Raw genomic sequence first — 127398 nt, forward strand, 5'->3', positions numbered from 1 at the left:
TTTTGGTAAGAGGTGATTACAGGGGAGATAAGGGACAGGAAACTCTCAATCTGCAAATTTCCATAACTTAATGAAGCCAATTACCTTCAGTTTTATTCACAAGCCAAGATAAAAATCCTACCAAATTAACTTGAAAAGAAATGGTAATGTTTGATTGAGCTTCCAGCTTCATTACAGCTAGAATTACTACTATATATAAGCATCTATTTTGTAAAAGCCTTTTCTTGAACGGTGCCTGTTTTCCATTTTTTTAAAGAAAGAGAAATTAAGGATGAAACAGCATGATGTGCTGCAATTAGATGTGAACAGAATGTGCTGCAGCATAATGAAAACTCTGTGATGACTAATGGCACCTAGGTTATTTGGAATATGAAAGGCATTCAAGTTTGGCAAACGGCATGAAGCTTCAATTTGGAGGACTAGGTGATTAAGAATGAACACAAAGACCTGCAATAAAACACTTTTACTGAACAGTTTTGAATTCCAGTTCAGCTGTAGAAATTTTTTAATGAAACGTTTACATCACTAAGTATTTACATTTATTCAAGTGTCACAGTACTAGGAATCAAATCTTTCTAAATAACTTGTACACAATAGAGTTATAAAACTGAAGCAGAGTTCTATCATATTTTATTATTTTATTTACAAAAAGACAATACAGTCAAAGTATCACTTGCTCCTTTTTAACTTTTGAAATTCTCATCAGGCCACTGCTAGAATCTTCTGTGAAATTTAAACCTTATTCTTGAAAATAATAAAGGCAGAATATAAACATTAACAATTAAATCATTTAAACAAGCTAACAAGTTCCACAGATGTAGGCTCAGCCAACACTGCTCATTATATCAGTACCCACAACTCCTAGGAGACTAAACAGCTGCTACTTTAAATGAAAGTGTTATTCCATCGATCTATCAGGCAGCTAACACCCTACTGCTGCCATTCTTCTTCAGAGAAAAGAGGTTAGCCACACTTGTTCCTAATCTGCCAAAAGCAATGTGAAAAATCATAAAAGAAATATAAATCAAAATATAAAACCGAAAAAGGTACAAGAGAGTACTGATAACAATATCTGCATTTCAGTGATTTAGAAAAGATAAGAGAAAAAGATTTATTTTTTTAAAAAGCAACATTCATGACTAGAATTTCCAAAGGATGTCTGGCTTTCCATAAGTATTCTCTTTCCTCAGGTGTCTGCATTTTCAACTTCTAGGACACTGGGAAACACTTGTTTTTAACCAGACAACTCCAGCAGTGATTCAACATACTTCAAGCTCAAGTGTCAATATTATTAGTAATATCAATAATAATTATTCAGCCAATGTTGTGAAGAGATGCAAAGCTTGATTCAACTACAGATAATCGTTGCTCCAATGCCTTCAAAATCGTTTCTGCCTGTTAAGTAAGGGGGGGGGGGGAGAGAAAGAAACATTTTAGTTTACATTAGATGTTCATTATTACTTGTGTACCAAATTCATGGGCCCACAAATGAATTACAAGCCAGTATACCTGTTGCTCACCCTGCCTCCTCAGTATGTCATGAGTAGGATCACAGAAGACAGGAATGTATGTCACCCTCCCCCATATGGTAGATCATAGAATCGTAGAATTGGAACGGACTGCAAGAGTCATCTAGTCCAACCCTTTGAAATGCAGGAATCCTGCCCACAGCCATCTCTGGGTGGACTTGAACCACCAACCTTCTGGTTGACTGGCATCATCAGAGGATGACAGCATGATCTGTCTGTTTGGGGCTGAATTTTCACATTGATCTCCAGCCAGAACTACATGGAGAACTCAGCAGCTGCATGCATATTTCAACATATCTGCATCCCCAGTTGCAAACGGCCATTATTTTCTCATATAAGAGTACCAAAAGAATCTCATGTCTCTTTTCTCCCCCGTTTCCCTTAACAAGTTCTACTGACATGATTACTGTGTTTCTTAAGTAGAGGGGTTTTAAGAAGGAACCATCATCACACCATCTTTCACATCTGAAAAAGTAAAACATAAAACCACCACCTTACCCTTCCTAGTGACTCTTCTAAACTAGCTCGACTTTCAAGCGTTAGAGGCTCTTCATCAATTTCAGCTTTTTGTTCCGAGGACCCTAGAGTATAACTTGGACATTGTACAGTTATAAGTAACATCACGACCACCCAATAAAAGCATGAACATTTATTAACTGAAGAATCATTTACCAGTGACAGCAGTCATAACTGTAATACTCAATAACTGAAATGCACACATTATTTACAGACTGGTTGGCCCCTTCCCACTATTTTGTTTTAAGTAATGAGAGCCTGCATTATAAGTAGAACATGCCAGGTTACCTGGGTGAAGGTCCACCTGAGAATGTAGGGCTATGTACCATAAGGCAGGTGATGAAATTCCAGATAGATGTATGACAAGTGATGATCTGCAGCAACATGTTCTGGTGCATCCCCAATCCCTAACAGGAATGTTCCTCTTCAGCCTCAAGGCCAAGCCAGCTCAGAACAGAAGTCTTACAGAATGTATGAGGGGGATGAAGAGTGAAATGACATCTTTCTGAAACTTATGCAACTCTATGGTCCTGCACAGGCCCTAAGATTGGCCTCAGAGCCTTTGCTCTCTGGTCCGATTACGGACCATCAGATTAGTAGCTACCAGGGACAGGGCATTTTTGGTGGTAGCCCTGTATCTTTGAACACCTCTCCTCACACAGCCCCATCATAGGTGATTTTAAAGAGGATTTTAAGAACATTTCTGTTCTCCTTGATATTTCCTTGATAGTTCTGGTATAATTTGTCATACTGGTATTTGGTGTACAGTTAACTCACAACTTGTGTGCACATTTAACTTGCATGATTGCAGCTTTATGCGCTCAGCGGATGGCCAGCAGCAATCAAACAAATCAAACGCTCGCAAGACAGAAAGCTTAAAAATTATTTCCAGGATCTGGGAGGCTCTCACAAGATCTTGGATGTCCCTATGAGATCTTGCAAGAGCCTCCAGAGCCCACACAACAGCCTGCCAGTACCCAGTAACCATGTGAGGGGAATGACCCATTTGGCATACCAGCTTCTGGAAAGGTAGGGATGCTTGAGTGGGATGTTCCAGGGTCGCTCTGTTGTCATTTTGCCTTTACATACAATCCATGAAATGTAACCCCCACACATCTTGCAAGTCATCTATATTTATTTTATTGACTTTTCTTAGCTGCCTAGGGAAGATTTCACCCAAAAGATATCAATGCATTTAATAATTAAATTAAAAAGGATAGCAATTAGAACTTTACAAGTGCAATGCCTAAAATTAATACCAATTGAACAAAATGGTCAGTTCTTGAAAACATCGAGATAACTTAATGATGCACTGCAATACTTATTACTGTGCTCCCATGCTATGCTTGTATTAATTTGCATAATACTTGAATTTTGAGCAAAGCACATTATTTATTTAAAAATTTATAACCTGCACTTTCATTAAAAAATAGCAAAGTGGAACACAACATACCAAAAATAGTAACAAAGAAATCAATAAATATTGATGGATTTAAAAAGAAAATGCATGTTGTTAAGACAAGCCTAAATGAAGAAGTTTTCAAAATACATCTGAAGGAAGGGATGAGAATTACCATTAGATCACAATCCTCTATCTGTAGTTACCCAAGCACACATTCAAGGATAATTTTTCAATGGTTGCTAAGGAAGTAGGGTAATTGGATATGTTTCAGAGAACACAATGCACACTGTTATCTCTTGTGTTAGAAAATGCTACTTGCAAGCAATTGTCAATGAATTCTCATCTTTGGAAATGATGGCTATTTATTGCACGGAATAATGGTTAAACTTAAAGGACTGGGGGATAGGGTGGTAGTGGGGAAATAGAGGAAGAAATTGATGTTTTCCTCCTTGTTACCTAGCTGAATGCAAACAAAAATGAAGGCCAGTTTTGATTCATTTGCACTACTGTTCCTCCCTGCAAAAAACTTTACGCACATCAGAAATAACCCAGAGTATTGAGGAAGTTGTCCAGTTTTATTTAAATAATCAATTATCATCAGAAGAAAGGCAAATAGAACTATTGCTTTGCTTACCTTTCAAGAGAGTCAACATTTAAGCAAAATAAATCTCGTTTATAATCCAGATGTATCGGAGTGCATCTGTAAATGCTTCCAAGGGTCATGTTGCACCCAGTGCAAAGCAAGGTTTCAAGCATGCTGTAAAGCAAAGCATCACTTAGAAAATATGTAACATCATTTTAACATGTTCATGTTCTAATTCAGAACACAGCAATGTACCACTTCCAGTACAAATTAAACAAATGGCATAAAACAATTAGCGGGAAGCTGTTTTTTTACATATATTTTTAATAAAAAGGATTTATCCTGTCCTCCTTCTGAGGAGCTTCTAGCAGCATACCTGGATTTCCTGCCCACTCCTAGTTATTGTTACTAAACATCAGGAATAACTTTCTGACAGTAAGAGCTGTTCAATGGTGGAACGGTCTCCCTCAGAGGTTGCAGACTCTCCTTCATTGGAGGTTTTAAAGCAGAAGTTGGATGGCTATCTCTCATGTATGCTTTAGTTGAGATTCCTACATTGCAGGGGGTTGGACTAGATGACCCTCAGGGTCCCTTTCCAACTCTACAATTCTATGATTCACAACACTCCTCTAGGTTGGTCTGTGTCTTAATGCCTGGCTCCAAAATCACCAACTGGTATTCACAGCCAAGTACAGTGGTACCCCGCAAGACGAATGCCTCGCACAACGAGAAACTCGCAAAACGAAAGGGTTTTGCGAGTTTTTAGTTGACTCGCGAGACGAATTCGTCTATGCCTGTTTTTCGCAAGACGAATTCGTCTGGCGAGGTACCACTGTAAGCCGGCTTACCTTTTCGCTCCGGTCGGGAGGGGTGTTGTCCGCGTCCGCCATTTTGGATCGACTGTGCATGTCTGCGCATGTCCAGACATGCGCAGTCAATCCAAAATGGCAGACCCGGACAACATCCCTCCTGACCGCAGCGAAAAGGTAAGCCCTCCTGGAGCCGCGCGGCGCCGCGTTGCCGGTCGGGAGGGGGCCGTGGGATCGTGCCCGATGTCGGGCATGATCCCACGGCCCCCTCCCTCCCTCCCGGAGCCGCGCCGCCGCGTTTTAAGACTGCAACGATCATTGCAGTCTTAAAATGGGGCGGCGTGGAGCTCCAATGCCGGTTGGGAGGGGGCCGTGGGATCGTGCCCGATGTCGGGCATGATCCCACGGCCCCCTCCCTCCCTCCCGGAGCCGCCGCGTTTTAAGACTGCAACGATTGTTGCAGTCTTAAAACGGGGCGGCGCGGAGCTCCGATGCCGGTCGGGAGGGGGCCGTGGGATCGTGCCCGATGTCGGGCATGATCCCAAGGCCCCCTCCCTCCCTCCCGGAGCCGCGCCGCTGCGTTTTAAGACTGAAGCGAGCGAACAGCAGCGCAGCTGTTCGCTCACTGTAGTCTTAAAACGCGGCTTGGCTTGGCTCCGGTGCCGGTCGGGAGGGGCCCCCGGACTTTCCCCCCCATAGGAACGCATTAATTAAATTTTAATGCGTTCCTATGGGAAAAGGTGCCTCGCAAGACGAAATTTCCACAAGACGAAGAGTCTTGCAGAACGAATTAATTTCGTCTTGCGAGGTACCACTGTAAGGATTTTGTGGCAATGCAGTCAAGATATGAATTTATTCTGAAATAGTTATTGCAATCAGACAGAATTATTTTATATACTTTGTTGTATTAATCTGGTTTGAAAAACCTAATACCATTGCAACCTTTTTTCCGGTTCTCCCCTTTGCTCTTAGATCATAAATCAAAGACAGCCTAGAGTGTGACTGTGCGTGGGTGGGTGACCTTCCTTTACAGGGAAGGCCAAGAGATTACCACAGGAGTCAGAAGCAGCTGTGCGCGTGAAGTGTATGTGAAGGCCACTTCACGATAAAGAAGACACAACAACCAAGCAAGTCTGGGCAAAGGCAGTCAGTCAGGCAAAATGTAAAACTATATGATGCTTTGTAATACAATGCCAGGAACCCTGGAGACAGCCAGCTTGGGGCCTATTTGAGAGATAAGAGATAAGGCAGAAGCTGAACTGTCTTGGTTTGTACAGGGGCCCCTTGTTACACAGGACAGCCAAAGGTGTCAGAGGGATCACCCTAAAACCTGAAGCAGGTTGGAAACCCACTCCTAATAGAGCCTTCTTGTGCTTCTTGGGTGCTACCCAGCAGAGTCCCCAGCCATAGTCTGATCACCCAGACCTGCGTGCTTTTGATTATAGCTGATTCCACCACATTCAAGTCCTTGCTGGGTACTTCAACCACTGCATTACATTTTAAGAATCAGTCCTTCCGAAGCACTGATTATGACTCAATTAAAAGGCCTGTTGACCAACACATTGTTTATTTATAAATAAGTGTTAAAGGCAAGTTGTATATATTTATCTGACTGAAAGCAATATTTTAAAAATGGTTTTCCCAGGACTGTATGGGCACTTTTTTAAAGGACTTGGTCAAAAAGGTGCAAATTCCCATGTACTGCATTCACGCAAGTGTGCAAAAAAACCAAAACAACTATTCAGAGTGATGGTTAGCAGATGTGAACCAAACTCTTAAACCAGTTTTAGTCTTAGCCAATAAGCATAAATGATGTAGCTTGAATGTTCAAACAGATTCAAAACTCTGTGTGGAAATTAATTTTCTTGGAACACTTGTAAATATTTTAAGAAGTGACAACTCAGTGGCAAGCACTGAAGATCATTAACCTATGTATTTTTATTATGCATGCACACACTTCCCAAGGAATGTCTCCTTAAAAATCCTGAAAACACTAATGTAATAAGATATACATCCCATACTTCCTCAAAGATTCAGTATGAGTAACAGGCTTAAAACAGATGGCTTCAAAAAAATAAAAATAAAACTGCTCTAAAGTGGCTTCCTATTCCCCTTCCTAATAAAAAGGAGTCAAAACATATTGTCTATTAGCCCATATGGATACTTTTAGGGCAGACCTTTCTTCTGACTTTCTTCTTTAGCATAAAGCTCTATTGTGAGACAGATCTGTTTCACTTTGGGATTTTCACCGCTTACCAGCCATATTCGCCTGCTCGGCTTGAAAGTTTTTGTTCCTTGTCCACTGAAACATTGTGCGTAACATCTGAAAATCAAAAGATGCAAGATCAGTAGAAAAGTAGTCTGCCATAAGTACTCCCAGCCCAATTTTGCTATTTATCGCCAACACAGAATGGGAAAACACTGAAGTGGGTTGGCAAAAACCTCGGTCCCAGCTAAGGGGCACAATAATGCCCACATGCTTTGGACAACCGGGTGGCAAGGAGTAAGTTTAATGCAGGTTCCAAATCACTTTGGAAATCAAAAAGTGGCATATACATCACTAGCACTAGAACGGAGTCCCCTGAATTATCTTTGGCTGCAAGTTTAAGCACATTTACCTGGGCGAAAACCCCACTGAAAATAACTGGACACACACAAATATAGGATTGCAACGTTAGCTCTGCAGAATATTTCCCCTGTTCTCTCTTTTAAAGTGTTTTGTTGTTCCTTCTGCAGCTTCACCGTATTCACGTTCTTTTATTGCAATGCCTTTGCTTTAATTCCCTCTTAAGTCGCCCAAATAATTTCAAGCGATGGCGCAGCCTAAAACCGCCTGCACGGGAAGGAACCGCGCGAGGGAAAGCGCGCGAGGTGAATAGCCGCGCGGGCGGGCGCCTAGTCGCTCACTCTTCAACAAGATGCAGTTGGTGTCCTCGTCGTTGAACTCCCAGCCGAGAGTGTCTCCTACGGGCCGCTTGCACCCAGCACACAGGAACACCATGGGCAGCTCCTCGGACCCCGCTTCCTCTCCGTCTCCGGGCCCCGGGCTGCCAGGAGACGCCTCCGTCAACGGGAGAGAGCTGTCTTCCACCGGGAGCGCCGCCATTCTCTTTCAAAGCCGCCCGCGCCGCGCACCTCCCCTCCGCTCCAGCGCCGGAAATAACAGATGCAACGCGGTGCCGCTCTAGCACGCAAAGGGAGTCCTTCTCTTTTGCCTCTCCGAGGCTAAAGGGCGGAGCCGGCGGCCTCCGCGGCGTTCGAGAGCGTGTATGAGCATGCGCTGTGGCTCTTGGTGATTCAGTAGTTCACCATAGCAACGCTGGGAAAGCAGCTGCCTTGAGGGTCCTTTGCGAGGTTGCATGGTAGTGATTTCTGAGAGAAGTAGTTATGAAAGAAAAAAAAACTCCAAAATACAGATTCTGAAGATTTTGGGGGGGGGGGGATGTCTCTCAATATTTTCGACAGACACGATTCCCAGTACAGTACCAACCAACCAAAGCTGCAGCTGCTAGTGATAACAGCAAGAATATGCATACACTGCAGGTTTTTAAAGCAAAACCTGCAAGGTGTGCATATTCTTGCTGTTGAGGTGGCAGTAGGAAGCACATCACACGCAGCAGTGGTATCATTGCACTTGCAAAACTACTGACTCCTGTGTGGTGGAAAAGACATTTGCTCTTGTTCCTTTGTGGAATCTCTACGTTCCACCCTTTTTCTACATTCGTGTTTGTTTTGTAGTCGGTTTGTGTAAAAGGGGGGTGGGAGGTTATTGCTGTGGATGCTTGTGGGCAAGGATGGATACCACTCAGGGTGAGAGCCTGGATGCCTTGGAGAGGATTGAAAGGTGTTGAGTTGTTCATTTCCTGCAGTGATCACACTGTTGAAAAGGGGAGTGAGCAGTGCTGTAGGTGAAAAATGAGGTGCCAGCTGTTGCTAACACCATTTGCTTTATTTTAGTGGGCCGGATGTCCTGTTTGTTTACCTTGGTAAGGTGTTGGTTGTCCTTCCTGCAGTTTAGTTTTGTTTGTTTTATGACAGGGTCCTTACTTATTTGACTTTTTTAATTAGTCCTTAATTTTTGTATATTGCCATTTTCCCTGCTGTGGGGTTGAAATGTTAAATGAAGAACAGTTTATGAATAAAATGATGGTGATGATAGCCTGTCACCTGCTGGCATGGTTTTCTTTACCAACTTGGCTATGTGTCTTTTCTTATTACTTAGTTCTGCATTAGTGATAACATAGAAGAGTTAATGACAGCTTGTACTTCCCACAAGGAATGTTCACATTTGTCATTCTGGCACAAGAGACCATCATCATACACTGACCTTCATTTCTGCTGATTGGGTCTCGTATCTAGGCATTCCTCAAGTATGTCTGCTCAAATGAAAAGCTACACAACTACAGAATCTCTTTATAGGAACACTTAAGTACAACTCAACATAATTGTTGGTTGGGGTTAGAGCTGGCTAGGAGGTTGTACAGAGATGGCTAACAAGACAAATTCATCCAGTTTTACTTACGATTTTGAATATTACATGGATTATTTAGATCTACTTCCAGTTGATGCAAGAAAGTTGAAGGCAAACAGATGTAAGTATTGCTGTTCTTGCGTTATGTGAGCAACTAAAGCGAAAACAACAAAAAAGAAAACTAATCCTTTTTTCTGACTACTGCATAGTAATTTGACTACCAAATTCAGTACCAGTCTTGTGCAGGTTGTCTACTAAGACAGTCCACCTACTTCATTAAAACTCTTTTCCAAGTATGTATGCATTAAAATTGGATGGAATGTATATTTTTGTTTTCAAGAAGTTTGAATTTTTATTGTTTGCTTAATGACTTAACTGCTGGAATACATTAATATGTTTTGAACATTGTAGTAAATGACAGGTTCCCTCTTACTGTTACATTAAAAATGAGAATATAAGTCATGTACTTCAAATGCTATACTAATGAAAGCAATGTTTTGCTATTAATTTCTTAGTATTTGGAGTTTCAGGAGGGTGTCCTCACTTAAAGCACTGCAGCCCCTATTACTTGGGAAAGAAGCCTTCCTTGAGTGGACGTAACATTGCTTAGTAAGAAAATCTATAATAAATGCCTTTAGGATTTGCAAGGTGTTATAAATACTGTATTTCTTTCCACAGATTCAATTGTCATAGCCCTTTGGATTGGGCTTGCTTCTTTTGTGGCATTTCTTTTCCTTATTTTGTTCTATATATCTCGGTCTGGTTCTACACCCGTGAAGTAAGTACAATGCTTTGTGTTCTGTAGATGAAAGGAAATGTAAGGTTTTATGCCCCTGTGAAAGACAGGACTTGGATGCAAAGTAAGCATCCTAGATTTATATCCCTAAGCATCTAATTAATGAACGCTTGGACTACGTTGCTTCTAAAATTCTGTATAGTACCATACATTCCCTGCTTCCATTAGGCTCACAATGGCCTGGTTTGGATTACTGCTCTAGGCTTCCTATGGTGTCACTTCATTGCTGCTTTTATTATTTCTGAACCAGGGAACTGGGGCTAAACATTCATTAACAAACCAGAATCATGGTGACTTATCAGCTGACATTAAACCTTAGTTCCCCAGATCAGATGTAATACAAGCCAGAAACCATTGTCTGAACTGAGTGCATGTCTTGCCTGCTGTAACCCATCTCACACTATTTCTCTGAGGGGGTCCAAATAGGAATTGCATGTTAGTGTTCCCAAAAGTATCTTCCTACTGGCCCTGGTGTCTATGAAGCCCTAATTCTGCACGAGTCTTTTAAAGAAGTAAAGTGAATGTAGAAAATCAATGTAGGGTGATGGCTTGAATCCCCCCCCCCTCTTATCACCTATTCAGTTTGTTTTTGAGTCAACCAACCATTCTAGCTGTGAGTCAGGTATTTGGGTTTTAGTAGGCAGGCATCTTAAAACATAATACACCAAAAGCCTTAAAAATCACCTTTCAAAACTTCTGGAAAAAAATAGTAAATATTTATTCAAAATCCAGCTTAAAAACATACTGTAACTTTCGTGATACATAATTACAAATAAGTTATGAGTTCTAAAATAGTTCTCTTTATGGCAGTCTCTCCCCCCCTCCCCCCGGGTCAAGATCTGAAAGCATGACACACACTTTACATTTAAGAGTGAAAGACAGAGTGATGAATTAAAAATGGGTAAATGTCTTTGCAGAGAGAAGCTATAGCTTCTTCAGGTTCCCATGTTTTTTGATCATCATTCTTTTGTTTACCATTTGCTGCTCCATGTATCAGTTTAACATGGGTTATAAATGTGTCTGGTTGCTTTGCTCCCAGCCAAAGATCTCCAACGTAAACAGAAGTGAGGAATATGCTTGCCTCTAGGAAATAAGAAAATAATTGTCACAATCAATATCTTTTCTTAAAAGCTGATCTATATCCTTCATTTACTCTGCTTATTTTAAATGGCAGAGTTTCCAATACACTTTTTTAAATGGAACATTTGATACTTCATTAAGGGAACATTGGTTATTGATGTTAAACAGCACTTTATCCCTTATAATATCCCTTAGCATACTCAGGCTTATTTAATTTCTCAATCAATTTTAATGTCACCAGAATCTCCTATTCTACATTACTAGTTAATCTCTTAGTATCTTCTGGAATTACCGTATTATACAGCAAAAGGCAAAATTTCAAGAAGTTTTATGGAGAAAATTATATGCTTAGTTACCCCTCAACATCCTTGCTGAAAATAACATTACCTTTCTTTGTTCTTTCTTCCTCTGTTACTGCCGAGAGGCAGAACCTTTCCACAGTCTCATGAAAAGCATTTTTGGTCAGGTTCTGGGAATCTAGTAGGTGCAGCATGATTCCATTAAGCAAAGACAGATCACTCAATTCCATGGCCTTCTCTTCACAGGCATTGTAGACGGTACTGTAAAGCTTAAATATACCACTTTTGAGAGTTACATCTTTAAGAATCTCATCTACCACAGTGCTGTTTTGCAAAGCACTCTTTTCAAACCACTTGAAAGTCAAAAGTACATTTTGCACATTGAAGCTGCTGTCGAGAAGAGACTTCACTAGCCATCTGAATACTAAGTAAGCAATCTTACACGTAAGACCAGGATTGTCATCTCCATTGTGCTCTTTTGAATGCTTTGCTGGCATATCCAGGAATACAGGTTCCCAGTGGAAAAGCACAGATAACAGGACAGATCTACATTCTTCTAAATATTTCTCATCCCACTCAGATGCTGCTTCTGCCTCTATTTCAATTTCATTCTTTTTCCGAACAAGTCGGGATGATGTTCGAAAAGGTGCTTGTGCTTTGTTTTTGTCTTTAATGTTTTCTGTAGTAGAAGAAAACAAACAAAATAATTACAACAATTTAAAGAAAAATGAGAAAAATTGAACTTTCTGAAAAGTATTTGTTGGTCTTATTGTGAAAAATGTTTCTCAGTAGGTACTTGGATGTCTCCAAGTTGCAGTGAGGAGATGTCTTCACATTGGCACAGGAGAGGTTTCCAAAGGTGCAAACTGATTTTTTCTCGTCTGTGCGCAACCATCATCTTGCTCCTGTCTTAACCTCTCCTGCACTGCTGTGAAGACATATTCACACCTAAGGCAGAATGGTAATAAATGAATCAATTCAGTATTTAAAAGCTGACAGTGAGACAGAAGGACAGATAGAACCTCCTGCTGAATTGTGCTTATAAAGTTGGAAAGTAACAGGTTAAAAGTTCAGCCAAATCCCAACAAGATAAATAGCTCAGTTGCAGGAAGCCCAGACCTGAACATTTATCTTGAGATTATTATCACTCCATAGATTTTGCATGAATGCAGCCAAAAATATTTTCTCTAAGCAAATCTTATTATAAGCCCTATCTTTTAAATCTACATTAACAAAAGCAATTTCCCACTTTATCTTAAAAATGAGAATTCTTTCTTTGATTTACCCATCTCAGTGCTGTTTTGTGTGTGGGATCACACAAACTACAATGGTTTCTGCTTCCACACAGGTCTCTGCTCCTTAATTATCCACCCCCACAAAGGCTCAGGAAAGGGAAAAGTGATTAGGTAAGGGGTTGACTGTCCTAAGCAGATCCTGGCAAACTGTCATGATGAAAGTCACTTACACTCAGAGCTTCATTTTATATAGAGCATATGGTGATATTCTATGAAGTTTCCCACTAGACAAAAAATACATAGTGCAAGGGAGATATGAAATCCTTTTTCTTGGATCATGTCTTAATGAAGTACATATATATTTTAATGATTTCTACTCCCTTTTCAAACTTCCCAAGGAAGCCTGCCTGGGGCCAACAATAATATCTTTTCAGTGTGAGGTTAAGGGCTTCCTCCTCTTCCATGCATTTGATGAAAAATGATGAGCTGGCTGTTGTGTTCAGTATTTTCAGAATTCAGCAGAAAATAGCTGACCTCATTTAAAACACATGATGTGTTTAGAACTTACTAAGCAATTCTTTTGTTTGGTACTGTTGAGCAAATATCTGAAGAATATCTTGAAGTTCCACATCTTTGCCAATTATGCTCCACTTGTGCAAGAGCAGCAGAACATCTTTGTTTGAAAGGACATGCTCATTCACAGTGAATCTTCCCATTTGTCTGAAGGCCTCAAAAACCACAACACGGTATTCCAATACAGAACTCAATGTGCTGAAAAACTGAATCAATATGGCAGAATCCAAGTTGGTCCTTTTTGGCAGGGGATAGAGGGAAAAAAGGTTACAATGCTCAACCCAAATGGTAACTAAACTCAAAATTTGCTTTTGTTTGGAAACAAGTGACGGTTTATTTAATTTTTGTCTAACACAAAATAAGAGTCTGAGGGAGATAAGCTTGCAGCAAAAAGACAGCAGTGAAACATGAAGGCTACTGATTTGAGTTATCATTTGTTATCAGGTTGCATAATGTGCTCTGGCTTGCATGCAATATTAAACTATAGTTTAAAATAAACTATGGTTTAGTGTGCACTTCTTTTCCACTTTTACTATGCCCTGCAGGAGAGGATACAAGACAGAGCCTGGCTTGTCATGATGTGCAAACCTGGGAGGAAACAAACCTCAAGGTTGGGTACACAGTTCACATCAAGCCAGACTCTGGTTTGTTTCCTCTCCCATACTGTACAGTCAAGAGTGAGGTAGGAGCAACATGCTTATGGGCATTAAACCATAGCTTATTTTAAATGATGCTTTAATGTCGCATATGAACCAAGCCATAGTAGGAATAACACTTCCAAACAACAATACATGTGCTAGTTGGGTTCAAATAGCCAATTCTTTTCCACGGGTTTTGAATCTATTTCCTCCTTCCAAACGTGCATACACTTTTCAGGCAGGGCTACTCAAGTGCTTGATGTACATAGCTTTCAGTGTAAGTCTTTCCTGAAAATGCTGGTACACAGTAAACAAAAATAAAAAGCTAAATTTGTTTTACTGGTGAATGCATAGTAGTGAACTCAAGTAGCAAAAATTACACAGTGTAAGGGTTAGGTCAAATGAAAAACTGGTCAGTGAAAAGAGACAAAATCAGGCATAGCATCTTGTTAGGGGTGAAAATGACTCTAAGGGTTAAGAACTGCCAAAATTCACTGAGAACTAAGGCTCTGAAGAACTGCAGTGGCTGAAAAATACAATATGCAATAGTTTTGAGAAGGCATAGACTACTGAATGTTAAGCAGACTTCAGCAGTGCTTCTCCATGGCCCTGCTCACAGCCTTGATTACAATTTAGAAAGGTGAGAAAGATATTCTGGAAAATAAATAAAAGCACAATGTATTGAAGACAGGCTCCCACTGAGCAGAAATGATGAGTGGGCCACTTAGACATTAGCAAGTACCAACCAAGGCATTTAAGATCACTGCAGGTGAGCTAATATTTTTTAAAAAAATGATTGTTGCCATTTACAATGAAAAATAAAAGGTGAATTTTGATATATTACAAAAACTCAAGGTTCAATGAAATTTAATTCCAGCTACATTATACTCTTGAAAACAGAAGGAAATACATACCGAATGTGTTTAAGAAGCATTAATAAAATGTGAAGAAATTCACTGACAAGCTGGAGAGGAAGGAATCTCTGATTTTCTAGTAGCTCCTTTGTATCAGGTGTTCCAAGTGACTTTTGTTTATCTCCTAAATTAGTTACCCAAAGAGTATGAACTAAAGAGATGACACTGCTTAGCATCTTGGATTCCAGAAACCTAGAATGAATGAATGAATGAATGAAAAATATAAATAATAAAATAATAAGAAATGTTCCATGTTTATTTTATAGCAAACCAGATTACAATAGTGCACCAAAATAGCATTTAAAAAATAATATTTCTCAACCATTATCCACCAGTCCCATGAGCTGGATACACAAAATGTTACCTTTAACATTGTCTTTCACCTGAGGGGAAAAAAATTAAATGGAAGGGAAAAATCCAACACTGAATCCAGAGTGTACAGGGTTCCTGTTGATGTATTTATTTGGAATAGTCACTGTAGGATTTAAACCTAGAGTAGACTTTGAACATACATTTAGGAAATTCACATTTCCCACATCAAACACTACAGTGTGTGTGTGTGTACTGAGATATTGTGTGAAAACAGAAACTTTGTTCAACAGTTTTTTAGAGATGAACGCTGCAAGCCAAAAATGGGATCCCATTTCTTTTAATTCATACTAGTTTAATATGGGACCTAAGCTGAAGAGTGCTGAAGTTGTTAAAGGCAAAGCACAGTAGCAGCAACCATGGGCAGAACAACACAATGTCATTTTCCTACCATCAGCGTAACAATCCTCAAAACCTCTTCATTTATCCCTGGACAATTTAAGTTCAGTTTCAAGAACAGGAGATTCAGCTTTTAAATAAAACATTGCTAAAGCCAGTTTTCTGACTACTATTCAGTTACGTTACATTTCAGAAACTTATTAGAGGCCAAGTTTTCTTCAACAAACAAGGATGACAGAGTATTAATAACATGTTTTCTCCAAAGAAGCAATAGAACACTCTGTTAAATTCCAGTTAATGAACTCAAGTCTTTGCAGGCACACGGAGTACAGCCTCAGACTACATGGCAACAATAGTTAATAATTCTTAACTAAGTTGATAATTATATGTATAGGCTAACATTTTAACAGAATCAAAGTTTTTAAAGTATCTCTAAGTAAAAGGATTTAAAGGGCTTAAGCTGTTTCACTGTGCAACTGTATGCACGTTTACTCAAAAGTAAGTCTTCATTGAAGGTGGCATCCTTGTAAATGTTTTTAGGATAGCTGCCTTAGTGGCATACCATGACCTCTATGAGCAAAAATGCTTATCCTAATTTCTTGCTCTCTTGCATATGCACATTTAAAAAGGTGAAAGAGATAATTTATTTATCAATCAATCAATCAATCAATCATGAATACTCTTCTATGCACCTTTTATCTAGTACAGATATTATCCAAGTTAATAGGCTGTGATCTCTTATTAGCTGATAGGCAGCTTTGGTGATATATGCAGCATTTTGAAGTATTTCCAGAATCTGATGCTGAAAGACAAAAAAAAAAAGAAAATATTATTACTTAGTTACATAAGATGTCCTTAATAACTTTCACAGCTGCAATTTTAAGCCTTTGGGGATGAAACAAGGGGAAAACAACTAGATCTAATTATCAGCAAACATAATAAAAGAGTTCTGTAGCACCTTCGAGACCAACAGTATTTTGGAGTGAATACATCAAAGATGGCGTCAATCTGGAAATTATCTTCTCATGAGTGTGGGCAGAATCTACAGTATCCATCTGAACATTGTGTTCAATACTTCGCCTTAAAATGCATGCAAAATGGTACCATGACACCTCCAGAATGCAGACAGACATTCTAAGGGTACTTGGTGACCTATATCTTGCTTCCATGTGTTAATATAAAGAGTACCCCAATATTTTTGGTTCTAGTGTTTTCAACATTTTACAATACTCCCCCCTCCCTTTTTAGCACACTCCTTGGTCTTGGGAGATAGCTTGTTATTTTCAAATTTTGTCTCAAGCTTTCTATTCATACATAATGACTAACTTTTATAAAATCTTACTAGCAAATATTGGGGCGAGGGGGGAAGAGAAACAGTGGATGAGATATAAATTAACATACAGGCAGCAACTGATTGATGCACAATCGCGCATGCACACCAAACCCAGAAGTGACCCGAAAACATCACTAAAAGGGTGGAACGAGGGAGGAAATGCTTTACGCAGGTCCCACAGACAAGTGTGGGAGTCTGGAATATAACCCCTGCACAAAACAAGGATTGCTTGTATCTTCATAAATTACGAGTAATTCTATGCACATTCACTCAGAAGTCAGTATTGTGTCCAAGCTTATTCTGAAGTAAGCAAGCATGGATTGCAGCCTTAGACTATTACTACTACAGACGTATGTTGAGATCCAAAGATAGCCACAGATGTTACAATTCTTGACACATTAAAGACTTAACTGGATGTTTTACTTTAATATATGACTGAATGAGAGTAGTTCTTAGAGGAAAAGTCTGCAATGTTTTCTTTTGGCTTTAAGTTAAAAGTGTTTAGGAGTATCTGTATGTGTTTCAGTTGTATTTTACCTGGGAGGATTCATCACACAGTGGACTATGGAAGAAAGACAGAATGACATGGAAAATTCTCTGATAATCATATAGTTCATAGCAGTGTTTGTCTTTGAGTCCTTCCCCGATAATTGCAAGAATCCATTCACGCTCCATTCTGTGCTGAAAAATAAAGAGGGAGCATAAATTACTATTGTAACTTTTCCACTCTATTCCCACTCTGTAGGAATGTCTCCAACAGATCTGATAAAGATGAAGAAAGAAGGAAAAAACCACATGATGCTGCAAACAGAGACACAAAAATCTAAATTCCAGATATGCCAGTATTTTGTGACACTGCTAAATATAATACACATTTCTTACTTTAAACGGATTAAACCATTTTCATCATTTTTCTGCATTCAGATTGTGACTTCTTATACAGTCACAAGAAGTCACATACTGAATGTAGAAAAAAAGATGCTTCACTTGCTTGTCTGTATCTTATTGCAAACACACGGATAACCAGTGTCACTATTTTTTCTTGTGAATGTAACATCCCATGCCAGCTGTGGTTAGGTTTAGTTTTTATGTGCTTGGTTTGCTTTATTTTGTTATTTGGGTTATATGAATAAAATTTAATAAAAAATACTTTTTTAAAAAATGATGCAAATATGGAATTTGGAATGTGTTTCAAAACCAGCAGCTGTGGTGAATGGCAGAAGGAAAGAATAAAGCAGCCATGTGTGAACAGAATTGCATAACAGGAAGAGGCGGTTGCCACGTGGACACGAATCTCAGTGTCTGAACAATGACTCTTTTACCATGCTCAGAGTTTAGAAATGAAGATCCTGGGTGCTGCAATCAACTATAAAGACTATTTACATGGTGATTTGGTTGCAACAGGCAGGAAAAGAAAAGAAAAGAAAGGAGATTCTCAGAATTACTTGACAGGTGCCAGATTTTTGTGTACAGAGAACAGAAAGCAAACAATTGTGCTATTCATGAATGACAGTTTACACTACACAGATTTCTATTACCTCTGAATCAAAACTGTAGAAAAGCTGAAAAAATCCAGGCACCTTCTTCAAATCCAAATACTGATGAGATAGAAGGAACTTGTTCAGCTTTGTGTACATGTGCTCCTCTGGGAAGAAAATAGAATGGTTATTGTAACATGAAAAAAGCCCTTATCATTTCTGTAATTAAACTCAAGAAATTTCTATGCTCATCTTAAAAATCTCTCATTTTACAGCATGACAAGTCTGACACACATTTCATGATCACAGGGATATCTAAAATGGAAATAACAATTTGAATAAAAGCCCTTGTTTTTCATTCTGAAACAAAACCAACCGAAATTTAACAGAAACAAAAAGATTATCTTATGAATTTAGAGAGCAGGTGTAACTTGTTCTAGAATACCTGGCTTTAGCATTTGGTGGGCTACTCTTGAAACATACAGTGCCAAAGGGAAAGTAAATCTGAGATTTGGTTGTCTTATTCCATTCTGCACAACATCCATAAGGTAAACCAGCTGAAGCACAAGACAAAAAGAGAGAAATAATTAGGAAATTGGTTGTATGATCCTATCAGTAACTGCTCAATTGTACACACAGTCCTCATATGACAACACAGTATGATTTTCATCAGGAACTGCAGAAAGTACATGTTAATCATAGTATAGAGATTATACTCAATTGAATTAGAATACCTATCCTAATATAACTGAATGGAAGTGATGAAGAAATTATTACTAATACAAATGAATGAGAAATATTAAGTTCTGTACAGTTATTTCACTCATGGTTTGAGTCCTATACATAATTTGGAAATCTGGGAGGTGGGCAAGGAAGTTACATAGTAACCTGAAAATCAGAAGCATATTGACATCTTTGGCAGTTAGCAATACAGTTATCCTAGGAGATGCTTTCAGAGCAAGTTTAGTCTTAGTTAGACATGTTTTCAAACCACTGCATACTTTAGGAAAGCTAAAGTTAACTCCTTACCTGCTTCTGTTCTCTAAACCGAGCCCCTTCTAGGTGAGAGCGGAAAGAGCTCAGGACATAGTATGCTGCTGCTCGCATGTTACTGTCATAGCTGCTAAGGGCTGCTACTGCCAGACCCAAGGCATTGACGTCAACAAACTTATGATATGCTACAACACATTCTACATAGGAAAAAAGGGAGTGGAAGGAATGTTTTAAAATGTTTGTAAAACGGAAACTCAAAATCTTTTACAAGGTACAGTAATTTTTTAAAGGAAGACTAAATTATAGGTATGCACATTAAATCATAGCAATTTCTAGAAGAAGGGTGAATGAATGCCTGATTAGAAAATTGTCCTCTTCTATTCTTCTGCAACAAAGAATTCAAGATAGAATCTCTCTGAATTGGCTCTGCTTAAGCAAATAAAGACACAAACCCTCTTGCACCTGAGTTTCTAATGAGCCTTCGATTCTGGCACCACCCAAACCACATCTCTTTGTAGCTCTCCTTCCCCTACACCGAGGTGCACATACAGGGTCAATTAAAACAGATCTAATTACTCTTTACCATGCTTCTGATTGTACCATGTGGTGTTTGATACAGCTTGGCAATAAGGATCTCTATTTCTGTTTCATCAGTGCATGTATATTTGTGGAGCAGTGATTCTACTTCAAGCTAGTGATAGAGTTTGTAACTAGAAGGCAGAGCAGTTACAGCTGAATCTGTTTTCCCATGAGCCACCCCTCTCCCCTTACTAAAAGGGAGATTCTGTCAACAAGGAATCTTGTTTTGTATTTTGGGGGCTAGCCCTAAATTTATGGAGTGAAGATTAATCTGGGAATAGGAGTATAGGTCATGGAAGGAAACATCAATGTTGGACCTGGCCTTGGCAAAATGAAACTTGACAGATGACATGCAAAACAGCAAGTTTAATTTATGTTGGACATACAGTTTTGTTTACAAAACCTTGGAAAAATCAAGGGGAAACGGCTGCTGAGATAATGATCTGTTCTAGAGGTGTCTTTCTTTCCTTTTGTATTTCATTAGGGGCTTTTACGCCTAGTGAGAAGCAATTATGGAACATTTATTCACAGGAGACTGTTATAAACACATGTAGGAAGCAAAAAATATAACAAAGACCCTTTCGGCTACCTGCTGTAATAGCCCAGCATGTTTGGGGCTGTTCCACAGACCATGTTCAGAGTGAATGGCTGTGAAAAGATTCCATGGAGACAGCAGGTTCTTAAAATATTATTTGAAGGATAAAAGGAAGGATTGTGTGATGCAGTAAGTGGGAGAAAGCCTCAGGGAACTGAGACAGCAAGAGAGGCAAATAGGAACCAAAGCAAGAGCTGCAGCTTGGATGGTGTTAGTGAGAAAAACAAAAATAATACAGGAATCGTAATGGGGAAAATATCTGGTTTTGACTGTAGTGGGGTGGACAGTCTTTAGCTGGAAGCTTCCATGTCCTAAGCCAGGCATGGCCAAACTTGGCCCTCCAGCTGTTTTGGGACTACAATTCCCATCATCCCTAGCTAACAGGACCAGTGGTCAGGGATGATGGGAATTGCAGTCCCAAAACAGCTGGAGGGCCAAGTTTGGCCATGCCTGTGACCTAAGCAAATGCTTTCACACATTCACAGAATGCCTTGCTGCCACTGACCAGAAAAGATTTTCTTTCTGTGGTAATGCAAAGTCTGCAAGCTAAGAGAAGCTATGGCAATGAAGCCACAAGGAAAAGGAAGCAGAGTCGGTGGACAGGTGAGGTAACAAATCATCCACAAAAACAGAGAATCAAAGCAAGCAGTGCTTTTCAAAACAATATTGTTTCTGGTGGTGGGGAGTGGTTGCCATTCCAAAGATGAAAAACTGTCTTCTCCCACCCAAGACTAAAAACAATCTCTGCTTCACCTTATTTAAATCAACCTGCTTACTCCCACTACCACATACCCTTCAATGCTGTACTCACTACATGGCTTCTTTTTCTTTTTTCAAATTTGATTTGGAAATCCTGCCTGCTGTGTAGTTTTCTCAAAAAACAAAAACAAAACACCTGTTCACGTGGCCTATCTGTGTGTAGCTTCCCAGCCACTTAAATTTCCTTCTATGGCCCCCTCCATCCAGATTTCACATAATCAATCCAGCAGCAACCAATATTCCTCATAGCACTGACAAATCTAATGATACCAAACTCCTGCAAAACAACGTAACAGAATACAGCACAGGAGATGCTGTGGGGGGAAACGCCCACACACCCACCTTCACTATTAAAAAGAAGCATTGACTCTTTTTTTTCAATAGGTGAGTGAAAAATTTTGGTTGGGAAAATGGAGACGGGTAAGTGGCAGGCACCAAGATGATGCATACAAACCAAAAATGGTGACTGCCAAGTGCACTGGCGGCCCTTCCAAGCCTGCTCATGATGCAGAATCACAAAACCCTGTGTGGTGCAGTGTCAGATGATATTTTTCCTCCACCTCAAAACCCCTACTTGTTTTCTTCAAAAAGTATAATTAAAGCCTTTGGGGTCAATTTGATATCTGATGTCTGCTCTGAATAGAAGAGCAAATAGTTTAATGAGCAATTACATGATCAACTAGCCACCTGTTTTAGAAGATGCCATGACTCCTGAGCAAATGCACACCAGATGCCATAATGCAAATGAGCTCCAGATTTTGAAGCATTTTATAAACAGATAAGATATTGACATATAAAGCATACTATGTTAGCTCAGCAGATGTGCATAAAGAGCTTGCATCCAATTACACAGGCTTCAGACTAAATCATGAACACAAATAAAAAGCAAAGGAAACAGCAAGAAATACTGTATTCCAAAATCCACAGTTGGCCAACATATTTGTTAGAACCAACCAAAATGTTGCGTGCTTCAGGTTCTGTCAAAGCTGTTGATCGGGCTGGAGGTTATATAAAGCAAGGACAGGGGGGAGGAAGAAAACTAACACAATAAGCAACAAAAATGGTTCAGTGTAATAGCCAGCTTTGTCAATATAGAAACTGCCACCTCTTTTATTTGTGCTCTCTACCGTATTGTTTTACTTAAGGCTGCAGAAAGATCTGGGTAACAGACTTTATATTCTCAGAAATGGAGATCAGCCATTGCCTTTTTAAAAAATCACACAAGCTTAGCTGCAACCTCAGACCTGCATAGCAAATCTTTGATAGTTTTCAAGCCATAACTTTTGGGGGTCTATGTTTACAGTTTCACACTAAATGCTTCCCAAAATACAAGAAAACCATTTCCTATACCTGGTCTCAACAATTCACTGAAGAGATGAAGGAGAAAACAGGGGTCATAGAGATCTTGAAGAGCCACTTCGCTTTTGCCTTTGCTTAGGAGCATCTGTTCTTCCTAAATACAGGACATAAAATAAGGTATGACTGAATTTTAATTGACGTGTTTTTTAGCTGCTGTGAAAGCCTTCTCATAACAGTCATCATATAAGCACTGCAGGGCATCCTAAAGCTGGGTGATAGCTGTGTTACTGCTTTGGGTTGTTTTTTTTCACAGCTTTCCCTGACCTCAATGACTGCTGTGCAATAAGAAACTAAGAAGAGCCTGCTAGATGAGGCCAATGGTCCATCTTGTTCTCACAGTCACCAACCAGATACCTAGGGGAAGCCTGCAAGTGGGGCTTGAGCACAACAGAGCTCTCCCTTCCTGCAGTTTTCATCAACTGGTTTTCAGAAGCATGCTGCCTCCGACTGTGGAGGTAAGACCATAGTCTACTAAAGGGTTAGAAGCCACTGATCCTATGCATGTCAACGAAGAAGTAAGCCCTACTGATTTCAGTTTCCAGGTAAGTGTGTCAAGGATTTGCAGCCTGGCTGCTTCTCTCTTTTGCAAGAAAAACCTTTACGTTTCCTCAGTAGCTGCTACAATTTTTGGCCAAGGGCTTGGTGGTTAATTCCTAGATCATAAATAGCACCCAATTCTGAAACCTCACTGAACTGAAAGGATTGCAGTTTCGCAGCTTTCAAGCAGACTATGCAGTCGTTACATTAAAAAAAAGAAAAGAAAACCAAAGAGGAATAACGCCCTTTAATATAAATCAACCAGATGCTATGACTGCCACTGTGAATATTAACAATGCCACTTTCAAGATAAATGACCTAAGACTAAAATGGTTCTACTGTACATATGTTTTTAAAAGGACAGAAATCTGCGGTCAGATTAAGGCACCTCTGTGGACAGGAGATGCCGATGCTGTGGGAAATGGAGAATGGTCCTCAACATCATTTCTCGGTCTAGCAGACACAGAATTTCTTCCATGCTTGGCTGCTGCCACAGGGACCTTCCCAGACTCTTACATGTCTTATGGTGCTCCACAGCAGCTGGACCCCAAAGCAGGATTCTGGAATCATATTAAGATGCTATGTGTTTTCCAACTTTGTATATGAAGAGAAGATAGCAATTACACAAAGCGATTTGACTTGTAAATGGTAGAACAATGTTTTCCTTTTCTCTTCACTTCTTTATTTATTACCAGAGAAACCAAAGGTAGGATGTGTTTCCTTGACAACCTTAGTTTTCCTTCCAAAGCACTTTGAAACAAAATTAAACTACGAAGCAACAGTCACTCTGCTGTGTTCCTTTTTAGCCATCTTGGCTTTCAGAGAAAGGTTGCAATACTGCCTCCTACACAATATCACAATATCAGCAATAAACAACACAGTTGTTTTTGGTAACCATCACAGTATCACTCAATGAAAGAAAATGCTTTTTTTCTACTAAAAAATAAATGAATATTAGAACTCATTTCCAAGTGTTCCACCACTAAAGAAGGTGGGATAAACCTCAGGAGGTGGGTGGGTTCACAGAGGAAAGAACAGTTACCTTTTTAAAAGAATGTACAGTATGATGTGAACAGAGAGGCAGGCCCTTGGAATAACCCATAAATGATTCAGGGTGAGTTGAAATAATCTGTCAATGTTCAGATTCTAAAATGGATCAGGTGAGTCAACTTTGGAATTGCAGTCTGATTCCATTCCCATCCCTACCACTAGTTTTAAGGAGTATCTGTTCCTCTGCACAAGTTTAAACTCCACTCAAAACACCCTTTGTGTATGCAAATACCTGAGGCACGTAATCCCCAGGAAGGCAAACCTGACACACACTGTACATACTATCTACCCGATACACTGACCAACATGGCAGTCAACTAACCTGAAGTTTACAAGGCTTAGACCATTCTTTTCATACAATTTAAGCAGCTGCAATATCTTCTGGTCTAAAAATAAAAAAGAGAAAAATTAGATAGATAGATAGATAGATAGATAGAGCGGCAACCTTTGGGCACGTGCAGCTTTTGATTTCTGCAACATTGAGTAAGAACTTTAACCTTAATCAAGAGAGGTTTTTCACCTGACATTATTTTGAACACAATACTTTGCAATGAAGGCAGTGCACATGTCATAGCTGTCAACTTTTCCCTTTTTTAAGGGAAATTCCCATATTCCAAATAGGATTCCTCGCAAGAAAAGGGAAAAGTTGACAGCTATGGCACATGTTCTGCAGCAAGTTATCATCTAAAGGTACAGCAGGCGACATATGAATGCCTGTGGATCAGTATTAAGAGCCACATACTGAAGTCTTTGTGGCATTCTGTTGTACAAAACACACAACCCCCTACTCAAGTTTCCCTCAGGCTACTGCTCTGTACTTCCTTTACCTAAGCCACAACCCTCAGACCCACCAGTCTCTGAACCTCCAAATACAGTTCCCTTCCAGATACCACTCCTGCTACTTCTTGACCACTACCCCTGTCTCCTAAGACACTGTTTCTTTCTCTCCTTTTATCTTTGTTTAGTCCCATTTCAAATAGTTCCCTTTGGACAATGGGAACAAAAAGAGGATAGGTAAATTACTTCACTTAAGCTCCTTAGAATGCATGCATGCACTTATTTCTTTGGTCATTTCCCCAAACCACCCAGGAACTGCAGGATTTGTCTGAGCTACTACATATGACACACATGATAGTTTGGCTGCTGCATTTTAAGAAGTCTCATTTAAAAAAAAATAGGTCATGCATCTCTTTCAACTGCAAATACACTTACCTGTAATGCTCAGTGTTGCACCATAGGCTCCAAGCAACACAGCAAAATGGTTGCTCTCACAAACTGCAGGGCACAGTTTCACTAGAGTCAACAGGACATCCACTAATGCCTCTAAAGCAAAAAGGAAAAATATTTTTCTCCCTCTTCCAAATGACTTAGCCCCTTGTCAAGCAATTTGAAAATATTATGGTTGCTCGGGCGCTTCCTTGCAACAAGGGGGCTGGTCACTCACACTGCTAGGATGTTCTCTGGGGGAAGACCTGCTGAGATGAATGGAGCACCATGACAGCTTTCATGAAGCTCCCATTCATTTTAGCCACGCAGGAGAACTTCCCAGTGGACAGTGACTGTTGCCAACAAAATGGAGAACACATTATGATATAACATTGTGAAATGTTAATCGCTTTCACATAGGGTTTTTGTTTTTGAAGAAAATTAAGGCCTTTTTCAATTCAGAAAACATGTGTTCCAATATGAAGGGGGCCTTGAAAATATCATTTTATCACCAGGAAGGGACAGTGTGGTGGGGCAGCGCTGCCTTTCTAACACCAATGTCCCTGCCTCTTACCAAGACAAAGGTAAGGGGTAAGAACAAAGTTTAAAGGGAGCACCAGATTGGCTCTAATGGTGCACCCATGGAGCCCTGATCTCACTTCTGCTTTGCCCCCTCGCTGCATAGTCCAGGTAAGCGGCAGTTCTGCAGCACTGATCCACACGCTTCCCACACGTTCCATTCAAGTTTTGTGCGTAAATTAATTGGGCCATCCTTCCTTTCTCCTCTAATCCCCATCCAGTGAAACATCGGAACTTCTGCCCTTGTGCTAACTAATGGGTCTCGGGGTTAATTAAAACAACTTTTGCATAGGTTTTTCCAGGGTTCTTTTTTGTAAGCTTTTAAATGGTGTCGTGTAGCCCAGATCCTTTCAATTTGCATTACTCCACCTATTCCTGCATCTAGGATAAATTCCACTATGTCACTTCCTAAGAAAAAGGGACAAAGCTGAGATTCTGAGGATTTCAACTAGCACTGTCAATACCCCAAGTAAGACCAGGTGTCAGGTCTGCCTTGGGTTGCTCACTAGTAATCAGGCATGAGTCTGAACTGTCTTTTAACAGTTTTATTGCACTAAGCCATTTACAAGCAGAGAGCTGAAAAAACATGACTGTATCAGTCGCTAGCAGAATCCGGGAGTGCCGGTTTCCGGCTACGACCCCAACAAAGGAATTTCGGCATACCCAGGCGCCTCCTCCCCTGTCTCGTTTTGACCCCCCTACACAACTGGGGCGACGGAAGATGCGTGTTCCTCTCTGAGCGAATGTCACGGGACGCGCTGGGGCTCCCAGCAACACCCCCAAGCCTCTGCCTCTCCAGACTGCTTGTTCCCTGCCCCTCCCCGCCGGAGGAGGAGTCGCTCTGCCCGCTTAGAGAGGTCTCGCTGCTGAGGGCTCTCTATACATCGAAGACACTTCCCGCTGGGCTGAGGGCAGTTCCCTGACACCAGGTAACCCAAAACAAGTGGGCTATTTTTTAGCATGCTTAATTACAAAACAGACATAGCTGTATACAATACTGCAATAACTATTTCAGAAATATATAGTCAAAGAGTAAAAAATAAAGTAGGAAATGCTAGGTTCAATGATAAATAAATGCAATCCAAATGCAAATAAATAGTAAGAAAAGGCACTGGAACTGAAAAAATATACAGAAAGGGGACAACGCAATGGTAATGGAGAAGAGTTAGTAATATGTTAAAAGGTAAATGCTAAAATAATTATGTTCTAGATATAGCAGCTCTGAAAACATCTAGGTGGGCTGGCAAGTGGAAGGATGAAAAACAACACGTGAAAGACACTTGGGTTATATATAGATACACAAGGAAACAAATGAGAAGGTGATACCTCTTTCATGAATGTTTGTGTCATCACCTTCTTGCGACCTCAGCATAGTTGACAAAAATAAGGAGTGCTGCGTGATCATCATATAAAGCACTGACAGCTTCACTAATCTCTGAGCAGCAGGGATTCCTTTCTGGTACAGCAAATTGATAGCTGCATTCAGAGTTTTCAGAAAGCCCTGGTCTTTATAACGGTACCTACATGGCAGAGATTTAAAGAGACGTTGAGATAAAAATCATGCACTCTGCCTGTGCAAAGTGAATGAAAGAAATTATTATATCCCAGGCGTTGGTTTGGTCTGTGAACCAGCTTGCCACACCGTTTAAAAAGTACTGTATATGATATCAATTGGTAAAACATCTATTAACAGAAGCAAAACTACGGTCCAGCGAGCCATAAGCAACCCTAACCTCAGTGTTGTATGTCATTGTAGCATCACAAAATACTCTTATAAACCTAAACATGCTTACTTGAGTCCCATCTTCACAAAACTGTGCCAGTCTTCTGGAGCCACCTCAGTTACTGAGTTCTAGGTAGGTAGGAAACAGCAAAACAACACTTAAACATATGACAGTGGGGATGTGGTGGTGAACGGATAACGCTTCGTGGGAATGCAATTTGCAATATTAGAAAATACAAGGAAAAAAGCAGCAAAACCCCCCAGAATTAAAAATAATACAGCATCTAGCACAGCACATTACAATGGCTACAACAGGCTGAAAAATCATTAAGCTGCCTGTCAAGGCCATCAGCAATTTTCAGGTGGTCCACGGGAGGTGGGGAACCACTGAACTAAAACCATAAACCAAAATACTAGCACGAGGAGCCAAGACCACAAAAAATGTCCAAGCAGCAGTCAGAATTAAAACATCAAAATACAACAAAGAGAGAGGAAATGCTCAGCCAAAAGCAGTCTTGATGCAGCAAGTTTAGCAATATGTTCCATTGGGCGAGTTCCCTGCAGAGGAGGCTCTGGTCACTGCCAAACATTCTTCATGGGATCTGGAGGAAGGCCTCAGGTGATGATTCATGTATGGAGGGAGGCTCATATGGAACAAACTATGCAGATCCTAAGCTGCTTATGCCTTTAAAAGTTAAACAGAACACCTTAAATTGAGCCCAGAAGGAAACCTGCCATCAATCAGATCACACAAAACTGGCATGATAAACCCAAAGTGCCTAGTTGAATCTTGCCCTGGCTGACATTTGTGAACACTTTTCAGTGGTGGCCCTATGCAGAGCATGTTGCAGTAATCTAGCCTGCAAGTCATTGCACTATGGATATCTGTGGCAAGGTTTGGTTTTGTCAGGAGGGTCACAGCTGAAGCTGGAAAAAGGCAGAGAAAGGAGGTAGAGCAAAGAATAATTTTCTAAAGAAGTTTGCACTTTCATGTGCAACAGCCTGTGCATATGCACCCTCTAGTGGTAACATTACTCCCCAGCGGCTGTGCTTGATACACCTCCACCCTGCTTAGAATAATGTCCAACAACTTGGGGGGAGGGAAATCCCCTAATTCTCACCAGTAGTTTCTCTAGCCTCAACAGCACGGCTCTCTCAATTTCCGAGCAGGTTTCTTGTTCTCTGTTACTGCTGTACGTGAGAATCAACCACTTCATGCAGGCAACTAGCAGGCGTTTCCTCCATGAATGCAACTTCTCTGCAGAGCTTTCCAGGGCTCTGGATATAGCGTCAGCAATCACCCAGCTGGAGAGGTTTGAAAAGAGTAATGAAATGGTAGCTTTTGTGTTCATTTCAACTACTGCCCTCCCCCAACCTTAAGCTTGAATTGCTGGGAAATGGAGCGTTTATTAGTTGCTTTCTAGACCTGGAAGGTCTGCTGAATCAGGAGACAAAGTAAGCAGTGCCCTGAGTTCTCAGAGAGCCATGAGGATAGTTCCCCTATTGAAAATGCACAGCCACTGATTGGTCTAGAGCAGGGGTAGGCAACATAAGGCCCGTGGGCCGGATGTGGCCCAATCGTCTTCTCAATCTGGCCCGCGGATGGTCCGGGAATAAGCGTGTTTTTACATGAGTAGAATGTGTGCTTTTATTTAAAATGCATCTCTGGGTTATTTGTGGGGCATAGGAATTCATTCATTATTTTTTCCCCAAAATATAGTCCGGCCCACCACATGGTCTGAGGGACGGTGGACCACCCCACGGCTGAAAAAGATTGCTGACCCCTGGCCTAGAGTGACTTCTTAGGCATCACGGAGGTTGCAGAAGTCTTATGGATGTTTTGCTAGACTGTTAAACACAATGGGATGGAATACTTTGCACATCAGGAGAGTAATTGCACAGTGAGTCATCAATGACACCACACATGGTTTCTCTCTTTGTGATAAAATGTCCATCGCTATCCTGGTGCAAAAGAAGCTTAATTTCTTTGGCCCAGTTCACACAAAATGCCAAACTTAGTCCCCTGGTTTCCTCCTTCAGTTCAGATTCAGCAGCAGACAAGAGTTTGTCATAACATCTGAATCAGACGGACAATGGCTTGCACAAACCCATACTTTGCCTAAAAATCAAGATTGCAAAACAAGTTGAAACCATGGTTTGCGAACCTTGTTTGCAAGCAAATGACAATATCAGCACATTTCAGATCTAATGGAGAACTATGGATTAATGCTGAAGAAATGATCCAGAGAACTGGCAACTGGCTGATCATGGCAGGGGATGACGCGAGTGTATGGGCAGAGTTCATTCAAATAGCATCAAACAGGTTTGGCGTCATACTCGAAGCAACTCTTTCTCTCCGATAACTGACGCAGATCAGTGTTTAAAAAAGAAAAATGCAACAGGCATTCTGATCTAGCCAAGCTGCAGTAGTGAAGCTTACTACATTTTTATTAAAGTTTATCACATTTTCATTTTATCTTGTGTAAGTTTCTAAAGTGTAGTGGTCATCACATTCACCCAACATTTTTATTTTATCTTATTATTTTATTTTACCACATTTCATTAATTCTGATTATTAACATTGAACATACCCCCACCCCCGCAACACTGATGTTCCATCTGGTATTTACCTCCACTGATGTGACTCAGCAAAAGGTGATATACTTTAGATGATTTCAATCTATTTGAAGTATTAAAATACTACCTCACACTGACAGGAGGTGCCTGAGAATGGAGGGCATGTGCTTGTGTTTATTGTAATCGACTGGCCAATATGGAGAACTGGAACTAACAAGCAGAAAATAAGTAGACTTACTGTTCATGATTTCCCGCCGTCTCAAGAGATAAAAGTAATTTCTCTGTTAAATTAGCAAATGGCTCGGTTTCTGGAGGCGGCAATAACTTTGAAAGAACTTGACACTGCTCAGTGAACGGCTGTGATGAACCACTATTCAGAAGAATGCCCAGCAGTTGTGGCCACAAAGTTTCTCTCAAGATGGACGTAACAGCTGAAGAGACTGTAGGAAAGGACAATGCAACAGTCACAAATGTGGATCCGTCAGCATTTCACAAGCCCATACTCTAATGCATGTATCAGAGGCCACTGCAATCTCAAGTCCTTGGAATGACATACTAGAACTACTGGCCTAAAGAGAAATCACAGATTCTAATATCTTGGAAAGAGACAGCCATACAAGGTTTACACCAGGCTGCTCCCAAACTGGGTCCTGGTTAAGAGTTTCTCACATAATTGTGGTTACATAATTTTATGATATAGGACCATGAAAGCAAGCTAAGATCAGCAGGAGAACTTGTAAACAAAATTTACAGAATTTAAAGGTAGGAAAAAACAAATTCCCTGGTAATAAAGTTGCGGGGAAATTAACACCTGAACCATTAACTGGCCCATTTAACAAAGTTTGAAGTTTTTAGTCTGAAAACCCCCAAACACTGTACTCTTCATCCAATGGCACAAAAAAGTTGCAATCCCTTTAAAAAAAAAAGCTGATCCAGAGTGTTATGTAAGTTGACCATGGTTACCTTCTGACAGGTGGCTCAAAGTGTGCTGCTCTCGACAGTCCAAGTATGCATTGACAAGTGGCAGAAACAGGTCCACATCTTTTCTCAGAAGCTTGCCAGTGCCCTGCTTCAGACACCAAAGCTCAAACTGCAGCAAGTGAGTCCGACTGTACCGAATCAGCACAGCCACAATGGAAAGGGACGTTTTCGTTGAATGCTTAAGGCAGGAAAGCTGCACATCCACTCCAACTGCCTGGGCAAAGACAGGCTCCTTCTGTATTGCATGCAGGAAGACCTTTTCCAACTCTTCTGTGACTGCTGTGGACAAGAGAGTCCCCATCCCTTGAATGTGCTCTCTTGAGAGGAAGAGGTCTCCCTTCAGGGATCCCCTTTGGTAGCTGTCTGTGAGCAGCTGCACCAAAGTCCCCCCGTAAGTGCTCAAGTATGTTTCTTTTCCAGAAATGCTTTCAGCTGTCTTGGAGGCCAGCATCGCCTTGGGAAGCTGCAACATAGCCAAAGTGACTTCCTTCAGTTGTTGGGTATCCATGTACAGCTGCAGTTCTTGCAGTGCCTCCACCTGCTGTGACCTTTTGGGATGTAACTTGCAGACATCTTTTCTCCGAGCATGAAGTTCTTCCAAGACAGTTTTAGTGACGGCTTCAAAATATCTAGAGAGCGTATCTAGCTGGTTCCTGGCTTGCAACATTGGGCAGCCCACCTTCAGCAACTCAAGAATGCCACGGTTTAGGTGAGCAGCAAGCAGCTTTACTTTAACTGGTCTTAAACTATGAGGGGGGAGAGAACGTTGTTCTACAGCCAGGAACCAACTCTCCAGCGTAGGGTGTTTGAAGACCAAAGAAAGCACTTCTTCCAGTATCTGCAATGGAGAGGGTTACAATTAAAGACATCACCCATCTGATTGAAAATCCCTGTAAGCTGCCCAGAGACCCAGGACCTGTCAGAAGCAGGGGAAGCTCAGAATCCACCATGAGATAGGCAATCAGGACTATGGCTGATTAATATTCTATGGCTTTTTAAATGTGTTTGTGGGAGGGAGGTTATTGTTGTGTTTTTGTTCTATATATTTGTGCTTTTATCCTGTATTCTTATCTTGTGAACCACCCTGGTATATACATATTATTTTTTATTAATGCCCAATTGAGGCAGGAGAACTGCATCAGCTCCAGTGATCTGTCTGATCCTTGTTCCTGCAAGGACGCAGGTGCAGAAGTGGCTCTGCCCTTTCATAACCCCCACCCCCCACCCCAAGCTTGTCAGCTGGCTGTGAGTTTGGACTGCTCCCTAAGAGAGCAGCTCTTGTTATTTTACGGGTCAAGGAAGTTATGGTCTGGAATGAACTGAGCCAGCTCCCAGACAAATGGCCAGTGAATGGAAGTGAAGGTGCATGATTAAGAAACACTGCATGACTAGGATTTTATCTTTATTCCATCTAAAAATACCCAAGTAACAGAAGAATCAAGTCATTTAAACAGAATTTTTTGCCTCACAACAATTGCCTGCACCTGTAAATGTTTATGCATAATTGCCAGAAGGCTCCCCCCCCCCCCCGTCCAAGGGCCAATTTACTAGGATGACATTCATAAACAGTAACACAGAGAAAAGTTATTACCTTGTCGTTTCCAGTCTCTGCTGCCATCAGACACTCCGCATCCACAAAAAGATCAGATTCGGTTTGTGTATTTTTCTCTTTTTGCTGACTACACAGTTCTATGGCGTCCCCCCTGTGCAACAAGCTCTTCAGCAGATCCACAAACAGGGTGAGAAGCGAGAGACCCAAATTTTTGCCAAACTGTTAGAAAATTAAGATACATTTCAGAATAGGGAAAACTTGGGGAAAGGACCAAGCAGAGAAACTACATGATTACACTGCACTGCAGAGGCATGTTGGCACATACACAGAAGTCTATGATTTTTCTCTTTGTAACACTTAAAAATGTAGTTGTTTTTTTTAAAACCAGATGCATGCAACATATTTTGTGAATATTCTTAAAACTGTGACATTTCCACAGAGCGAAAGGTTCATTTCTGCAGTGCCCATTATGCAGGCCTAGGAGCCGAAACTTGATACACTTCTCAGGTATCGTCACCTGCGGTGGCCAAGCACTTATTTACTGCCACATAATCTGTAAAAGAGCTCTTGGTGTGGGAATAAAAGAGGAAGGGGTTTTAACCAACAATCTTAGAAGAGGGTGAAGGAGAGAAAACAATATCTCTTACACTGTTGAAATTCTCCACGGTTGTTTTTAGGCAAAGAAGGATGTGCTTTGAAGCTAACAGGAACTGCTGAGGCTGGAGTTGGGAAATAGCCTCCTTTAGCTTCTCTTCAAAACCCTCTTCCAACAGATTTGCAACACCTTTCTGATAGGCATTCTTCAGCAGGGAGGAAAAGGAGGAATCCGGCAAGAGGCAATCATCTACATACTCACTTCTTCCTTGCTGGAAATGTTTAAAATGTATTTCATGTTTTCAGAAAGCGGGGTCGGGGGGAAGAAAGAAACATCATTACAGACAGGTGTATAGAGACCTCTGCCTTTCTGTGGCTGGAATGTAGCCTGTTGCACAAAGTTAACAGTTGCACCCATTGCCCCACCTACTTCTGCTTCTGGCACCATCCACCGCTACCAATGGCCACTGAAATATTGCCCCGCAAGGCACATAGCCGTCAGCCTGAAACAAGTTTCCCCACCCTGCGCTAAACCACAATTTATGTGACAAGAACAAACTGCAGCAAGCCTTGAATTCACACATTTCCCTCCCACACTCCATTGTGGCAAGAAGGAAGAGGTTTTGGCTAATCATAGCTTTTTGTGCCACCCAAACTAACAGGCCATGTTAATGTTAACCATGGATTCTGAGTCTGGTTAATCTACCTTAACCACAGTTTAGGATTCAAGCAACATGCTAAACTGTGGTTAGTGGAAATCAGCACAATCTTCTGAACTCTTTCTTGCTACTGCACCAGAAGCACCAGGGTTGGGGTTGCCATCATGAGGCTTGCAGAAGAGGCTCACTGTCAACACACCAAACAGTGGTTTAGTGTGACACCCAAATGCAGTCAGTATGAGCTCAACATCAAATTAAGCAGCTGAAAATACTTATTGCCTTGCTTACCACAGTTTCCTTAGCTTGCTCTGGTATCCAAAGACTGTAGTAGTGGTTGAATTGACAGAGTTGAGGAGAGACAGTCTGGAGTTCTTTATCATAGAGCTGAAACAGCAAACAAAGGGCTAAGGGGTCTCTCTGAGAATGCAGGAGGTCAGTGAAAACGGTGATGAGATACTCCACTATGCTTTCTCCTAAAAACACAAAACAAAACACAGATTGCATCTGATGGCTTCTTAACTTGAAAAGTCAGTCCTCTAAACTATTGGTTAGCACAATGAAATACTTATGAGCATTTTAAAAAGCACATGTAGTTGTTAAAAAATGGGTAGGCAAGAAACTCAAATCAACAAGAACCTCTTAAGCAACAAGAACCCCTGTTGCTTAAGAACCTTTTCCATGACAGCTACAACTAAAATTATTTTGACAGAACTCAGAGGGCAGCTTTGCCGATATTATTAAGAATTAAAGCATGCAAAAGAAATATGGGAAGGAAATACCTCTTGCATTCCCATCAGCCTCGAGAAGCAGCTTGTTCCTGGCTTCCAAAGCAGCAGGAACGACAGCACTAAATGGGAAAGTGCTGAAAATCATGTCTTCATTTAAAGTAGATCCAATTTCTTCATTTAGGCCTTCATTGCCTTCCACAATGACATCGATCATATCCAGAACATCTAGTTTGAAAGGGGGAAAAGCTTAATTTAGATGAAAGTTGTTTCTAGAACCCAAACAAATGGGTCAATAGTCAACAGCAGCAGAATAACAGGATCTCAAGTATTAACATTACTCAAAAGGAAACATTCAGTAGAAATAGCAAAAGACAATCCTGCGTAGATCTTAACAGAAAACAGTAAATTCTGCTTGCATTATTTTCGAATAATATTGTGTGTATAGCGTGCCATTTAGGCTTTTTGGTTCACCCCCAAAATCTGCTATATCAAATGCTGCAGTGGGGGACCTAGAAACTCAAGAGCGATGACAAGTTTTGGATCTATTAACATTTAATGTGTTCAGTGAGAATTCAGTGATGATGGTCTATTGTTTCTAAATGATTTGAGTTAGCAACTGGTCAATGGCTTTATTCAGACACCAAGTCAAAATTATAGTGGCTTGGTGTAGTATGTGAACTGACAAACCATGTGTTGCAATCAGCCAGCCTATCAGTATCAGAAACCATGGTCTCTGTTAACTCTGATTTGGTGGAGTACCTAGATTGACAAACTGTAGTAATAACTGACAAACCATCTGTAGTATGAACTTCTGTGTGTATGAACAACAGAAGGGTATAGAAACTGTGATAAAGAAATCTGACCTTAGTCCTGTAATTCAGAAGCAAACCCAAATCCAATTAACTGGCCAGGGATACTGAAGGTAAGCAAAGATGCAAAATCCCATTTGCATTTAGAAAAATCTGCAAATCTATGTGAGCAACTGCAGTGTAGCTTGAGAAGGCAACTAAGGCTGCAATCCTACACACACTATACTCAAAGGGTCTTGCTTCCAAGTAGACATGCACAGGATTGCATTGTTGTTGTCATTTAATTTGTATACCGCCCTCCATACAAAGATTTCAGTTCATGGCATAAAAATAAAGAATAGAATAAACAGAATAAAACCACAAATACAAAATAAAACCACATAATAAAAACAAGAACAAAACAAAACAGTATTGCCCCCCTCCCGAGTTAAAAATTTCTGCCTAATTCTAAAATGCTGGCTACATGTAATTTTCCAGCAAAATTGTGGAAGATTTGCATAATGACCCCACCCCGCCCCCAAGCGAACATACCATCAATGTGAGAGATGGGTATGCTGGCATTATCAACATCTTGCTTAAACAAGTTGACCTGGAGAATGCTGGCTTCCTGGACAAGGTCTGCTGCTTTATCTGTGTATGGATAGGGGTTGGTCACCAGTTTTACCAAGATCTGCAATGGAAAGTGAGCTTTCATTACAAACGTTTAATCATAAATTTAGTAAGGGAGCAATGCTATTAACTGTAAGCATAAAGCAGGTCCAGGGAATCTTTAGCCCTGCAGATGTTGTTGGACTCAAATTCTCATCAGCAATGCAACATTTCATGGCAGCCTACAGGATTTGGAGCAGAACCTTGCATACATTTAAACATACTCCTGAAAAAACATTTTGAGAAATCTAGCAGGGAGTATGTACTTTAGATGCCAAAAAACATTTCCACACATAATGGCACAGATGTCAGCCAAAGATATAATGGGGTATCCTGGAGCCTAAACATTTCATCTTCTTGTATAAATGAACAAAAGCCAACCATTACAGTGGCTGAAAAAAAGAAGCTTTATCATTGCGTACATAAAACCAGCAGAATTGCATGTATTTTGGTACCTGAGATCATTAAAACATATACAAAATGTGAATGAAACCACTGAAGACATCTTTTTAAATTCCTCCTCCTTTTATAATAGTGTATTCTTAAATATTTAGGGCTGTCATTAAAGAAAGATATATTTTTTGGGGGGTATAATATGGATTCATTTTGATTCTATAATAAAATTGCCTTCCTAGAACCAAGTATTACTTTTATTATTCAGTGCAATGCCTGTGAAGTGATCTTTCTAGTCCACACCAAGTTTTTCCTGCATGCTACTAACAGCTTCCACACAAAAAAGGATAGCATCGTTGGTAGGATTGAATCATGGTTTACATAACTTTGCTGCATTTCCTTCCCATATCCTTTGTTCACTCTGCTATAACAGTAGATGCTGATATAAAACTGATGGTGAAAAACAATCTTTTGTCACTGCCACCCACTGTAGTGGAAATCTCTAACAAAAGCTTTTTCCTATCACTCATTTCCTTTGTTCCCTTCTGTGTTTAGGAGATATGAGTTCTCAGAATTCATTCATGATTTTTCAAAACACTTTCCTCTTTAAAACAACAAAAGGTAATAAGTCCCCACATATGCTATTCTTGGCATTGTTAATCTGGTTAATTTGCACTTTTATTACCCTTTCCAAAAACTGAATCACTGCTTCCTTTTTGCCTTCTGCTGTGTTATCCAAGTGTTCAAGCCACAGTTCAAGTTCCCTCCAGGTATACTCAAATACTCCACTGTCGTGCAGAACCTGTTAAAGAAACAATTATCATACAAAGCTTTCAGTTCTATTTTTGTATGTCAGCTCTCATTTTGGCTGTTTGATTTAAAGAAAGAACAGCAGCAGATGGCAGAGTCATTTTTACCTTGACCCCTATTTAAAAGCATACCACAATTAATGGAAAAAACAGGTTATTTAAAAGTATATAAGCCTCATGTGTTGCTCCCTCCTCAACCACGTTCCTTTATCTATGCCGGCACAAAAGGCCAATCTTGCAAGAGCCTTCCATTCCAATTCCATAGCATACACCAATAGCGCTCACGTTAGTGTTTAAAGCCCATGTAACTAAAATACTGTCTCTATCCCTACTGATTTTCTAGGGTTTGAAGATCTGCAGAGGGAGCACTTTCAGCAGTACTGCCCTGCCCTCAGAAGTGGAAACCTGGGAGTGGGCTTTCTTTAAGGCTGTCCATAAATTCTGCAATTCCCACCCCATAGAGAAGTGTTCAGCGTCTTCTAAAGGCAGCTTCTGCTGAATGCTGGCAACACAACTCTTTACACCCTGGCCTTTGACAGCTGCAGTATTTTGTTTCATGGGACCCACCTCTTGTGCTGAATTTATACTGTTCTGTTCCATTTGGAACGATTTCATGTGCTTTGAAATTATGTTTCTTTCCTGTTTTTATAATATATTTTTAAAATATTTTTTCCTTATTTCTGAAGAAAAATGGAACTATTAGTCCAGAGAACATTTGGTAAGGATTCCTTTAGGTAAGGATCATTCAAACTTGCTCTCGGGACCCTGAACGACTCTGCCAAAGGGTAGATCAAACCTTGTCTCTCCTTTATTGTAACGCAGACAACATGGGAATAGCCTGTCCACGGGTTGCGGTGGAGAGTTTTACTGTATGCACCAGCTACCAAATTCAAGCCTATGAAAAGAGGCAGGAACCTGTTTGGGGTGCGTCCTGTTTTTATAATTATACATTTTATCACTGCAATCCATCCTGGGATCTTAGGGTGAAGGGCAGGGAGGAAATTCTTTAACTAAATAAAACACTAGCACTATGAATAATTGAATTATAAACATTTATATGGAAACAATTTTATTCACCTCAACCTATAAAGGGACCACAGACTTCTCACACACACGAACCCCTAGCTTGATGGGAAATCACATTCACAGTTTCCCCAGCTCATCCAGCAGCTAGGGCCATGTGTGTGTGGCCCTGTATAAGCTGCAATCACACCAGTCAGCTGTTCAGAAGGTGAAGTGAGGGACTGGATTTTACTGCTAAATCACCCAGTTTAGACTTCATTTTTTATAAAAACAAAAACAAAAAACCCCCCACTACTGCATTAAAATGTAGGATGGAAAGCAAAACTAGGGAAACCCCAAGGGGAGTTGTGTAACATTTGGCAGTGCTTTTTCCTGTCAAAAGTGCTCAAGTAACACACTGGAGGTTGCCTTGCATCCACCTGCATGAAGTCTGAACCTCCCCACACAGATTTCATCAAGTATCACTCCGCTCATAACATCTGAAGGAAAACTTGATTTCCATAAGCAATATATTTTGTGTCCTCAAAGAGCAGCGTATGAGTATTCACAACCTACAACCAAATTCATTGCCATAATACAGACTTGATAACAGAGACTAAAAAGTGAAGTAACTAAACTCATTTCCTGGGAATACAGCAAACAGGCCACAAGAGGTATATTCTATGGAACAGAGGAGGCTCTAGCCAGCCCTGCAGCTCCATTCCACTCACACAACAGACTTATGTGTGTGCAACCAATTTTCCTGTCCCCTCCAGCTCCCTACACACCCTAAAAATCAACTCTGAAAGATTGTGTGTGTGTGACACTTCTGTTGTGTGAGTGGAATGCCATTCATGCAATGCTGGATACAATCCAGGGTGTGAATACAGTGTTCATGCTTATTACTAACCCTAAATCCAACTTTCTAAAGCAGGCTTCCTCAAACTCGGCCCTCCAGATGTTTTGAGACTACAATTACCATCATCCGTGGTCCTGCTAGCTAGGGATCATGGGAGTTGTAGGCAAAAACATCTGGAGGGTCGAGTTTGAGGAAGCCTGTTTTAAAGTGTCTTTATTGTGAACAACTTTTCTGCGGGCACAACAAAATTTTGAAAACTAGATAAAAAAAGCTCACCTTAATAATCAATTTCTTTGTTGAGGTTTTGAGGTGCAAATGATTGCTTGTTACGAACATTTTCATCAGCAAATAAAATACTGATCTTTCACCACAGACCTTCTCGGCTTCATCCTAGGAGGACACACTTTACTGATTACAATTCATAAAATGGTTTTTGGTCTCTCCACAGAGACTGGTGCCTATAACCCTGTTACTGACAACCTGTGCCAAGTGCCAACTCTGCTTTCACAGAGCTTGGGGGACAAGGCTGAACAATTCATTTGGAGTTCCCTGCTTCCCTTGAACACAAAAAGCGAAGTGTATCTTGTTGGTCCATAAGAAAAATTAAACATCCACAGTTAAGCAATACCTTTATAGGACCAACCAAAGTGCCACAAAATAGTAACCAAGTTTTTAAGTTCTATCAGGCTGGATGTTAAGTCTAATGTTAAGAGACATGGGGGAGAGGAAGGAAAGAAAATTCTCTTGATGTTCAAGTCACAAATCCTGCATTTGTTTTTGTATACCCTGGAAGCTCTGATAAATAAAGAAATAAATTCATTAAAAAGAAGAGTTCAGTCATACGTTGTGTTCATATGTAATGGTAAGCCAGACTTTATGGCTTATGTGGTTAATCAGGGCAAGTGGTGTGCTGGTGGCACGCATAGCCCAGTTGCATCCACTTTGCTCTTTTCCTGATGTGAGAAAGCCTTGATTTCTCATTACATCCAAGTTGGATGCGCCCTAACATAACCTGAAGCTACGGCTGCTGGTCTGTGACCTGTAATGGAGCAAGAGACCACAATCCTTGGTTTGGATTGTAAAAGGATGCTAAGCCCTGCTGGTTTGTTCATTTAGCTTGCACCAGGGGAACAGCAGCAAATGGGGAGAGATCATCAGATGATACGTACCAGCATGTTTCTCATTCCTAATAAACCACAATAAGCCAGAAAGTCTGATTTATCATTATGTGCAAACATGGCCATTGTCTTAAAACGTAGGTGGGGAATGCAGGATTAGGTGCTATAAAGCTTTCAAGCCACACCTAGGATTGTTAGACCAGTAACAGCTAAGCCTCCATTTTTGAAAATATAATTTTGGAAGCTACACAGCACCTAGGAGAACCTAATGCTGTTACCTCTGCAATCTTTACCTACATTATATGATTAAATGCAGACTTTGTGGCTTCAGAATCTTAGGAACACAAGAAGCTGCTTTGTACTAAGTCAGACCATTGGTCCATCTTGCTACAATGACTGACAGCAGCCCTCCAGCTTACCTGGAGGTGTCAGGGTTAAAACTTGGCCTTCTGCATGAAAGGCAGATGTGGTATCACTGGCCTATAGCCCTTCCCCAAGCCAGCTTTCTCTTTTTTCTCCTCCACCCCTTTGTTCAACATCCAGCCTAATGAAGAATTCTGGGAAGTCAAAAGCTTGCTTGCTTTCCTGTGACATACTGGTTGTCCTAATACTGTAAAGGTAACTGCCCAAACAGGACTTTTGTAATTTCACGTTCAATAGTCATTTGATCTGCTGTCTGAGCTCCCGTCTTCATTCAGAATCTCACACAATTAAGAGAACAGTCCTCTTGGTGAAATTCTGAGCCTCCCAAACAAGCTTGTTTGGCATTCCTGCTGAAGGGCAAAGCTTTATCAGTGTTTATCCTGTGCCCCAGACCCAATCCTTTTCCATTTATACAAATGCCACTCCACATGTGTTACAAAAGAGATAAAATAAACACACTCCTAGTTGAAATGCAAAGGGCAGAAGTGGGCATAGACATGGGCACAGTCATTCCTAGCCTCTGCATAGTCACTTTTTGTTCTAAATGCAAACTTTCAAAAGACTTCTCTATAGTTAAATCAGGAAGAGGCTTTCTCCTTTAGAAAATACCTGTACACAAAGTAAAATCATTACCAGTAGAGAAAATCCTGTGTAAGCATTTCGCTTTAAGAGCCATGGACAACTCGCAGCAATTTTTCTTCTTGAACTACTAGAGGACCTAAACTACGGATGGGGAATCTGTGGCCCTCCAGATGTCGGTGGACTCAGTTGCTCTAACAGACTTTGGAACTCCCTCCCTGAAGAAGCCATATTGGCTCCCTCCTTGTTGTCCTTCTGCCAGCAGGTGCAAACTTTCTTGTTCTAACAGGATTTGGGGGACTCACTGCTTTTGACAAAAGGGCTGGGTGCCTATATCTCTGGGTATAGGGCGGTATATAAATTCAATAAATAAAATAAAATAAAATCCTGTTTTTATTGTAATTATCTGTATGGTTTTTAATACATTAGATAGATTAGATAGATAGATAGATAGATAGATATAGATATGTTTTTAATTCTATCAATGTTCAATTTTTTTAAAAAAATGATTGATTCCCCCCTATGTTTCTAGCTGCTCTTATTCTTATCTGTAAGCTGCCTTGAATCCCTGTCAGGGAAAAAGGCGGGGTATGAATAAATATAATAATAATAATAGTGATTCCTATCAGCCACCAGCATGGCAAATGGTCAGTGATGTTGAGACTTGTAGTCCAGCAATATCTGGAGGGCCAAAGGTTCTCCATCCCTGCCCTACGGCATGCTCAAAGCTTTATTGCTACCTCTGAGAACATCATTTGCTACTTGTATAATGTGAATATAATCGCTCACAACACACAGGTCTCTTGACAAAATGGAATTTAGGACGGCCTTACAGAGAAAGCAGATTAGGAAACCAATGAGTAAGACAGCTGATCTTAATATAAGAGACAAAAATAACCCTCATGTTCCTACCTGTATTTTGAACCAGGAAAACTTGTTTGCAGGCAATTCTAGAGCCACCTTGATAATGTGATATTGTAGAACAGGAGGGATCTCCTGTCGCAGTCCTTTTTCAGTAATAATGCCTGTGGTTGGAAAATAATATTTTATTCCATGCATTATATTTCCAGAGCTTACGTGATTTCAATAAAAACATTAAATTACAGAGGGGGGAAACTAACTAAAACAACAAAAAGGAATGTAATATATCAAGGAGTTGAAAATGTTTAAGTACTGCAATACACAACAAATATTTAAAACCCTGGGAAAATAAAGAGGTCTAACAGCAAAATGTTATGCTAGGGCTATAGCTCAGTGGCAGAGCTTTGCATGCATACATATCATACAAATGATTTTCAATGTGTGCCTCACTTCATATTTTGAAGACACTTAAATTACCTTTTATTAATTTGCTAAAGTCAAAGTTGCTCTGTGCTACTAAGTGGGGAACAGCTTGCTGATAAAGGCAGATCACATGGAGTAAGACAGCTTTCAAAAGAGTGGTCTCTGCATCATCTGAGCCTAGAGTAATATATAGATATAGATATATAATTAACATATTTTAAAATAATTTCATTATTATCAAAGACATAATACAATTCTGTAAAATAGCAGTCAGGACCAAGGGTAATTTAAGAAGTAACCAAGTTAAACCATAATCATGGATCCAGTTACAGGTAGGTAGCCGTGTTGGTCTGCCATAGTCAAAACAAGAACAAACTTAGTTGGTCTCTAAGGTGCTACTGGAAGGAATTTTTTCATAATCATGGGGTTAGGTTTATGCATTTAACAGTCTAAGCCTGGCTCCCTTGTTTTGGTGCTTGGAACTGGCCCTGCCCCTTGTGCTTGTGCATCAACCACCACAAACACTGTTGCATTAGTACTGGCTAGCAAAACCCGACATAGTTAAATACAAATGCACAGGGGTTAGGGATGGGAGGATATGGCAGTCACAGTCAGAGCTACGGACAAATTATCATTCTCATCCCTTCTGTGATAGGAAAGAACTGCAGAATGGAGGGGGAGTGGCCATGTCGAAAAGGAAAATGGTGCACATCCAGACAACTTCACCTGCCCCCGTTGCAAGCCTTTGTTTATGTAGCAAGAGCTTAAGTTGTACACAGGATAGGAGTGTAACTTAGCTCTGGAAACCTTTTCGGCAGAAACGATAACACTGAATTTTGTATCCAATCTGGCACTTGCGGAGTCTGCATAGGCTGCACCATGACTACCCCAGGATAACTCAAGACGTTTCTTGAAAACAGGAGCTCAGATTCTTAGAATTATATTAGATGCCTCTAAAAGCATCTCTCCTATAAGAGGTCATTAACAGGGGTTGTCAAAGAACAGAACAGAGCCACTGTGACTCATCAGATATGAATCATTGTGTGCCACTGTTCACATGCACATTAGATAAGATGACTAAGGTTTTCCTACCATGCTCTCCATTTGTTTCTTTGCCTGCTGTTATTTCTTCTGCAACAGAAGAAGCATCCTCACCATTCCCTTTCTGGCCATCTTGTCCCTTCTCTTGTTTTAGAAGCGACTGCCAGACTGCTACTATGGTAGTCATATCTGGCAAGAGCTAGATTTGTTAAAAAGAAGATCAACATTAGCCACTAAATATTGCTATACTATTGTCTTATCACTGCAACATGTCTATAGAGAATTATTTACAAAGCCGGAATGGAGGAGAAAGGGGGAAAGAACATCCTATGCAAATTCATACAAAAATTTACCAGTCATTGGTTTTTTGAGAAGGTCTGAATTACAAGATGAGAAGTATTTTAAAACGGGAGAAATAGTTTTTGTTGTGCAACTGCTAATTAAGCCCACTGATGACTGTTCACCTCAGTTGGTCAGAACTAGGCTTAAGTGAATTGGCCTACAGTTTTTAATACTAATTCTCATACTAATTATATAGCAGTTTCCAATTACATGCATATCACTATGGTCAGTGTAAACAAGCAAGGCAATGGTATAGGTTAACCACAGTTTATGGTTCGGATGACATGCTAAACCGCACTTAGAGAAGAAAAGGGGAGCATACAAGCCCAAGAGGAGGATCAACTTATACTCAGTTTTGCAGTACGTCCCAACATAGCCAATCAGATTGTGAGAATTGGAAAACTATTACCTTAGCTCTATTTGTATCAGTCTATAACTGTTGCCCCTTATCTTCAGTATCTGCTGAAATGATAGGGGGCTGATATTCCCCTAACCTTGCACCCTGATATGTGTTGTTTCCAGTCAGGTTTCCACATTCACAATTCCAGAGTTATTGAAACTCTATTTTACCGTCTCTACTAACTGGTTGAACATATCTTGCTATTCTAAGCACCATGACTTAAAAATTGCAACTAGTACCTAAGACCGAAATTATTTCAATAAAAACATGTAAGAAGTTAAAACATTAGTATCCCAGCATTCAGCAATTAAGCATTAATTAAGAAAGTCTTAAAGCATCAAGAAATAGTTAGCATATAAATAAGAGGGGGAAGATGTTAAGAATCCATTAGAAATACCTCTGGATATTTTTCACCTTAGCTGTCAGGATACAGAAAGTGAAGGAAGAAATCCTCAATGAATGGACGTATTTTCTGCTGCACAAAACTGCAATTATACACCACACAGTTTTTTTACTTTTTACCTTGCCAAGTGCTTCTCTGTATTGCTGGACAAATTCTTGCATCATAGATGGTGTATAGATTTCGGACTTCTCCCATAACTTCTCATTTAGACAGTGCTCAATGTTTTTCAGTGCTCTTTTCAAAACAGTTGATATAAGTGAAAAGATTGTATGTTTTACTGTTTTATTGGCTATCTAAAAGAAAAGAGGAAAAACCGTTACTGTGCTTCTGCTTCATCTTTCCAGGAACTGCTGGTGTGACCCACTGGTGCATCACTTTCAATTGCCAGGATGGGGCCAGGCAGCATCAAGGTTCCATGTAAGGAGAATGACTCTCCATGCCTGAACTTTCTCAGGAAGCGAGTCTGAGGAACTGAGGCAAATAGCAGTGACAAGAGTTGCTCCCCCCCCCCCAGCGGAAACAAGATACCTTTTTCTACCTTTGCCTTTAATCTGCACAGCTCCACATCAATTATCACAGAGCTTCTGCTAAGTCAGACTCACAACATTGAAGGAAGAGAGGGAGAGAGGGCCAGACAGAGCACAAGTAAGTCCCACTAGGTTCAGTGAGACTTACCCTCAAGTAGGTGTGCGCAGAATGAAAGTCAACAACAGCCCTGTAAAGTGAAGAGCAAACCAAGTAGCAGCTCTTGCCCCAAGGAAGCAGGCAGACTGGAAAGGGTCAAAGCATTATGTGGCCAGACAGAGATTAATACGATCTGGGTACTTTGGACTGGAAAGGTTCTCCCTGCAACACCTTGTAGGCATTTACTGAAGAGGGGATGTAAGGAGAGATTGGAAGGGTAACAAAAGGTGCAATAGCTCAACTTGGTGCCCTCCAGGTGTTTCGGACTATAGTTCCCATTATCCCTGATCACTGGTTATGCTAGCTGGGGGTTGATGGGAACTGTAGTCAAAAACATCTGGAGGACACCAGGCTATTTTAAGCACTGGAGAACAATAAAAAAGCAGGCAAATAATATTGTAAAGTGGGGTTGCCACACACTACTATAAGACACTGAAAAATCATGATTTACTTCAAGTATTTCACATATTTAGCTCATATCAAATGAGCTATGCTAAGTTTACTGGCCTTGTACCAAAAACCGTTTCTCTTTGGTAAATTCCATGTTGCTACAGTAATGTTTGAGAGGTGGGATCTAGTTGGGTTGCCAATAACACTCCATTTTTTACTATTTGTGCCAACGTTTTTGCCATCCAGACAAGGTGGCAGCATCAGGACAGACCTTTGGGGCAAAATAAGGCTCACGTGCTTCCCCTCCTCTTGAACAGCCATAAGGAGAAGGGGATTGGAAGCTTCCACTTTAATTTTTGATTAACCACAATTTAGGGTTCAGTTGTAATACTAGAATTAATGATCATAACAAGTCAGATTCAGAAACCACAGACTGAAGTTGCCCTTGTTTTAGTAAACTATGGTTAAGTTTACTAACATAGTCTGCCTGAATGTAGATGCAATGCAAAGTTGTGGTTAGTCAAAATCAAAGCAAAATCTTCCTCACAAGCCCAAGGCATGCACAGGCTCACTCCTCTAACATGAAAATTCAGCCACTGAGTTCTTGCAACTATTAAAACATTTCATGGAAGATAAACTTTAAAAAGTATAGTGCCAGCAAAATTGCTTAGTAGAACCCCCCCCCCCATCCAGATTATAAAGAGAAGTTCTTACATTTAATCCTTGGGTAAACATGACTTTGTTGCAGACAGCCGGAATGGTTGTCACCATCACCATTGAAAGCAATCTTGGAAAAGGAACAAACTCTGTTGTTTTAAAAGCAGTAGAAATCTCTGGTTGAGCCTCATAGATCTGAAATTTTATAGAAAACACATATTGTTAAGACAGTGCTAATGAGGCCATGGCCCCTAAAGCCAATTCAACTGAACATGTACAAAGGTTGTTATATTATAAAACAGTTTGAAATGCCTAATTCCCCATGAAGAGAAAGGTATTTGGGGATGAACCCAACTGGTGTCCATCAACTGTTTATTTGGTAAAGCATAGCTTTCCACCAGCAGAAGAGGGATTTAGGAGAACTTCAGCCGTTTCCTGCTGTAGCTACCTCAAAACAAAAATTTGTGGAGGGTAAGGATATCAATGGCTACTAGACACAATGGCTGTGCATCACCTTCAGTAACAGAGGCAGCAAGTCTCTGAGTATCAGTTGCTGAGAATCCTAAATGGAGAGTGATATTACATGCACTCTCTCTCTCTCTCAGCATGCATTTAATTTCTATAGCTTATCTGTTGTTGTCAATATTAATTCTTCCTGTTTAAGACACTTTATCAGGATGTTGCTGAGTAACAGAAAAGCTATTCATAAGTGTTCTAATCAAATAAAAAATAAACTGCCATCTAATTTCTCCATTACTGATCTCATTCTTAGTTAAAATATTCTATTACTTTCAAAAATATTTTCCCCATTCATGAAGGTGATATACCAGGAATATGTATTAATCTCTCTCTAATGCATTTTAGTAAGAAGTTTCAAAAACCCCTCGCCATATTTTCTATAAATAACTAGGAAGACATGGAGCTAAGTCAACTCACACCAGCTAAATGATCTTTAGCTTGAAGGATGGCTAATATCTTTTTGGCAACTTATAGCTCAGGGTCCCTGGTACAAAACTCAGTAAGCACAGAGGAAGATAATAATATATTGGCTCCTATTTAATCACCCGTTTTGAGTTGATAATGTACTATTTCTAAAAGACTTAGAGAAGAAAATAGCAATTATGCCCAGAAAAAAAGGTACGAGAACAAACTTAGCAGCCCACATATTACCATCTTGCCTCCTCTTTATTGTCAGAGCTGTATATACGTCATAAGTGTTGCAGAAACATAGAATCTAGTACCAAGTCCAAAATTCAGTATCCTGGGAATCTAGGCTTATAACCACTCTGGCTTATAATTGTATTGAAGGTGTATTGAATGAAGGCAATGCCTGGCAAAGTTCTCGATATGAGTAGGTGTGAGCTGGTATTTCCATTTCTATTCCAGGGGATAGAAATGGAGCTTCCTTATACCTTCTTTCATCTTCCACGACCGGCAGAACAAACACTTCAAAACCATTAGGAAATATATGCAGTAATGGATACCAATATTAATTTGCACATTTGAATCAAATATGATTTTGCATAATTGGTACTGATCCCAGTGCGCAAAGTCCCATTGAATGTTGATTCTGCATAGATGGCACAAAATGGCAGCCAATTATGGTCAGATGTAGTTAATTCCTGTGCAAAAACATTTCCAAACTCAGGACCTGTTCATATGTTACAATGGCAAAATATCAACCTAGTAAGTAAGAATTTTGGGCTTTCTGTATCATGCTCCTATTAAGTAATATTGTTTCAACTGTGTGACTACAGTATTCCCTTGCATTCTTTTCGAGGACAGATCTGTAGAGCAGATAATAGTCAGAGACGTATCATGTTCAGATAAATATTTACTCACATGGTGAGGTGTGGGAGAAGAGCAACCCAACCCAAAGGTCTAACTCTGTTGGGATTTCTCTACAGTAAGAAATGCATGAACAGGCCCTTAACCAAAATGAGTCTCTTTGCTACTCCCCCATCAAATATAACCACAGGGGGGAAATAAAAATGTTTACTGTGATCCTAACACAGCAAAAAAGTTGGTAAATGTTATTTTCATGTACAAAGGGTATACTTTTCATAAAATTCTTACCTTCCTCAGCAATTTCATATTGTCTAGCCAAGCTGATTTCAGCCTGGGAACAAAAGAATACTGGGACTCCTTAAAGTATCTGTTCAGTAAATCTGGGCACACTTTGAATATGTTCACCGCAAGATCAGCAACCATCTCATCTTCTGCAGCAGTCTTTAGATTCACGAGAAAGCGCAGAAGAACCAAATTCCCTCCTCTAGTAAAGAAAGATTTTGAAAAACAATCAATATGGCAGCATATGCCACCATACAGTTGAAACCAATTCTAACAGTGGCCAGGATCCAAACAGCTGCTCTAGGCATGTGCAAGGGGGTCTTGAGCATGCCCAGTGGAACTTGACTCTCCCTTGCCCCCACTTTGACCCCCCCATCTGATTCACAAACTGCTCTTGTAACATTCCTCAGTTTTAAAAGGTGTGCCATGGAGCAGAAAAAACTGCTATTAGACACACATAACAAAACAGCCCTCCCACAAAGCTCCCTTGGGTGTATGGAATTAGTAAAGTGGCTCTCTGGGTGCGGACAAGATGGTAAATAAGGCTCTAAATTCTGCTAAGTTAACTTTTGACAGAGAGAACCCAAAACAATTCTGCAAGCTACTGAAATCACAGAATTGTAATCTAATTTAGACACTTTAGATAGCATATAATTGGCACATCATTGATTCAATTTCATTTGCGAGAAACAGTACTAGTTGAATTTGAGGAGGTGGGATGGGAGGAATGACAGCTTAGGGGTACTGCAAAAACTAGCTAAGCATAATAAATCAGTCAAGAAATTCTTAGGTGGTTTTTATTTACGTACCTTTTTACCTCACTAGCAAGGCTACATATAAGCCTTTCTCTTCAACAAAAGGGATCATAGCTTATAAAGGAAGCTAGCTTATGACAGAGAGGCCATTCTTCCAGACAGCTACTGCCTGCACATATAAACCAATCTTTTCACAAGCAAAGGCCAATGCTTCATAGAACTTTTAGCTAAGCAGCCTATATCATATGATGGCAACAACTCCCTGAGGGAAATCATATTATATTTTTTAAGTTCTGTTTAGGCTTCTCACTAAAAATACTAGGAAGTGTTTTGTTCAGCCTTGTCTTCTGGGAGCTGTGGAGTGTTGGGGCTCTACCCTGTGGCCTTCCTTTAAAAGGGAGATGACATAACAATTGTCAATGTTTCTGCCTCATCCAGAATCACGGTTTGGGACTGGCTGTGGACCTACACCCCAAGTCCACTCCCACCCCTGATGCAATGGACTAGGAAATATTCTGGGGTTGGGGGTAGCTTCCTGGTTGCCCTTCCAATTCTATCTTTCTTCATTTCCTCAGGTTCCTGACAAGTCTCAGTTCCACGGTGGGGAATACCTGCAGTCCACATACGAAACCAAAGCAACGTTTGGTTGGTCTTGTTGAATCTTTGATTTAAACAGAGAATAGCTGGCAGAACTATTTTCAACCACCGGAGTAACTGGGATACTTTACCTGCCAGATGTGCCAAGGCTTGGATCATAAAAGTTAATGCCATGTTTCAGAGAACAACAGAGATCCAGTAAAAAATCATGGACAAGTTTCCTCACTAGGATCTTTCCTGCCTCGTCAGGATCCTGAGTAGCCTGCGTAAAGCACAAAGATCAATGTTTACTAGAATTTGTTTATTTGACCATAGCTCAGTGGCAAAGCACATGCTTTCCATGCTTCAGAAGGTCCCAAATGCAGTACCTGGCATATCCAGGATCAGAGAGCAAGTGATGGGAAGGGCCTCTGCCTGAGAACCTGGACGGCTGCAGTCAGTCAGAGGAGATGAGCAACGGGGAATACAACATTCCCTCTGGCTGGGAAGTCAAATTTGAGGGGTAGGAGAAGGTGGCATTTATGAATAGGACATGAAAAATGGAGTCCCAAGACCTAGCAGCAACCAGCAGATTCTCAGAGGAGAAAAAAGTGAATGGTGAGACACTCTAAAAAGCTGAAGACACTGTCTGTTAAATGTCTGTAAGCTGGTTTAGGAAGGACCAGAGAAGACTTTTCTTCCTCACTTCCTTTGCTGTTTTCAGCTGTGCATACTAACCTTCCCCAACCTGGTGCCCTGCAAATGTTTTGAACTCCCAACTCCCATCCCATTTTGAATTTCTGCCAGCCACCCTCAGACCTGCTGGTGCATGGTGGGTAATAATAACAACAATAATAATCCTTATTCTAGGCAAAATAAATATTGTTTTACTATACGGGGCCAGATATAGCTTTCCTCTTTTTCTTGGGTTAGTATAAAGGCAAAACCCTTTCTGCTGAGGTTAAACAGTGAAGTAAAATAGAAAAAGATGAGGAGAAACTGCTGTACCGAGACATCTTCTGTGCTGACGTCAGTAATTCCATTCCAGCGGTAGAGTGAGGCAATGTGGTTCAATACTTCTACAGTAAAAAAACGCACTTTCTGGGTCTTGCTAAGATTTCTATTGTGAACTACCTAGAAAAAATGCAAAACATACTCAAATTTCAACTACAAGGCTGAAAAAAAATCATCTTTTATCTTGATAAATTTATAATTGCGCATTTTCAGGCTAGAGCCTACCTTTGAAATTCCTTTGTTCAAGAATGGTCACGTTTAAGGTCATTAAGCAAGAAAGACTGAAATGTTCTCCCATGCATTTCTAAATATTGCCCTTTCTGATGTCAGATTGTGTACATTTGTTTTATTTTTAGAGTAACCTGTTTGTCCTAGGAAGACTGCAGAGTGGCATTTCTGGTAGATGATTGCTTATATCACACTGGAAGATGAACAAGTGAATGAACTCTTGATTTTGTTAAGTCTTTAAGATGCCACAATACTGTTGTTTTTGCTGCAGCAAACTGAAACAGCTGCCCTTGCCCCCAGAAACTGAAGTTTTAAAAGGAAGCCATAAGAATCTAGTTATTTTTACAGGATGTATAAAAGATTTAAAACTTCCTAACAGTTGCTTTGAAATACTATTTTCTTGTTTGTTTAAAAGCTCAGCAAATTACAGGCTCCAACTCTTAGGGAATATTTTATGATCAAACAAAAGCTCATAACAGAAATGCTGACAAGATCTAAACTGTAGCCAAACATTAAGGGATTGGTAATTGGAGAGTCTTTGGAAAACCACAGCAGAGTTATTTTCAGCAAATAAGATATAAAGAGTAAAGTCACGTCAAGGTCATACCTTAGTTGCCAATGTGGAAAGTAGAAGGCTAACTGTAGAAATTCTATCTTCCTTCAAACCAGTTCGAAAAATATCTGGGATGAAATCTACAAACCATTTTAAAATGTTAAAAACATAATTGGAAGATGGAAAGCATTTTAAAAATGAAATCAATTTTATCAAGTGTTGCCACTGGTGTTTAACAGAACGCTTTGGTCTACAAGGTGAACCAAAAGTGAATGGACTCAGAATAAACAATGAACTTGTACCATGGAAGAAGGTAGCTGAATTCTGAACTCTACAGTATCTACAGTAAGGATGGCCAACTATGGGGGAGCAGGGGAAATCTGGCCCATAACATTGTCCCTAATCCAAAGACTCAAGTTTCTCCAAACAGAGCTAAGACACTGGCAAAGCAGTTTAACTTTCCTTTGCTGGGATAGAACAGTAAGGGAATCTTGCTCTCATTAAACTCAGCCACTTACTCAAAAACATGAGCAAAGGGTTCTTTAAATCTCCGTCTTCCTCTATCAATACTATTTGAGAAGCACAGAGGTTTTGCTAAGTCCTCCCATTATGTATCTTGACAGCTAAATGCCTTGTGCAAAGAACTCACAGGCAAATGAAAGTGAACTGCTCCTTCCTAAAGCTTGTATCCAATGAATTTAGGTACTCGTAACATCCAAACATGGACATCTCACTTCACAAATAAGGAGATACCAATGCCTTTAAGAAACAATATTTATAATATACCTTTTAACTCCAGAATGTGGACAAGGATTGTGTTGTCACCAGCAATTAAAAAAGAAACAGCATACTGGATATACGCCATACGAACATCAGGCTTGCCCTAAATAAATGTTAAGAGACATTCAGCAACTTATAAACCCAAATGCCAAGTCACTACAACAGTTGTAATATGAGGGACTTAATACATATTTAAAAGAGTGACTGCAATTTTAAACAGTTCAGAGTCTTTTAACTAGCAGAACCATTCGTATGTTTATCATATTTTGTAAGGTGCACACCATCAGAAACTTAGGCCCTTGGTTTGCACAAGAGCCTAGATATGTATAATAACTTCTGCTGTTGTAGTTTCCTCACATGTTTACCGGTACATAAAACAAAAGCAGCCAAAAGCCCAAGGGCCTAGGTTTATTTATGCATTAAACATGGGAGGAAGACAAACAATGTCTTTTTATGTACCTGGAACAATGTAAGAACAACAGAAGAGGTGGTTCACCAGTCATATGAATTAATGAATAAAACATACGCATAACCTTCCTATACATGGGAAGCTAACACATCTTCTTGATGTCCCTGTTTTTATCAGCAGAATTCTGGTGGGGAACAGAAGACAAACATGTTGCACTTCCATGCACACCTGCATTTTGCAATAGCAAAATCCAAGGAAAACGGTACAATGTGCTTTTACTAAACTTTGGAAGGAATCCACAGCTTAAGTCACACATGATTGTGTGTGTTTGTGTGCATATGAGCTTGCTTGCTGTGAAATTCTCACAGGGTGACTTTGTTACATCATTTTTATGCAAGAAGGCATTTGTGTAAAACACCCCTCACATGAGGGGGGAGGGGGGGAAACCTGACAGTTACATCCATGTCATACAAAACATAGGCGCTATTTCATACAAAAGCTCCACACACACACAAATGATGTAGTAAAATCATGTATTTTTTCCCAAAAAAGCCTAAGTAAACAAATAATCAAAAAGTGTTTCCCCTGTGGATCAGTAACAGTTTGAAGCAATAAAACAATCCACATCAATGATGCTCTGCACATGATATAGAAAGAGACTTAGGTATCCCCACCCCCAATTCTAGCTTTACTTTTCACACCACATAAGGTGAAGCCATCACTGACACTCACTGCATATTTCCTCCTCTTACCTTATAATCTCTCCTCTTCACTAAACTAGGAAGGAATTTATTATTGAAATCAAAGTGGCTGTAGACATCCCTTGCAGCATCCGGCCCCTGTGACACCATTGCAGATAGCAAGATGAGGCACTGGCGAGACAGCCTGTATAAGCAACACAGGAGAAGGAACAGTACATAGGCAAACCAGTCAATTGAAAATTAAGAACTGACACTTTTGAAATAAAAATAGGCAGGTTTGAATTATGTCAGCTACGAGCAGCAGATACCTAGCATGTCACCACTAGACGGCAGATTTGTGGAGGGGTGAGACGAATTCCCATTGTGGAAGCCAACATCCTTGTGGCAATGGGAAACTTTGCTGGATACAATGCTCTATATTTTTTGTTTCATCACTTTTAAGACGAATGATTGAAAATTATATAGGCCACTTCTTTATGAATAACTCTACCAGGCTAAACCCTGTTAAATTATGGTCCCAAGTTCCCTATCATTAGAAATGCCGAGGCACATCCCAGACTGAAGTGTTTGCCTGGAAACCTTAACATTTGACTGAACTTTCCTTTTTCTTCTTTACCAATAAGCATCTAACCCAAATTTCCTCCCCTTTTGTTTTTGTTTGAAATTCATTGCTGTAGCTTTTTGTTTACGATTCTGAAGTTTGTAACTGAAAACCGAAAACCTAAAAACTAACAATATTGGCTGAGGCAGTCCACCTCAGCAGAAGATTTGAGGTCATATTTTCAGTAACTCAAGTATACTAGTGTGGTTTTATAAGAATAAAACATAATAATATAAGTGTTGCACTATTTGAATTTTGTACCTCAGGAAGCAAAAATGTCTTGTGGCATCTTTGCCTGGTCTTTCTGTATCTGTAACAGCTCACTTATCAGAAATATGGTTCCAGATTCCTTGCCAAGGTGCAGGAGAGAATGTCAAGATATGGGAACATATCCTTGTTTATGGTGGGAATATCCACAAGTTTAATTGTTTTTCAATGCTGTGGTTTGTAAGAATGCACTCAATGTAAAAGGCAAAATAATGCCATCCGCACCATTAGCCCTTGTAAGCCTCTTTACAGAGGAAGAATCGGTTCCATATAGCAGTGAACTGGTCAATCACTTACCAGACCAGGCTTCCTCAACCTCGGCCCTCCAGATGTTTTTGGCCTACAACTCCCATGATCCCTAGCTAGCAGGACCAGTGGTCAGGGATGCTGGGAATTGTAGTCTCAAAACATGTGGAGGGCCAAGGTTGAGGAAGCCTGTACCAGACTAACTATTGCAAGATTCTGGAGAGAGAATTCTGGTATACAAAAGTGTAGGATATTGCATTATTAGAAATATTGACTCACAGAGTACATAAAAGTGGTAAGTTTATTTTAATTTGGTATTATATTGTCACTTATGTTAAAATCCATGAGTATGGCCAGGCCCTACCAACAGCTTTTAAACACATGCGGTTGATGTGAGTAACTGTTATTTTTATACTTTTCTTCCTGTTGATGCGTCTTTTTTATAGTGGACCCCTGCACTCTGTAATGGATGCTGCACATTATATTTTGAATTTTAAAAAATGTGCCACCACATTTTTGTAACTATGCTTTGAATCTATGCTGGTGGAGTAGAAGTGTCAAAAAATAAATAAATAAACATGGAAGCAAAAAGAAAGGAGGAAGGTCATGGCAAATTAAAGTATTCTCCTAAATCAAGTATAAAGAGTTCCATTCCAAGATCTGTTCTCAGGATTAAAGTGGCATGATCCTGATCAATGGAAATATTGTTTCATTCAGGTTTTAGACAGTTATATGTCCTTTGATTTGCAATGAACTTACCTATGACTCTCAGAATACAGAGCAGCATAGATCAATCTCATGTAGCTATTGATCAGCTTCTTTACTATGTTCATCCCCACCACACTGAAGTGGGACAAATCACTCGCTGTTCGCAGCAAAATGCTTTCTAGAGCTTGAAAGATTAGCAGCATCTGCAACATTTAAATACTTTATTATACTTTGTTCATTGGGGTGGGTGGGTGGGAAAAGCAGCAAATATTAGTAGAACAACTTGAGAAGTCATCATCCTAAATAAAATATAACATCTAACAATAAAGGAAGCTTCCAAATGTAAAAATATAGCAAGTGCTTAGATCTACTGCTCCCTCCTACAATGGTAATCTCTAAATCAGAATACAAAAAAGAAAGCAAAGAAATATTGCAAATAAATTGTGGACCCAATCTATGCTAAATAAGGTCTTCAAGGAGACAATTTCTGTAATAGTAAGTCAAAATTTCCAAGCCAATGCTCCAGTCCTGTAGTGTAACAAAATGCTTGCAGCCAACACACAATTTCAAAGGAAGATGGAACAGTGCACGTCACAAACGCGCAGGGCTACAAATCCTACAAGATGAAAATATGAAGGAAATATTTCACAGACTTATTGTGAGGACAAATAAAATTATCATTTTAAGTGTTTCAATGTGTGAAATACTTGACAAACAATAAATGTTAATTTAACTGTTTGAAGATTCCAGTGGAATGTTTATTCCTTATTGCTTTATGTTACCAATCAGTGCTTGTTCACTGTATAAACAACTCGTTGTAGAATGCTAAATGCAACAAACGAAATACTGACCTCACTTTCAGACCGCCTTTCGCCATCCAGAAGTTTTAAAATTTCTGCACACTCGACAGAAACTTTTATGTATCCCTCTACAACATCATACTGTTCTGCTGATGGTAATGATTTTGCTCTCGATATGAATGTTTCCAAACCTGGAACAAATCAAGGAATTATTCAACACTTGCCCAAAATCCTTGAGAGATGCTGCCATTCATTATAATCAATACTGAGCTAAATAAACCAGCTAAAGAAGGCAGCTTCCTATGTTCCTAGAAACCACCACCAACAAATTGCTGGCATTAATACATTGCCAATGCAACCTCTATACCAGAAAGATATAGAGGAACTATACCAGAAAGATATAGAGGTCTCATACACCCCAGGTAGTCTGGTTGCTGACCTTGAGCCAGACATCCTGGAGAGTGAAGTCAAATGGGCCTTAGAAAGCCTTGCTAACAACAAGGCCAGTGGAAGTGATGATATTCCAGCTGAACTATTTAAAATCCTAAAAGATGATGCTGTTAAGGTGCTACACTCAATATGCCAACAAGTTTGGAAAACTCAGCAGTGGCCAGAGGATTGGAGAAGATCAGTTTACATCCCAATCCCAAAGAAGGGCAGTGCCAAAGAATGCTCTAACTACCGCACAATTGCACTCATTTCACACGCTAGCAAGGTTATGCTTAAAATTCTACAAGGCAGGCTTAAGCAGTACGTGGACCGAGAACTCCCAGAAGTGCAAGCTGGATTTCGAAGGGGCAGAGGAACCAGAGACCAAATTGCAAACATGCGCTGGATTATGGAGAAAGCTAGAGAGTTCCAGAAAAACATCTACTTCTGCTTCATTGACTACGCAAAAGCATTTGACTGTGTCGACCACAGCAAACTATGGAAAGTTCTTAAAGAAATGGGAGTGCCGGATCACCTCATCTGTCTCCTGAGAAATCTCTATTTGGGACAAGAAGCTACAGTTAGAACTGGATATGGAATAACTGATTGGTTCAAAATTGGGAAAGGAGTACGACAAGGCTGTATATTGTCTCCCTGCTTATTTAACTTATATGCAGAATTCATCATGCGAAAGGCTGGGCTGGATGAATCCCAAACTGGAATTAAGATTGCCGGAAAAAATATCAACAACCTCAGATATGCTGATGATACAACCTTGATGGCAGAAAGTGAGGAGGAATTGAAGAACCTTTTAATGAGGGTGAAAGAGGAAAGCGCAAAATATGGTCTGAAGCTCAACATCAAAAAAACTAAGATCATGGCCACTGGTCCCATCACCTCCTGGCAAATAGAAGGGGAAGAAATGGAGGCAGTGAGAGATTTCACTTTCTTGGGTTCCATGATCACTGCAGATGGTGACAGCAGTCACGAAATTAGAAGACGCCTGCTTCTTGGGAGAAAAGCAATGACAAACCTAGACAGCATCTTAAAAAGCAAAGACATCACCTTGCCAACAAAGGTCCGTATAGTTAAAGCTATGGTTTTCCCAGTAGTAATGTATGGAAGTGAGAGCTGGACCATCAAGAAGGCTGATCGCCGAAGAATTGATGCTTTTGAATTATGGTGCTGGAGGAGACTCTTGAGAGTCCCATGGACTGCAAGAAGATCAAACCTATCCATTCTCAAGGAAATCGGCCCTGAGTGCTCACTAGAAGGACAGATCCTGAAGTTGAGGCTCCAGTACTTTGGCCACCTCATGAGAAGAGAAGACTCCCTGGAAAAGACCCTGATGTTGGGAAAGATGGAGGGCACAAGGAGAAGGGGACGACAAAGGATGAGATGGTTGGACAGTATTCTCGAAGCTACTAACATGAGTTTGGCCAAACTGCGGGAGGCAGTGAATGATAGGCGTGCCTGGCGTGCTCTGGTCCATGGGGTCACGAAGAGTCGGACACGACTGAACGACTGAACAACAACAATGCCACCTCTGGGAACAGAACACACATGCAGACCAACAAACAAATGGTGCAACAGTAACTAAGTGGAAAATAAATTTGTAATAGTGCACCATAACAAAGTTGGAGCAGTGAACTCAGAGTCTGTATTACCTGGGTAAATCTGTAGATTTAAATATTATAAATAAAATCACTGAATCATAGAATTGTAGAGTTGGAAAGAACTATGAGGATAATCAGTCCAACCCCATGACACTAAGATTAAGAGTCCCCTGCTCTACCAACTGAGCTGTCAAATTATTAAACGTGTTGACAAACTTCCCTACCTGGAGACACCTTGCCAACTTTCTACCCCCTCGAACTGTGCGCTTCTAGTGTGATATATAAACAATCAGTCCCATTTTGTGCTCTGCGTTAATCAATATGCAGATGTTTAGCAGTGTTTGTCTGCTACAATAACATAAAACTTGCAGTTGCTGCCCAAGAATTGGTGTTAACTTACACAACAATGTTAAGATGATTTTAGCTACGTTTAAGCTAAAATGGGATTGTTACAGGCTGTACTTTTTACACAGCATTGCCATTTAACTCAAATGTTTACACTTATCCTTTTAGGCCCTACTGTATATACAAACTAACAGAGGATTACACTTCATGCATGTGATGAAGCAGGCACTAGACCATCCCATAATAAATGTGCTGAGTCTATAAGGTGCCACAAACCTCTTGTTGCCTTTAATGAATCTGCAATCCCTTGCGCAATAAGAACGCAACAAGGGAGCCACTTGAACTACCGGTAACTGCGTAAATGGAGAAAAAACTGTGTTTGAAATAATTAATCCCCTAAAACTATGCGGATTGCTGCTCTTTTCTTTCAAAGGGCTATTCTGATGGACAAGGGTTGCGGGAGAGGAGGGAATCTCTGCGACCTGCATCTTCCTCAACGGAGCGGTTAAAGTTAATTAGGTAAAGTTAAAGGGACCCCTGACCATTAGGTCCAGTCGTGTCCTCCGAGCACCTAATTTTGGTGGAAAACTGAGCAATGTAATTCACTGGGGTGGTGAAGCAGTACGTACTCGGCTATGTAAATCAGCAACCAAGAAAAAAATCCGGGGGGGGGGAGAGGGGAAGGATAGCTGCTTGGCCCATTCCCAGACACGGATTCGCAGTGCTTTGGCCCCCGGGGGAGCTGGTGGGGGGAAAGCGTTTCGGGAAAGGAGTGGCGGAGGGAAAGCAACCGATGTGGCGAACACGTGGAGAAAGAAGCCGCTGCATCGCCCTCACCCTTCATGGCGGCGCTGGGGTCGCGCAACGTGGACTTGAACTGGGTCCCGGTGAGCTCCGCTGCCTCGGTGCCGCGGGCCCGCTTAGGTGGCGGCAGCGGTTTCTCCTTCTCCTGCCGCTTGGCCGAAGCCGGGCTTTTGCGCTTGGCGCCCATGACCAGGAGCAACCGCGACCAGCCGTCGAGCGGGGAGAAGAGATAGAAGCCCCGGCTTTGCCTCGCTGCTCTCTGCGGCAGCCGGAAGCGGTCCGGCCGCTGTTCTTTCCCCGGGAAACTGGGAAGCAAGATGAAGGTTCCGCTTTAGGCCGCTTAGGGAACTTCAGAGGAAGCCGCTGAAAGAAGTCCTTCGCAGTCCAGGGACCAAGAGACCGAAACCCACAGCGGCCCCTTCTGCTTCTTCAGATGCAGCCGCCATCCCAGATCCCTCTTTGTCGTGCTAACTTGTGTCGTCCCCACCCGATGTATTCGGACTCCAGCGGCTGCCAGGGGTGGTGGGTGCAGGAGATCTGCTTCGGGAGAAGCGCAACAGGTTCCCCTGTCCTGCCATAGAGGCTTTTTCGCTGGTTGCTGCCGTATGAAGTGAGCGGTGCACGAGGGCGCGCACGCTCTAGGGGGCCCACCGAACCTAGAAATCTTAAATTAGGATGCGCAAAAAAATCCACTCTGCACACTAAGTTAGATGATAGCGTTGGTTTGTTTTTGTTTTTTCTCTGACAAGTGTTTCTACTTCCGAAGCTTATCCGCTGTTACGATCGAAAGAGATTAGCGGGGATTTCTTGGAGGCTAGTGGTGTCAGCGCGAGTGTCTTGACTTATGACATCTGACTTTCTGCTACTTTTGAAGAATTTTCTTGCTACTTTTGTCAACTCTGGTCTTCAATGATACGCTTTCCTTTACCGGTGCCTGTTTTTTCTCTGTCCGGCAACCGTAGTTGTTTATATTTTAAGAACACAGTGGTAATTTAGAGGCTCACCTACTGCTGCTGTTTGCTTTTCTTTTATCATGGTTTCTCAAATGTTTGCCTAAACTCTCCAAAGTGGAGCTCTATATGTTTCTAGAAGTATTAGATTGCCATATATAAATGCTGCTATTAGCAGAGTGAGGTGGCAAATAGGTTTTCTTTACCCTTATGTGTGCTCTCTACTGCCCACATTTGTTTTCCTGGGCATACGGTTTTGCATTTAGTGGGGACGACAGAGGATGAGATGGTTGGACAGTGAGTTTGGCTAAACTGCGGGAGGCAGTGAAAGATAGGCGTGCCTGGCGTCCATGGGGTCACGGAGAGTCGGACACGACTGAATGACTGAACAACAAAAAATTACATCACTAGTAGTATTTTGTTATTTTTATCTTGCTGCATAAAGTAAAAAAAAAAAAAAAAACTTCCATGCTAGCGGAAATGTAATAAAGAAAGTGGAGATTGAGAACTCATGCTCCTCCAGATGTTGCAAACCTACAACTCACATCATCCCAGAAGGTTAGCGGTTGGAATCCCCACAACGGGATGAGCTCCTGTTGTTCAGTCCCAGCTTCTGCCAACCTAGCAGTTCGAAAGCACGTCAAAGTGCAAGTAGATAAATAGGTATCGCTCCTGCGGGAAGGTAAACGGCATTTATGTGCGTTGCTCTGGTTTCTCCAGAAGCAGCTTAGTCATGCTGACCACATGACCCAGAAAATATGTCTGCGGACAAACATCAGCTCCCTCGGCCAATAAAGTGAGATGAGCACTGTAACCACAGAGTCGTTCATGACTGGACTTAACTGTCAGGGGTCCTTTACCTTTTTTAAGGCTATCAATGACTGCTAGGCATGAATGTTATATACTTCTTTCAGAATCGGAGGCAGTATGCCTCTGAATACCAGTTGCTGAGAAATAGCAGCAGGAGAGTGCTATTGCCCTTATACCTTGGTTGTGGACTTCTCATAAGCATCTGGTTGGCTGCTGTGAGGAACAAGATGCTGGCTAGATAGGTCTTTGTTTTGATCCAGCTGAGCTCTTATGTTTGGCCCCTTCCAGCCCCGCTATTCTCCAGGAGTATACATAGTCAAAAGTGTTTTCCCCACACCATTTACACAAAAACATACCCTTACATTCCATGTTAATTGTTTCGGAATAACTAAGGTTGCAGTCATAAACATAGCTGCCATGGAGTAAGTCCCATTGAACTCAGATATGTGCTTCTGTTTAGACATGTTTAGGATTGCACTGCACATCCCTAAGCAGCACTCTTCCACTTCAGCACAAATTCTAAACTATTTATTGGCTTAAAGTGTTCCCTTGAGATTTATTACCGTTGAAAAGGTTAAATTATCATGCAAGCATGATACTCAAAACACCTTTTGAACTTTTTACTGCTAAGAGAGCAGAATGTAAAATTAATCCTTGTAAATGAGAGTCACATATTTCAAGTTTCTCCTCTTCTTCATCCATTGTTGGTTATAGTTACTTACACATATTTACTTCCTTGTGAAACATGTCTATGAACCTAGCAGTGTTTATATTTTTCCAAGTAGTATTTAAGAGGTGTGGTCTGCTAGTCTGTTTTTTTGTATCCAGGGTCTAGGAGATTAGTGTATTAAATTTGATTCTGCAATCAAGTCAATATACAAAGTGAATGTAAATCTTACTCCAGCTAGAATGTATATTCAGTTGGAGTATCATTTACGATGCAGGGGGCATACACTTTACATGTTATTGAAACTAATCAGTTCCTCACCCCATCATTAGTTATGAGGGACTTCTTCACAAGCAATGCCACCTTGTAAACTTTTTTATTTTGTATTTTTGTTTACTAATATTGCAGTTAGGATTATTTCCTTGCTGATTGTGCATTCCTATGCTATATAAATCCAGCATGCCTATCCCACACCACCACCAGAACAGCGAGGCAATCCTGCATAAAGTCTACTTAATAGGAGAGCAATAGATTGTTTTACTGGTCCTGGATAAAAATTACACAAGCATCATGCTAAGGATAATGTGCAGACACATGTCTCTCTCTCTCACACACACACACTTTCTAATAGTGTTTTATTAATGTGTTTTAAAAGGGAGAAAGAGGGAAAAGATTTGACACTGCATTCCCAAAACATCACTGCATGTTAATACAGTACAATCCAGTCAACAATAAGCACTTTTATTTCTATTGATTTTTGCTTACAGGCCTGCCATTGAATTCAGTAGGACTTAAAACCTTGGTTGGATCATATTCATATAATGCAGTGAAAAAGTGAATAAAATAATAACCTCCAGGAGAAATAGTGAAAATCTTTCATCAACATATTGTCTTCATAAAATAAATAAGAGGATTATTTGTACAGCAGGAAATACAATTAACATGTGATTGCTAAGGATCTGATGTTGTAGGAAGCTACATCAGACATAAAACAAAACCTGCCAGCAGGCTAATGTATATCATATTGCTACTTCAATAAAATGAAGAAAGCATCTGGAAACCATAGGGGAAATGTTAGGCTCTAGTAACAGCAGTTGCAAACAGTTAATTTAGGACCCTGAATTATACTGAGTTCAATAAAACCATCCTAGTGTTGAGCCAGGCCGCAGTCCTTTACAGTAGACATGCCTAGGATTGTGCTATTAATTAACTTTTAGAACTAGAATGAACAATCCCCTATCCCTCATTATTCAAAGCTTTAACTAAAGGGAAATCTGTTTTTCCTCATTGAAATATGCAAGGGCATGAAGAACAGGATCACTGCAATTTTTGAAATTTTAATTTTATACAGTAATGTAAATGAAAAATAGAATTTGTGGGACTTTTGTTAATAGTTCTGGAATATCTATCTATCTATATGAAAAGTTGTCTTGGAATGCTTTGTTTATTCCCATTTCCATAGAAACGGAGACTGAGTCTGCAAACATGGGGTGCCTTCTTTTAAATAACCACCATATAGTGATTATTTTAAACTACTTGCTTTGTTTCAACTAGCCATGACATTCATTTCCATAGAAACAGAGCCAGAAATGGCAGCTGAGTCGTTAAAACTTTTGGGGGGAAGATTTACTTGGTGCCAAAGTGCAGGGAATAAAGTACTTTAAAATGGTCTCACTGGTGAGAAACTTCTGTAATTGGATTCAGACAAACAGAAATTTATCAGACAAAGGAAGAGACTGAGATATTTAAGAGAGTTGAAGGCATATCAGCAAGCTTAAAAAAGTAGTGACAGATCTCCATAACTTAAAGTGCTATTACAGTCATGGTGAACCTGGCTGTAAATTTATCAATAATCTACTATAATCTACATTCTCGGGTTCCTCTTGTTTTTATGACTGTTGCCTTAGAAAGAAAAAAAACCAGACAGTATTAATTTCATTTGTGTTAATATTGAGCAAGCAAAGGTTGGATGGTCATGTGTCATGGATGTTTTAGTTTAGATTCCTGCATTGCTGAGGGTTGGACTAGATGACCCCTGAGGTCCCTTCCAATTCTATGATTCTGTGAAAACGTGACATGAGTTTTAAATTGGAAGAGAGAAAGGGATTGAGAAAGAGTCAGTGTAGTATAGAAGGTAGACTAGAAGCTGGGAGACCCAGGTTCAAATCTCTACCTAGACCTCACTACGTGACTTAGTCATTGTCTCTAAGCCTACCTCGCAGGGTTGTTGTGAGGATAAAATGGGAAGTATTGTGTATGCCACCTTGAGCTCCTTGATGAAAGGTGGAATATAAATGCAATAAAGAATAAAACATAGACATAATATGAAACTGCTATTCTGATTATTTTTTTATTTATATTTATAGACTGCCCTAAGAGTTCTTAGGGTGGCCTACATCAACAGCACAATATAAAATTCAGTAGGAATGAAAATTTAAAACTGCATAAAAACTTAGTTGCAGAATTTAAAAACCACTTTAAGACTTAATAAGAGACAAGGGAAATGAAAAACATTGTGTTTGCCTGGCATGATTGCATTTGGAGCAATCATGCAGGGTTCTTGGTAGCAAAGAGGCCTATGTGTGTAGCCTTTCTGTTGTAGATGTTCATACTCAATGCATGGACATCAGAGGTTGCTGTTGACATCTGTCTGTCTCAGGAGACAATGGAAGAGTGTGCTTTGGGGATGAAGTCAATTTGTTGGGCAGTTACAGCACCTGTTGTGGCTGTAGAGACCAATGTGGGAGAGACGTGAAGGGAATAAAGTAAAAATATACACTGGTACCATTATAAATACACACCAGCTATTACCAAATAAAATCCACAAAGCATTTAGAGGCTATATTGAGAGGTGCTGAAGAATTGCAGAATACTATACTACTTGTCCAATACTAATTGCAACTATCAAGAATAGTTGTACAAACTTGTAGTACTTTATTAAATGTTGGTAAACTGTGCAAATGTATATTCAGTATCACTTGCATCAGCAGTTGCCAACGTCATCACAGCCATTGCCACTGGTGCAGGATCATTACATGTTACAATCTACATACCTGAAGTGTGTTAATTCTTACACAGAAATGTTTTCATGATAGGAATTTAAGTTTCATTTCAAACCCGGGAGTATAGGTGTGTGTGTGTGTGTGTGTGTGTGTGTGTGTTTAGCAGAAATTACGGTTTGTGCTTGTATGTATCCTGGGGAAATGCAGGTACATCTTGCTTCACACAGTATGGCTTTTTCCTACAGTCTTCATCACCCTATTGGAAAAACTCTACACCACCAACTGTGAAGTGTTGTGCCAATGTTTTTATTTCACCATGAGTGATAAAGCAGCACCATGTTCTGAGAGTGTACATTGATACTAGGAGGCGAAATAATATGAAATGACTCTCCTGTGCTTTCTATCCAGCATTTGCAATGCGATTTATACATAACATACTAAGAACTTTAATGGGAAAAGGATTGCAGCCCTAGTTCCATTTTTACCTGCTTCCATTTTTACCATGCAATCCTATACACGTCTACTCAGAAACAAGCCTCAGTGAGTTCCAAGTGGATTTATGCCCAGCCCTTCCTAGGAAGGCCCTTCCTAAACAAATCCGTCAAGGTAACCTACTGAGCTATCCAGGCTGATAAAGATAAACCAGTTAAGAACAAAATAATAATTATAGTAACATTCACACGTGCGCACCAAAACCATAACCTCCCCAGACGTTGGACGCAGAAGGCTTTAATTGGCGGCGTCTGCTGCGTGAAAGTTACCAGATCCTGGTCCTCGCTTTCAAAGCAGCAGCAGCAGCAGCCGTCCTCAGAATGGCTGTGGCGTTTTCCTTTTATTTATTAGCTGCTGTGCTAAGTGTCTTTCGTGCTAATCTTGCAAACTTTTGGGGAAAGGGGAAAAGGGGGGGAAGTTGAGGGGCGGGAATGGTAAAGCCGAGAGAGAGAGAGAGAGAGAGGAATGAGCCTGAGAGGAAGCAGGTGATGTTTACTAATCGGGACGAGGGCTGGGAGGTGCTGCGTGGTCGGCACCCAGCGACTGACTGGCTGGCTGGCGTTGGCTTTTCGACGCCAGTGCCAGCGGCGGCTCTTCCCTTTCTCTGCCATCCCTGCGCTCTCGCTCTCTCTCTCTCTCTCTCTCTCTCTCTCTCTCTCTCTCTCTCTCTCTCTCTCTCTGACACACACACTCAGCGCCTCACACGCACTTCACTTTTCCAGCCGGGGGCCAGTCAGTGCTCGCTGAGAGGGACTTCCTCTTCAGGGAAAGAAGCTGCGCGGGGACTTTTTCCCTTTCCCTGTCAGGCGCCTTGCCCTTTCCTTCGCTCGCTGAGGCGGTGGCGGCGGCGTCCCCATTCCCAGGAAGGACAGGGACGCACACTCTTTCTTTCTCTCTGTCTGTCTGTCTTTCTCGGCTGGGGGCCGGAGCCGTCATGTGACCGGCTTGGGCTGCAGGGACCCCCCCTCCGGCTCCCCCCGCGCCATGAGTGAACTGGAGGCTGCTGGGCAGCATCCAAGCCGGCGCCAGGTAGAGCTCAGGCTGCCGCTCAGCCTCCTCTCCTGCTTGCTCCTGGTCTGGACCAAAGAGATCGCGGCGCTGGCGGACTTCTCAGGTAAGGGCAACAACCTCTGCGCCGGGTGGGCAGTGGTCAGTCCCATCTCAGCAGCATCGCCAGACAGGGCGGCCAGCAGGCAGGTGGGCGCGGGCAGGACCAGGGAAGGGAGTCTCCCTCTCAAACGGGCTGGATGGTTCAACAGCTGGCATATAGGCACACTGCAGGGACGGTGGTTTTCCTTTTTCTCCACCTAAGGCAGTAAATTCAACAGGTACCTGATTCCCCCTGCACAGAGTTCAGTATGTAAAACTTCACTCCATAGTGCAACTACTTAAGGCTCTATTGAGGGGAAGGGAAGATATATTCTAATGCAAAAGTATTGATATATTTTGCTTAATACTTAAACCTGTTCTCAGCTTATTTAGTTTTTTTGCAATCTCATTGAGAGAGAGAGAGAGAGAAGGGTTTTGCCAGGTGAACACAAAACATTTCCAAGAAAAAAACAACTGCATTAAATATCTTAAACTTGATGATGCTTTTGAAGTCCATTCCCAAAGCTGCCATGTGCTGTACATTAGCTAGGGTTGCTATATCATTACTTGGAGAATCCAGTGTCTCTTACCATAGGCAAAGTAATGTTCTGCCCACCATTTAATCCCCACAACCAACACCTATGGAACTGGAAGTGCAGGTGGATTCCCATTGAAGATGAACCAATATCCATTTCATTTTATAAAAGGGACTACTGGATGTGCTTCATTGGTAGACTGCATGCTGTGAATGAAGATGAACTCTCTGGAATGCTTAGCTGCTGTGGTATAGAAAACCCCCATATTGTCAAATATTGCTGCCTACGTCATTTTGACAGCTGAGCTTGTGCCAACCCCGGTACATGGGTCCCATAGGGATGGGGTGCAGTGAATGAATACATGTGACCCTGAATAAATGACCAGATGCATGGGGTGCAGCTGCTTGCTTTAGGCGTGTGTTTGCGAGGCTTTAGGTAGCTCAAGGCCAGGAAGGAAGTCTGCAGCCTAGAATAGTATCACTGTAAGTGGGTGCAGGTTCATGGCTAGACTAGAATGGCTCATAAAGAATAGAGGATGTGCTTTGAAAGATTTGCCATGCCTGCTTAAGAAAGCTACATTCATAAGTAAATGCCCTGGAAGATATAATCTGCAGGAGGCCAGACTAGGGGCACATGTAGACAAGATCATGTATGAATTATTTGCTGCTGAAAACTCTTCAGAACTAAAGTAGTCAGAAAGCTTTAAAAACCAACTAACACACCAGCACAGAACCAAAGAATACTATTTTAGTACTTGCTGTTGTGTGCAGAATGAAAACTCGAGCCAACATAAGAAACCTAAATATGAAACAAGGCAGAAATTGTTATTTTGAATTAATTTATACTGAAATAGCATCATACTGATGATCTTGTATATGCGCTCTATGAATTACAAAACTTTGAAATTGTGAATAGCATTGTTCTAAGCATATGATAGAATTGTTATACTGTACTGACATTATTGCCACAATTTAGATACAATGAAATATGTATGTTTCTCTGAGTCCCTTCAACTCTACAATTTTATGTTTAACTGAGTTACTTGTATTGAAGAGAATGTGGTGGATAAATAGATACAGTACTCAAGTAGTGCAATACTGTGCATGATTTGCTCAGAGGTCAGTCACATTGAGTTAAATGAGACTAACACCTAAGTAAGTGTGCGTAGGACTACTGTGTTGATCAGTGAAAGGTTAAGCTGTTTAAACTGGGGTGGGGGTGTCACAGCAACTGGAATACTTAAAACACAGCAGAGAAATAAGGCATTTAGTACTGTTTTGGTGGGACTTGCTGACAAATATTATTATTACTATTACACCAAAACAGGCTTCTAGATAAATTCTAGAGAAACCTTTAGCACGGCTTAAATGTACCAAAACTCAGACCTCCACTATGAAGCCAAAGGGCAAATATGAGTCAATGGGAATTCAAAGATTTTCCTCACCCACACAGCCTTTAAAAAGATCCATGTATTAACCCTGCAGCCTTCAAAAGGAACACAACTTAATCAAGAATGCTAGATCTGCACAAGAAATGGACAATAAGAACATGGTTCTTATTCTTCCCTTTCCCTCTGAAAGTAACATTACAGCACTACAAGGCTTTGGTAATTAATAAGTACCTTAAACAAAATATAAAAGAGAAAGCATAAGACACAGCCTAGTGCCACTTTTCAAGATTTAGTCTTTGCCTTGCTATGCTGTAGGCAGCTTTTTAAAAAATTACTCCTATGATCGGAGTTTCCTAGCTGGTTGCCAGAATTATACTTATGGCCCGCATTAGCAATCTGGGAAACCCTGAAATGAATGGGATCAAAGTTAATTGTAACTAGCTTGATTTCACTCAGATTTAAGCCTAATTTAAGGGCCAAACTAGATGTGATGCGTGCCACATAATTTGGCTTTGTGTAGCTGCTTTTTATTTAACAAAATTGTCAATAGGCACTTTCCTTCCATTGCAAATAGCAAGCAAAGATGGAGGTTGGTTCCTATGTCAGGGTTAAATCCAGCTCCCCTACCACAATGCCATAGCCCCAATCCAGCTCAGCCTTCACCCTGGGCTATTTGTTAAAAACAACCTGCACAAGGCCAAACTACAGGACAAATATTACCTGTAGTTCTTTTGTACTGAGCTCTATAAAAGCTGCATAGGTGAACTACCTGAGCCAGTAACATAAGGTCTAATGATGTTGTTGTTGTTGTTGTTTAGTCATTTAGTCGTGTCCGACTCTTCATGACCCCATGGACCAGAGCATGCCAGGCACTCCTGTCTTCCACTGCCTTCTAATAATGGGCCAGTGCAAATTTGAATGTGAAATGATCCCTTGCATTGAAACGAAGGTTATCATCATTTCCTTGAGCTACAACCTCTATACATGCAATACATGTAAGACTGGGTTGTAAGTCTTACTTTACTTGCATATAATTTCATGATAGAGAATATTGACAACAACACCAGAATATGATCATAAACTATTATGCTGTGCTGGCATGCATTGCAGGGTATTTTATTTGGCACTGTGCATGGATGTACTAGAGTAAATACTCAAAAACAATGTGCCAAGTTTCCCTTCATCCATTCTTTTTTATTTTTCAATAGGACTCAGGTTTTGAAGTGCCTAAGGTTATAGTTCTTGGAAACAATCTCTGTTTAAATTAATGGAACTTACCGTTCCAGCAGGGCAGTCCTATGGTCCCAGTATGCTGAGTAGCTACTAAACTAGAACTAACATTGACATAACATTGTCATGAACCTATGCCCAACTAGCAGCAGAGTCAACACCACAACAATAACTTGAGCAACAAACCCTTAATGTAGCAACATTGACCATAGTAACCTTATTATGTAAAACCCCCATAGTAACCTTAGCAACTCCACAACCAACTACTGGTCACAGTGTCATTCACTGATGACATCCTCATGTTATCCATGTGCAAGGGCACCCACCAGAATGCAGCAACCACATCATCGCCCTATCAAGTATAAACAAAGCGCAGAAGGAATAGACAACTGCACAATCTATGGCCCGATTGCTAGGAGGAATGTATGTAGAATACAGAGGCTCCCCAGGAAAAGAGTTCGAGTCCTGCAGGGGTGCCAATGATTTCATACACATGCAGTTTTAATGTTGCACAGAGCATGCACATGTGCACACAGACACATGGAGCTGAAGGAAGCCTATACTTCGGGTTACATACGCCTCAGGTTACATACACTTCAGGTTACAGACTCCACTAACACTGAAATTGTGCTCTGGCGGCACAGCGGCAGCGGGAGGCCCCATTAGCTAAAGTGGTGCTTCAGGTTAAGAACAGTTTTAGGTTAAGAACAGACCTCTGGAACGAGTTAAGTACTTAACCAGAGGTACCACTGCCACCTCATGAGAAGAGAAGAATCCCTAGAAAAGACCCTGATGTTGGGAAAGATGGAGGGCACAAGGAGAAGGGGACGACAGAGGATGAGATGGTTGGACAGTGTTCTTGAAGCTACTAACATGAGTTTGGCCAAACTGCGAGAGGCAGTGAAGGATAGGCGTGCCTGGCGTACTCTGGTCCATGGGGTCACGAAGAGTCGGACACGACTGAACGACTGAACAACAACAACAACAACCACTGTAAGTGGGATCTAGGAAGTTGGTCAGAATTAAGAGGATATGTCTGAGTCAGTGAAGATTGTAGTAGCCCAGGCAAAGTCCCAGCCTGAGCAGAGAAACCTTGCTATTAAGGCAAATCAAAGGCCAGCCTGGATGCTTGGAGCTCATCCAGTACCTCCAATTGCTTTATTGTTGTGACTGGAGGGGGAAATGGTGGGTATGTGAAGCATTTTTTGTGGGCATAATGCTATGCCATCAGGGCTTTTTTCATCAGTTCCAGCACCTTTCAGGTGGATACCATTGCCATTATAAGAGAACAACGAAGGTGTTCATGATGAGTCTGGCACCTCTTTTCCTATAAAAATAGCAGGGTATGCCATCATAATTGGTGGGATCAACCACTGAATGAATATAGGATTCTGGTCAAGGTTCATTTCTGCTTCTCTACCTCTCTCCAGTGGCCTCTCACAATGCGAAGAAATCACTACACAGACATTATTTACTGACAGCATAGTTTTGTGGTTTGCCAAAGAGCTTTGAAGTATCCTATACTACCCAGGGGGCATAACTTGAAGTTGGGATTGCCTGAGGGCACTCTCAGGCTGCTTACTTATAATGTATAGCAGACTCCCCTACATCAGCGGGGCTATTCTGAAGTAAACATATTGTGAACAGCAGCTTAATGATTTTGAAAATCAAATACTTGTTCCTAAATTATGTACTGTACATGCTTGTTCACACACTCTCAGTTGGGGGGGGGGATTCACAGTTTTCATCCTGCAGTAACTGTTGACCTATAGAGAAAATAAATACATGCTGTATTTATAGAGAGCACTATGTTTAAAATAAAATGATTTGAATATGAAAATTTCTATATGTAGCCTACTGGGGGGGGGGAGCAGGGGAAGGAGGGAGGGAATTCTTGTTGCAAGTGGACATCCTGGCACTAACAGGATGGTTACTTAGCACTGCATTGGATACAAGCCAGTTGCTATAATTAAGAAAGAAATACACCTTACCACTTTGAGGAAGACTGTGACTAGGTAACTCAGTTTGCTTCAAGCCCCTGCTGTCCCTCCCTTTAACTCAGACTTGGACATGGCAGCCCTTAAACAGAGGACTGCCCTCTGTGAAGTAGGACATGTGGCCACCCTAATAGCATGCTCAGAAAAATACAGATTGCATTATCAAAGTCAAATCAGGATCTAGACTACATTTTGAAATGGGATACTTACTGCACCAACTATTTTGTGATTGGATTTCATGGGAAAGTCTTCCGTTCCAAACATTTGCTGCTATGAGCTGGTAAACACTGTAGGCCTTTCCACAAGCTCCTCATGTATCGGTATATGCTGTCCTTATGACAATCTGCAGACCCATAATGTGATGCCTGTTTGTTCTGATAAAAATGGTGTGTAGAACTATTGAAGCACTGATCTGTTCAGCAGGAATTAACCTTCTTTATAAGAAAGATAAGTTATGCCCTAAATAGGCATACAAGTCTTTCGGTTATAATATATATATATTTTAAAAATAAATCTAATCCTTAGTTTTAACCAAGCAGAGTTAGAAGTCAAATGCTCTTTGCCTCTTAAAGAATTACAAACAGCATTACAGTATTATAAATAGTTAGCATCTAAAGTTGCTGACCTGCCTCAAACTTTCTCTTCCTTTTTCAGCAGCAGAGGGTAGATTTTCATAAGCTCGGCTGAGTCTGTGAAAGCAAATCCTTTTAAAGAGACAGTCTCTAACAATGACTGCAGTTAGTGATACCAAGTGTCATTGATCTCTCTCTCTCACACATGTGAACAGCTGCTTAATGATTTTGAAAATCAAATACTTGTTCCTAAATTATGTACATGTTTGTTCACACACTCTCAATTGGGGGGGGGGTCAGAGTTTTCATTCTGCAGTAACTGTTGATTTATAGGGAAAATAAATACATATTTCTAGAGAACACCATTTATGTTTAAAATAAAATGATTTGAATATGAAAATTTCTATATGTACTGGGGGGGTGAAGCGGGGGACATGTGTGTGTGTGTGCGCGTACCATTTTTGGTTAAGAAAAACTGTAAAACTTCATTTGACAGCAGAATCCTTAGGTGATGCAATGAACCTGTGCTTGGAAAATTACAGTTTGAGAAATTCAAAGAGTGGAACAGTTATCTGTCACAGGTTCCAATAATGAGAGATTAATGGTGCACATGGAGTTGGAAAAAAAACTTTGCTTAAGCCCTTTATTCTCTGCACAGATCTTCAGCTTTCAAATTAAGATTATCAAGTGGCATACTTTCCTGGGTCATTGATTTTTCCACTCTGTGTGGTTTTAGCATCAGTACTGTATCTCAGCAGACTTGGTACTGGACTCCCCATCCCAACACTTACCGTCACCACTCTACAAAAAATTATTTGCCTGCTGTGACAGCTGGATGAAATGATTGCACATTTAATTAGTTTTGCTCACCTTTGAAACGTGAAGTTCAACTGTTAGCCTGAGCTGAATGTGATTCATTTATTAAAGACAAAATATCCAATTTTCAGAGGCCTAAGGAACAGATACCATTTACATCACCATTTGCAAAGGATGTGTTAAACAAGACTATTTAATACTGTACAGGTTGCTGCTGGTGTGTCAGTTCTTCAGAAGATTGAACACATTTTTAAACAGCAGAAGTTGATACAATAGGTTTATCGCTTTCTTTCTGTCTCCAAGGTTGCAAACTGTAGATTTTACTTGAAAACAGTAGTGTACTGTAATTAAAATCATTGCTACTTAGAGTACATTTTGCATTCTGATCCTAAAACATTGATTAGAAGTAATCCCTGAAGATTTAAATTGGTTTTACTTTCAGGTTAAGCACAATTAAGGCCAGTTTTTTCTTCATTTGTGATTTCCACATACATATACTTTGGAACTTCTGCTGAAATTTATAGGCTCTGTTTCCAAGGTTATGTGTTTAGGGGAAAGTGTCTCTTGTAATGTTTGAAGGGATGTATATGGTTGTTAGGCATTTTATGTCATACAGCAGCTGCCCATCTCTGTACCTGTGATGCACAGGTCATATTCTGCCCTGCATATTTTGTAAAGCTCACCAGTTTTTCTAAAGAGACTGATCTCCATGAATGAAAAAGTGATCTATGAAGTTACGGTACATAGCATCTTTACTTACAGAACCTACATAAACTACATCCCTGATAGTTGTGCATTCATATTTTTACTATTATGTTCCACCCAGCTTGCAAAAAATATACATGTATTTTATAAGACCATCTTTCTTGCAGTTTGCACTTTTTTGAAAATCCAAGTATCTAACAACTCAGATATTTCTTTAAAAAAAAAACCAGAGGAAGAAAGCTGGATTCGGATCAGAAAAGGGCTGACATCATATGCATGTGAATAATGAGAAGTACTATTATTCACTATATTTGAATTCCAAAGAAACAAAGATCCATATGTAATCCATACATCTTCATTATTTGTTGCTATTGTAATAATGCATCCCATATGTGCCAGGAATTACAAAATAGCGTACAGATCTCCTTTGAAATTTTGTTTCCCATTTGTTGTAATAACGGATTTGATGTGCTTACATGTTTCTGAAAGAAGAATGAAATGGTAGAACATTGAGCAAATGCTTGATTCTTAGTTGTTTGCTAAGGCTGCAATGTAAGTGCACACATAACTGAAATGTGTGGGACTTACTTTTGAGTTAACATGCATTGTATTGCTCTGTAAATGCGGTGTGTTTGTTGAACTGGGTGTTTTTCTCTTTGATCCCATGCCACTGGTCATCTCAAGCACTACAACTGCTGCTCTGTGACTCCCATTCATTTCAGTGGGACTTCCTTTTGTTTCTTGGGAATACATTCCTCTGCTAACTGCAGCAGGCACTACTCTGGCTAGAGGGACACATATTATGTTCCTGTGTAGAGGCAGAGAAATGGCGGAGACAGGGGCGTAGCAAGGTAAATTGGTACCCGGGGCAAAAAAAAATTGTCAAACCCCCCCCCCAAGGCGTAGGAAGGTCAGGTGGTAGCCGGTGCAGAAAGTTTTTTGTCACCCCCCATTGATTTCCACCCCCCGCAAAAATGGTTTTATGTTATTTCATATTTTTGTACAAAGGAATAATAACAAGTAATAATAATAATAATAATAAAAACTTTTATTTATATCCCGCCCTCCCCAGCCAAAGTCAGGCTCAGGGTGGCTAACATCAGATACATAACATTGGCATAAAATCAAACAATAATTAAATTACCTCCTAAAAACATCTCAGAATCAAATTAAAGTCTAATTAGAAACAATATGCAAACTGAAACACAGCCATCCTCTGAAATTTGTACTTATACAAATTTTGCAGTGTGATTTCTGAACCAAGAAATGTGTGCAGAAAATACATATACTTAAGTAAGGTGTGCATAAAATGTATTGATTAGTGAAAACAACATGCAAAATGTATTATATTAGGGGAAATTGCTTTGCATAAATGTATGTATTAGGCACAATTGCATATTAAAAATATGCATATTAGGAGAAACACACGCTGAAATGCTGAATAATTTTCACATGGACTTCTTTGCTAAAAAAAAAAATTGCAAACTATGGGACAGTAGAAAACTGAACCTAAGATTGGAAAAATGAGAAACCCTATCATCTCCATGATACTGCCTGTGGCGTCTGGGAACCTGAAATGTTAGCTTGGAGACTTTCACAATATAATACAGTAATAGCCATCTATGCTGAAAGATCTTCCATACATTACAATTGGCATATGGGTAGCTCATCATGGGAAGCTATTTTAAGTGGCATTCCTGTAGCCAGAGTAATGCATAAACATATGAAGTGGTCTAATGTTGAGTCAGATTACTGGTCCATGAAGCACAGTACAGTATCTAGTCTGACTGGTAGTGTTTCACCATGCTTTGGGGCAAAAGCCTTTTCCTGTGCTACAGGAATTGCGGTGCAAAGCTCTATCACTGAGCTATGTGCTCCAGAAATCTTGTATGGAATAATATCCACCTAAAAAAGATTCAGCCTGTAAATAATTTCCCTTAAGGTCTGCAATATATCCTTGCAGGTATACCTGAAGAACTGACCTTTTAACTACCGAGTTATAAGTATTTAATAGATACAGGGTTGGCTTAGTTCAGTGCCAGTTCTTAAATGACACTTACACACACATATATACTGTACTGTCTGTTCTGTAACATACATCCAAGTAGTGCGCAAAATGCAAATACAATATATTTTTTAAAATATTATAATAAATTTAAACCCAAAACTTAAAATCACTGGCATTATGAGCCGCCAAACACCAAGGTAAATGAGTTGGTTTTCAGCATGTACCTCCAACTGCAGATTCAGCACATGCTTGGTTTCAGGGTGAGGGGATTGAGAAAGCCTATTCCAGAGTGTGGGTACCACCACAGAAAATACCTTCTTCCTGGCTGGTTGTTGCCGGATGCATATCCTTGGCTGTGGTACACCTGCACACACCAGGAACCTTAATGGAAAAGGTCCCCTAGCCTTAGCCAACTTGGGCAATATGGGTCAGGTTAAGGACAATTACTTTTTTCATTCTTCTTAATCAGTGTGTATGAAGATCATCCTGCAAGGAAAGGGACAAAAGTAAAGAGAAGAACAGCATGCAGTAGCTTAGGACATTCTGATTCCAAATGGAAAGGGACCGTTGAAGATGCCATGAAGCACGGGATGGAAATAATGAGTCTATACAGAATGAGGAAGGCTAATTTAAACGAAGGCCAATGCACAGAGGTGATAACCCCGTCATGTAGTGTCCTAGAGAGACTAAGCTGTTCCTTTGAAATTTGTAGTTCTGTTCTACCAAGACAAAAGGTGGCATGTGGAACATGCCAAGCCTTAAACCTTGGCTGGGTTTGAAAGAATGCAATGACAGATAACAGTTTGCATAATTTAAACAAATATTTTCTGTGTTTAATTTTATCTAGGCAGGCATACCAATTGTATTTTGCCTATTCAGTTCTGTTGATACTTCCTTCCTCCTCCCCTACTTAGAAGAGGTATTAACATCATATTATGGGGAAAGTGACTGTTAAATGTTCTAAGGTGAACAAAAGACTGCGTTCTTGGCTCAGGTTCAACTGTAGTGTAATTCAGTGTTATCTTTGCTTCAGAACAATTATACCAGATATAGAGACACTTGACTTCGAACACGAGTGTGTTCAAAGGTAATGCTAAAGTAATCCACATGGCATGTTACATGTGTTGTTCAAAAATTTGGAACCTATAGAGAAATTATATACTACACAGCTGCAAAGCCCGCAAAAGAGATGCTAATGCAACACATTTTATATTTTTTACCACAGCAGTTCCCACTGCCAAAGTCAGAAAAAGCACTGAACAGCAGCTTCACTTGTTGTTAGTCAAAGTTGCTGTAGCAAAAGGAATCAAGCACAGTTCTGGTGCACACACACTGCTTTTTGGATTATGGCCGCATGTGGGTTTTTCTGAACTAAAAAAACTTACAACTTTTGTTGTCTGCACTGCTGCTCAGCAACAGTTATTTGAGAACTGCACATTCTGATGGTTGCCATTGAAAGCTAGACTTTCAAAGTGAACATCTATCTCCACATCACAAAGGGTTAAGACAATGCCAGCAACTGGCAAAATGCCTATATTTGAAAAGAAGACTATTGTATAGGAGTGCTTTCCCTGTGTGGCAATGCTGCCCGTCCTGTTGCCACTGTGAGAATGTGCATTGACAACCCACACTGCAAGAATTTGAGTAATGTTTACAATCCACAGTGAAAACAGAAAAGAAGATGAAGATAAAGAGTTAGCATTGTGTGCTATTCTTGGCTGGCTCGAAAACAGAAGGATAGAGGAGCATGGGGAATATCAGAAAAATTAACCAATGCAAAATTTAAAAAGGGGGAGGAGTAAGTTCATAAAATAATATGAGAAACCATAATGTAGGCAGAGACTACTGATTGGATTTGCCGAGCAATTTTTTAATGCTACACTGTAGAGATGGGATCTCCAGCGTAATTCCCTGGGACACCATGACAGCCTCAAACAGCCGCCTTGGTGCCCATTAAGACACCTGTCCCTCCCATTTTTAAAATTTAAGTTGGCTTCTGTTGTTGTTAGGGTAAAGGTAAAGGGACCCCTGATCATTAGGTCCAGTCGCAGACGACTCTGGGGTTGCAGTGCTCAACTCGCTTTATTGGCCAAGGGAGCTGGCGTACAGCTTCCGGGTCATGTGGACAGCATGACTAAGCCACTTCTGGTGAACCAGAGCAGCACACGGAAATGCCGTTTACCTTCCCGCCAGAGCAGCACCTATTTATCTACTTGCACTTTGACGTGCTTTCAAACTGCTAGTGTGGCAGGAGCAGGGACCGAGCAACGGGAGCTCACCCCGTTGCAGGGATTCAAACCGCCAACCTTCTGATCGGCAAGCACTAGGCTCTGTGGTTTAACCCACAGTGCCACCCATGTCCCATATAGGTGATTAGTCATTGCCAATTTCTGAACATCAGCTGTTGATCTTCTGTGAAATGGGTATTTTATGGAGCCAATGAGTTTGTCAGATTTCCAAATGTGCCCATCCATAGGCACAAAATGTTAGTGAACTCCTACTCTAGAGAATGCAGAATAGTGGAAGATACTGAGGGTTTCACAGCAAATGACACTTTTGTACTGTTAATTTGGGTCCTGTCCCAAATTACTCTGAGTAAAACCTAGTTGAATCCCTTGCACTGTATTTAATTCATTAATGTGAGGCACTGTGGAAAGGGTAATAAAATTTATGTTACCATGTAGCCAGACAAGCTTTCTTTGAGGTTGTAATCTCCCTGCAATGAGTTGAAAAGCAGCTATGGTTTAACAGATAATCATCATCTGTATGTCCTCAGAGAACAAGGAAGGAGGGAAAAGTTTTATTACTGGTCTCATCCTTCCTTGCTGAAATGGCTGCCTTCTGATATTGCCATGAATATTTAAATGGTAGTTGGCACAATTATTGAAAAAAAAATGGTAGGGGCTTGATGGATGAGACTTTTAGGAGTATGGCTAACAGTCTATCTCACTCTTCAGTCTATTTTGATCTGAAGTAGATTGGCCTGTCATAAAAAATAGATGGTAAATAGAGTGTGCATATTACAAAAACCAACCACCCACCACAGATTGAGGGCACTTACGTAATTCTCTGTACCCAGCCACGTTCATCTTCAGACCCTCAAAATAAAAGGCTGTGAATGCTTGCTTTTTGTAAAAGTAATCTGTCACTAAGTGGTGTCCTTATATATAGCAGGTACTGTTTATTTACTGCAGTGTACACAGTATTGTGGCAGTCCTTTTCAGAGGGGCAGAGTTACGGTAATCTGTGTGGATAAAGAATGCATGCTATTTGTTACTCATAACTCTGTTTTTAGAACATAAAGCCTTCAATTAGTACCCTTTTCTTTTCTTTACTTTGCAAGACTAAGATCCCTTCAAAGGGTCCCAGAGTATCCTGATGTTAAAAAAAAATGCTCCAAAATCCTGATTTAGAAGGTTTTAAACTTTATTTATTTAGAAGTAATTTTTGTTCATTTTATTGGGATTTACTTTCAAGTGAAAAATGATTAAGACTGTAGCCCAAGAAATGGCAAGTTGCCTTCATTTTCCTTTCTTGTCCTCAGTCATGCTTACAGATGGCTGTGTGCACATGCTCACCTTGCCAATGAAGTATGTACCTCCTTCACCTGCTGTCCTGCTCCCTCTGAGCATTGAGGGAAGGTGAAAGGTGGTTCCAGTTCTGATAGTTTTGTGGCAAAGCCCTCCCTTGCTGCACCGTGACCCTCACCTGCCCTAGGTGTACTGCTTGCTGGGCCATTCGTTGGAAGCTGAAAATAGGTAGGCTGCAGTCCTTTAAAGAGCTCCTCTACTCTTTGCTCTCTCCACATATGGATGGAACATGATAATGGCCTCATCCTCAATGTATGCTATGGGTCTGCCAAAGCAGTAACTGGTTTTGGGTGTATTTCCTGCCTTTGAAAGACTTTGTTTCATGCAGAAAAAGTATTGCAGATACTGAGGCTCGGTGCAGGTTTCTGTATAGGATGTTCTTCAGTGCCCTCCCCAACTCCCCAACCATGCCCTCCTTTGTCCTCACAAGTACTCATCCACTTGCCTAATTGGTACCAACTCCCCATCCCTAGAGAGGGAAAAATGGAGGGGGGGACTTCTGGCCCTTGTTCTTCTCACTGCTTGCTTGCTTGGACTGTGCAGGTGAATGGGCAGGTAACAGCAAGGAGAATCAGCAGCAGGGTCAGGTGGGTTGGCTGTGGGCCCCTTGCTGGGGTGTTGGCCTTGGCAGATGCCTGATCATAGCAATATTTGATGCCATCTCTACGGAAAGAGATTGCCATTATTACCCAGGTCTGCATTTATGACTGCAGTACTGTCCCATCCTGGTGGGATGCTACTATGTGTAATGTTTTGTTTTGTTTTACTTGCCTGGCATTAAGATTCTCTTTGGTTTGTCTGGTCAAATGTATAAGCCTTGGCTCTCCCTGGCCAGCTCTTCACTTCACTCAGATTGGAATACATGAGTTTAAAGCACAGAAGCCTCGAGTCAATTGAGAGAGGGTCAGGAACATGTTTAAACTACCACTATTTTTGGCAAAATACAAAGGAGATGGGAGGACAGGGGAAAGAACAGGCTCCACCTCCAGGTATTCCATGAAGAAAAGTGACTACCTTCACTGTCTTGGGTGTACACCTTTTTCTTTCTATCTGAGTACAAAATGTAAAATGAAAAGCAGGCCTCTGACAACATCCCTGTTTCTGAGTGCTTTACAATGCAAAACATTGTTTAAAAATCTACTGACACTGAAGCAATGCTGTTTAACTCTGTTGATGCTGTTTCATTTTTTTAAACTTTGTGTGGGAAATAGGAAAATAGCATGTGCAAATTATCAGTGTACAATCTTCTTCCTTCCTCTGTTGAACTCTTGTTATTTGCAAATAAACAAGACTTTCACTGATCCTAGCATGGCCCCTCAAGAGCAAGCCTGCCCAAGGGAGATATTTTGAATGAGCTGTCTGTACATCTGTTTTGATCTGGCCAATAGGGAAAAGGGAGAACAACCATTCAAGTTCCCACTTGTCCCTTGACAAGATCAATGTGAGAGGCCATGGAGCCTGAGCTTGCCAAAGAGCAGTTTAAAAGAGCTGCAGTGGCATAATGGGTGATGCAAGACAGCGTGAAAAGGACCAAAGGGCTGAAACAATTGGAAGTGTCCTTTTTTGATACTCTCCTTTGTCAAATGATGGAGCATGTGAAGGGTGTGTATGTGGCCAATAAATAGCTCTTTGGCAATATTCTCAGAAAGCTTTTCAACAGCCCCTGCAGATACAGATCTACAAGACAGAACCTGAGTGGTCTATCCAGGAATTGAAGTAGAACTGCCATCCATGAGGTCAATGCAAATCTGATGTTTCACCCTAAATGAGCTCCTGTTGAGGCTTGCTGATCTTGTGCACTTCTCCTGAAGCACTGTAGCTAGAGACTCCAGCACAGAATCCTCTGCTTTCCCATTCACTGAAGTTAGCAGCAATAGCTTCTGACAACCTTAGTTTAGGAATTTATCTTAAGGATATGGGAGCAGTTTTGCCTAAGGATGTGAAAGAGGTCTCTGGTGTATTCAGTATGGTCTACCTTCTACACTACATGTAATGTGACATTGACTTCATGGCAATGCCAGTGTGCCCCTTTTAAACAAGTTTCTAAGCCTTGTGATCGTTATGGAGAACAAATGTTGCAGGGCTGGACACCAAAGAGGCATTTGTTGTGTGTCTCAGGAGACGGGACTTCAGCATCCTGCACATCTCTGACCCTCCGTAGAACATCAGATTCCCAATCTAGTGTTTCCACAAGCACATTCCTGTCATCCTTTCTCCAACCCATTCTTTGCCAAAATGTTTAATATTCCGCAAAAACAAAATGCAGATATTGTAATCAGAACAGACACAGTAGACACACTCATGCATTTGAATTGCCTTTGAGTTCCTCTATAAAGACTATGAGATTTTAGCTCTGCCTGCTGTGCATGAAATGTAGAGGCAAAACTTAGCTGTGTGAAATCTGAAAAGCAGAACTCCATGAGCTATTAATGTCTCCACAGAGTACAGTGCCTGAGTGAAGCAATCCACATACCAATACATTGCCAGTTTTTCTTATCAAAATCTCACGACTATTTTTATTCCCTTCATTGTGTAAAAGTGTGGACTTACTGAAATAACATTACGGATGTTTAAAATGCCATCTGGAGGGATAAAATTTCTTTCCTATCAAGTCTAGGTGACTTATTAAACAAATAAAATGTACCTGCACACATGAAGCAATGGGAGACGGTTGTTTTTAAGCCATTTTTAGAACTGAATAGTGTAATTGTTGGTGAAACTTGCTTAGATACTAGAATAGGAATTTGCAGGATCAAAGTAGCAGTTAAGATGCTCGGGAACTCATTCAAAAGTTTGCATAGCTGATATTCTCTAGGGAATACTGGGCTTCTTTGTACATGGGAACTTCTGGTTCCAAGCAATTTGAAACCTAAACTGTCACAGATTTAGGACCAAATTCTTCAAAGTCCTGAGGGGATGCTGCTGAGAAGAGTATCTCTAACTATGCTGCCTTTAAACCATGTTGCCAGCACACAGGTGTCAGAGAGCGCTTTACTGTACATGCAGACTGTACACACAGAGAATGCTTAATAGATTCTGGTCCTAATTCCAATTGGAGGGAGGTGGATGGGAAATAAAGGCAAATAGTCAGAGGAACAGTTCTCTACATTTTAACAGCTGGCTCTTTTTCTGAAGCGGGCTCCTCCAATAGAAGAAGCTGTACCTGCCAAGCCTTTCCTGTCAATATTATATTAACAGTAACAGCACAGAAGTCCCTTCTTCTGGAAGAAGATGGCAACTCAGTTGTGCACATTTTTCTTACGGAGTAAATTACTTTGTCTATGACAGGGGTGGGGAAACGTTTCAGCCTTGGGGCCACATTACCATTTGGACAACCTTCCAGGGGCCACATTCCTGAGGTGAACAGGGCCAAAGGCAAAAGTGGGCAGAGCAATGAAAGTGAATTTTACCTTTTGTACAGTAAGCTGAGGGATACAGGTGGTGCTGTGGGTTAAACCACAGTGCCTAGACCTAGGGCTTGCCGATCAGAAGGTTGGCAGTTTGAATCCCCGCGGCGGGGTGAGCTCCTGTTGCTCAGTCCCTGCTCCTGCCAACCTAGCAGTTTGAAAGCACGTCAAAGTGCAAGTAGATAAATAGGTACCGCTCTGGTGGGAAGGTAAACGGCGTTTCCGTGCGCTGCTCTGGTTCGCCAGAAGCAGCTTAGTCATGCTGGCCACATGACCCGGAAGCTGTACGCCGGCTCCCTCGGCCAGTAAAGTGAGATGAGCGCCGCAACCCCAGAGTTCTCCACGACTGGACCTAATGCTCAGGGGTCCCTATACCTTTACAGTAAGCTGGTTTCTATACACACTCGCACATCCCTCTTTATCCTCCATTCAGACAAGTCAGAAGCATTTTCAGTGTTTGAGGGGACATTCTAGGCAGGCAAAAGTACTCAAGGAAGGTGCAGAACAAGGCTTCTGAGATGTGGCCCTGTGGAGAGTCCTGAGGGTCAGATAATAAGTCCTGGAGGGCTGCTTTTGGTTCCTTGGGCCCGAGGCTCCCCATCCCTCATCTACATAAACAGTCAAATTTCTTCAGGGTTAGCTCTCTCACCCTGGGGAGATTAGTCATTAGTTTGTCATGGAATAAAAGAGGATACAGCTGTGTGGTGCTGGTTAAGTGCTAATTTGTAACCAACCTAAGTAAGATTTGCTCTCCACGAAAATATAATAACAATAATGTATTTCTTACATACCCCACTCATCTGTCTGGGTTGCCCTAGCCACTCTGGGTGGCTTCTAAGAGATTGCTTATCTCTTTGACATCCAGCAGAAGGATGTTTCACAGGGCAGGCACAACTACTGAGAAGGTCCTCTGCTTGGTTCCCTGTGGCTTCACTTTTCTCAATGAGGGAACCGCCAGAAGGCCCTCAGAGCTGGGCCTCAGTGTCTAGGCTGAGTGATGGGGGTGGAGATGCAATGTATCTTGTTGGGACGACAAGAACAAATTATAATGTTGCACGCCAAGGAATAGTAGACTAGAATGTGTTGTCCTTCTGTTTTATACTCTATGCCAATTTAAAAGTCATGGATTTGGTGAGTCACATCTGGGATAAGGAACAACAGTAAAAAAATTATTGATGTTTTCCTGACACGCCATAAGCTAAAAGGCTTCAAAGTTTTATAATGCATTGTGTGTACAAATTAATGGAAAATAATATATCTGTTTTTATAAGTATTACTATGAAATTGCCAATGTTGGCTTTGTTTGTACCTTTTCATGGGGGAGTTTGGCTCTAAATATACAAGTAGTTTTATGAACTTAACATTGACAATTTGCCATGTTCGTCTAAGTGCATCTTAAAATTTTACTGATACATTCAAAGGAACGTCGGAGTGGGTGAAAAGTGCATGCATACTGAAAAGGAGCATTCCTAGGGCTGATATTTAGCAAACTCAGGCTTTAATTATACGTCTATTTACCAAAAACCAAAATGTAGATGTAATTTTAAATTTTTGTGTGATAATGGCCAGGGGTGGTGCTATTCAATGGCAGTCCTACTCAGAGTAAGCCCAATGAAGTTAATGGATAAGCCTATCATTTCTTAATGAATTTTTGGAATTCACTACCACAAGATGAGATTACCACTGGTTTAGATGGCTATAAAACTGGATTAGGAAAATTCATAGAGGATATGACTCTATCTATGATAGATAAAAAGGAAACTTCATGCTCAGAGACACTCTGTCTCTAAATACAAGCCGCTAGTCTACAAAGAGTAGGGGAAGGCTATTGCCTTTGTGCTTTTCTTGTGAACTTCCTGGAAGTTCCTGAAAGACAAACCCATCTGTCTGTGTGCATTTAGTGCAGGTATAGGAACCTCAGGCCGAGGACTGAATATCTGGCCTCAGAGCTCTCCCTAGCCACACCCCTCACCAGGCCTATTTTGCCCTCTCTTGGAGTGTGTTTGCCTGAATTGAATATGTCCCTAAAGTCTGATAATGCTTTTTGCTTCTCTGGATAGAGAGCTAACAGGGGTGTGTGAATGTATAAAAACGAGCCTAATGTACAAAGACAAAATCTACTTTTGTCGCTCTGCCCACTTTTGCTCCCCTCCCTCCAAAAAAAAGTTGCCTAGAAGAGAATGCACTTTCCAGGCTGAAAAAGGTTCCCCAGTCCTGTTCCAGTGGGTGCAGTTCTATGAATCAGGCACACAGTGTAGAAGCAAAACCCTCTCATTTTAGTGGGCACAATTGCACAATATGTTTTTGGTTAAGCCTGAATACATGAAAATAGTAGATGAGTAGAAATGAGTGAAGCATTTTTTTTTTTTTTACATCCTACTTGGCTCTCACTCAACTGGAAAATTACTGAGGGAGGGATATGGTTGATTAACTGATATGAAGTTTAAAGATTCAAATAAGCATTGCCACATTTAGCATTCTCTTTCCACGGGCCAGAAAACCATCTAATCCTCTACATTAAACGAGAAAGAAACATTCAGTAGACTACTGCAGATCACATAATGCAAACCAGTGCTTTGCCCTCTGTCTCGCCAGTTTACAGCAGAGAAACAAAAAATAAAATGCTTATAGCAACTTTGACATAAAGCTGTCTTTTTGTAACTTTCTCAGGAAATCTATAGCAGAGCAGAGAACTTAATACAGGCTGTGGCAACAGGTTTATTTATTTATTTTACTTTGGCAAATTTTCTGTGGTAAGGATAAAACTAGATTAAATGGGAGGAAACTATGGGCTGGCATTTTGATGCAAACAATGACAAAAATATCCATGCATTAACAGCTCCAATCCCACATTAAACAACAGTCTGGAAGTGCTCAAGAGTCTTGAGGCATGGGTTAAACCTTTTGTAACCAAGCCAAGTGATGACTGCAGCTTTCATTTTAACATTTGGGGGAAAGCTATTTCCTCATTAAATGTAACACAGGTAAATGTTTTCTAGGTTATCTAACCAAACTTCTGCAAAACCACACTGCATATGCCTGTGATGGTGATCGCTTGAGTCTGCAGTGTCCTCGACATTCAACAATAAGTGTCCAATCAGCATATTACGGACAAGCTTACCAATTGTGTAGTGAACAACATCCAGAAGCCACGATGAAAGAGCCCCTAAACTGTGTGGCATCTACTACTTTGCAGGTATTACATATTGTAATATTTTTATTTTTAAAAAAACAACCTTTCAGAATGATTCAGTGATATAAATTGTATTTATTAAAGTTACAGGTAGGTAGCCGTGTTGGTCTGCCATAGTCAAAAAATAAAAATAAAAATTCTTCCAGTAGCACCTTAGAGACCAACTAAGTTTGTTCTTGGTATGAGCTTTCGTGTGCATGCACACTTCTTCAGAAGTGTCCGAAGAAGTGTCTGAAGAAGTGTGCATGCACACAAAAGCTCATACCAAGAACAAACTTACCTAGTTGGTCTCTAAGGTGCTACTGGAAGAATTTTTTTTATTTTTTATTTTGTTTTGTATTTATTAAAATGCAAGGTAAAGGCAACATTAATTGACTGATGTTCAGAGTGTAACTTTTGTAATAGGATAGTTATTATTGTGGGAGGAAGGATGGTTCAGTCGTGCATATGACTAAGTTTTAGTGTTTCTGAAGGTCTAATGAATATGCAGACCATTATCAGGACTCCTCCTCAAAGTAAATCTCTCCACCCCTTTGCTCCTGAAGAATATGCAATGCTAATTCATCCTGACATTTAATAATGTGTTTGGCTGCTTTTGAAATTCATATTTTATTGTCACTTCTTAATTTTTGAATAGCAACAATGTAAAGTACATAATTTTTAAATCAATATCTGACTACATACCATATTGGCCCAAATATAAGCTGCACTTCTTTCCCAAATTCTGATCGTGAAAAGTTAAAGTGCGGCTTATATTTGCAACCTCCTCCCCCCCCGCCCCGGAAGCAGCCCAGGAGCGCAGGGCAACAGTGCTCTTCCCATCCGCGGCTCCCAAGCCTCCCTCAAGCCGCCAAATTTTAAAGGTGCAGCTTATTTGCAGGGGCGGGTTATATTTGGGCCAATACAGTAAATGAAACTGGTTGCAATTTGTTTGCAGCTTGATACAATGGCACAAACCTTCCCAAACAGTTCTGAGTGGTGACTTAGCCAGCCATGCATGATATATGGATCGGTGGTGCAAGCCTCACAGGACCTGTTCATCACAAGCAAACTGAAATCCAGTTTGGGGGATTGGGAGGCTGGCCACACACTCAGTAGTTGTATGAGCTGTCTGACTTCTCTTGCCAAGCAGACTGGGACAAAAGAGCCCTTAACAATGAGAATGCCCATTAAGATTAACACCCAATGGTCCAACTTAATTTGTCTGTGCCAGAATGATGGAGTTGTTTTGGCACTGAGCTTATGTCAATGGATTTTCCTGGGAGAAATCTAGATTTCCAATTAGTTCTGGCTCCAGTTTCTGGTAGACAGCAGTAGAATCTACAGCCTAATTTTGATTAGGGTGTTTGAAGATTACCTCTCAATCACTGACTTGCCATTGTATCAAATGCCCCAATGATTAATAATCTTTTTGAGACCCATGCTTCATCTCTGTCCCCTCGCCACATACACTGTTCTGATAGTCTTACTGTAGACACATAAGAATGGTTATTTATACATAGAGGCAAGCATTTAGTCCTGAATCATAGTTACTGGTATTCCCTGCCTCAGAAGTCAAGGCAATCGTGTTCCTCATATTAGACAAACCAGTAATATTTAAATTTCCCTCACATGGGAAAAATGCTAACACTGTCATGTCCTATTATGACAAATCAGTCATTATTTCATAGGTTTAGAGGAATTTTAAAAAAACTGATATACAAAATATGCAAAGATCATTTCCTAACCATAATTAAGATCTGATGATGCAGTCGGGTCCTGACCTCATTAGAATCCTAAACTGTAGCATCCTTAATCCTGTTATTTGACACAATGTACAAAGCAATGCTGTGCAATTTCTACTTAGAAGTAAGAGCTGCTGTGTTCAGAGTGGCATATTCCCATGCATGTGTGTTTAGGATTGTAGCCTGAGGCAGGAATCCTATACAGACTTACCTTGGATGTCTACTTTTGAGAGGACATCCATAGGATTGTTCTGTACATTTAAAGCAAAGATTATTTACTGAGGAGCTATTAAGGATGATCCTTATATTTTGTTATTTTACATGGTATTATTATTTTTCTTTTTCATGAGAGTGGGTATTCACTTTTCACTATCTTTGATAAAAAGATGGTATGTTTGTATGGTTTAGGATCCACTGGTGGCCTAATCCACAACCACAGAGTTTTCTCTTTAAGAAGATACCTAGGCAGACATACAGTAGACATTAACAGTGCTATCCTATGTGTGCTTACTTGGAGGCAAGATTCATTATGTTATGTTTAATGGACTTGCATTATAAAATGAAGATAATTTCCAGACATTTCTATAAAGTGGTGATTTTCCAAGCAGTTGGCTAATACTGTCAGGTATATTTCTATGCCTTCAGCAGGTACATAACCAAAGTGCAAAAGTTTTACTACATATTCTGGGACCTGCTGTTTGTAGAAACATTTTAAAAATTGGTTTCATTAAAGAAGGGATAGGGAAATTGTTGCCATTCAGATGTTGTAGGTCCCTCCCTGCTCTGTCTCTCTATAAAGAAGTTAAATGTTATCATTTAGTGTAATACCCTGTTGTTGTTTTTTAAATGAACAACAGTATTGCTTGGAATAGTGGTTTTATAAGCATGGCTTGTATGTGCTTTAATGCATCTAATGGCTGAAAAAATGATCTTTGGTCCAGCTGTCCTCATGAAAATGGGTGTGTCACCCCTTCTCCTTTGTGTCCTTAACTAGCATGGCACCAAGGCTATACCAAGGCTCTTTTGAGTCTTTGGGGATTTAGCTAGCCTTGCACAGAAAGATTGTCTGAAGACATCACACATCCCAGCTGCACATAGAAAAAAAATAGAATGTTTTACAGATATGTCCACATAGTGCTCAAATGCAAGATACATGTCTGGCTTTGTCTTCTCTCAAATCTCAGACACCTACAGTAAACCAAATTGTTGGAAGCAAATCTGCATGATCTCATCCTACCTATTCTCTCTGGAATGGAGAGATAATCTAAGAACAGTATTATTTTACAGAAAGAACAAAGAATGCTATACAGGAATCTTTCACTGAAGGGCTGAAAGAAAAATTAAATCCCTCCTAATCTGTGACTGTTCTGACCATATATTAGTTTTGAATATATTAGTGGCCAGATCTTGTTGCACAGCAAATCCAACACCGGCAATGTTATCCTATACATGTCTGCTCAGAAGTAAGTTCCATTGAATTCAATGGGGTAAGTGATTAGGATTACAGTTTTAAACTTACGTCTCTAATAAAACACAGGGTAAAATATGAAGAGATTTTTATTTTATAGACAATGATTCTGGCTAGCATAACTAGAAGTAAAGATCACTAGAATATAGTAGGAATGTGTTATTGGCTGCTTTTGAGCATTGGAGATCTGATATTTTTCCCTCCTCTTGGATGCTAGTTAAAAGGCTTTTTATTGTTTACTTCTGTTCTAAATATAGGCTATGAGATGTTTTTTTAAAAAAAGATATTGGCACTTTTCTCAATTTATTTTGAACTACTCTTTCTCTATAAAACTTTTACTGCTTTGTGGGCAAATTGTAATAGCCTGCCAACTTTTCTAATCTGGAACTGCTGCTTCCTTGAATTTGAGGACAATTGCTAAAAACAAGATGTTTCTTAGTGCTAATAGTAGCAGCAGGCCCATGATGAATCTGGTACCCAATCTCATATTGGTTGATTCATTTATGACAGTTAACAATACTGTACAGCAATGTAGCATTTTGCTCTGTGTAAACATAAATTTTGCTCTGTGTAAACTTCAGTGATTAACACCTTTCAAGGCATCAGTTATATGCAGTGTGATAAATTGGTTTTTCAATTACTGGTAGTTCATGTGGGATGAAAGTTCGTAACAAAGCAGCAGCCACTATCAAAAAAATTCAACCTAGAAGTAGGTCCCTATGTCCTATTTTCAAAGGTTACATGAATTCTTTATATTAATATTGCTTCACAGATGACAAATTCTAGAATGCCAGCTTCTCATAAAAAAACTATAGTGTCCTATTTTCTCAACTTATCTGCCACCTTGCAATACATCAAACAGCCCTTAAGGGGGATTTCAAAATAGGTTTCTCACATCCAAACTTGAATGGTATAACGAAGGAATTTGGGGGAACTCAGATAATCCCATAATTTCACACAACTTGGTTTGTCTTGGAACACATTGTATTGGCATTGTAAAGATTGTTATGCCCATCTTTCTGGTAACCAGTGGACAACAGCTTATCATATATAGATTTTAAAATGTCAGGGTCTGAACTGTTTATATAGTTTGAATCTGTTTTTCAAGACTATGCTTTTTTGCTCATTGTTTTAGAAAGTACTGGATGAATGCCAGGATCTGAGAGCCTGCCAACTCCTTGTCAATAGTCGGGTTTTTGGACCTGATCTATGTCCAGGAATCACTAAATACCTTCTAGTCTCCTTTAAATGCAAACCTAGTAAGTAATTTGTAGAACAGGCAAGTGTCATTTTTGTACTTGTTTTGCTTTTTGTTTTGACTGCAGTGCCGGCACAGACATCTTTGCATGAATCTATGCGAAGCTCTGAAGTGGATTCACCCAGTCCTTGTACCAAAGTTTGTGGGTTTTGCCAAGCATGTTATTCACCACTTTTCATAAAAGTGTATGTGCACGTGCAAGTGAGTTATGTCTGGCAATATGCACAGAGATCCTACAGAACCAAAACACTACCCTGCAGCTATCTTTCAGAAGTGACAAAATATCCCTGTCAGCATTGTCAGAGAATATATGGAAATGACCCTTCACACATGCACATCCATCATAAAAGAGCACGACCCATCTAGGGAATAAGATTTGCTGTACATATTAGTTTCAGTTCTAGATTGTTGGGGGTCTTGAAAACAATTTATTACAAGATGGGACATAAATCATTAAGTTGAATGGGGATAAGTGCAGGTGCATTTCTAGAAAGGTGGAAACTTCACAGTGCAATCTGTGCATGTCTACAGAAGTAAGCCCCACTGATTATAGGATAGAGACTAGTGTGCCTATATATTTTATTTATTTCTCATTATTTCTATTTTTTTTTAACCAATGTAATAAAAATGGCTTATTAATATAAAAGAGCAATAAAGTAATAACCGCTGCCCCCTGCAGATCTCAAACCATAGGTTGGCAGGTATAGGGGGAGTTGAGTTTTTTAGGGCTTTGTACATGAGTACCAACCACTTGAAATGGGCCCAGTAATACACAGGCAGCAGGGACTGATGATTTGTTTTCCCATTTAACAACCTGGAAGCAGCATTCTGCACCAGATATATGAGCTAATCTTAAAGGTTAGCTCCATGTAGAGTGTATTGCAGTAATCTAATCACTACTTGCAGTAGTCAAAGTCTTTGGTGCAGAAAATTCAAATAACAAACTTTGGGAGCCCAATATAGAAAAAAGTTCATTCCGTTATGGGCAATGTGACTTAATTTCTACTTCATCAAGATAGTAATGGCTGGCTTTCTTTCACTAGATTCTGTCACTGTTGGTTTTTTTTAAACAACAACAGCAACACAGAAAACCTATATGCCACTGTATTTTATTTAGCAGACTTCTGTCTTTTGAATGACCTGAAGAAAGTGTTTTGGTGACTAATACGGTCAAGCTAATGCTATGAATTTAATCAGGTTGCACTGCATTTTGATTTAGATATACAGTCATACCTCATGTTGCGAACGCTGCGGGTTACATTTTTTTGGGTTTCGGCGCTCGTGCATGTGCAGAAGCGGCACTGTGGGTTGCAAACGCTGCAGGTTGCGAACGTGCCTCCTGCACGGATCACGTTCGCAACTCGAGTGTCTGCTGTAGCTAGATTTGCAAGCCAACCTGCTGCACATTTCTCAGAAGTAAGTCCTACCAAGTTCAGTGGGATGTACTCACAACACAAATAAGTGTGCATAGGGTTTTAGACCTAACAACGTTCATTTTTTTGGTCAAAGCCTTACATTTCAGAGTTAGCTTCATTGTAAACCTAGCTGGTAGTAGCCAGTACTTGTGAGTAGGATAGGGATATTTATTGTGAAAGTAGGAAGTCACATCCTCATGCAAGCATACCCTGCAGTACAAATGGTGATTGCATTGGATGCTTTGCATCCAGAGATGCATCACAGTGCAGATGCATATTCTCCATATTCAATCTCTGTGTGGTTCCCAGTTCAGGAAGGGATTCTGTATATAGATATACATTTCTCCTTGGAGATTTTTCTTGCTGGATCAGTGTGTAGATATCAGTCTTCACCTAAGCAAAGCTGGTTGTGACAAAGCCCCAGTAAAACTAACAAAACAAATATGACTAATATGAGTCCCCTTGTTCTTGATGGAGCTTAGTTTTTCTGTGCTTATAAGTAGACCGGGGGGGGGGCACTTCTTCAATCATTTGCTTAATTTCACTTATTTGCTTTAAATCCAAGTAGTTATTGTTATTTTTGAGAATAATCTCATGCTATCTTATATTGCATCAGCCTCATTCTTTTATGTTATCCTTTAGGACCAGAAAATGTGTGGCTTGTTTGTCTGCTGGGCAGCATATGTAGGGTTCAGGCTGCACTAATAATAGGCAGTCATGAGGGAAATGCCAAGGACTTTTGAATGACGTTGTTTCCTGCTGTTTTATAAAATGTACTTAAACTTTTTCACAAATAAACAAAGCCCTTTAGACTTTGACATTTCACATTAAATAACTGATTTTTACGTCTCTGGAAAACGGTTCTTAAAAACATTGACTTGAAACTAAATCCCTTTGGTTTCCATAGAATTTGCTTTCAGGTGGATGTGTTTGGGATAGTGTCTTTTCACCAGTTTCATCTTAATACTTACCACCTATATCCTCACTGTGATATGGCCAAAGGTTAAACTCCATATCTGCCTCTATACTCATAGCTCTTCCAGATGAACAAATTCCCTGGCAAGATTACCACTGCAGGGGAAAGTTTTTCATGCAGGAAGAAAGCAGAGTTGTCCTCAAAAAGGACATTGAGTCTACTACACCAACCCCTCCCCATCTTTACTCTTAGCTGCTCCATACAAGAACTTTCGAAGCACATGGATCATCAGATGAGGAGGTAGAAAGGGAGAAGGGCCATCCAAATCCTATAATTTGAGAGTGTCTTTTACAAAACCTTGTCTTGTCCCAGTAAGATTCTTCCCCCACCCCCAGCCTCTCAGAAGTAGATTGATTTCTAAATGAGGGCCAAAAGAATTATCTCCATAAGGAGATTAGCCATAAAGCTGCTATGTTCAGGTGTTATTTAATCCTGGATACCTCTAAGATTTAGGCACAATGAACATTATTTAGGGAGCCTGGATATATTATTAGAATTCAGTTTTATCCCCCAAGTGCATTTTCTGACATTCTTTTGAACTATCCTTACCTTTATTATTAAGACATAAAATTTATCTAACTAAATATTTAAGTTAGATTTAGGATAATATATGTTAAGAATGTAAGATGAGCCTTGCTGGAGCGGACAGGTTGTCTATCTTGTCTAACACCCTGTTTTCAACAGTGGGCAGATAGATGCCTCTGAGAAGCCCAAAAGCAGGATATAAAGACAACAGCCTCCCCACATCTTACATCACCAGTACCACTCATAGATTTCTCTTCCCCAACCTGGTGTCCTTGAGATGTTTAGGATTGCAACTTCAGTCAGCCCTAACTGCAATACTTCAAGGATCGCCCCTCCCCATGTAAACTGATTTGGCCCTGTGATCATCATCTGAGTCCCTTCTTTGTGTGCCTTGTCCACAAGAGGTCTGGAGAGTAGCAGCATGAGAAGAGGCCTTTTTTGTGGCTGCTCCATGTTTGTAGAATGCTCTCCTCAGGGAGGCTCGCCTGGCGCCTTCATTACATATATGTAGGTGCCAGGTGAAAACATTTCTCTTTAACCAGGCCTTTTGCTGATTAACATTCTATGTCCTTTTAAATGTGTTTTAAAGAAGGGTGTTAGTGGTTTGTTCTTGTTTTTATTATGGATTTTGTGTTCTAATTTTGTATTTCTATGTTGTGAACTGCCCTGTGATCTTCAGATGAAGGGCAATATATAAAATTAGTGGATATTATTATTATTATTATTATTATTATTATTATTATTATTATTACTATCTGGCTGGCAACTGTAGCCCAAAACATCTGGAGGGCACAAGGAGAAGGAAGGCTGGTCATCTCCTTTTCCACATAGTTTTATAAGCATTTTTGGCAAAGGTGCACATTTTTATAAGCAATTTTTGCCAGTTTAGTCTGTTTTTCTATGTTGCTTTCACAAATAAATTCATTTAAATACACGCTTTCCCCTAATATATGCATTTTTGTGAATGTCATTTGGAAAACTGAATGACAAAATTTGGATAAGTGCACATTTTGAAGGATGCCTGTGTTTTGGTACTCATTGTTTTGGAAAGTGTGGGCTTGATCAATTCTGCTTTAAATGCAAACAATAGAATTTGTTCCCCATCCCTAACCATCATAACTTCATCTCAAAGGTGGCCATACAGATATATCTGGAAAGGAACTCCATTGGTCGGGGAAATGAGGTTTACTTCTGAGTAGACATATATAGGATTGCACTGTAAATTTCTTAAGGAAACCATGCTCTTTAGCTTCAGAGGCCATAAATAAATAAATGGTTTGACAAACTATTGAGGCACCTATGGCTGAGGTGGTCAGCTCTGCCCAATTTGATGGTTTGTTTGGTTTCTTATGTCAGGGGTAGGGAACCTTTGCCTCTCCAGATGTTGTTGGACTCCAGCTGATATCAGCCTCCAGCCACGCTGGACAGTAGTCAGTGATAAGGGGAGTTGGGCTTGAACAACATTTGAAGGGCCACAGGTTTCCTATCCCTAGCTTCTGTTTTTATTCTCCCACACTGGAGGTAGGATTCCCCCCAAGCCAGCATACAAAAATGACACAAAAATAACAAAATATAAAACAATAAAAGAACATACAATAAAACATTGTATAAAAATAGCCACACAAAACACAGAAATCAAATGCATAACACAATGGACAGTAGCATCATAGTAAACAACAACAAAGAATTCTAGCAGCATTTGACAGCCATGGCATCCAATTACCGTATGTTTTGTGGGGTGGGGCAGGTTCACACTGCATGCTCAAAGTAAGCACTGACTGAGTCTGGCAGGGTTCTTTTGGGAGGCTATGCCATAATCACCACCTCTCAACTAAAAAGGCTTTTTGTGCATCCACCTCAGGTCAAATGACTTAGGATGTATGTGAGCATATTAAACACATAATCTGAGATATTAAGGGGAGTGGGCAACAGGGAACATCACAAAAGATTGCACTTTCAGCAGTGATCTTAGGTTGTTTTTGTAAATGGACCAGACTATCAACCAGACTAACTCCCCACCAATAAGCAGTGTTTTTCCCTTTCCTTTGCAGCTGAATATAAAACCAGATTAGTGTGTGAGAATGAAGAACTGAAACTCCACTGTAAAGAGTCGAAATTCCTTAACATCTATTCTGCCTCATATGGCAGGGCTGCACACAAGGAGGACACCTGTGCTACAGAAACGGGCCGCTTCCCTCAGTTTGGTAGGTTGACAAAAGAGTATATGTGTTAGGTCAGATTCACTGGCAGTGACCACTGGCAACCCCCAACCTGATGTCCTCTGTATATTTTGGACTATACTCCCACCAGTCCAGCAAAGCTGACTGGAGTTGCATTCTAAAACTTCTGGATGGGGAAGGCTGGAATAGACCATATATACAGCTAAGCTGTATGAATGTTTGCTTGTGAACACAATTGCCCTGATTTTTGGACAGGAACTATAGACATGGAAAATAATTATTTTAAAGGCAACCTAGCTAAAGTTCTAACACTTTTGTTTAGCGATGTCAGGGCTCTGTCTTGGAAAACTATGGTAAAAATATATATGCAGGATTCAGTTCTTAGTTAATATTTAACTGTTTAACAGGATTCAGGATTCCAGCCAGAGCGCTGCTTGTTTATGCCTTAGTTCCAAGTATGCGGCATGGATGCATTTAGTCATATTTTCAGCATATTCTGAGACCAAAATATACACAAAGCTTGTTCAAAACCATCTGGGTTTTAATGACAACAAAAACCCATGTGGGAATTACTGATGACATAGGCCTAGTTCCCAGGGCCAAATCAGGCCACAGAGGCCCCCTGATCAGATTTCCTGCTGTCTCTTTACATTTTAGAAAAAGCTTGAAGGCTGCGTCTGCTTGCAGAAAGTTGTTCTGTGAAGCACCCTTATGTTCCTGCTTTTTCCTAATATAGAGGTTGAGAAGGAACCCCTTATCTTTTCTCCCCTCTCTTAGAAAATGGCTGGCTGTCAGAGGAATTTGGGGCAGAGATACATAATGCCTGAAGTTGTGTTAAAGGAAGTCTGTGCCCATGTGGTATTAGTAATAACAACGATCAATTCGTTTTCAAACAGGAGAGGGGGGATGAAATGATGAGAGCAAAAAAAGAGTGTGTATGAAAGGAACGCAAGCTTTTTTCTTGAGGGTACGATGATGTCACAAAAACATAAGGGAATTATTCTCCAGGTATCAGGGCAGTTGCTCAAGGACATCCTGATGCATGAACATTATTTTGACAAAATATACCATGTGTAATATTTATAAGGTCCCTCATGCATCTGCTTACACAGCAAAACTTTAACTACAGTCGTACCTTGGTTTTCAAATTTAATCCGTTCTGGGAGGCCGTTCGACTCCCGGAACAGTTCGAAAACCAAGGTGCGGCTTCTGATTGGCTGCAGGAGCATCCTGCAGCCAATCAGAAGCCGCACCAGACGTTTGACTTCTGAAAATCGTTCAAAAACTGGAACAATCACTTCTGGATTTCGATCGTTCAGGAGCTGAAACGTTCGAGTTCAAAGGCGTTCTTCAGCTTCTGAGGTTCCACTGTACTTGAGTGAAGCTGAGATGAACATGAACCTTTGTATATTACTTTCACCACACTTGCTTGCTATAGGCTCAGCTGCACCAACTCATGCACCAAGTGGACAGCTACATCTGTCTATCAAAGTTTCTGTTTCCTTTTACTGCCCCAGCCTAGCATTTGGCTGGGTAGCCATTGATATGTGCTCATTGGCAAGGCTGCTCCAGATGTTTCATGGATTATTTTCTCTCTATGGACTATAAGGACCATACTTGCCTAACCCATAAGAAAATTGTGAGGCTCAGTGCATGAAATGAATACCTTGGAGAACCAGGCAAGCTGGCACATGTGCATATTAATGTATTGCTTATAAAAGTAAAGGGGGGGGGATGGAATTCTATGTTAACAGGAAGCAGGGTACAGTAATAAAAAATCAAGGCTTGGTTACTTTGACTTCATGGTCTACACAAATTACCTCCTCTCTATGCCAAACATTATAGCCTGCCAACTCGTCTAAACTTGGCTTGGCCAAGTTCTTGTCTGTTTTGTTCATCACCCTGCTTTAAACCAATCATTTTCTTTTCAAATTCCCAATAAGACACAATATTTTGTTTTTAATGGCCAACGGAAATGAAATACGATGCCAAGCTGAGAGACTGGGAAAAGTTTTAGGTTCCCATATGTTCCCGAAGCTATAAATTGTTCTGGTTAATATTACAAATACTTGAAGGAAAGGTTATGCAAAAGACAATATAACCCGTGAAAAGGATCACGTTCAGGGGCCAAACTAGACCTGATTTTTAAAAAAGCATGATTGCATTTAACAAGTATTATTTTATCCTTTCAAATGCCTCAAACATTATATCCCTCTATTTGAAGTGTTGTTGGTTTTCCATATTTGATTTGCTTCTTAAAGCTCCCAGGTCCCAAGTATGGTGAGCCCACGAATATGCAAGCTTTTATTTTTATTTTCTAGGAAATTTCTAGCACCAAGATTTAGTCTTAGAGAAACATTTTTTTTAAATGGATCAACAAGCAGCCAGGAAAACAGTTCAAATCACATGAATATTGTCTGTTCTGTTTAGTAAACACGGCTATTTGGGATGAACTTCTTTTCAATTTTATCCTTCTTTCCAGCATCACACAGTTGTCACTGCATGATATGCAGTGCACACATGTGAATGTGTGCAGTGCCCAATCTCTGCTGTACAGTTGGCTCTGGCTAGTCCATTGACTTGAAAGCTTTTGTGCACTACAGAACAGAAAGCGAAGTCTACCAGTGTTTGAAATGGGAGAGGCTTTCAGAATTGAAGAGAAGAATTGCCAGTCTCATTAAACTCTACACAATTTATGGCTCCAGCAACTCTGAATAATTTGCATGTCAAAACGTGTCTAAAATAAAGCCAATTAGTACCTGAAAAGAACTTTCCTTCAGAAACAACAGACTCCAATCTGTTCAATAGCAGCTCAAGTCAGAGCTGATATTTTACAGCCATGTTTTGGAAATGCTTTTATGACCTCGTCTTTTCAGTGTCAGATGGATTCATGTCCACTACATAAAAAACCACCAGCACTGCTTGGCACCCTTGTGGTTAGTAACCACTGATCACAGAAGCAAGGCAGCAGATTAAAAGAAGTTAGACAATGGACTGTACTCTCACTCCTGCAGTGATCACAGAAGTCAATATGTTCCCATCATTATTGTGTGTGTGTTACCATCTCCTTTCATTTTGGCATTGAAATAACGACTCTCTGAAATTTACCCTGTGAATTTCTGAGCCTAATCCCAGTCAAATCACTTTACTTCATAGATCTCCTCGGCCAAATCTAAGCTCAAAGATAGACATACACTCATATACAACTCCGTCGGATCAGACAGGACAGGCGTAGCCAATGTGGTTGCCTTTAGATGCCGCTGACTAAAACTCCCACCACCCCTGGTCAGTGGCCATGCTGGCAGGGGCTGATGGGAGAACATCTGGAGGCCACCATGTTGACTTCCCCTGAGATAGCATGATGCAATGCATAAAAAGGACACATGTTGCTTAGTCTTGTTGTGTTTGTAGTCTGCCTCCAAAATTCTCAGAGCTGCATTAGGGTTGCCCACCTGCACCTGTCCAAACTTGAGGTGTCATTTTCCTGTTCTGGAAGAAATGCTTATCTCAAGAGACTAAAGAGAAAAGAAGTAAGAAGGAGAAGATGGCGGAAAGTTGGCATTACTCCAGATCTTCCAGTAATTTGGCGTTTTTTTGTTTGCTTGTTGCACGGGTGTGCGCAGGGGGGGTGGGGTGGCAAAATTTGATGCCTCTCCCAGCTCTCAGACTGCCTTCCCGAGCTGGCTAAGTGACTGCTGGGCTTTGGGAAGGAGGTGTGAGGCTCTGGCAGGGTCCTGGAGCCCTCCCATATCCTTCCCAAAGCTGGGAAACTGCTAACTAGGCTTTGGGAAGGAGGAGTGAAGACTCTAAGGACCCTGTCACAGCCTTCACATTGAGGCAAACTATTACTGCAATTAGTAGGTTTCTTGAGTTAGCACTGTGTTTGTAACAGCAAGTATATATTTACAAGCACACTTGTTCCTTTCTTTTCTTTCCCCCCCAGCTCAATTGTTTTATTAAGGATTTTCTTGATTTACAAAGGTGTGCACAATGTCTCTCTCGTATTTTTCCCATGTAACATTTTTACAAATCAGTTTTGGTTGTTGAGACATTAGGGAGAGGAGGGGGAAAGAGGTGGGTGGGATGGGGAGATGGGTGAGGTGGGGTGACGATGTTTCTATTTTCCTTAATATATGTAGGGTTTGGTGTCAGCGTTGTTTGTGTAGGTTCTCTGTTGTTCGCTTGTGCATCTTTGGCGGTGTGAGAGGTTGGGATTGGCATAGGGTGTGATTGTTCATTTGTGGTTGGCTGTGGTGATCTTTTGGTTTCCTGTGTGAGTGGAGTGCGTGGGTGTTTTTGATCAGGTTAGCCATATTGATTTGTATGCTGTCAGTAGATTTTTGTCATTGTCTTGTTAGGCTGTGTGTATGATGAAGGGGAACCATACCGGGGTGAAGGTGTCTTCTACTGTTTGTCCCCATGTCAGTTTCAGGTTACTGGTTAGTTTTTCTAGTAGGGCTGTTTCCCAAACTACTTGGTACCATTGGTCCATGCTTACTCCTGGCAGGTCTTTCCAGTGTCTGGTTATGATGTTTCTGGCTGCTGAGAGTATATGGGTTATGAGTTCTTTGTGGTGTAAGTGGGCATTATTGTCTTGGAAGATGTTTAGTAAGACTTGTTCCTTTCTTTGAACCTGTCATTGGTATCTATATTTGTATAACCATTTAAAAAAATTTCTCCCACATTTCAGATTGCTTTTCCTACTCAGCTTTAGCAGTATTATCTAAGATGTGTTATGGGAAACAGAGGTGCAAAATCTTTGCTAACAACCATAACTTTGGAAGGCCATGCCTGCCTGGAGTGAAAAAATATCTCAACGTCAGCTATGCATGTGGTAAGAAAAATTACATTAAAGTTTTTTTACATTATAAAATCTGGATTTTATAATGCCAGATTGAGAAATCCACATGTATATAAAGAGGCATTTGTTTCAAAAATCTGGGCTTCATCTTATACCTGTGATCTGCATCATTCCCATGTTTTAACACCAGAGTTGGGTACAATCATACAGTTACAGATTAATAGTTTATTCTTGAAAAGAGTAAAAAATGAAAATAAACGTACTGTATTAGCAAAAATATTGCCCACCTGCAAAATGTTGTTCAATGACGATTAGTGTGAATGCATGAGTGTGAGGGTTCCAAGGGAGGAGATTGCAGCTGCTGCACTTCCACCCCATCTTCCTCCTGCTTCTCTGCCATGAGCTAAGGCAAGGCTTGTCTTGCTCCAAGCAAACCACAAGCTGTAAATCACCCTTGGCTGGTCAGAAGTAAGACACACCATGAACCTGGTTTCAGATGATACACCAAGTCAAATTATAGCTTAGCTCACAGCAGCGTTTATAATGTTTGAGGTATTTTGTGTTTAAATATTTTATGGTAGCCGCTCAGAGTAGCTGGGGTAACCCAGTCAGATGAGTGGCTCATCATCATCATCATCATCATCATCATCAATTCAGTCCAAAGTGTTCAATAAGTGTATGTTAAGGGAAAGTGTATGTTAAGGGAAAGAGCATGTATTTTGCAGTGTATTGATTTTGTAATCTCTCTCTCTCTCTCTCTCTCACACACACACACACACACACAGAGTCAATCACATTTCTCTCTCTCTCACTTGATTAATTTCAAATATGTTTCCTGCCATGATAATTTGATGCAGCCTGGAGCATTTGCAAATGATTTGATGCTTTAACTGTTTTCCACATGGCCTAATGGCTTTGGGTAAGGCAGAGTTTTGGAATGTGTGAGATGCCACACACACCAGTGGGGGCTTGTGTTGACAGACTTCCAGGGAATGAATGCAATAATTACTGTAAGCAAGTCTGTTCATAGACGTTTCTGATCATAGCATTAAATTCTATTTTCCTTTGTTGGTGTCTGCAAACGAAGATTAATGCATAGCAAGTTGCAAGGTCAAGTTCTTTTGTCTCTAGAGTCAGGAGAGAGAAAATACTGAAAGCACTTTGGACTAAAAAGAACAACGCATTTAAGTATCAGTGCTGTTTATTTTTAGGTTTCTTTTCAGAGTGTTATTTATTGTCTAGCAGCCAATTTTCTTCTTTGGTTTTTGAAGCCATATTTTAACTTACCCACCATTATATGAAATTTTTAAAGGGATAAATAGATCCATTCATCCCATCTTAAGAACTGCAGATTCCAGTGGGTGGGCTGCATCAAAACTGGGTGTGCCGCTCAAGTGGACTGTAAAACAGATTATGCAGTGCTGCTGATTGGGCTGAGCCACCTGGATCAGCTATGGGGTGGAGGTGGGTAATACGGGCTTCACTGTCTACACACACTATAGGCATGATAGATGTCTCCTGAAGGTGTTGAGTCAAGTTCAGTTGACATAAACTCTCAAATGGGAATGGGAGGGAATGTTTTCTCTCTAAATTCCACTCCTCATAGCCTTAACTTATGCCAGCAGCTCACCTTTTAAATAACTACAGCTAAGAGCATAGATTCCAGAACTGTGTGTTGCACACCGGTGTGTCATGAGAGGTGCTGGAATGTGCCCTGAAAAAATAATCCAGCATGTTGAATGCATTGACTGTTTTGTAACCTGTGGAGCAAGGAGGTCCCATAGTGAAGCTTTGATCCCCCTCCCTTTCCACCAAAATATGAACTGTGAGTCACCAAATCCCAAGGGAGGGGTGCAGCTGATAGCTATGGGTGAGTTCCAGCATCATCCAGAAAACTGTCCTCCCAACCTTGAGCCCTGATGGAGTAAGTAAAGGGTGGGAGGAAAGAGGCTATATTAACTGGACTGCCCTGAAGTTCCAGAAGACCTGCCTATTGTTTTGGGAGCTTATTAAACATATGTGAAATGTATATGTAAAATTTAGACATATCTGTAAAATTTAAGCACATATTAAATGTACTTCTGGTTTTAGTCCAAAAAAGTGAATCAAAAGTGTGAAAAACCCTTCTCTAAAGACATTGCACTATTCCACACAATATTCAAAAGCCAGGCCAAAACAAGAGGGGATTTGCATCAGAATGTTGTGTAGTAGGGGGCTGCTATTATTGCACATGCTGGACTTCCATTGAGCCTGATAACTGTTCTCTAGTGTCTGGGTGGTGCTGTTTTTGTTGCATAAGGAAAGGCACTCAGGTAATTGAGTTGACTATTAATATTATAGGATCACTCACACATTTTAAAAGCACTTTAGCAATCATTCAGAAATCTTTGCCCAAGGCATTTTATGTATATCACCACCATTAACAAGTTATGGTTTTCCCATTTTACTCCCTCCATCTAGTGTGAATGAAGATACTCCCAACACCTTACTTCCTACCCCAGATGCTAGTCCAGACTGCCCTGCAATAAAACTAGGACTCAATAAAACAATAAAACAACAATTGGAAGTCAAACCAGAATTGGCTTAATTATATTTCAAGACAACAATCTGGATTTACATAATAAAGAACTAATAAGTCATTTATTACAAGCATTGAAATGCAATATAACCAGAGTGGAAATACCTTTTGGGCACAACAGACAATTGGTATAGAACAGTTTGGGAAACCACCCTCCTTGAAAGATTAACCAATAAACTACTGTTGACACATGGACAGATTAAGAAAGATGGCTTTATACCAGTGTGGATTAATTTCAGAAAATGAACAATCCCCCATCAGCATTTTGCTCAATCTGGTTGATCTAAATTTAAATTTAAACATACATTATTATATTCACTTTGAATCCCTCCCTCCATTCATCAATATAGCAACACTTTATGTTGCTTCATTGGTAACATAAGAGGAAAAATGGCCATTACTCATACTTAATCTAAGCAAAACCACAAGGGCTCCCGATTAGGCGTTTAGCTGCTGTGTGATGTTGACTGTTATCTGTTAACTTTGCTCTATCCTGTTTCCCCCTTTGTTTTTGTTTAAACCAATTCACAAAACAATAACTTACACATTGAACCATATGTTGTAGATATTACTGCAAATTTATTATGCTATGTTTGTGATATAGAAATGGCATGAGAAGACTTACCGGTAGTCTATTTATTTGTATCATTTATTATTCTTATGATCCTTGTTTATAGAACCCGATAGAAAATTATTGCTGTTGTTGTTGTTATTTATAAAAACACCTAGGATGTAATTCTGTTATGATGCAATGTGTGACTGGGTGGCAGTGATAACCTTCAGCTTTATTTGACCATATCCGACACTCCTTCATTCCCCTCCTCTCCCTTCTGGTATTTTTCTTCAGGATTGTATGCAATTGCTCTTTTTTTGATGAGAAAGCTGCATTTAGTATTAGAACCATATACAAGCAGGGGAAATAATTTAGCTTGGAAAAGAGTGCATGTAACCTAGAGAGTCTGTGTGCATTGTCAAAATGTCAAAGCAACTATGATAAAAGATAATGCCTGACTTCCAAGCAATGTGGAAAAAAATCTGACACCTGAAGAGCTATTCATATACATGATATGTGCACCCTTTTTAATCTTTGTTGGAAGAATGTGAAATATTTCTAAATTAACATCCCAAAAATGCATTGGGGCAGACATGGATTGAAGAAAAATGTTCACTGTCTGCTTAGACTGATAGCTATTCCACTTTTGAGTTATAATTGCCTAAGGGTGTGTGTATGAGTAGTGGGGAGAGGGCCCTGTCGATTGTTAAGTGCCAAACTACATGTTGCAATGGAGAAGAGAAGATGTAGAATTAAACATCAGCTAGCTGAAATGCATGGGTCCATTTCTTCATGAGTCTCAGGCCTAGTCATTTTATCCATGGCACTGCAGACCAGATGTCATTTTCTTGTCTTTGTGGCCTAATCCACATGGTAAGCCATGAACAGTGCGCTATTTGGTGACAGCCACCATGTGGACCAATGGCACCTGTAAGGGTCATGTGCTCACTACGTAGATCCTAAAATGAAGTTGGGCTTCATGCTAAATATACACACCTAGATGGCACCACTAGTTATACTTCTAAGGAGGCATGCATTGCACTGTTACAGTCTTGATGTTTCAGTCTTTAGTATTTGTGGCACCACATTTTTATTCTATTACAGCGTCCGCGGGGACTAAAACAATCCGTCTCAGAGCCACAGGTCACATCATAATAGAGGTTTCAGGGCTATTCTAAAAGCATCCTCAATTTGTTTTGCCAAACTAATTACAACTCTTCATGATCAAGTTTGGAGAGGGGAAACATTTTGTCAATTTGAAGAGGAAGGCAGCTGACTGGTGTAGCACTGATGGACTAGTCCAGTCTTCACCAACCGGGTGCTCTCCATAGCTGTCAACTTTTCCCTTTTCTTGCGAGGAATTCTATTCAGAATAAGGGAATTTCCCTTTTAAAAAGGAAAAAGTTGACAGCTATGGTGCTCTCCAGATGTTTTGTTCCTATCAGCTCGGGGAAGGCTGGGCTAGGCTATCTGATGCCACCAGGAACTCCTGCTTCCCTGCATCAGAGTACATTTCCCCATTTTTTAAAAAAGCCGCCCCACCAAAAAAAGACAAATTAATTGATAAACACATGTTGTGCTTCCCCCTCCACAAAGCATGGGAGTTGTGAGAGGGAAGGACTGATTTGCTGATGCAGACACCTCTCTCTTCAGCTGCAAAGCTGGGAGAAAGCCAGCCTTGTTTGTTGGGTGAGGGATGCATTATGTTATGAGCTCTCTCTTCATATGATGCCTGTCTTGACCCTAACAGGAACTCTCAGACTATTCACAGCATGCTTGTGTGGTAGACAATGGATATAGAGAGTTACTAATAGAGCATGACTTCCCTATTGATGGTGTGCTGAAGATGTGGCTCTTGAAACAAAGGCAGACTCATGTGGTGCCACCTTATAATGAAATGTTTCTGAGCTTGTTTCTGTCTCAGTTCGGCAAGGGAGATGTGTGCATAGAAGTGCTGCATGCGTCGTAAGCTGTGTCAGATCAGTGCTGTTTTTGCTAGACCAAGCACCTATTTCAAGAGTGGGGCTGCTCTATTTAGTGTCCTTCTCCTTCCCCCTCCCCAGCAGTTGAGTGGTGCTGTTAGGGTTGAAAGTGCCCACAATCTCTTTCCTTGGGAGACAGATTTGTGTGCAGAGCCTTATGAACAGCCTACAGCTTCAGGCTGGGATTTGTGAATCTGCAGGATAAGAACTTTTCAGAGTTGACACCCATCCCTGGGGAAAATAAGCAGCCAGTGTCCTTGGCATATCTAGACCTATTCCATTGCCTAATATGGAGAATAGTATCTTGACGGGAATATTCAGGCTGGGGAGTGAAATGTGTTATTTGGCAGTTAATAATGGTTTGGGTTGTTTTTTTTGTCTTATCTAAGATTGGTTAACCATTTTGCCTCACCCAATGAATAATGCTTCTGTTGATGTCAAGTACTTTAAAATATTAGCATATAATATCTTCTTTTCTTTTCTTAAAATTTGCAGTTCCCAAATTCATATTTGCAGCAGTTGATCCAATGGTTAATCTAAACCCTTCTTGGAAGCCAAAAGAAGGTGAATATGGTCATTTTTATGGATCGCTACCAGCATTTGTCTTTTAAGTAAGAACCTACAATGGTTTGATCACATAAAATGAAAAAAATAGAATATACTACCAGCCAAGTGAAATGAGACCTTAGCAGGCATTTCAAATCTAGGTGGCAGAAAACATCAGGTTCAGTTGCTAGCATTACCAGATAAAATGATATCAGGACAAACACATTTTATCCTAGAGTTAGGCCTCTTGAATGAGATGATTCATTAACATCTTTAAGATAAAGTTACTTTTTTTAAAAAAAGAACTACTCGTATTTGACGTGAGATCACAGAGAATCATGGAGATTTTAAAGTTAAGAATTCTCTTTTGGGTAGGATATAAAAAACCATTTAGTTAACTAACACACACATTTTCAAACATTTTTTAAAGTACTTTGGTGGCCTTCAACTGTGATCTAATCTAACAAACCTCTCATTTGTTTTTTATCAGGTATAAATTTTGACCCAAAAGAATCAAGATTTCCAAAGAAAGAAGGAATTATAGTTAGCAACAGTTTGGCTATGTTTGCTTACATTAAAGGTAGAAATTGTGTGTTTTGTTCCCTTGCATTCTCCTCACCAGTAATCCTGTTGAGTATAATTATACTGTTCCAGTAGTAGAAAATTAAATCCATGTATAGACCGTGGCTGCAGTCTATAGCGCTTGCTGTAGAGTCTGCACATTTAGAAGGACATCAGGTGGACACTTTTTGATATGTAGGGATGGGGAAGAAATTCAGTTCAGTTGGTATTTAAATGAGAACCTACCAAATGCACATTTCTTGAAACAAAGCTGTTTTTCAAAATTCTGAACTGCCAACGAGTTTTTGTAAACTCAAAAGAGTTGTGCTTGTTCAAAAGCCTCTCTCCCTCTTTTACCTATACCTATGGGTCCCTTGCTGTGGTGCTAAAGGTTTCTGACCCACCCACCCAAGACTCCCAAACTTTTGACATTTTGTCTACACCCATTTTGATAGGCAGCCCTTGGAGGGTTGACCATGGGTCAATGTTGTCCTTGGCCCAATGTTGCCCTTAGCCACCCCTGTTTTACTGAACTTTGGTTGATTGCTTTTCATTGCTGTTCAGATGTTCTTATCTTTCTAGTTTCTGCTGCTCTGCTCTTTCTTTTAAAACATTTATCACCATATTTATATCCCACCTTTCTTCTAAGGAGCTGAAGGTGGCACACACACATCTTCCCCTCCCATTGTATCCTTACAATGACCCGGTGAGGTAGGTTAGACTGGGAGATGGGAATTGGCCTAATATCCTTCAGTGAGCTTCATTACTGAGTGGACATTTGGATCCTGGTCTCCAAGGTCTCACATTGGCTTTAGTGTTTTATTGCATTTTAAACCAATGTATTGTATTTCTGCCCTCCTAACCTGACCCGGAAGCCTCCTTGAACTATTTTGAATGGCAAGAAATAAACCCGAATGGGAGACTTGGGGCTTTCCAGACATTGCTCTAAACTCCCTTCCCCTTTGACCAACTATGGCTGTGGTTGATGGGAGTTGGCATCCAGAGGGATATAGGCTCACTATCCCTCAAATAAATGTTTTAAATAAATAGAATCTTGCTAGGCCCATGAAATCTGACAGCTGCTCATTTCAGATCATTCTATGGAGATTTGCAATCACATTTTAAAGTACTGTAATTTGGATGCAGTTTATATAGAGCTGCCTTATGTAACTTTAATGCTGTTTTCTATGAACCTGCTTGGTTCTGGCTCCCTCTGCATTGTTGTGCTGCTTTCTTCGCATGCTATGTGTGTAGGTCAGGGGGGAGCAATAACATGTGGTTATCCCTAATGGTGGATTAAAAGTGCTTGCTTTGAAGAGGTAAAATGCACTTTTAGGATTAAGTGCTTTGGGATGATCATTAAAACTGTACAGGTAGGATTTAGAACAGAGATACGTAGATATCGTTGCATGGTCTTTGAAGCCAAACAGTACAAATGCCCAAAGGTAAAGAACTGACAATAGCTGGCGAACTTTTCCAGAAATAGGCAGCTCTGAGGCAGATACAAACAGCTTTTCAGTGGCAAAGCTTCCTCTCTGCTTTCCCCCTAGAGCAGCCAGCTTCTTAGTGAGTCACACATTTGGCTGAAGTATGGCACCACCTACACCAGGAGAGCAGCACTTGAAGATCTAGCCTCCGGCTTGAAGCATTATGGTGCCCACACTTAGACTGTTCGGCTGTCTCCCTGTGCCATGGTGCTTTGTGGTCAAGCAGGCAGGATCAGCTAGCCAGAGACAAGTTAGCAGGGCTTGGTGAACCTTGAAAGCTTGGACTGGCACAACAGGACAGGGCCTTTTCAGAAATGAAGATCTTTCATCACTAACCCCTTTTCTGGCCCTCCCTTTATAACCCTTTAGTCTGGGATTTTGTTTCTAATTTCAGATCACCCTGAAAGAGCTGCTCTCTTGTTTGTGTCTAGTGTTTGTGTTGGCCTCGTGCTCACACTCTGTGCTCTGGTGGTCCATGTGTCATGCTCTAATGACCTGGAAAAACTGCGGAGGGTCAGAAAACGCTTGATACCAGAGGACAAAAAGGCTGATGAAAACAGTGAAGAGGAGGAGGAGGAGGAGGAGGAAGACGAGGAGCAGGAAGAGGAAAGAGAGGAGTCTTCCAGTTCTGATTTTCCCGATGAACTAGCAGGGTTCTGCAGGACTTCCTATTCAGCTTATTGTTCAATGGACCCAGCTGAACTTGCTGAAAGGATAGAGCGGAGAGAACAGATCATCCAAGAAATCTGGATGAGCAGTGGGTTGGATGCATCTCCTACTAGAAGCCTCAGTCCATTTTATACCAATGAACAGCAATGCATTTGTTTTGGATGAAAAAAGCTACTTTTGCTATAAAAAAGAAGAAGAAAAGAAAGGGGGGAATGTACTTTCTGTGAAGGAACATTTGCAACTCCTAGAAATAATTATTTGCAAAGTTATATTATTAATAATTATAATTAAATGCTTTAAAATGTGTGTGTTGCATATGCTGACTTTATGCCTCTGATTAATTGTACATTATCATTCTATCTAAACCATTTCTGTTTGAAAATGAATGACCGTATTAAAAACCAGCACAACACACATTTCCACTAAGGAAATCACATTTCTGAAAGTTATTGAAGATAAAAAGAGAGGCCACTCCAGAACTAAATGGGTCACTTTGCAGACTTCTTTTCAAAATAATATTTAGAAAAATCCCATATGGTTTAGGTCAATCAAATCTAAAGTTAAATCAGAAATTTATTCCTTTAGAAGAATGTCTCCCACATTTAGTCACAATCTGTAGGGAACTAGAAGAACAAAAGGAGGAAAAACGTCACTTCCTACTTGTGATACTTAGGAGTTGTCCGTTCTTTCCCTATGCAGAACTCACACGTTAATGTAGTAGCATAAAATATACTGGGGTGGAGTGGACTTTGGCTTTTCATTTCCTATTGTTTTAAAGGAAAATTGGAGCTTGGGAAAAATTTATAAAAGGGAACATTTCCCAATTACTAATTAGTGAGCTCATACTGAATCAGAAAACCTTCAGCCTGATTCATTTCCTAGTAAGTCAGGAAGCTAATAAACTTGCCAAGAAGTCCTTAAAAAATAGAAGAATCAAAGAATTGGAAAGGACAGAAAACAGACTACTGCAAGGCCAGAAAATGCATTCATAACCCCCACCCACAATGGACCAGCAGAGCAGGCACACAGTGAGAAGGTGTTTACTGAGCAATAGCTGGGGTGGGGGTGGGGGTGGGGGATCATGCAAATTTATCCAACAAAGACACAGTTCAAACACTTACTAAGCAAGTGTTATAACTAGCCAGTCAAAGAGGTAGAGAAAGACATACAGTGTATTAGATCTGCTCCTCCCTCCAACCAATAGGATCTGGGTTGCCCTGCCAACTTGTCCTTTGGTGCTGCTGTTTTGACCCCAGGTCAGTCATCTGTTACCTATGAGGGGACTGACCGGTTGTTTTACTGAAATCTTAGTGGATGGCATCTCCACCACATGAGAAGTGCTGCCTCTGGAAGTGCCTAAACTGGCTAAATCTCATGATGCAAGTCCAACCCACAGTGTCAGCGACACAAGATAGAAAAGTAATGCATATCAGAAATGTAAGGGTAAGTCAGACTCTTTGCTTGCTATTCTGATCAAACATATATATTGCTCTACCACTATATACATTTTAAGAGTGTACTCTTATGCAGCCCAGGATATCATTTGACTTACTGGCAAAATTGGTTAGCTGGTATTTAGGTTTAATACTGTATTATGCTTACCAGTGGTGGGGCTGGGGAGGCCATAGCCCTGGGCGTGCTTTTTTTTAAGGGGGCATGACCACGCACCCCCACAACAGGATCCTGGGATAGGAGAGAGGCTGCGACGTGCGAGGCTCCCGGCCCCTGACACTCTCAGGGGTGCGGCCACAAGCGTAGTTAGCTTACACTCCGCCACTGATGCTTGCAGTTTTTCTGCTCCAAAATGTCTAGTTCTGAAACTGAAACCTGGAATTCTTTCAATAAATCTGCCTCATGTAAAATGAGTTTCAGAACTTTTTCAGCATTGCCAAAGTTAATTAATTAGTAGCGTGCAGACGTACAAGTTTATCCTGTGTAAGAATGGTTGCATTTTCACTGCCTGGCAAAATCCGCATTCCCTGGCATATATGTACCCTGATGAGTGGAGGCTGGTCTATTTGGGAAAATGGGGCATTGCCCCACCAACCTCAGTCAACTCCTACCTGCTTGTCTTCTTACTTACCTGTCCAAGGGGTGGCACTGTCTTCTTCTTGCTAAGTCTCAATGCCACCTCTTGTAGAAGACAGCAGGGAGCATGGGGACAAGTATAACTCACTGGCTGTATCTATTGGCTCTGGCTCCACCTACTGTTGGTCTCCCTACTTTCCACCCTATCAGCCCCAATGGGCACCAGTCACCCTTATTATGCACGTGGTTAGGTCAATCAAATTACATTTTCTGGCATAAAGATCAATGGTTTTGAGTATACTTTTAAAAATGCAATTTGTAAAGAAGTCCCTAGAAGCATCCTAAATTAAAGAGTAAATAAAGAGGAGAGAAGCTGGGGCAGAGGGAGAAAGAGGAATAACTTTTATGAAGTGTCCTGAAAAATTGTCAACTTGCAGAAAACGAGAAGCCTGTTTGGAAAGTCATGCTTTGAATTTTTGTTTTGTTTTGTTACTGTTTTAGCTTTGAGGAAGAAATCTGTGGTAGTTGGATATCAGCAGGTTGCAAACACTGAAACAACAAGAATGATAAAGTTGCCAGTATCTTAAAAATAAAAAAACAAATCTAAAATCAAAGGATACAGTTGCACAAGGGGGCACATAGTGTCACTCTAAAGGTAAGGACTTCCAAAGATAACAAGAAAGAAGAGGCTTAGCAGTGCGTTTTTTATGCTCAAATACAGTGGCATTGCTTAAGAAACAAATATTATAAACAGGGCTTGCAAATTACGTGTGTGTGTCCTAAAAGCATTTACCTATTAGGGTCATCTTACCTTCTTACTTTATGTTTAATGACACTTCACTCTGTTACAACAAATAACTTTTAGTATTTGTGGTTCAATGTACTGTAAACCTTTAATGGAGATCAGTTCTTTTTAAAATTATATCATTTGCTTCTTTGAATAGCTAGGCCACCTAGGAATCAAATGTTTACTATTGGGACAGCCCATTCTAAGGATGAAAAAGAAGTTGAAAATTAATCCTTTTTGAAACCCAAGCCTTTTATCCAAACTCATTCAGCTGTTGCATGTACAACATTTCTCTGAGGCCCAAAGCATGCAGCTGCACCTCGGAGGTTTTTCAGGACGCTATTGTGATCAGCCAGCCAAGGCACTGCTGTTTGAAAGGTGTGGTAAAGATGACAATGGAATAGGTGTGGCATCACATTAAAGCCACCTTGAGGTTTCCTTTTACTCAAGTGAGGACCTGAAACAGTTGGAAAAATATAAAATGGGGATGTCAAGGAGGGAGGAGGATTGGAAACGGAAATGCCATTGAAGCCGGTCAACAGGCTTGACTTAAGCACACTGAAGTGCCTAGATCTGCCTTGTAACACAATCTATTCTACTGTAACATAGCTGAGCACCATAGACAAACTTGGATGCTTTCATTCTAAGTAACACAATGAAAGCCGTTTGGGAAATGAAAGGACTTGCTCCAAAGCGCCATTGACACTGAAAGGATGGAATGACTTTGATGGTGGTGTTTGTTTTGTTTTTAAGATTAGATTCCTTCTATGACTCACAAGTTGTCTTTAATGTGTGGGTTTTTTAAAGAAAAAGTTCACTAACTAACATTTTAACTGGTTCTGCTCCACAGAGAATCCTCTCTCAAACTGAAAGAATGTACAGCTCTTAAAGGAACACTGAATTAAGCTGCATAATGGAATCAATTAGAAATGGTGGATAGGAATGGAGGAGAAATTTGATTCAATTGGTATTTAAAGCTGAATCTACTGAATTAACACTTTCTGGAACAATATGCAAACCAAAACACAGCTATTCTTTGAAATTCACTCTTACCCAAATTTTGCAACGCAGTTCTCCAAACAAGCAATGTTTACAAAAATGAATATATTAGGGGAAAGTGTGCATACAAATGAAGGTATTGGTGAAGGTACCATACAAAAGTGGCTTATATTTGAGAAATTTGCTTGCAAAAATGTGTACATTAGTCAAAACTGCATATGAAATGTGTCTGGAGAAATTTGCACAAAATGCTGATGAATCCTCAAAAGCTTTTTCTTTAAATGCAAATTGCTGCAAAATGTGGAGAACTGAAGTTAGGACTGGAAAACTAAGAAACTGAGATCTTTCCATACCTAATGATGGATATGTTGATTGCCCACACAGTAACTTAGTTCTATAGCAGATGGTAGTGGTGATGAGGCAGGACTGCACATTAGCTCTTTGAAGGAGTCATTAGTGGTACTGTACATCCACTGAAATTAATGGCACTAATTTAATTTCAGTGGGTCTACCCATAGTAAAACTTAGCTGAATGCCATTTATTGCTCCTGTCTGCAGTTTTATGACATCCCACTTTCCTGGCCCCACAAGAACCTCTATTTTCTTCTCATATAGGCTACACTGTATTAGTATCAGCATAGACAGACATAGTATAATTCATACAAATTTCAATCTCACCAAATATCTTATGTACCTATAGCACTGAAGGGAGAGTGAAATGCATTACTGATACCCAAAGTCCCCTCCTCCCTAAGTCAGATGACCACAGGCAAGTAGTTAAAATAAGTAAATGCCCACATGGATTTCTCAGTAAACACTACTGTACTGAAAAGTTATAAACAGGAAACTTTTTAAAGGAGTTAATTAAACTTCAATTTATTATTTATGCTTCCTTGTAAGTCCCCCCCCCCCCATTATAATCTTGGGATAAGAAAGTAATTAAAAGAGTGTTTTTTTCCTTGTGAGGGAAGTGCCAAGTTTCCTCATTTCTCTGTAAACTTCCTCATTCCAAGTGCCCAAAATTTATTGCAGTACAGCATGTACTTATTGGTGTACAATGAAAGGCAAGTCATGTCCTTGAAGTTGACAAGCAGCATTTGTATTGTAAAGTATGTACTAATTCTGTCATGCATGTTTGTTTTTGCTTCATCTCAGCTATGCCTTTTAATAGTATGCTTTTGTCCACAGTATTGTATGGCAGGGAGAGACAGAAAGTACATCAAGAATTAATCTCTAGGTCACTTTGCAATTGATCTTCAAGGGTTTCCAATTCCCTTCTAAATTAGGCTACTTAAATGAAGAAAGTAGGGTGTATGCACAGACCAGGAGTGGCTTTTTGAGTGACAGAATTGGGAGCTGTGCTCAGACACTGTAAACAAAGTTAGAATCCCTGCTCTATAATAACATCAGCTGGCTGGAGCTGATGGAAGTTGTAGTCCAAAACGTCTGGAAGGCACCAGGTTGGGAAAGGCTGTTCTAGACCTTCCATTTAGTAACAGCAACTTCCTGTAGCTACCTTACCTCTTGAACACCCTCCCTTGCAATCCTATCTCCTCAGTCAACCTCCATCCTCTCCTTAAGTGTTGTGCCATTTCTTCAATGTTCTTTCATCCCGGTTCCCTAATTCAAGTTGCCTACTCCTCCTCCAGGTTTTATTTTCTTAGCCCAATCCTTCCTCTAGCTTCCTCCCCTCTGCCCACTTGTTCCTTGAATTCCCTACATACCTGGATCTCTTTTCACTCCTCAACCTGCCTGTATGAGGTTTAATCCTAGCCAACCTGACTTTCCTTGCTTTCTGGAGAGCACTGTAAACTGCTTAATTCCCTCAGCAACTGAACATTCTGTATCACTAGTTGACCTCGGCCAGGATCTGGAGGTTTCACCAACACAAGAATAAATGCAATACAGATGGAGCAGAGGACAGAAATTCATGGACACAGATATTGCTTGATGGCACTTTTCCTTCTTCTAAAAGTGATTGATAAGCGCTATTTCAAAAACAGTTACTAGTTTTGCCTTTGGGTCTTCATTAAACAAACCACACACGTTCAACACATGTCTGTTATGGTTGTGCACCAGCCTGGACATGGATGTCTTGTTACCTACAGTGATGTAAACTACTAAGCAGCATTGCTCAAGCTCAGAGGTCAGATTCTGTATATGCTATTTTAGAGTATCAGATATTCCACCCCTCTGCACTGTGGTCACAAAAAACATTCAGGCTGAACATAGGCAGTGTACAGGCAATGTTATTAGCACGATTAAACTGGAAACTGATCCTTTAATTTTATTTTTCCCCTTTTATTAAATTTTATTGTTACTGTTCACATTAACACACCATACAGAAAAAAAAATTCTATCACCACCAAAGAAAAAAAGAGAATTAGTACATCAACTAGTAACCTTCAAAACATAAAATAAAAGTAGTCTTTTTCTATCTACCAGGGATATCTATCTAGATGGGAAGTCTGGTAGATAGAAAACTGATCTTTTTAAATCGAGTTCAGTTTTCTAGTATAATCATTTGAGCTTCTGGCCATCAAAAACCAAAGCTAAGAAGAGTAATGCTGCTGTGAAGCCTGGCAATTGTTCTGTGCAACTGCTGTAATTTTAAAGTGCCTCTAGAGCACAATGTAGTGAGGGTGGCTATAAAAGTATGCATTTCTCTCCCCCCCACCCCCGGTGTGTGTACCAGAAGCTCATTGCTTTTGCTCACCGTCAATCCCAATATAATAATTTAAGGACATGCTCCCTATGTCCCTAGGTGTAATGAGCCTTACCTTGGGCAGCAGTTCTGGCTCAGACTTAGATGTATGTGGAGGGTCCAGCTAGATTAGAAAAGACCAACAGCAAAAATCACAGAAGAGCATTCTTACCAAAGATACCAATCTTCACACCCCACTTTCCACTTATTTTTTTTAAAAGGAAATAAATTCATTTATTACTCTGATACCAGATCCCCTTGAGGAATTTCATTCAGATTACAGAGAGACTTCCTGGTGTCGCCTTTAAGATACAATGTTATTTAAAAAGAACAAATTATCTTTGAGTTCATGGAACTCATCGCTCTTTTAAAAATATCAGTTGACCTTCTATTTCAGCTCAAGTCTACAATATTGTTGACTGCAAGGTTTTCTGGCAGGATAGCCATTTACATCCTAGCAATTATTTATTTATTATACAGTATTTATTTCCTGCCTTTCTCCCAAGGAGCTCAAGGTGGCATATAGAGTGTCCTTCCCATTTTATCTTCACAACAATCCTGCAAAGCAATTAACCCGAGAGATTAAAAAAGCACTGATCAAATTGTCCTTACTGTGGACCAGGTTCCATGAACTGATATGTATTTAAAAAAAATATTTTACACTGCCTTTCAAGGCAAGAAGCCATCTTAAGGCAGTTCACAAATAAAGAGTGAACAATGCAAGACAAGTTCTCTGGTACCCACACAGTTGCCAACTGACAACAAGACCCTTGTAGTACCACTCATTTTGCTGAACTGCAGCCATGCAGATTCCCATGTACTTTGGACAGGAAAAGAAGTATGAGGTCTTGGGTTGCTGCATGTTCAGGAGTGTGTGAGAAAGAGAAGGTGGGGGGAGGTCAGGAGGTCCTTGTCAGGGGAGCGTATCACAACCAATCTGCCTACCTAGCTCTTGATGTGCCTCGCTACCCACAGGGCAAGATCATGTCTGATAAATCCATGCTTCTTTCAACCATAATTTAAATAATACCTAATGATTATGTATGGCAGGAGTGTAAAAATGACCTAATTCTTCACATGGTTGGAGCTATAATGGGGGGTGGGGTGGGGAAGAGTTGTTTATCCATTTATCTCTAAAATGGGTAAAGTAGGAATAAACAGTGGATACCTCAGCTTGTGATGAGTTCTCCATTAACGTTTGAATCACACAGTTGCAAACATGGGGCCGGAACCAGAATTCAACTTCTGCAGATGAAAAGGCTCCTTCTGTCCACTGAATGCTTTGATTCAACAGATGGACCCCATTGGTAGGGAGGAGAGGACTTTTGGCCATTCCTCTCTGGAACAGTGTGAGCGGTAATGCTGGAGGCTGCATAGGGAGGGAGAAATTGGCACTGGCAAGAGTGAAGTCTGGATCCAACAAATGGTCTACACATTAAAAAAAGTGTTGCTTTCTAAAGTAGCTTACATTATTTGGAACAGCTTAATTACAATGGACAAACAGAAACAAGACAGCTGTAGAATGATGACAACCAGTTTAATAATATGACAGCCACACTGGTGAACTAGTTAAAAATATAAACATCCAATTTGTAAGTCTATTGTAGTGGATTCACAAAATAAGCTTTAGTTTTTTATTTCTAAAAAGGCAAGTGTGCCAAAGAGGCTGAATATATTTTGCAATCAATCATAACAATAGATCACTTCTACAAAACTAGAAGCTAATATTTCACAATAATTATAGTGCACATTTTATCATCCATGTTATTTGTAAACCTCAGTGGATTAATTTATCTTGTAAAAAGGGGGAAAAACTGCATACATAGCTTCATTTGGGTCTCCACTTAATATCCTTTACACCATGAAAATGTCTTTTCAAGGCATGACTGTCAGCCCATTCAGAATCTAAAAATGAATCATCATCATTTTCTTCCAGTTTCTGTTGGGGAAATAGCAAAGAAAATGTGTTTAAAACTGCAAAAATGTTTACCTGCATTGTTTTCAACAGCATAAATACCACAATAAACCCTAGATACCTTGAGTTCCTCTTGCCTTCTGTGATAAAAAAGGATCATCTGTTTGTGTTCTTCACCACTTATGACAGGCTCACGGGCTGGAGCTCCTTGTCCTTTCTGGAAAAATAAAGTAAGTTTGTACTCACTGGCACTTTTAACTATTCTGTGACATAATAAACCAAGGTTTAAGTCATTGCTTGCCAATTATCTGTGAACCTGTTGTGACAAGATCCTTGTCCCCCATGACAGCCAGGGCCTAAATGACATTTCACAGGAGGACACACTATGTTTGCAGAGGAACTTATGGTCCTTGCCTTCATACATATATATAGCTGTCAACCCTCCCTGCTGTTCCCCAATGCTATAATAAGGGAATTTCCCACAAAAAGGGAAAGGTTGACAGCTATGTACATACCATTATAATGATAAGGATTTTGTCATTATGAAATATAGAATTGAAGAAGCACAAGCAGCAGTAGAAAAAAGAATTTCAATTGGGGGTTCTAAGGGTGGGTGTACAAGCAACAAGCACAGTAGTATAGGAGAACTGCTGCACAAAATAAGTTATTCAGGTGCTTATTGATAAACAAAAGCCTGTACCAGGTCTTTTCTGATAGCAGAGATTGGGAACTGTGACTCTCTAAATGTTCCAGTTACAGGTAGGTAGCCGTGTTGGTCTGCCATAGTCAAAACAAAATAAAAAATAAAAAATAAAAAAATTCCTTCCAGTAGCACCTTAGAGACCAACTAAGTTTGTTCTTGGCATGAGCTTTTGTGTGCATGCACACTTCTTCAAATACACTGAAACAGAAGTCACCAAACCCTTATATATAGTGAGAGAGTGGGGAAGGGGTATTACTCAGAAGGGTGGTGGGAATGGGCGATTGGCTGATAGGTGTGGAAAACCTGTTGACCTCTAAATGTTGTTAGACACCAGCTCCCATCATCAATACTGGCTTGGGCTGATGGGAGTTGAAGTCCAACAACATCTGGAAGGCCATAAATGCCATATACGTTTCTTATAGTCATCCTCAGATTCACTCAAAAAGGCTTCCTATACTTGAAAAACAACTTGAGATCAAGTAGTACATCTCTAGTACCCCTGTCATGTGTGCCTCAAGGGGTGCTGTATAATATAATAAAAATTAATTCTTACACTGCACCCAGGTTAGAAAAATAGCTATTCTTGGCCCAATGAGTATGGTGCCATGGTTTGTTCCAAGACACCAAAAGAGAAATGAAATGCACTGAAATGTATAAAGAGTTTCACTTACTTTCTGTATCTTCACAATAATTTTGGTTTTCTCATTTTTGCCCACATAGTCAGAAAGCTGCTTTGTTCTCTTCAGTTCTTTTGCTGCCCACCACAGTTGTGCCTCTGGTTCCTCAATAACCTCAAGTGCAGCCTATGACAAATTAAGTCATGAAATGCTTAGCGGTTTCAACAAATATACCACCAGCCTGATCTCCTCCAGATGTTTTGGACTACAACTTCCATCAGCCCCAGTGAGCACAGAATTATAGTCCAAAACATCTGGAGGACACCAGGAAGGTTGAACTACACAGTGCACATATTCAATTATTGGTGAAGTTCTACTATGCAGAGGGTATAGCCTCACTTAGTGTTTTTTTAAAGTGAATCATGAATCATTCTGTGAGATGACAAGTACTGGCATCTAAGAGTACACAGATTTCATTGTGATGGGAAATCAGTTCTAATGAATTCATTGTATTCTTGCTTAATTTTTATTTATGTGTGTTGTTTCATCAATACAGACTTCAGCATTTATGTTCCAATTCCAAATCTATTTTTAAGATGGCTCTTAAATAAACAAATAAACTGTGTTATCCTAGAAAAAAAGCTAAATGGTAATTAAAAGGAATTTAATGATTTCTAACAAATGTTTATTAGCTCACTGAATTTTCACAAACCTGAAATCATTATAATACTACCTCCCCCTGCCTTCCAAAAAATAAGTCTGCAGAAACGGTTACTTGCCCTGCAGTATACAGGGAAGGGAAAGGACGCTTTGGTCCCACTCTCTAACCAGAAGAACAACTGCAGCAAGAGGAAAAGCCATTTTTAATTCAAAACATATTCAGTTGTATAAGTCACATAGTAACCTTTGGGATGGAGCAGGATATAAATCAAATAATTGCACGAATAACACACAAATGACTACATGTTCTGCAAAAGCCCCCACTTTTTAATTCCAGGAAGAGCAACATTTTAAAACCCAAGTAAATCATTACATGAGTTCCTGACAGATCTTCTTTATCTTCAAACTCCATTCTAATTGGGTCATATGGAGGGAGTCCCATTGGGTAAACAATCATTACAGCTCCTCGGAGCTGGTCCAGTGCATCTTTCACCATATCCTTATTAACACACACATTGGCTTGCACTTGTTTCTGAAATACAGACAGAAGACATTTCATTTAACAAACCAACAAAGCACAGAGGAAAGAATGTTTTCCTTGCAGTTCACAATGTGACTCAGCATGACATTTGATGAAAGCCAAGTAACAAAGAAAGCCACACTTAGCTTTTCTGCCTGATACATACAGGATCAAATGTTTGTTTTACTGTACACAATATTGGCTAAGATAAAAATTGAAATCTCTTGTCAAAGCTTCTATTTAAAAGTTCTGTGGCAGATATGTATAAGACCCAGACTAGCAGTCAATGCAAAATTGGATGTAGAATCACCTCTTTTAAGAAGTATTTACCAATTTTTCCAAAGTGATAAAAGTTTCCGGAGCAAGCCAGCAGCATGGTTTACTCAAAGGACAAACTGGACACTAAGGGGGGAAATCGAGTATTTGCTCCGCTTTCCCACTAAAATCAATAGAATGTATAGATTTACAATATATATTTTAATGAACTTTTAATTCACAACTCCACCCTCAAAATGAAATGTGAAGCTAGGAGAAGAGAGACTCCTTGTGGACAATACCTTTATTTCTACTCCATGAGACATTTTTGATTGGGAAGAATGGGGAGGGATTAAACATCTACAAACTTTTTTCTATACAACTATTCAAAAGAAACTTAAAATATACAACAGTCAATAAGGTCAAATATTCTACAAAGCTATTGATATTTCTAATCCACACCGCCAAGCCATGGGGTGATATTGTTGATTGGCTTGCAATGTGACACTGCCACAGCCACACTGGAGTGGCAACGATTACGCACATAGAGATCCTTATGACCTTTGAATAGGTAAGTTAACATTAGCTGTTTGATAAAATTAAGTCCTAATTTTAAAATGTGAATTAATTGCCTCAAATGCAATACAAAAAATAGAAGTATCTTACCTTAGATATTAGTGCCTTGGCTTCTTCTACTGTTGCTTTTAAAACCTGTTTCATTTTTTCATTTGGAGCTTAAAATAAGAAATATGCATTTAATATGATATGGCATTATATAAGCATGCAGGCTGACTATATAAAAAGCAATATTTTTACATAAAAAGTTGCCACTGTAAATGTCTATCATAAGCCAGGCATCATTAAACCTCATATTCTTATTCATTCCAAGCAGACCCATTGATATTAATGACTGGCATACAATATATACATTTAGTAACTATAAAGACTGCCTTGTATGTTAATTTTTGCACCTATTTCTTGGCACAAAATAATCTGAATGTCATTTTTGAATGGTGCAGACAGAGAATTTTTTTCTAAAGAAGTACAAATGATATTCCACTCATACAGCAGTGCTTTCCTGATTTCAGCCACTCTGCAGCCTCTGGAAGACCCTTTGAAATGGGGTGATATGGTGGAAAAGGGGTGTGAACAAATGGAAGTGACTTTTAGCTGCAAAGAGAACTTCTGAATCCAAATCATGAAATGTGCAGCTTTTGTTAGAGGAATTCAGGCTTATCTGATGCTAAAAGAATGAAGAGCTCCTTCCCTTTCCTAGCACTACTGCTTCATTTTAGGCAACCAATTTAAGTTTTATTGCTGGCTGCATGTAAAGGTAAAGGTAAAAGGTAAAGGGACCCCTGACCGTTAGGCCCAGTTGCGGATGACTCTGGGGTTGCAGCGCTCATCTCGCTTTATTGGCCAAGGGAGCCGGCGTACAGCTTCCGGGTCATGTGGCCAGCATTACTAAGCTGCTTCTGTCGAACCAGAGCAGCGCATGGAAACGCCGTTTACCTTCCCGCTGAAGCGGTACCTATTCATCTACTTGCACTTTGACGTGCTTTCGAACTGCTAGGTGGGCAGGAGCAGGGACCGAACAACGGAAGCTCACCCCATCGCGGGGATTCGAACCACCGACCTTCTGATTGGCAAGCCCTAGTCTCTACTTGTACTTTATAACAGCTCACTTATCCAGAACAGAATAGCTACATTGTTCCACTGTCCATTATAGCATGTATTTTGCTACTGACGTTGAACTGGGGCTTGCCAGAATATAGCGCTAAGCATAAAAAACAGGCACACTTTTTGGATTCAATAGAAAGGTCCTGAGTATGGTTTTTATATACCCTTGCAAATATGTAAATCTGATAATGAAAATAACATAACTAGCATTATTTACATAACCCGGTCATTTTTCAACATGAAAAAGTATGCAGTATCAAAATACCAAATAAATTTCTTATAGAATCCTCTCTTGGCTAATTATATACAAAAAAAAATCATGTATGCTTAAGGTACATTTATTTACCTTGACCATTTCTTCGTCCAATTTCATCTTTTTTAAAGACGCTTCCACCACTTGGAATACATTTTTCTGCCCATTCATCCTTCAGCTTCAGCTCTTCTATTTGCTCATCTGTCAGACCTTGCATGTTAAGAGGTAAGAAAATACCATGTTCTGCCAGTGTTTCTATTTCTATTAAAAAAAAACACCAGAGAATGGGATAAGATGATAAAATTATGTCATTTACCCTTTATTTATTTAAATTATTTAAGAAAAATCATATAACTCTTGATTTTAATAAAAACTTCAAAGCAGTTTACAAAAAAACCAACATTACAATGATCAATAAAAACAGTTAAAAACAGCTACAGTTGTACCTTGGAAATCAAACAGCTTAGTTCCTGAACGTTTTGGCTCCCGAACGTGACTGTTCCAGTTTGTGAACTATTTTTGGAAGCTGAATGTCTGACGTGGCTTCCGATTGGCTGCAGGAGCTTCCTGCAGCCAATCAGAAGCCGTACTTTGGTTTTCGAATGTTTTGGAAGTCGAATGGACTTCCGAAACCGATTCCATTCGACTTCCGAGGTACGACTCTATTTACAAAACATTCAAAACTAAAGCCAACAATAAACTAAACAGAGATGAAAACAAACATAATGTCTTCATGTCTGGCTAGGCATGCTTAAACAGAAATGTTTTAAGCAGGCACCTTTGGCTCTTTTATTTGGCAGAGATTGCTAAATATCTGAAATACAAAAATTGGGCTGTTGCAGAATTAGAATATTAGCTTAAATTATATCCTACAGACACAATTTAAGAAGTTTATTGTTCCTTCATCTATGAATCCTATGTGGGTAATTCAAAGAACCATTAAAATGCTTTTATTTTATTTTATTTTATTAAAGATAGTAATTCCTAACAGAAAGGAACACCAAACAGTCAGCAAATTTACGCAGCTCATCAGTACCATCAAAAACACTAACCCTTGCATGGCATAAGTAGCCCATAGGGACTAGGAAGGAAGCATTGCCATAAAAAACGCTCATTTTCCACAAGAAAGTTGGGGCAGGTGGGAATGCAAATGGATATATTTCACACCTGCACAAACACGATGAACTTTGAGCCTTCCATTGTAGATCTTGGTGACTTCCTGTGTTAAATCTTCAATGGAAATGCTGCCTGTTGTCTCCAGCAAAAACTGGCTCTCATCACCATTCTTCACATGGAGCAAAACCATTTCTGCAAAAGCAGAGAAACACAGACAAATACTAAAGAAAATGTGTCACCATTTATCAGACAAGAACAGGAAAAAGGTGTCAAAAGCCTTGCAAATAAACATTTTGAGAAACTGACTATGAAAGCCAAACACTACAGACAGGAAACTTGTCAGATACCAAGTTTAAAGTTGTACAGTTTCAAAGCAACATAAAAGGAAATAAAGTCCCCTAGCCTGCAAAACAGGACCAGACTCTCCCAAGGTTCATTGCGAGGCTTGAGAATAAATAAGAGTAAGCAAGCATAGCAGTAACTAATAGGTAAGAACTTCAGAGTTCTGGGGAAAATAATTTCGTTTTTCCTTTCTTTCCTTCCTGAGAATGTGCCCAAGCACAAGGTTTCAGATTTTTTTCAAAAATAAACAGAACCTCTACTATGGGGCACATAGTCCACTGAAGTATTGGTTGCAGGGATGCTCAGAATCCTGTCCCTCCCTGGAATTCCGCACTAAAAGGTCCTACAATGCCAAACCCTACCCTAGTCACTTAGGAGGATGAGGATATAGAAACTGTTGTATAATTATTTATTGTATTTTAAAATTCCACAGCTAAGTGTAGGATAGAGACCACTCCATAAAATGACACAGACTCTGCCCTATTTTGTAGATTAAGGGTTGTTATTGTTTTTAAATCAAACTTATTGTTACATTGCATGAAGCTGTGGTATTCTGAGATCACTTTCTATACAAGATTCTTTTTATAATACGGGTATATGTAGTTCTTAATTTAAGCCAAGACTCATTCTCCAAAGTTATGAACTCTGCTTTAAAGGCTAGGCAGTTCCATGCCATGGAACCAGTTTCACTAGAAGTTCCATACAATGAAACATGGAAAGTAAACAGTGCATCTGAGCATATACAGTTTCCTTGTTTCACGCCTTAATTTACACTTACTAAACCTTGACATCTGTTCTACATTTATGCCAACCCAGGTGGTAAGGCTTCTTCCCCAAGGGTGCATATTGTTTTTGTAAAAAAAAAAAAAAAAGTTCAACAATTTTGGGGTCTTCCTAAAAAACAACTTTTGGGGTGTCCTGGTTTTTACTTTTGGGGTGTCCTGGTTTTTACTTTTTGAAATATGGCAACCCTGTTTTAAGGAACTATACTTTCTCTAGACTCAGCAGCCAAACATTACTTTCCCCAATTTTCCTTCTAGAATCTGTAAACCTTACCTACCGGTATCTTCCCTAACTCCCAAAAAACTGCTTGCAAAAAAAAGTCTTTTAAAAGTGTAAATTGGGCTCTTACTTGAAAGTAACTCATTTGCTCATTTCAATTTACAAAATGTAACCTCAGCTGGCTTTTCTCAGATGCTGCAAAGGATGTAAAATGGCATGTGAGGTTGCTACAGAAAAGTTCCAGCCTCTGATCGTTTACAATCAAGGTCTAGCCTTGTGCTTTTTACGCTGCGGGTACCTGTGAGTTGGAGGAACACGACTGGTGACAAATTACGTGCATTGATATATATATGGGGAAAGCAGAACAGTAGGTCTTCCAATATATTCGGAAGCCACACTGGTGCGAGGCTGGGTTAAGGGATTGCAAATGAGCTGGTGCGAGGTCGCCACCTTTCCTTTCCTGACAAGATGTAGCTTCTTCCTTCCTTTTCTTTTTTGGAATTCAGCACACGAGTCAGGAGCTGTGCCATCCCCATCCTGGAGGAGGCAAAGCTTCCTGATTTGGAAGCCCTTTAAAAGGCCCAATAACTCTCCAGGTCTTACAGGGCTCTTGAGCCTTTTTAACAGTTTCTTAAGAAAAGAGAAGCAGGAAAACCGCGAGTGCACAAGGGAGGTGGGAAACCTGGAAATCTAGGAACCGGGAACCAATTTTAAGCCTTGGAAATAAGCGGCCGGGTTGAAGGAAGCCTCTTCCTGAAACAACTGCCGGTAGAAAGATGAAGGCGGGGGGTGGGGCAGGCGGCTCGTCCACTCAGCGGCTCCGCCCCTTCAACGGTCCGTTCGTTTCTATGGAAACCAACCGACGCACGTAAAGCAGCACGCACGACCGGCTCCTTCGGCTTCCCGTCTTCCGCAGCGGCCCAAGCTCCCAAACCCCGCTCACCTGAGTCACCGCGTAGGAAAAGCCCCTCAAGACAACTTCCCGCTCTTCGTTGTCCTCCTCCTCCTCCTCCTCCGCCAGGGCTCAACTCGGTGCTGTATACTGTACTGTACTAGCAACTTCGGCGACCCAGGAAGTGTTCCTCATCCGACCAATCGCGCAACGCGAAGGCTCGCGGCTTCCCTGTCACTCAGCACTAGTCCCGCCCGCCCCCAGGGAGGGGGTGTCGAGAACGGGGCCGTTTTTAAAGGGCCCGCATCCTCCTTAAGGCGCGCTTTGCTAGCGAGATTTGGCTGGAGCGCCGCTGAGCAGCACTTGGCCCGGGGGAAGCGTGGCCAGCTCCGCTCAAAGGGGAAGACCCGGCCGCGAAGCGAGGACGATGAACGTACCTCTGCGTGGCCTCCTGCCAAGGGCGGTCCTTTTCTAGAAATATATTAAAAAATAAAAATAATTGTCCAGTAGCGCCTTAGAGACCAACTAAGTTCAGTGTATCTGAAGAAGTGTGCATGCACACGAAAGCTTATACCAAGAACAAACTTAGTTGGTCTCTTAAGGTGCTACTGGACAATTTTTTAATATATTTTGACTGTGTCAGACCAACACGGCTACCTACCTGAATCTTTTCTAGAAATGCAAGTGTATTCAGGTACTCATTTGCCAAAATTGGGAGAAGTAGGTAGGTGTGTGAAAATGACAGCACGGCTGGGTTGGGGCTGGGGGCAAGAGAAAAGGACCCATGGGCATTTCACGTGTGCAAGGTGGTGGTGATCAACACCAACAACTGGGAAACACTGGCCTGCAAGCGCTCCAATTGGAGAACAGCCTTTACCAAAGGTGTCATGAGCTTTGAAGACACCCGAACTCAGGACGCAAGGGAGAAATGTGCTAAGAGGAAGGCACGCTTGGCAGTGGCGTCGCAATGGGGGCGATGGGGGTGGTGTGCTCCCAGTGAAACGTCTCTGGGGGTGACAAGGCGGCACTTTGCCACAGCGGCAAGAGCAGCCAGTGCACCCTGCGGTGGACGAGGAGCCGCTCCTTGACTGTGAGGCGACGGGCGAGGACGGGCCTCCGTCACCTCTTCCTCTGCCTCCTCTCCCTTGGCCGCTGGAATCCCCTCAGTCGCCGCCCATGGTGGGAACAGCTCCCGAGGGGCTTCCTCCATGTCACTGGTGCCCACTGCCCCCAGTGGTGTAGCTAGCCGCTTGGGCACCCTGTGCGCGGGGGCCGGGGCACGACACCCTCGGGACAGGATGGGCCAGGGCGTGCCAGAATCCTGGTGCCCGAGCCACATTCCGCTCCTGTGCCCTGCAGGCCCTCATTGCTTTTTCGAGTGGCGCGGAGCCTGCAGGGAGTCGGCCCGCTGCTTCCCGCTTAGCTGTAGGGCGGCAGCCTGAGGGAGAGGCAGCAGGCAGACGCAAGCGCCACGGTGGCTTCTTGGGCAGCGCAGAGCCTGCAGGCGCCCAAGCCACCGCATCACTCCCGGGTGAAACGCGAGGCTTGGGTGCGATAAGTGCTGCTCCCTGCAGTGTGTGGCGCCCGCCCCAAGGAAGCAAGACAAAGGCGGGAAGAGACGCCTCTCGGGGATGTGCGGTGGGTGAGGGAAGGAACCCCTTTCCCACTACAGAGGAGCCTTCCCTGCGTCGTGCACCCAACGGCTTTTTATGGCATAGCTCTGGAGTGGGGTCTGGGTGGGGAGGAGAATGGCACTGTTTTGTTTTATCTTTTTTGCAGACACCTTCTAAGAAGGGGTTTTAAACTGTTTAAATAAGGGAGAGAGGGTTTAGACCTTGAGCATATTCCACAGAAAGAGTGCCCATTCTCAAGAGCTTCCTCTGCTTGACGGTTGTTTCCTCTTTCCCTCTTGTCCTGCCCAAGGGAGGGAGGGGGACGGACAGGAGCCGTGGCTCCCAAGAGGGCGCAGCTTTGCCAGCGCCCTGGCCAAGCTGCGTGGGGTGTGTGTGTGTGACAAAAAAACAAAACTGCACCGGGTAGCACCTGGGCTTGCTACACCTCTGATGCTTAGCAAACCCTCACCATGATCAACTCCCGCCTGGAAACCAATGCCCCCACTGTGGAAGGATGTGTGGATCCAGAATTGGCCTTCACAGTCACTTACGGACAC

General features: G+C 40.6%; 5 protein-coding genes across 10 annotated transcripts; 2 read left to right on the forward strand and 3 right to left on the reverse strand.

The window, feature by feature from the left end:
- Positions 1-1124: 1124 nt before the first annotated feature.
- Positions 1125-7987, reverse strand: MIS18A (MIS18 kinetochore protein A). Its single transcript, XM_033146915.1, has 5 exons — positions 7747-7987; positions 7096-7162; positions 4082-4204; positions 2028-2121; positions 1125-1395 (listed from the first exon to the last, which is right to left on the reverse strand). The coding sequence occupies exons 1-5, from the start codon at positions 7943-7945 to the stop codon at positions 1315-1317; spliced, it is 564 nt and encodes a 187-aa protein (XP_033002806.1). The 5' UTR covers positions 7946-7987; the 3' UTR covers positions 1125-1314.
- Positions 7988-8569: 582 nt separating this feature from the next.
- On the forward strand, positions 8570-17892 carry MRAP (melanocortin 2 receptor accessory protein). Of its 3 annotated transcripts, none has more exons than XM_033146917.1 (5): positions 8570-9431; positions 9826-9906; positions 9989-10088; positions 12834-12891; positions 17632-17892. In XM_033146917.1, exons 1-4 carry the CDS (start codon positions 9326-9328, stop codon positions 12889-12891), a joined length of 345 nt encoding a protein of 114 aa, XP_033002808.1. In that variant the 5' UTR covers positions 8570-9325; the 3' UTR covers positions 17632-17892. The 3 variants fall into 3 exon arrangements, 1 of the variants encoding a protein (XP_033002808.1); XR_004426451.1 differs by lacking the exon at positions 12834-12891 and adding an exon at positions 13447-13581 and having other exon boundaries at positions 8571-9431; positions 17632-17670; XR_004426452.1 differs by lacking the exon at positions 9826-9906 and adding an exon at positions 13447-13581 and having other exon boundaries at positions 8578-9431; positions 17632-17670.
- URB1 (URB1 ribosome biogenesis homolog) lies at positions 10915-59790 on the reverse strand. The gene is made up of 39 exons (XM_033146916.1): positions 59612-59790; positions 56436-56575; positions 55636-55787; positions 53814-53946; positions 52659-52755; positions 51927-52012; positions 51086-51211; positions 50230-50360; positions 48753-48948; positions 46734-46871; positions 45065-45238; positions 43852-43999; positions 42814-42936; positions 42388-42500; positions 39632-39745; positions 37371-37487; positions 36176-36314; positions 34887-35060; positions 34396-34580; positions 33502-33720; positions 32894-33073; positions 31285-32140; positions 30560-30761; positions 28866-29049; positions 27815-27873; positions 27348-27541; positions 25449-25559; positions 24559-24622; positions 23575-23746; positions 22641-22743; positions 19394-19554; positions 18810-18921; positions 18425-18531; positions 17424-17567; positions 16246-16355; positions 14846-15037; positions 13289-13530; positions 11574-12164; positions 10915-11189 (listed from the first exon to the last, which is right to left on the reverse strand). The coding sequence occupies exons 1-39, from the start codon at positions 59763-59765 to the stop codon at positions 10972-10974; spliced, it is 6861 nt and encodes a 2286-aa protein (XP_033002807.1). The 5' UTR covers positions 59766-59790; the 3' UTR covers positions 10915-10971.
- A 6172-nt stretch (positions 59791-65962) lies between these two features.
- Positions 65963-109058, forward strand: EVA1C (eva-1 homolog C). 2 transcript variants are annotated; one of them, XM_033146919.1, is made up of 8 exons: positions 65963-65984; positions 85839-86035; positions 90360-90483; positions 95450-95602; positions 100269-100412; positions 105988-106056; positions 106529-106618; positions 108481-109058. In XM_033146919.1, exons 2-8 carry the CDS (start codon positions 85994-85996, stop codon positions 108918-108920), a joined length of 1062 nt encoding a protein of 353 aa, XP_033002810.1. In that variant the 5' UTR covers positions 65963-65984; positions 85839-85993; the 3' UTR covers positions 108921-109058. The 2 variants fall into 2 exon arrangements, with proteins under 2 accessions (XP_033002810.1, XP_033002809.1); XM_033146918.1 differs by lacking the exon at positions 65963-65984 and adding an exon at positions 66166-66613.
- Positions 109059-116791: 7733 nt separating this feature from the next.
- On the reverse strand, positions 116792-125360 carry LOC117045661 (cilia- and flagella-associated protein 298). Of its 3 annotated transcripts, none has more exons than XM_033146920.1 (8): positions 125280-125360; positions 123044-123184; positions 121970-122137; positions 120610-120677; positions 119542-119700; positions 118563-118694; positions 117310-117405; positions 116792-117212 (listed from the first exon to the last, which is right to left on the reverse strand). In XM_033146920.1, the coding sequence occupies exons 2-8, from the start codon at positions 123180-123182 to the stop codon at positions 117102-117104; spliced, it is 873 nt and encodes a 290-aa protein (XP_033002811.1). In that variant the 5' UTR covers positions 123183-123184; positions 125280-125360; the 3' UTR covers positions 116792-117101. The 3 variants fall into 3 exon arrangements, with proteins under 3 accessions (XP_033002811.1, XP_033002814.1, XP_033002813.1); XM_033146923.1 differs by lacking the exon at positions 125280-125360 and adding an exon at positions 124635-124694; XM_033146922.1 differs by lacking the exon at positions 125280-125360 and adding an exon at positions 124467-124620.
- Positions 125361-127398: the final 2038 nt, after the last annotated feature.

This window comes from Lacerta agilis, chromosome 4 (genome assembly GCF_009819535.1).
Source record: "Lacerta agilis isolate rLacAgi1 chromosome 4, rLacAgi1.pri, whole genome shotgun sequence".
In the NCBI taxonomy this organism is placed as follows: Eukaryota; Metazoa; Chordata; class Lepidosauria; order Squamata; family Lacertidae; genus Lacerta; species Lacerta agilis.

Bases quoted from the DNA above. Each gene is read 5' to 3' on its own strand.
- MIS18A (XM_033146915.1), bottom strand. From the start codon at position 7,945: ATGGCGGCGCTCCCGGTGGAAGACAGCTCTCTCCCGTTGACGGAGGCG. The intron at 4,205-7,095 runs GTAAGCGGTGAA...TTTGCTTTACAG, and splicing joins CGAGCAGGCGAATATGGCTG to CATGCTTGAAACCTTGCTTT. The intron at 1,396-2,027 runs GTAAGGTGGTGG...CTTACTTAACAG, and splicing joins TAGAAGAGTCACTAGGAAGG to GCAGAAACGATTTTGAAGGC.
- MRAP (XM_033146917.1), top strand. From the start codon at position 9,326: ATGGCTAACAAGACAAATTCATCCAGTTTTACTTACGATTTTGAATAT. The intron at 9,907-9,988 runs GTAACATTGCTT...TTCTTTCCACAG, and splicing joins GAAGCCTTCCTTGAGTGGAC to ATTCAATTGTCATAGCCCTT. The intron at 10,089-12,833 runs GTAAGTACAATG...GCTTCCACACAG, and splicing joins TCTGGTTCTACACCCGTGAA to GTCTCTGCTCCTTAATTATC.
- URB1 (XM_033146916.1), bottom strand. From the start codon at position 59,765: ATGGGCGCCAAGCGCAAAAGCCCGGCTTCGGCCAAGCGGCAGGAGAAG. The intron at 52,756-53,813 runs GTAAGAGGAGGA...ACATTTATTTAG, and splicing joins TGAAGAGGAGAGATTATAAG to GGCAAGCCTGATGTTCGTAT. The intron at 17,568-18,424 runs GTAATAGAAATC...TTTATTTTTCAG, and splicing joins TCTACAGTTTTGATTCAGAG to CACAGAATGGAGCGTGAATG.
- EVA1C (XM_033146918.1), top strand. From the start codon at position 66,484: ATGAGTGAACTGGAGGCTGCTGGGCAGCATCCAAGCCGGCGCCAGGTA. The intron at 106,057-106,528 runs GTGAATATGGTC...GTTTTTTATCAG, and splicing joins TTCTTGGAAGCCAAAAGAAG to GTATAAATTTTGACCCAAAA. The intron at 106,619-108,480 runs GTAGAAATTGTG...TTCTAATTTCAG, and splicing joins TATGTTTGCTTACATTAAAG to ATCACCCTGAAAGAGCTGCT.
- LOC117045661 (XM_033146920.1), bottom strand. From the start codon at position 123,182: ATGGTTTTGCTCCATGTGAAGAATGGTGATGAGAGCCAGTTTTTGCTG. The intron at 120,678-121,969 runs GTAAATAAATGT...TCTTATTTTAAG, and splicing joins TGGACGAAGAAATGGTCAAG to CTCCAAATGAAAAAATGAAA. The intron at 119,701-120,609 runs GTAAGATACTTC...TCTGTATTTCAG, and splicing joins CCAAGGCACTAATATCTAAG to AAACAAGTGCAAGCCAATGT.